Raw genomic sequence first — 144,179 nt, forward strand, 5'->3', positions numbered from 1 at the left:
GTGTGGATGCCACAAAAAGTTTCAAGACTAAGCAGCGTGATTTCCTCTTTAAAGGTAGTACTAAAGATGAGTTGCATAAATTATTATTCCACTCCTTTGTAAGAATTGGAAAGAATATATTCCTTTCCTTTTGCAGTAATAGTGCACACATCAGCTCCCTCCACTGACAAACTAGAAGAGGTGGCACTACTGACCTCAGACTTCATTCACAGAATGACTTGAGTGCACTACAGCAGCTAAAGAATGCACACACAGCTAAAATAGCCTCTGGAAAATCATCTTTGCATATGGAGTTTGTCTGGCACAGGCTTGGCTGAACATCAGCTGCAAAAGTTCCCTGTGGTGTTCTGGATAACCTTCTGAGTAGCAGCTCCAAACCTGTTCTGAACAGGACAGTGAGAATGCCACCAACTGTCCCAAAGATACGGGAAGAATTGGCCTTTTCTTCCCTACTTCATTTCCTGAATCGAGAGAAGAAAAGGGGTAAAACAAAAGCCCAGGTCTCTGTGCTTCACAAATAAATACATTTAACCAGCAGATCTGAGCTTTCACGGGCTTCTTGACCTGCTTTCCTGCTTCTCCTCTGCTGACTCGGGGTGGTTTCACTGATGATCTCCGAGATGTTTGGACACGAGGAAGGTGAGGAAGGCAGGCTGGCACTGGGAGAGCCATCCAGCAAAAACGCTGCCAGAGGAAAGGAGTAACAAAGAGCTAAGAGATTGTTTGATTTAGGCATGTATTTGAAGAGGACCCAAGAGGGTGCTGAAAACAGTTGCAGAATCAGAGAGTGTTTAGAAGCAGGAAACTGGCTTCAATTTCATCTCAATGAGTGAGCTCAGGGGAAACACGGAAAACATCACTTCCCTCACATAGCATGGCAAGTCTGGTCTCTGTGTGAGGCATCCACAGCTGTGGACCAATTTATTGCTGCTTTTTCAAATGTCACACTGTCTTCCCCATCACTCCAGGCCACAGTCCCACAAATCAGAGGTACAGGAGTACTCACAGGGGGTTCAGGCTGCATTGCCCACCCCGCCTCGTGCACAGCGAGTCAAGGCACCCAAGCTCACTGTGCATGCAGGGAAATCCATGAGGGAACAGAGAAGGTGGTCTTTGTGCTTCTTTGTAAAAAAGACATCTGTAGGCTTCAACCTGTGGCACAGGGCAGGAAGCAGCTCACTGTGTCTGGCACGGTGTGGGAGCACTGCTCTGAACCACACACCAACTCAGTGTCTCAGCAGCAGTAGGATTAACACATATAGGAAAAAGGATACACTATGGTTTTTTTTTGGCTTAAGACCAACTGATGTCACTGGGGAGAAAAGTACAGAAGCCCCTCATTGTACTAACCTCAGGCTGGGCCATGCAGCAGACAGGAACAAGGGGACATCCCCACTCAAACAGGGCAACCAAAAAAGAGTGACCCCAAAATCTGGGGTTTTAATGTACAACGTGTTTCCAGAGACAGGCTGGGGGTGACGTGAGGCTCTGTCATGCTTATGGAGGCACTCAGGCGAGGGAGTCAGAGATTGCTGCTGGCACAGAGACCCGAGCAAAGGTGACAGGTAACCAGAACTAAACCAGGAGAGCCCAGGAGAGTGAAACACTGGCATGACACTGGGTCCACACACCTTCCTGACAGGAAAAATGAAGAGACCACCTCCGATCCACCTGCACGTTCCAGAGGATCAGCCCAGACATGAGGCACTTGCTGGGACCAGCTCCTCCCCTCTCCCTCCCACTCCCTGGGGCATGCAGCCTCTTGTGAGCCTGGCCCAGGGAAAACCAAAGCCCCCATGCACCTCCAGCCTCATCCCCACCTTTGGCTGGAGCATTTACCCTGGGCCAAAGCCCTTGGGACATCCCAGATTTGAAGGAGCACGAGTGTCACCTCACAGACCAGCGGTGACACCGAAAGCCCACACGTTACTGCTGTGGTTACAGTCCACAGTTTTGAAGGTTTAGGTTTTTGTAGCAGTCCCATCAGACCCTTGGAAAAAAAAATAAGTGAGAAAAATAAGTGAGCAGTGGAAAAGTAAAAGCACAAATGGATGAAAGTCTTCTGGGATTCAAACCCGTTCCCTGCAGGAATTCTCGGTCAGGTGATCTGCATTGCCCAGGGTGTGGGACTGAGGTAACATGTCCAGTGATGGAGGAGCTTGGGAACAAAATTAACAAAGCCCCAAAGCATTAAAACACTGAGACAGTTTTCAGCATAAGCTTGAGATATACAATCTCACATCAACAAAATGCATTTCTTACATAAAATCATTTTTCCTTCTCTTTAAACAGAGTGGGGGAAGGGAGGCTTAAAATATAACTCAAATGACTTAAAGCATAGCTCATACTTCCAGTGCTCATTACCAGAATTATACATTTCATGTCTGGCTCTACAGTACGATAGATGGAATTTTTTCCTACTTCCTGCAAAACAACATTTGTGTATTCAACTGCCTTTTAGCAATGGGTATAATCATAATCCCAAGTGACATATGCAGTGAGGGCAACTGACTGCTTAGTCTCTCTCTCCAGCACTTTATTTCTAGGGATGCTGTGTTTAATTAGCTCCACAGTAGTCAGAGGAGCAAGCAGGTCACCTCTGTGTCAAGTCTCCCAATAGTCATTTTCCCCATCACCACCCCCATTGCCTTCATTTATTTTGCTGTTTTGCATGCTACAAGTAAGGTCATTAGTGTCAGATAGCTTTTTGTGTGTGTGTGTGTGTGTGTGTGTGTGTGTGTGTGTGTGTGTGTGTTATGTTCCTGAATATCTTCACTTTGGAAAAGGGAATGAACTCTAGCATACAGCATCTTTTAGAGGGAGTTAACATATTTAAATTCTATATTCAAACCAAATGTCACCAGAATTCTTTGAACAGATGATGTCATAAGTGTTCCAAAACACTGAAAATTAGGAGCCAATATGAGGTTTACTTCTGTCTGGATTCCCAAAGCCTTTCTCTTTCTGAAGATAGACATTGTCTTTGCCACATCCTGTGAGATTCTGTCACTGGAGTCACATTCCAGCAGTGCCATGAGACCACACTGAAATCTCTAGTCTTTAAAGTAGACCTGCCACAAAGGCTGAGTCACAGGGAAGTTTATTCAAGGGGCAATTACGTGTAGAATACTGTTCTTTGACACTTTGCCTGAAACAGAGGCAGCAGGCAGGCAAAGCACAGGAACAGGATGCATTTCCAAATTTAAGCTGCACAAAAGCCACAGAACTGATCACTTCTGTGGGGAGCAATCTGTAATCAGATTCTGGGGCAGGGCCCAAGTGACTCAAGTCCAATCTGGAACATGACCAGGGTCATGCATCTTTGCCTGTGTTTCTGCTGCCTAATTTTCCAATTTAGATGGCAATCCTCTTGGCAATCCTCGTGTACAGTGGGGATCCACCTGCAAAGCTATTGCTGTTCTGAAATCAGCTGTTACTCTTGAAAGAAAAGCAATGTTTTGTAACACTTCCAAGTCACCAATGTCTTTTTCACTTTCAGTATTCTTTGATCAGTGTTACAGCCCATGATAGACAGATCCCACATGTTACAGATTCACATGCTGCGTCTGTAATTTCACTACTAATATTGTACATAGAAGACAAGCTTGGTAAGTATTTATAAAAACAGATGAGAAATGGATGTAAATATTTACTCTTTGTACAGAGTTTTTTCAATGGGTTTTGAGGTTTGACAATCCTGAAAATACCAACCAACCTCAGCTGCTGGTAGAGACAGATCCCTCCTGATCTCAAGGCAGCCAAACCAGTTTCTGGAAGCTGACTCAGGGTTTCCCCTACATATTTATCCATGGAACACTGGCAAACGGGAACTGCTCCTTCAATGCCTAATATGCCTCATTTAGTAGGTTATATTGAAACCTTTTCACAAAATGTAGGGGAATAATCCCTCCCAGATGATGCTATGACCTTTTTATGTGCTGTTCAGTGAACCATCTCCTGGAGAATTTCCTGGTCTTGGTTTTAGGATTTTTTTTCTTTTGTTTTGTTTTTCTAACAAGAAAGGTCAGTCTTTCTGCACTGTGTTAACTTATCATTTGATTTCTTGTTTCCCATCTCTTTGAAACTGTGTCATAAAACTCACATCTGTAAGTAGCTACTGTAAGTAGCCAAAATATTTGATTTAAAATTTATGTAGACAGTGTAAGAAGACAGTCAATGCAATAAGGATGTATTCCTCTAAAAAAGATCATCAAAACAGGAGACTCAGAAAGTGCAAGTGACATGAACAAAGAATTATTTCATAAATTAGGAGCTGTTCTGCTTCATTCTTAGTCGGAAGTGATTGTAGCAGTGACTCCCAAGGAAGGACAGGCCAAGTTCAATTCATTCCCATTTACAGGTACCTTCCCAGGTGTTCCTAATGCCAGTGGTTGAAGGGGTGACATTCTTAAACATAAAATGCGTATTGTTTACAGGCTTAGTGAGGTTGAACAGTTTCAGCAGTTGTTTAACTCTTCTCAGCTTCAGCTACAACCAGAAACATTCCTCAGTATTTAAATCTTGCAATTCCTAACATTTTAGAGATGCTGTTTTACATTATATGTATTTAACCTTCCGCTCTGGAAATGCTTCACCACCTGGCAGGCTCATTTATAACAAGTATTTTATATACATATATATATATTTAATTCTGTTTCTTCCTGTTCTTCCTGTTCTATCTAGAAGCAATCCTTTAGGAAACCCATTTTTTTTCCTTTGACGAGTGAAATTAAAAATAAGGCATGAATTTTATTTACCTGACTTATCCAAGGTTTTCTTTCCTATTGTGGTATGCTTGCATATCAACTGCCATTAAAATCTGTGCAGTCATACTTCCCAGAGAGATGGCCAAAAGCAGCAGGTTTAAAATTAAACAAGATAATTTTAAGTATTTGCGTTCAAGTCACTTGAGAGCTGAAGATTTATTTCAGAGGAGGAACAGGAACTGCAGAATTAGTCCTACACTGCAAGCTGTCCTTCCAGCCTGACTGAAACAACTATTTGCTCGAAAATTTTTTTTTTTTTTTTTTTTTGCTGATTTTCAGGTACAGGGAAGTTTTGTGTGTGGGAGCAAAAGCTAAGCAATTTGCAGTCATTTCTCACTGTTGGCTGTTTTCAGAGGACTAACATGATGCAGCAGCCAAATCATTAAAGCAGGGCCAGGATGCCAGTGCTGTCTTCCTCGATGTTTCAGTAATTTGCAAGCACAGACACCTCTCAAGTCTACCAGAATTCCCCAGGGTAGTGTGGTGAAGAGTGACAACTAATTGGGCAGAGACTGCAAAAACACTAAGAGATAGAGGGCTCCCTCCCTCTGCCCCAATCAAGATACTTAAACAAAATATCAAATGGAAAGGGGATGTGTAGTGGGAAGAAAATAGTTATAGAAAGTTCACATAACATCTAGTCAAAGTCTGGACATTTCCTCTCACATTCCTGTGAAATTACAACTTAACCTAGAAAGGCACTTCTCTCACTGCCTAAAGCTCTGGCAATTGCCCCTGATTGTTCAAAACTGGCCTTAAATTACAGTTTAATGAACTGTCCCTGAAGTAGGAAAGGCCATAAAAGAAGTATCAACATGTTGAACTGTTGTGTGACATGTAACTCCCTTCAGGGCACAGAAGCAGAAATGAAGAGAGATGAAGAGGGCAGTGATCTGCCAAGGACTCCTTCAGTGTAGGAAATGGGGTCAAAGCTTCTTCTGCTGCATGGCTACACAGTGCCTCACAGAAAAAGGAATGGACCTGAGGACGGGACTCTCAGCAGTGCTGAAATTTCAAAAGGACAGGGTTTCGGGGATTTTTAATTATGTCACTGAACCATCCATTACAATCACAGATGAAAGATAGTAACAACTTCATAGAATCATCTCTCACAATCAGAGATGTTCCAAATATAGCTCTAGCTGAGATCCAGATCAGGGACACGAGCAGTTTATCTTCTTTGCAGATTCTTGTAATGGGAAACCACTGTGATCGTGTAGGGTTTCAAAACAAAAATTAGCTACTACTCGTTCCCATATCAATGGCATCTGCCCATAACTTCATACTTTAAGTTTAGCAATAATATTTTTCCAGTGAATGATTGAACTCAAGATGTCAGGATGGGACGGAAAACTGGTCAAGAATATTAAGATACTATATTCCAAGACGTGGATAATACAAGTATATGAGAAATTAAGCATGTGTTGTAATGTTGTACTTAACCAAATGGAAAAGAGAGGGTGCTTTCAAAAAATATATTTCATTGTTCCTCTTTTAGACTGACTCGTTTCAACCCATTTGAACTGGAAAAAAAAAAAAAAAAGATGAACAAAGCTCGATGAGGCAAGGATTCCTGCACAGACAAGGTGATTATGAAAAAAGGCAAGTGAAAAAAAGAGAATCAAAAGAGATTAAAGTAATTACTTCAACTAAATTGTCCAAATCATATTAAGGCCTGATTCTACAACTCCTCACTTGCAGTAGGTTTCTGTGCTTTACATCACTTTGCAGGCAAGCAAAAATAGTGGATTGAGGCATTCAGAAGATTTCTTCTCTTGTCCCCATGGGAGATATCTGGAAATGGTGGTGAGACAAGCAAGAGCATGAATATCATAGCTAAACACCTTTATGTATAGGACAAAACTTATACATTTTTACATTTTAATTGTACTTATTCATTAATACTCTTCCTATATACATGTACTTATAAAATAGCAAATATCTTCTTTGCAAGATACCTATGAGCAAGTTACTTTTGCCACACACACGTGTTATAGCAGATGGTGAGTATTAACATCCCTACACTTCTAACAGTTATAAAAAGCAAAGTCACACATACATCAAACTGTGTTTTATTTTAAATGTAATGAAAAAATCAGCAAAACTAATCTTCTACCCCTTTTGAGCAATGGCAAATATTATCTTCCATTCAGTCATGTAAAGAATGCAGAGCTATTGGGTTCTGCATTGTTAAAATGAAAGGAAAAGAAGAGCAATGAATTCCTTCACATAGAACAAAATTACCATTGAACAGAATAACACTATCTGAACTCAGGGCAACATCCCCAAAAGTTCAAGTAGCTGCCTTGCAAGAAGGCAGCTACTGTTAAAGAAAACCAGAATGCTAAGATTGCCCATAAGTTCTGGAAACTCATTTTTTTTTTAAATATCCTGCTAATACAGCTTTTTAATATCAAGGCCTACTTGAGGCATTTGAATGATCTTTATACTTGGCATTTTATTAATGCAAAAGCTCTTGGAGGGATAGTAATGTTTTGATGTAGTGTGCTATTTTCATAAAATATAGATCTGGCTAACAGGTCTGGACAAATCTTTTCTCCTATTTGACATAAAACATTGTCACAAAAGTACATGCAGATGATAAACTCAAACAAACTTTAATTCACAACAAAACCGGGGCCAGAAATGACCAACGAGGGGGCAACCACGACGATGCTCCAGTGACATCTCAGAGTCAGAACTTCTTCCTTAAGAAGGAGATGAAATTTAAGGAATTAAGGCTTTTCTTCTCTTTTTTTTTTAGAGGAATGACAGCTTTCTCTTCTTCAAGGTTCCAGGACACCACAGACATTATGGATATTAATCTTAGAGACTTAATTCTTATCTTGTTTAACACAAGACTACCCATAGGTAACTTCACTTAAATACCTGGATTTGTACCAAGGATATCAAATTCATTTCCAGTTATCAGTATTGTAGGTCCCCAATGTCTTGCAACATGTGAGACTGGATCCAAAATAATAGCCATATTCACCCAGTGCTGGGATCAGAGCTGGCATATTGATACAAATCTGTGCTATTCTACATAAATTTACCACTTTGGGCTGCCACAAGCTTCTTCACGTGTGCTTTTTGTGGGAAATATGGCCTGTACAAACCTTTCCCAAGGACAAGAGTCAGTGCATAGACCAGACATTTGCCAGTGACTGACTGTATTCAGTGCAGTGGGATTTGGTTCAGTGTGTTTCTTTTCCCAAACAAAAGGGAAGTTTGGTGGAAACAGCCTATGACACAGTTCAGAAGAATGGTAATATTAGAGGACTCTGTACTTTTATTGGCTCAACCAAAGGTTCCCTTTAAGTTTCATGGAAGCTTGGGGTTATCAGTCCAAAGCTGAGTTAAATTAGAAGTGACTGGGAGCTGTTACCATCTGTTGAGTGTGTGGTGCCTCATGCAACATGAGTTAATATACTTTAGCAGACAGATGGGCAGAAATGTGCAGGCTTTAGTCATTCAACACCCTTGTTAGCAATCTGAATAGAGAGATCAGGAACATGGAAGGCATAGGAGTGAATTTTTTTTTATTTCCATGATAGAGTCCTCTGCACTGTGTTTTTGGCTTTTTCAAGGATATTCCTACAACCACTTCCTCTGCTATATGTACTGTGTGGTTAAGAAAAGCATTGTTCTTCCCAGGTGCTGTCAATCTTGGTCCTTTCTCTTGCTCCAAAATAAAATTTGAAAAAGAATAAGCTACATTTCTGTTCATGCCTTCAGATGTTAAAACCCACACAATTTTTTTTTCATGGACTGAATATCACAGCAGTTAAATAATGATGATGTGAAAAATCATAGCCATAAATCATATCAACTATGATTTAACACTCTCTCTCTTTTCCCTCTTTCCTCCTACCCAACACAGCTTTCCAGGTCTAAAGTCACTGATTGTCCCACAATATAAAAAAAACCCCAGTCTGTATGGATAGGGAAACTATTGTTAAATGGAAAACTGCACTGAAAATTAATATATTTCTTGTAAAGACTGCTTCATTGTAAGGAATATTATCCATCTTACTTCACACTCAAAAGGATCCCTTTCCTATGCTAGATAATTTAATGAAAAGGAACTGTTTTAAGCAAGAAAAGAGGAAAAGGGAATAGAGCCCTGCACAGGGATTACAGAGGCACCAGTGCAGTTCTGTAGATAATCCCAACTATTGTGTGCTCCTTTCCTCTCTGTGCATCAGTTTCCCCATCTACAACTGGCAATTTTCCAGGGCCAATGCCATATTTTTTGGGTTTCCAGATGTCTCTTGTCAGTTACTTGTATTTAGTTATGCCTCAAATTAGACAGTAAGATTTTGGAGAAAGGAGATTACCTTTTAATCCTCAAAACATTTACTACATTGTCAGAAACAAATATATATATATATAGTTTCATAAAAAATTCAGCATCAGAGAAATGTCAGTGTTGTGAAATCAGTCACTCAGGATTACAAGATGCCAACATAAAGGCTTCACATGCCCTTTGCATGCTCATATTTTTTCATCAAGTCCAGCTTTCATGGTCTCTTCCTGAAATCCTTTTTTGTTGCTCATACTAAAAGTGTATATAGTAGGTGTATCAAAACCCAAACATAATAAGAGTAATCGAAGGCTTCAGCACTATGCATAAATCAGGGGCACAGGTTCAATTTTCACATGGAAATTGGTTCTGTATTTGTGACCAACACAAATCCCAGTGCAGTGCAATCAGAAGAAAATATGCCACACTATCAATGTACTAACCTTAGAACTGGAACTACAGAACCTTTCAATGTATCTGAAATAATTCTGTATTGTAATTTTGAATTAATGTATCTTACTAAATGATCAACTGTTGTCCACCAGTTGATCAAGGTAATACAAAATAATATGTAAGTTGTAAAAACTGACAGAAGACCCTGGCCTAATGGTATTTAAGTACCTCTGAAGACTCTTCTGCTTTCTGGGAGGTAGGTAACAGAAAGCAGATCAGGATAAACTTTAATAAAACAAGGTGCAGGAGCTGGTTTAACAGCTTTCAAAGGTGCATAACTTTATAGTGAATACTGAGACTCCATCTCTCCACATGTTCAAGAAAGTGCAGTAAGAAATCTCACTTGTGCAGGTGACAGATGAATGAACTAATGTCCCATCACGGTGCCTGGAGCTCATGAACTAACCATCTTCCATCTGAAATCTAAAACAAAAGCACAGACTCGCTATGCTCTTTAATCTCAACACTACTTGTCTCTGAAGAAAAGCTTTAGCCCATAAAGCTCAAGCCAGATTCCACTCTGAGTAATTATGCTCTGCCTACAGTAATTATGTTCCCTTCTCAGATTCACATGGAACTAATGTCCACCCACTTGCTACACTGAGTTGTTTTATTGCTGTGCAGTTGCTGTGAGTAGCTGGAGATTTGCTGGAGCGGGAGAGGTAACCTGGGGCCAGAGGGAGCTGGTGCACTGTGTCTGTGTGGTGGCAAACCATGGCCCTGCTGCCTGGCCCTGCTCCAGGAGGGGCTGCAGTACCTGAGCCCACAGCAGGTCTCCCTTGATATAATTCAGATTATCAATACCTCACTAAGTGCCCCGGGATCTCACAAGAAGAAAGGCACTTTGTGCAAAGTGTAACGAGTTGCTCATTAAATGTAGCAGCAGACTCCTCTTGTACAGAGCACTGACACACACCTGTGTGTCTGATACACAGAAAGCTTGAAAATACACCCAAATAGCAGTGCCTTCTCTATTCCTAATGTGGGCTTCCATTGTCATTAAAGCCTTAGACCAGCAGCAATTGAAGTTAATGGATGTTTTTCCATGGGCTGTCATTCTACCTCATGAACTTATATAGTCTGGAAAAGGCTCAGCTGAAGCATTGCATCAACATGAAGTTCAGAAAGTGCATTAGACACAAGCTCTTAAAGGATGTTCTACTTCAGCAGAAATGGAATTCAGTGGAAGCTGAATGCCTGGACAGTGTAAGTATGGGTTAACAGAACTGCTTGTGCAAGCAGCAGCAATACTGTTTTCCACAAAGGAAAAACAACACCTGTTCTCCTGCAGACATTTCCTGAGTAAGGAGGTTTTTAAATGTCATAAAGAAAGAGAAGAAATTTTTCGCTCAGAAAATGATCAGGTACCTGTAATAAGGACTCCCTAAATATCACTTTGTAAAATGCAGCAATGACTGGCCTGTTGCAAAGTAGTCTTTGAGCTCCTTCCAGTGCTTTTCTGAACAGCACTTGGATACAAATCAGGTGGAGGATCTGTGTTTTAAGGACACACTGAATGCATTGGTTCACTCACTATTACATCTAATTCAGTAACTCTGTCCTCCTACTTTTCATTTTCCTCAACAGCTTATGTCAATCCACTCACAGATTTCCACCCTGCTTTTACAACTCTGATTGTTACTTTCAGTCCTGTCTGCCAGACCATTAGTTACTCAGAAAATGCCTGGCACTTTCATTAAGAACTGGAATTTTTAAGTTTATCCTTGAAAAGCACTACAGAACTTCTCCCAAAATTATGTAAATAAGTATATATAACAATGTTGAATTTGATATTTAACTGTCTGTAATTGATTTTCCAATATTCTCCTTTCTCTGTTCATTATGTCCAGTAAGCTGTATCTGACCAATTGTAAAATCTTGGTTTGTTCCATTTTTTTCAGTGTTTGCTGCAAGCTGAGGCATTTTTTAAAGTATTCAGGGTGTAATAAGCCTGACTGAATTCAGTGGGGCCCAAGTATTCAGACTTAACCCCATGGTTTAGCACCACCTTGGTCTGAGTATTCTTCCTGTGTGTACTCAGGATATCAACAAAGGTTTTGTCCCAAGATAATTTTGCTGCTAATGAACAAAGGTCTACATCTATCTATTGTGTTGATGGGATCCAACAATAAAGTCTAATTTTAGTGGCTCAAGATAACAGGACAGAAATCAGCCAAAGCTGAATAAGAAGCTGAGTAGTAGATATAAGCAAAAAAGAGGTTAAAAAAAGCGGATCATATGAATCAGACCTATTTGTTGTTTCAGCAGCTGTCTCCAATTTACCATCATGAATAACAATCACAAAATCTAAACAGTCAAGAATTTGTACTAAATAGTACCTATCACAAGTTGCTGGATATTGTTCTATTACAATTAATAGCCTTTATAAGACATTATAAAGTCCCTCTATAGGCATTGCCCATTTTGGCTGCACAGGGGCAGAGGTACTGAAAGATAATACTTATATTAATGACAATATTAATGATAATGCATTATATCAATATGTAGATGAATACATGTAAAGAAACCATGCCCAATCTTCTAAAGAAAAGAAGGAAGCCTTTCTTAAACTTCCTAGATCCCTCTGCCCACTGTGCTCTGCACTGCCCATCCTGCTCTTGTCAGAGGGCTAAATCCTGATGGAACTCCAGCATCAGATCAAACTGGGAAATGAGAGACAAACCGTGGTAAAGGAGAGTGGGTATGATTTGACAAGTTGTTTTCTTTCTGCAGGGAAAAGCACAACAAATTAACAAACCCCCTGGTCTGGTCTGCTTTTCAAAGGGCTTCATCCCACAAACGAGTCATTGCAGAGGAAAAGCACAGCACATTTTTTGTGAGGCAGTGGACACCAGTTGATTTCTCTTTGCTGATTTTTCTCCTTTCAAACTTCTTCATCTAAATCATCCACTGGCTTCTTCCCCTTTTCTTGTTTCTGAACTCACTACCTTTTCAAGACTTTTAGTGTTCAGAGTAGTTGATCTGCTTTTGTCTGGCAGTGGGACCTCAATACTGGCTGCTGGGCCACGTTACTGCTGGCATTTTAATCAAAATTCCCACCTCCCATGGTTACCTTCCATGGTAGGTACGAGCCCGTATCAAACTGGTCCATTTAATACTCTAAGTTTTGCATCTAATACTCTTAAGTTCAGCCAGCACTTCTTAGAGGTTCTTGTGATGTGGCAGTGGCAGGTGGGGAGCTGATCTGTTCTCCACTTCTTTAAGTGTTTTTAAATGAAGTCTTTTGTCCACAGACACCAATGGCACAGGAGGTACAGGAGCCTCCTCATTACCTGGCTCTGTTTCCCTCCAAGGTCTGTGTCCTGAGCCTCAAAGATGAGCCTTAGTGCCCATAAGCTGATGGACACTCATCAGCTAATAGAATTTGAAGACAGAATATACATGTATTCCTGAAATACATTGCGAATATAATCTCCATATAAGCCTCTTACAGCTTTCAACATCTGTTCTGTTGACTGACACTCTCCCCAGTGCTATATGTTTCACCCATAAATCCCTGAGCAGGTTATTAATGGAGAAGTGTAAGTGATGTCTTTTAGTGCTGATTTTGTGCTTTAAAAGGGTGCTTGTATTGTACAAAGGAGTGTTATTCTGTATTTTAAGATCATTTGTTTGCCAAGAGGATTTTGTGGTTTTCCCTTACCTGAAAACACAAATCCATCCCTTTTATTGTTCATTTCCTGACCACAGTCATTCTTACTAGTTTAAAGTTCTTCCAAGAAAAATCCTGATCTCACTGAGCACACAGAAATATTCCATTGACTCCAACATGGTCAGGGTTTCAGGTTTGCTCTCCACATTATTTGTGACATCATAACTGTTTTGCACGCAGTAATTGGATAAGCATCCACATTGGATAAGCATAAGCCACGTTATTTATGTTTGAAATCCATATCATCTCTTACAAAAGAGACATGATGTCAATAAAAAATAACCTGCCTGTGAAAAAGGAGTGAAGTACATAATTAAAAAAAAAACCCTTCCCAGAAGATTTTTTTTTTGCTGATTAACTACATTTAGAGACTCTGTCAATCCATACAGGCCTTCTTATAGGACATTTTTCTGGCACTTTTTTTTTTTTGATCAGTCCTTTAAATTTCATAATGTCCAGAAAAGGGGTTCTTTTAAAGTAGCTATTTTGCAACTGGTTTCTGCCAGAGGAAGGACATTTCTCTGGGTGCCCTTTCTTTGTTTTTCTGCTTCTGAAAGCAATGGCATGTTATCAAATGTGTCTTTCCACATAGCTGCATAATAAAGTACTTAACAGAAATATTATGGTTAAAGTTACGACAGAAAAAATATCGTTTATTTTATATATTGAAGTCATAAAACTTTTCACTGAAGTTTTCATTGCAACAAAGGCTTCCCATCTTAATCCCATCATCTCTGGTAACAGAACAAGCAAGATGAAGTAAACCCCTTCAGTGACAGATTTTGGGTTCTGCCCTTTCCTAAAACCCTCTGGTTCAATCATTGGACTTCTGTGTTTCAGCTGTTTCCCAGCTCTGTGAATTCCATGGCACACATATCTACAGGATTTAGCACAAGCCTGTGTCTGCTCTGCTTTAGCTGCAGCTGTTTGAAGAGATGTAAGATAATTGTAACAAAACAAATGGATCTGGGGTTTATTCACCCACAGCTTTACAGCAAGCAGCAACTGCAGCCCAAATCACACAGGACCAGATAAATTTGGGTTTAGGTAACTTTGGCCTTTCCTGGGGCAGTTGAGGAGGGTCAGAGAGTGCCTGGTTTGAGCAGGGAGTTCCTGCCATACAGGTGGGGACCAGATGCTGTCCCTGCTGTGCACTCTCCTTCCCACTGGGATAAACATGGAAACTCAGTCATGAAAAGGAGAGACTTGCCTCTCTTCCATAAACAGTTCAAGCATTTTGATACTGTCTCATGCTTTTACAACAAACAGAAGCCTTTTCCTAGACACTTTAGGCCAAATTCCCAACATTTTTATTTCCATCTCTCTAGCATTTTCCATTTACAACAGCAGGTGTTTGGGGCTGTGCCCATTTTCTCCTGAGCAACTTCATAAAGGACTGGAGTATTTCAATTTTTTTTTCTGCCAGCCCTGGTGCATGACTCAGCAGAGCAGAAACCAACTCATGGCTAAGCTGCCATTGCTGCCCAAAGAGATACAGCAAGCACTACCAGAGGAGGGGTTTTATCCCTCACAGCATCCAAAATGTATTTATGCAGGAATTATACATAGGCTGTGTGAAGTATTTGCAAAACTGGAGATGATAACAGTACCTTTAGGGTCACAAATGAGAGTTTTTCTTCACAGCTAGTGAGCTACAAAATAACCTTTAAAAACAAGGGCATAAATGTGAACAGTTTGACCATAATCCCAAATATTCAGATGCCGTAGCTTGCAGTACAACATCAAATATTATGAGATTCATGACAAAAACACAAGACTTGGCAACGCTGGGACTGTGGCAGCCCATTAAACTGTAGCATTTTATAATCAGGCCTCTGGCATTCTTAAATATCCCACCCCCAGGGCCTGAACTCTTATACCCCCAGTGGCATCCTGCAGGCACAGAGGGACTGCCCGGGTTTGGGATCCTGCCGGAGCACATCCCGTTACACAGGCATGGGAATGCTGGGGATGGAGGTTAAATTAATGAGCTTGGACAGAGCCTGTGCCAGCACTACCACTGCATGGACTAGCCAGCATATGTCAGCTCCAGACAGGGCTGGTCACCGAGCCACAGGGCCAGCTGCTCCACAGCCAGATCCTCTATTTCACGGGGATTAACAGCCCAGGATTACTCGATAGCTTGGTTGGAGGTGTATGCTCACGAAAATGCAGCTCAAATGAAATTGCTTTAAACATTTGGTTTCCTAGCTCCTGTATTTGTCAAAAAGCATCTTCATTAGGTGATCTGAAAGCAAAACCAGATTCTACAGAAATGGGGAATTTGACACAAAACCCGGAGAAATTTTAAGAGCTAAGGAGACTGAAATTAGCCAAGTTGTACTAAGAGAAACTGTTCTTTATGTGTCTTTAAAACGTGCTTATCTCAACAAGCCTTTTTATTTGCCTTTTTTTCTCTGATAATTTTCACAACAGAGAAATGCAAGATTTGAAACTGCATGCGTGTGCATGGAGCAGATTAGATGCTCAGTTGGTACAAATCCCTGACATCAGTGGAGCTCTGCTGATACACCCCAGCTAAATGTCTGCCCTAATACATCTCCAGACCATTTATGTGAGAAGGCTGCTTTTCCCTGTTTGACCACAAATGCCTGCAGTCACTCAGTGATGTCCTCCCAGTGCAGGAGTCAGTGCCACTGAGGCACCTGTGCATCTGCTCAAGCCCTTTCTTGCACCACTTTTGTTGGAGCAGTGACAGTCAGACCACTTGTGGTCTTCAAGGCAAGAATTCAGTGGGATTTTAATAGGTTTACACACTTACAGACACAGAAGAAGGATGCTCTCTCAGTTCAGGTCATCAGTAACTGCTTAAGGTTTAAGAAGAATCTTTTCCCCCAAAACAGCTTGTTTTGTAAGATATTTTATCATGAGGTTTCCCTGACATACATGGTGGTGGCCACCTTCAAAGGAAGGATTACAAACTCACTAGACCTTCAAGTATGATCTGATATGACAATTCTGACATTTCTATCAAATACTGAGTGGTGCAGAGCATGAAAAGTGTACAATTACCTCTCTTAGAGTCATTTATTCTTACTAATAGATCCTGGGGATAATGAATACCTTGCCACCTGTTTATAACAGATAAATGTTCTACAATAATGCCTCTCACTAAAAAAACGTAATTTTAACTATGTAAGAGATTAAAAATAACTAGAGAAATATTGTGACAGATGGTGCTGTTCATGCTGCCTTAACATTTGGGCATGTTCTGTTTAATGTTTCTTTCATTCTTCTGATTCAGAACAGAGAATCCAATTAAATTAAGCATGTTGCAACATTTCTGACATTTTTTTTCTTGTTTTGTTCCTTCTTTTGCTGATGAAATCAGTCTGAATTTAGTGCCCAGTTTAGATGAGGAATAGGAGGCCAGGGGAGTAATGTACTCTGAGCAGACATAATGTAGGTTTTTCTGCCACACAGTGAAGTACTGCAGAGGGGCCAGCACGTACTTCAGGCTCTGTGTTTTTTCAATCCTCTACCTCTTGGGGAAATGCAGTGAGTTGAGCTAAATGTGTGCTGATTTTTCTTAGGAAATTTGTCTAATATTTCCCAGGGGAAAGAGAGCTACATGACACTGGATTTACATAATATTTTCCTGTGATTTTCCCCATTTTGGAGGTGTCACGCCTGCCTTTTTGGAAAGTACAGGGGAGATGATAACCCATTCCCAAATTTCTCTTCAAGCTGAGTTAAGCATAGTCAGATAAAAAGGGAGACCCAGGTGTACCATCAGTAGACACATGTGTTGACCATGTCCATCACAAGATTCCAGTAAACGTGAAGTTTAATTGCTTCCATCAAACTTTAAACATTGTCTTTCCTTTTTCTCTTTTCAAACCAGTTTAATGTTTCTATTGGAAGAAGGAGAACTTACCACAAAGCTCCGTTTCAGTGTGCTATAGCTGTTGTTTATGGATCTAGACACAGTCTCACCCTCTCAGAAACATCTCTGTTTCACAGGAGTGAGGCTACACCAGAAAAGCACCAAAGGTTGGAAGGACACAGCAGCCACCACAGAATTGCCTTTGGTCAACGCTCAGGCAGGAACTAGGGGTCAGCAACCCAAAGCTGCTTTTCTGCCTCTGTGGAGAAACTCAACTTCTCAGTCTTTTGACCAAACTAATTCTACTTCAGGCTATTTTAATTTTCTCTAATATTGACTGCATCAATATAAATTTTTATAAGCTTTATATGGATAATTCCGTTAGAAATAAACCATTGTCCAAGTCTGAGACTAAAACTGGATCCAGCCACACCCAGGCTCCATTAAGAGTTTTAGGGGATCCTCTCTGAACCTCATGACTCGATGGGAAGCTCCTCCTTTTCCTTTGCATCTCCGGTCTCTGTGTGAATCATTCTAACTCAATTTTCCTTTTTTCCGTGCAGTAATTAATAAGGTGAGCCTTACCATAAAACTTACTGAGCCTTGTTATACCACTGTTAAACTGTGTTAAATTCCATCAGATTTACTGAACTCTGACAAATTATTATTTTACCTCAATAAAACATATTGTTGCTTCTCTCTTTGGAGTGGGGTGCATTCCACTGATCCCTGACTAATTGGCAGAGATGGCAGGATCCTAAACCAGGATTCACAACTCAACCTGGCAGGGACTTTTGAAGAAAACTCTGGTCCTACTCTTTCTGATTATGAAAAATGTTCTTTCCTATACCTCTTGTATAGTTTCTTTCCTATATGTTTTGTGAAGGGGAAGGTAGGAGGAATCTGAATTCTTCCCATTCAGACTCACGGGCTACCACTGGACAAGTCTGTAGGTGAGACCCCTATGTAAGGGATCTTACATCACACTTTAATTCCATATTTCAGCTCTATCAAAGTGGTTTTTTCATGGGCAAGGGCATGGGGATGTAATTCTTTGTCATGCTATTGAACTCTCACTCCTTTGAACCAATCCCACAAGTGTCTAGAGGGCTCCTAAAGTGACTTGAATTAATGTTTGCTCCAGCTGGTGCCTTTATGCTGGTAAGTGGAAACCACATCTCTTCTGAAAAGGAAGTTTCTCGCTGTGATTCAGTCTGGCTGTGTAAAGCACTTGCTGCCTGCACCTTTTCATATGAAGAAATTCAGAAGAATCTCCACACACAAGACAGCACAGGTCCCTGCTCAGGGCCATTCCCAACAGGCCTGTGAACTGGTAACTCAAAACTTCCCTCCTATCCGAGACCTCCAGATCCTCCTGAGGAAACAGGCAATCAAGGGCTCCATGACCCAGGTACAGTGTTCTTTCTGTGATGATCAGAAACTCACCCTGAGGCAACAGCTGCAATCTCCAGTGAAGTTTGCTGCTGAAAAAGTAACATCTGAAGACACTTTTGCCACTTCAATCATTTTTAAATGTTTTGTCCCTTCCGCTCCCGGAGGAGAGTGAAATTTCATTCTGTTGCTTGAAGAAGTGAAAAAAATATGCAAGAAATCATTTATATGGAAAAGAAATAAATCCTGCATCTTTAACTTCAGCTTTGGTCCCTAAATGTGCCCAGCTTCCTTTATAAGAAAGTAATACTCAGCAGGAGTAAGTGTCCTCTGATTGCTATTAAAATGAACACAGCTGAAGGTTTGGTAACCACATGAAAACTAAATTTAAATTCTATTGTAACTGGGCCATCTTCATCTTCTGTGTTTTTTCTAGGTGTATTTATGTATGTGTTCCTCTTATAGACTGAGAGCAGCACACCTCAGAAAATTCCTTTTTTACGTCTTGCCAAATCTAAAGAAAAGGAGGGGAGCTAGGCTTAAAAAAGATTCAGTTAAGTGTTTTTCTTTGCTATTGCTATTACAGAAATTCTTTATTCACCAGAGTTCCAAGGCATTTCTGTGATATTTCCATGCAGCAGATTCTGTTTTATTCCGTCAAATCAAATGAAAAGGCAACCTGCAGAAATCTAAAAATATATGGTCCCACTCATATAAATATGAAATTATTTCAAGTGAGTATGAGCTGCTTTCATCCCTCTATCCCTCTCTGCATTTTGAATGTTTTCATTTTTCTTCCCTAGACAGCTTTTGGAGGAAGAGGTAACTTATTTTTAAGATTATATAGCTGATTTACTTAGAGGTTTGTCTGTCTGTTGCATGGGTGCCTTTCCCAGTGGTTTTGGAAGGACTGGGTTTCTATAGCAGGAGAGGCTAATGAATTTTATGGTGTCCACAAAGGAAGAGTGATGTATGAGCAGAGAGTCAGAAAAGAAGACACAGGTACAAAACATCATGGGGCTGTGGGGTGTCTCATAAAGTCTAGGGAAGCAAGCAACCCTATCTTCCTTCAGGGGAGCTGCATAGAATCCTAGAATTATGAATTCTTCTGGCTGCCAGAGTACACTGTTAACTCATATTCAGCTTGCCATGACCCCAAACCTCCAAGGTTTGCAAGGGGAAGACAGGAATCAATCTCTGCCCTGAACTGGAGAGGACTCCTCAAAGGACTCCCAAATTCCTTTCTCACACCCAGGCAGAGCTGCAACCAGAAGAGCTTCTGCCATTCAGCTCTGTATATGATTTTTCAATTAATACCAGATCAGAGAGGATCCTCAGCTGGGCTGCAAAGCTGAAGCCCCTGCTTATCAGTGCTGCTTCTCCGAGCCCTGGCAGTCCCTGGGTAGCTGCTGTCTCCCTCGTGCCCCAGGAGAAATCTCTGGGGCAAGGGCAGGAGTGTCACCCTGCGCTTCAGACAGCACTTGAGACATGGAGGTTGGTAGCTGACAAAATAGCCCCTGTTCTGCCAAAGGCTTTTCAGTTTGCTGTACTATTGTTAATAGTTGAAAATATTTTCTCACTACACATGTGTGTTCTTTCCTTATCCTCTTCTGTAGCTCTGGCTTCAGGAGCAAAACCAGCGTGTGACTGGCACCCTAACACCTCTTCTTTGAATAATTACCCTCCTAGGCAGTGTGGGTTTCGGGGCACAGCTGTGTCTCACTCAGACACTCACATATTTTCCTGAATGAAAGCTTCAGACTAAGAGAGAGTATTTTGCATAAGCAGAATTAATCGGCTTGGTGCTGGTCTTGTGGTCATGGGGAGTTAAGCTCTTGCATGGATTTCATGCGATGTGCAGAAGCTTCACTATGAAAAAACAATAAGAGAGAGAGCACATAGATAAAACTTCTTTAAATAAGCAAGTGTTAGACAGCAAATCAACAGTAGCACCTTCCACTAGCTGCTGTGCATTGTGTCAAACATTTTCTCGAAGCAGAAAAACAGATCGTTCCTTCTCTGAGTCTGTTTTTGCTTTTAGGAGTCTATTATATTTTTCAACCATATTTTCCAATTATTATATGTGCCAAGCAGATCAGCATCAATGATGTCAACCTCCCCACCAAGGAGTTCTAGGATTATGCACAACGCCAAAGATTTTCTGGCAAACAAAATTGCTCAGGTATGAGGGACTGGGAGGAAGGGATATTTTCACTGTAGATCCAGCAGGAGTATAGCTCTCCTTCCTTTTAATGGGATTTCCTTTGTAGTTGCTGGGATGTTTTGAAACATGAAGCTTAATTATTACAGATACTGATGCATTGCACATCTCTGTGACAAACAATTGTCAAAGCCGTCAGCTTCTGCTGCCAATTTATTCAAAATAAAAACATCGGGGGAAATAGACCCTTGCATGTCTGAGTAATTGTCTCTTTGAAAAGGGTTCTTAAAAATATAGATGTCAGATTCTCAGTGAGTTTCATTGTTTACTCTGGGCTACAACATCTGAGGGTAGATTTTGTATCTGACTGCTGTCACAGTGATTGAAGTCAAAACATCCTGCCCTATCTTTTGTTTACGTGCTGCAATCAGCTCCACAAGCCTGTGCAACATGAAACACAGCTAAAACCTGCTCAGATATGTGCTCCCTGACATACTTTTCTTTCTCTAAGATGGACTATACCAGTAATCTTAACTGACACAAAGAATGCTGGCGTTAGGTTTGCAAACAACGCTCAAAAAGCAAGAGGAAGAATTTATTGTTCATTCTTTTTATCTTTCTCTCCCACCTTTCTCTCTCACCTGCGGGTGATGAATATTCTCGTTTCCACTTAGAATAAGAGTGTTAGTAACCTGATCTCGTCCTATGGATTGGTTTTCCAGTGGAAGGGATGTAAATGAAGGATTTATTTTAGAAGGAGACAAAACCACACATTCTTTTCTGTAAAATGCTCTTCCCATGGAAATTAGAGGCTGTATTATTTCAGCAAGGATTACTCACTGTTTTCCTCAAAAAATTGTAATATTGGAACCAGGATTCTGCTATAAAACTTTATTCTTAGTGAGCACAAGTCCCAGTGGGAAGTGCCATCTTTCATAATATATGTAATTCAGGGATAAATGTAGGTCTTTACTTTGCCACAATAAGTAAGACTTCAGGGAGCAGAGTGAAATTTGTATGTAATGTTGGTATATAGATGCTTCTCATCTCAGTCTTTGTTCCTGATTTAACATTAGTATGAAAGCCCACTGTTAACTCATTTAGCATTTTGGCCTCATAAAGAAACTCCATTTCTTATTAAAATGCTACTACATTTTCTTTCAAGCCTGATCGTTCTCTGGTTTATTGTGCTCAGCCTCTGTGATGAGTGTCCTCTTTAGCACAATGTGCAACCAGCAATTTTAATGTATAAAGATCACTTCAGCTGACTTATCCTTTGAATGAATAAAAGCTTTGTTCTTGTGCCTGGGAACTTTTTTAAAAGCTTATGTGCATGTCTAAATGTTTCCAGTATCATAGCATTCTGGGTTTATGTTCCATGCAACAATTTTAATTGGAGTAGACTTTCTGTTCAGTTCTGAAGATATGATGTCGGAGGATAATGACATCGACAATATCATTTCATTATCCGGCTTAATTTTTTAAAAATAATGAGTTCACATTTTTGTAACAAATGAGCTCTCTGAGGCCTCACTTGGAGTATTCATTCACTGAGCAGACATGTTAGTCAGATTTAACAAAAGGAAAACCAGTAATGCAACTGAAGAAGGGACTCTGTGCTAAGCTGAAGCTACACCCACATGGTATTCCTAATATTTCAAATCCATTTCCAGGACATTACTTAGCACCTACTTCATAGAGTCGATGCCACCTGATGACATTGACTGTAAAACCTGAAAAGATGGCCCCTGGCTTGCTCAGATATTTATCCAGCAGATACTAGCCGTGGATGTAGAAGGAGTGAAGAAACAAGGCTAAATTTTTAGCCACTTCAAAGGGGTCCTTTGCTGGAAGTTGCCAAGAGTTCACAAGATGTCTCTGCAGCAGGGCCAGTGCCATAACATTGGGAACACAGAACTGTGTGTTAGTTGACCCAGTACCACTTACACAGACAAGCTATTATTATACTCTAGGCTTAAAAAAAAATAAAATGTTTTCTCATCTCTGCACGGCCCCTTGATTCCTATTAATAAGTAAAAATGCTAATTATCTAGAGTGTCTAGACATCACGTTGCAAATCTAGCACTATGAGATCAGCATGTGTTGAATAAAATTACTTTAGACTTCACAAAAGCCTGCAGAAAGCTTGAACACCCTCAGAAAGAGAAGATGAGAAAGACCTCCATTGTATTCTTGCCCACTTGAGCACAGGACAATGGACTTTAAAGTCTATGGAGAAGATTTAAGTTGAACATAAGAAAAATTCTGTAGTGCTAAGAATATCAAGAATGAGATCAGTCTGTAAGGTTATAACCATTTCAGGTTTTTAAGAACAGCTTAGAATGATAAATTGTTCTTGACAATTCTTTAGGTATAGTTCATTCAGCCTAAGGGAGAAGAGATGGACTCAATGACTTCTCAAGGTCTCTCCTAGAGTTATTTTGTATGATATTATGATATCACAGCTGCAGAGCTTTAGAATTTCTTTCAAATTCAGAAAATATCTATATTTGAAAGTCTTCATCAGAAGAGAGACCAGTACATAAGATTTTGGGGAGAAAGACTTTATCAGCTCTACACAGAAACTAGAACCAGTAAAATCCCTTGCAGAAATTTTGCTTCTATTCTATTTGTTTCTCTTTTATTCTGTTCTATTGAAAGCATTAATAACAATGTGAAGTAGTAGGAAAGGAATGGAGAGGACTCCTTCACACAAACTCCAGTGCACTACAGACCACACAAGATTTTGGTCAGGGTAGCAAATGCCCTGAAGATTACCTGGTCCTGAAGGGATATATGGCATAAGACCAAGACATCCAATGATGAGACATTCCTGCAAATACCTGATTAGTCTCCAGCACCACGTCTTTGAGATTTGATTCCTGCTGAATGAGTTTATTCGAGTTTAAGGGCAATGAATTTAACCTTGCAACTATTAAATCACTGTGGGAAAATAAAGAAGTCCTATGTATACATTTTCTTTTTCTCTTAACTGCCTGTCAAATTGAGTTTAGTTCTTGGATTATGAGTTAGGGTATAATCAGGTATAAAAGTGCCTAAGTAAAAGCAATTTCAAGAAATACTGTGGTTAAATCAAAAGCTTTTAAACAAGGATCTTAAGAGTTTTCAGGGCATATAATGTAATCCTTAATATTTCAATGATTGTACTGTCAACAGACTTAGTCAATTTTCAGAACCCACAATATTTCTAATTTCATAATTTCTGGTCCATTTCTAGTTCTTTTTTTAATTTCCACTTACTAAAATTTTTCCAAATAAAACATCTTTTTGCAGAATAGCATTTAGAATGCTATTCTTTTCTTTTTCCAGTTAATATTTCAAATATTTATCTTCTCTTTGCATTTAGGAGGTCAAAAATTATCTCCTCACACATTTCTCTTCTCTTTTTCTTCTTTTGATGGTTAGGAAAGTAGCAGCACCAGATGGCTTTAAAAAAAAGTCATTAAAATTCTCAGGTAAATCACTTTCAAACTTTTTTGTTAAAGTACTGTTTCCCTCTTTCACTAATTTTATTTATTCTGATAACATTTTAAGTAGTCATTTCCAGTAGTATATGCTTCCTCTTTTCTTAAAAGAAGTACACATACTCAATACTCATTCTAGTGTTTGGGTGAGGTAATGAATATCTCTGTTATAGGTTGTGGAATCAAACCCCAAAACCTCATCTTGTTACCTAAAAGTCCATGGGCCACAGTAGATCTGTGCATTTGACAGCTCTGGAGTCTTCCCCACCAGTTTTGGACAAAGGAAAAAAAAGCTCTCAAAACACTTCTAAAGTTCTCAAAAATAAGTTATTTCATAATGGTATTAAACAGAATTTTTGGCTCTCAAGCTGGTGATGTGAGCTCCACTACAGTTAAAGAGATTATAGATATAGTTAGATTCTTTCCTTGACTGGAATAAGGTAAACAAAACCCCAAAACAGCAAGCAAAGTGCCATATGCAGTCCCTCTAACAGGTAAGTTGGGGCAGAGCACTCCTAAAACAAAAGCAGACCCTTAGATTGTGCAGTTCATACTTGGATCTGTATCAGGGAGCTGGTAGTGAACCATTATTTCTGGTGTTAAATGGATTTTTATGACAACATTCCTTTACACACTACTACAAGGAAATAGAGTCTTGTATAATGCCCAGCTGCTCAAATTTGGGTCACTGGAGAATACCCAAATATCACTCAGAACACCAGTTTTTCTGCCAAGGTTTGTGTCAAAACTCATGAACTCCAACATACCTCGTTAGAAAACACCGAGTTGTTCCAATTCACAGCATATAAATGCCTGCTGGGCACTTCAGAAAGTAAAAGAATGGGCACTCTCTCAGCTTCTGTCTGGGAACATTTTGGTGAGGGAACACGTTCTGATTGTCACTCAGCACAAACCATCCCCCCCATTAGCTGTGGCTGCAGATGGGGCACCAGGAACTGGCAGAGCTCAGAGCAGGGACAGAGAGGGTGCTTCTGTGCAAGGGTTATTGCTGACAACTCAAGAACAGTAAATTAGAGACAGGAATGAAACAAGACATTAAGCCCCCCATGGCACCATCTTAAAAGAATTTAATATTCTGAATTATTTCACTTTCTACTCTATCCACACGCCGTTTATAATCCAGACAGAGCAATATCCAGAAAACAAATGAGGTGTAATTTTTGTGCTAATTATGCTACATTCATTTATCCTTTTGTCATATTTAGTTTTATATTGTGCCTTTAAAATATAAAAAGACAATAATATTAAAACATAAATTAAATTTTAACATTGTTTTGCCTTCTGCATTCCTTCTATTTTGCATAATAATTCCCAGATGACATTTCATCCTGTCTTCTCACTTATGTTCACAGATGACAGACTTATTTATCCCCTTGGCCAAAGCCTGCAGGTTTCTTTTGAATTCTTGCTCAACAAAACCTGAATGAAAGGTGCAGGTGTTCAGAGCAAGGGCAGAAAGAGAAATTAGAAGGTCTAATATTCTTTCAGTTATGATGGTGCAAACCAGGGGCAATACAAATGAAGTTAAGGAATTCACCAGATTTACAGTGATGTATGTGCCTGTAAAGAATTGCATTGATCAGAAGAATTGATACAATATCATGTGACATTGACCAATCCTTTCTCATTGCTGTCACTATTTTCTGAGGCAAATTAAATTGGAGATTAAATTCACCCACCAGTTTTTGAGTCAGAATATACTTACAGCCATTTTAATAACATGTTTCATAGAGGGACCCAAATTGAAAATGTTATAATTCATTTATCGATGTTCTTTAATATTTCAGGCAGTTCAGATGATCATTTTTATTTATTTATGTATTTGAGGATTTATTGAATATGCCCATCATCCTCTCTGGGTGATTCTACAAAACTGATATCACATGGAACTTAAGCTGAATTGATAGATCTTACTACCAAATCTTCTTTCCCAATCTGTCCCAGTAATACACCCACCCTGTAGTGCCCCTGTGCAATCACAACGTTCAGAACCTGTCCAGGAGGAGGGAAAGCAAATTCTGTATGTAAGAGCTCTCATGGATCTCTCACCCAGGACTCAAAAAACTTCAGACCCTTGAATTACATTTCCCAAAGGATCTATCTAACAGTGAAGAACAGCAGGATGGGGGAAATCCTGCTCTGGCTGGAACTTTATATCATCTTGGGCCTAACAGGCTGAGAAAAACACAGGGAATTGATCCACATTCACAGTGATGCTGAAAAAGTGCTGAGTCTCAGACAGAGACCTGGTTTATATTCTGCTTACCTCTAAGAATAATCCTTGGCTTCATCTCATAAAGGACAAAAATAATGCAAGAGTTTATGCTAGTATATTTGCTGTTTATCCCATAATCTATTTTCTTCACAAGTGGTATCAAATTCAGAATCTATCAATTTCCCTGTTTAGATGGACTGGCACTGCATCTGCTCTGACAACTGCAAGTTTTGCTACTATTTTGCTAAATATGGCTCTTTAGACACTTATGCTGAAAACTCAGTAGGCATAGAAATTAGGCCAATTAGACTGGATTAAAATTACACTCCCCAAATTATTGCCAAGCCAAAGTTTGATGCAAATTTCTATTTGTTATTTGTATGCCCCCTCTTAGCATCATGCCAATTTTCACATCTGTTCATGTGAAGACAGCAGGACTAGTAGCACATCCTTCCCTTATTCTGAAAGTAACCTACTTGAGACACAGCATAATCCACAGCAGAGCCAGGGCCAGCCACGAGAAGGAATTCCAGACAATGTCAAAGGTTTAGCTGAGCAAAGCCAAATGAGCATAGCTCATGACATGTCCCATATTAAAGTTAACCTCATGTTTCATAGCAGTTTGAAATAGTACATAAGACAGCTGGCAGGGATGACATGGGAACTTGCTCATCTAACCAGCGAGCTCCAAACAGATGTTGTGCATGAAGTAGGAACACTGCCATTGACACATCTCACATGCCAGACAGGGGGGCAAAGTGACTCAACCTGACATGGAGAGGAAATTGTGTGTGACATGTCCTTCATTTCAATGAGTAACATGTCACTTCTGGCCTAACTTTTCATCTGAAGCATCAAATGCTATTTGACAGGACTTACATGTGATTTCTGGGGTGGTAAAAGTTTGCTTATATACACAAACACACACTAGGTATAATAAAAGGCATAGTGACTAATGAAGAAGGGAAACAGAGTTTCTGCACTTAAATATACTACTGGAATCCATTATCGGGATCTTCAATTACCTTCTGGATTATTACACTATGTTAGACTAATACTTCTTGTAAATTCTGCCCACGAGCATCAACAATCATATTCTAGAGGGGCAATTGCCAATTTTTAATTCTTTCTTACAAATCATTGGTTTGCTTCCAACATCACTGTTTCTGACTGATTGGACTGAAAACATGGTCCTACATTAATGGGAAAATTACAGATAATGAGAAACTGCGTGAGAAGTGAGGAGAGACTGTGAATTGTGCAGGTACGTGGCTGTGACAACACAAGATTGGGTAGTGTCTTCTGGTCAGGTGCTTCTGAACAACCATACTTGCTCATGTCTCTGGTTGCACACTGAGCTTTCTTTTCCAAAATCAAGACTCCAAACCTGAGAGGAAATTGGCATTTCATAGTAACGACAAAATCATAGAACTCAGAGACAGATGGAAGTGTGCCAGAAGCTCCTTTCACTACACAATTTCTCCGGGGGAAGACTCACTATGGGCAAAGGATGTGAATGAAAACAGAGCCCCTGTGTAATCATACCCAGGTCAAGGTGTAGGTAGGTATATGTAGAGATCCTTTCACTGCTGACCTGTGCACTGGGCACAGCTCCTTGCAGACAGCATCTAGCTTGGTGTTAAGCTGTTTTGGAAGATATTCACTCATGAACACTTCCAAGCAAAAACAAATAGTATTTTCTGTAAATTGTAGGCAGTGCTCTAACCTCACATAAAGGATTTAAACCCAGTGATCTTGCTTGTCTGATAAATGTCTTCATTCCATCCAGATCACCAAAGTCAGTCAAGAAAGGGGAATTGTCCCAGAACCTCTACCCAGAACAGCCCTGGGTCTGAACTGCAGAAACTCATCCAGCAAAGTACTTGATCCTGTGCTGAAATTTAAATAATTAAGAGCCCACTGGTAGGTTCAGTGATCTTCTGTAGTTTACACAAAGCTTTGTGGGCTTTGCTAGACTGCATGTAAATTAAAAAAAAAAAAAAACAAAAAACAAACCAAACCTCTGAAAAAGGTGCACTTCCTCCTAGGTTGTCAAATTAGAGGTTAGGAGAGAAACGAATTATTTCAGTACGTAAGAATGAACATCTTGGCCAAGACTAAGTTGCAAAATACCCACCCACCTCCTTGTTGCTCACTTATGTATATAAAAGGCCCATAATAAACAGAGAAATCTGGGAAAGGAGGTCTCATGGCAGTGTAGCACCTCAAATAGTTTGTACTCAATAATTAACATTTTTCCTTGATGCTCTGCATTATCAGATATTCCCAAAGCATATGCAGTAAAGAGCAAAACAGATTTACAATGCTAACAGGAATTTTATTAGTGGCAACATTGGCAGTATGCATGTAGGCAGAAAGCCAGTGGGTAACAAAATGTGGGTGAGGTTTTTGGTTGAATTAGTCACGCTCCAGTGTTCATCAAGGTTTCGTTTCTGACACTTGAGTCTGCAAGACCTTGTCCAGCTGCCAGTATTGAGGGCTTTAGTTCAATTATCAGAAAATTATGGATATTGACTGAATAAACCCAAGAGCTGAGTCTGAAGAGACTTCATAGCTCTGCCAACATGTTCAGTGACTGCAGTAACTTCTCAGTTTCAATGTTCTGAAAATTCCATTCAAGCCCCACAGCTCTTCTGACTATGTTCTTGTTGAAAACTCCATCTGAGAGGTGAAACACAGCTGCAGGACAGACAACCCAGTGGCGTGGGCCAGCCCTAGTGCTGACTGCTGGGATCTCTGCTGATGATTCCCAAATCAGATGGCTTTTGTGACAACTGGCAAAAAATAGAAGGGAAACTCGAAACAACGTAATTTTCAGTCAGAAAGTGCAAGACTCAGGAACTGTGTATCATTTTCAAAACACCAGGTGTCAGCGTTCCAGAAAAAGCTCTGATTCTGATCTGAAGATTTTCTGATTCATGGGGAACTGAAAACACAACATTGTGATCTGATCCATATCTAGCCCCAAAAAAACGCAAATACCCAGTGAGTCAGAAAGCAAACCCATCAGACAGCTCTCCAGTTTTAGCTTGCTCAGTGTTAGTTACAGAATTTGGATTTGGGAATAGCCATGTTATTCACAGCCTCCATATCATTCAGAAATAAAGATATCTTGACCATGCAGAGACAGGTCATTAAGCCAGACAGCTCTTCTTTGCTTTCTGTCTGTTATTTACAAAATAAATATTTTAAATAATGAGATGTGGTGTCATATTGATCGCAGCTTCTTAGACACCAACATCAATCTGTGTTTTGAAACACTTTGATGCAATGGAGGCATGAGCAGCTGTTTATGTTGATTCTCCGGTGTCTAATAATAATCATCCTGCAGACTTCATCTTTGTTTGGTCACTTCTGTGACCCATTTTCTCTATTTAGCCCTCTACTCTGACAAAACTCATGGCAATATGATTATATATACCTGTTTCACTTTGCCAAATTTAGCTGGGTTAAAAATATTATTGGAAGGGAGAGGAAACACAAACAGATACACAGATGGCCTAATTGCTCAAGTCTTCTTTCCTCCTAAAGACAAGCTTTAGAACTGGTGATATACCAGCCTAATGTCAACCAATACGCCATGGGAATGGGTCTAAGTGCTTGAAGCATGATAATGAACTCCTCTAAAATCTTACAAGTGGAGTCAATGTTCCAGAGCATTTTCCCAAATAGGAGAGTAGTCTGTGAAATATGTTAAGAACATGTGTCCCTTGAAATTCAGCTGTAGGTTTTAAAAAGAGATAGGCTAGAATAATGAAGGGAAAATACAGTAAGAAGTACAGAACAGGAACCATTTGCCAATTGGAAATAGCACAAAGGGAGCATCAGCCTATGCCAGTCTGCCTGGGTCACTGCTTCCTGCAGTGAAATACAGCAGCTATTTACATCTGTCAGCATTTTTAAAACATATTAAACTACAAAATAGTCTTGAGGTAATGTATGATGATCTCCCTTTCCCGTTAAAATTAGCTTTGAACAGCTGTCATATAGTTATTAAACCATCCTATAAGCAACAGCTTAGAAATTACCCATGTACAGAAATAATTCTGCAACTTAAGAAGTTATTTTCTCTTTCTGAATTAGCAATGAAATGTTATCAAAAACTTCTCAGCAGTGTAATAATTTTGGCTGGGATGGAGTTAATTTTCTTCGTAGCAGCTTGTGGAATGCTACTGTTTGTAATCATGACCAAAACAGTGTTGATAACACACCAATGTTTTGGCTATTACTGAACAGCATCAAGGCCTTTTCTGTTATTTTCACCCACAAGTTTTCTCACTTTTGCCTTCCCAAGTCTCTCCCCCGTCCCAGTGGAGGGCAATGAGTGAGTGGCAGTGTGGGGCTGAGCTACCTACTGGGTGGGTTAACCCACAACATGCAGTTTTTATTCCACTCCTCTTGCTGAATTGACTCAACACTGACTCATGTTTTCAGCTGTCTCAGAAAAAATTATTTGATTATATTGAAAAAATAAATGAAAGAGCTGGAATATGTAATCGAGGTGTGCCATGAAGTAGTCCTTGAAGGAAGGTGGACTCTTTCACCTAATTCCTTCTGCATGTTAAGTGAGATCCATGAAAGATTCATAAACTTTGCCTCATAGTGCCTTCAGTAAATGGTGGCTGGGGCTTCTCTTTTGCTTATATTAATGAAATATCTCACAATGTTAATAAATGCATCCAGTTAATAAAATACACAAAGAAATGTCTTCAAAGCAGATGGGTGAAAAGGTTACTCTGCCTGTATCTGATTGCCCAGCAGTAAGTGCTGCTCGTTAGGGGAAGTGCAGTATAGTACATTAAGGAAGCAATATACATGCTCTGATGAAAAAGATCAGAGACAGACTTGATGAAAATCACTTTAAACAACAGGGGTTGATGTCATGCTGGGTTCCCAAATCCTACTGAATCTTACAGACATCAAATGAAAGCAAGGACACGAGTTGTTCTTTGAATTTCTTTTTTTTTTTTTTTTAATGTGTCCCCCTTTAGCAAGCCTTCATTGGACATGACTCTGACCTCTAAGTCATAGAGGTAGAGGAGTGGCTGGTGAGTCCCACAGCTGGTCTGTGCAGTCTGATGCTACTTGCAGGCTGAGTAGCAGAATTGGAGGCAGCTCAGGGAACAAGCGTCATGGATTTGGGAAGAGAAATCACCTCAGAAATGTGAGCAGAAAGATTTGGGCTTTGCAACCTCATCACTAGGATACCTGCATGTCAGGGCTCCTAAGAAACAGTCCCAGAAACACCTCCTGAGCAGCAGGGAAGCTGGCTCCGTCTGGGTTTTTTTTTGAGCTGTAATTCTTTCTTCCTTGTTCTCATTTAAATAAAAATGGAGGCTTTCACCCAAAATATCACCTTGCAGCAAGGACACTCCTGGATGTAGGAACTGCCACTGCAGACACCCTTAACCCAAGGAATACCTGATATAGAGGCCTCACACCAAATGAACACATATCCAAACAAAAGGAGGACAAAATCAATGTCTACACATAAAGTTCAGCCTTTGAGCTCTGCTGCAGCTCTAAATAGACCTGGAAGCTAAATACAGGCTTTTCCATACATCTCTCCCTCTGACACTTCCTATTGCCTGAGATCTATTCCATCTGCTATGGAACCCTGTGGAGAACAACCTCCACCCCCAGGCTGGAGATGAGATTCAGCCAAATTAGCTCTGTGACCTCCCCAGTGGAACAGGGCACCCAGTGTGGAGAGGGCAGTGCCAAAGGGCACAAATGCCTTTTGATTTGGGGATCCAGTACACAGGGAAATACCACAGGCTCTAAAGGGACATGTGGCAAAAGCCAGGCTGGAATCTGGTCAGCTCTACTAGACCTCTTTCTAGATCCTTTTCAGTGGTCCAGGCACCCACCCTTCCTCCACTTCCAGGATCTGTTTCTTTCAAAGCCATTTGTCATTTGGATTTTCCGTGTTCCATCCAATCACAAATACTTCCTAAATATGATAGCAAAATTGTCAGACTGCACTGAGTTGGAAAAAAAGAAGATGGAAGTGCAACTTTGCTGGATTGTCCCCAGACTCTCAGCAAAGCAATAGCATAAAGTCCTCAGGGATTCCATATCCTTCCTGTCAGCAGGCTGGGAAAGCACTCAAGAGTAGCTCCTGCTACAGCAGTTACAGTAGTTTCAAGCTTATCTTTGAGCAGAAGCCTTCTTTATAATTTTTGCCTTCTCACTTTATTTGTACTTGCCAAAATGCCTCTGATATTGTTACCAAGACTTTACAGCACTCCCCAAGGGCAGAGGCTAACACAGTCATAGCCATTCTATGCTGAGTGAACGGCCAGTTGTTCACACTAGAGATTTTTTAACCCTCACTCATAACAGCCAAAAGCATTTTAAAAAGGAAAAAGCACTTGAAAGCTTGTCATTTCCTGCCAAATACTTTACGCAGAAAAATAGATTTTGCTAATACCAGTTTTCCCATGTGCCTCAATTACCTGAAAACACTGCTTAGTTTAAATGCTACAAGTGAATATAAGAGAGAAATAAACAGTGAAAGCTGCCAAATCTAAAATTGAGAAATCTTATTATAACTTATGTACAGCTCACCCGGTCCCTAATGCTTCAGTCTAGGGAAGGAACATCTGGACACCATGAACACTTCTGCTAATACCTGTTCCCAGCTTGTTCACAGCTCTGAAAGCACTCGTGGCAGAGGGACTGTACTGAGTGTGCCTAAACAGAGGCTGGTGTTTTACACAACACTGGGAAAAGGGAGTTTTGAGCATCGTGACTCCCCCCACATCCGATCACCTACTAATTTGTACCCAGTTCCTCTGGTGGTATTTTTTCCAAAGATTCAGATCAAGGCTTGGGCTCTATTCTCTTCCCTGTCAAGCCATAACAAAGCCATCACTGACCTCTCTGATGACTGCACAGTGAATTGCTCTCTCCTTGAAGAATTCTGTAACAGGTACTCACGACAGCACGGACAAAAGATGTCAAAGGTGAGAGTTAAGTTCTGGCATCAGTTTACTTTGGTTTTACTTCACATAGAAGATCCAAGACATCATGTCAGTAATTAGAGATGAGACCTGCCTCCAACATGGGAAAGCATTCCAGCCATATATATCCAGCCAGATAGAGCACACAATTCTGTAACAGAATTCAGTCTGATACTGTAGGTGCAATGAAAGCAGAACACGGCTCCCATAGGGGCTTCTTGTGTAGGCAGCAAGAATAACTTTCTCACAACAGCAAATATTGTTTACTTTTTGACATGTATAATTGCATTTAATTAATAAAGAGAGTGGGATTAGCACCTTGGTATTACAAAACAGACCTTGTATTTCATTGACATATGCCTGCAACACCAGCCACAAGTCATCTGCAAGTAATTAGGCATTCTCGTGGATCTCCTGTCACAAAGCTGGCACACCTCAGAGAAGGATGAAGCTAATGATCAGCACAGTATGCATTTCTGAGAAACAAAACCTACTACTTTTCTTTCTTAACCAAGAAGCTATTTTCATTATTCATTTTAAATGTTACAGATTGAATCAGTTCATTTCTGGATAAAAATTCAATCTAACCCACAGTCAAAGCAGGGTGATTTTCTCAGAATGATAAAAGTAGTGGAGCTCTGGAGCCTCCTATGGGGAGGATTCCACAGCCTTTGAAGATCCAAAATCTGTCGCTTAGACACAGGTTGTTAATCTAAGCCTTCAGGCTATAGAATGAAACAGCCTGGTAAACTAATTTTCTGAGGTTCTGTGATGGTCCTGTTTTAATCACAATCTTGCCCAGCCACTGCAGTTCTAAGGGGTGGCACAAGGCCAGCCTGCTTCCCAGATCTGAAGATCAGCTACCCACTCACAGTCCAAGGGGTAGTGGGTCAACTGCTAATACCCACACCTGAATTGTCTTCTTTGGGATTCATAGCAATTCCACATTTTCATTTGTTCAGCCAAGTTAATTTAATCATAAAGTGCCTCATTATTAGCTTTTATTACAGTGGGTTATTAAGGAGGTATGATAGCATGGGATAGAAAAGCTCACGTTTTAGGCAAGTACAGTTTGTCCAACATGCTGAAATTTGCTTTCCCTTTCCTGGTTTTGATAAATGTACGTCACATCTAGTCTGCGGATGGCATTTGGCTCTTGTACAGAGCTTGCTGCACTAGTTACATACTCACACAGAACATGTAGTACATGCAGTATTCTGTTTATGCTGTTATAAAATATAAAGCAAAAAACACCTACATATGTCATATGCAAAAGTAAAACTATCAATCATAAGCAAATCTCCTGTTGAATATTTATAAAGACCAATTTGGGTTTCTGAAGTGTTTTACGTTAGTAATAACAGGGTCAATAACTCTCCTATATATATTCAGTATAAGCAAAATGCTCCCTAAGAAGAGGACCAGCAAAACCTTGTGTGGGCTGCCCAAATCCTGTGTAAAACCTAGTCTCAGGAATCAGGAGTTAGGAGTGGGTGTTATATTGAGCCCCTGCTAAGGGTGTCTGTAGCTGTAGGAACCTGTGTGCACCACAGAGCATTTGCTGCAGCCTGCTCAGGCACATTTGGGCATCATCTCGTCTCCTCTCCCTTGGTGTGACAATGAAGTCATGGAAACAGTGGCTTCAGTGCCAGCTAGATGAGGTAGATCAGCACAGGGTAGTTATTTTGGCAGCTCTGTCAGATGGTAGAGGCTGTGCTGCTGGGTCTTGGCTGCTTGGTTCTCACCAGAGTCACTGCACTGGCACACACAGGGGAGCTGCAATCAACTCTTTGGTAGCACCTCTTCTGGCAACGTGCTGTGTCCTTGTCCTGGACATAGGATATTTGATGGCTCTACCTGGCCACAGGCATGGGAATCAGCTCATTTTCAGTGCCATGGCAAGAAAGCAGGAACCAAGGCACTGGCCCATATCCCCCTCGCTTTGAATCAGATCCCCTACGCATGGCGGGAGCTTCTGTTACATGATCCAACATAGTCTGAGTAATAGTACACAATTTCTGTAATCTATATAACATCTTGCAGCTGTGTTAGAGAGAACAAACAGTGTACAAATAGCAGAGTCACTGAGTTCTCACTAGCTCTTCTACTGCAAAGGGCCAAGAGTTCTGCTTGTTCAGCTTGGAAGTAAGGAAACATAGAGAACACTGGCATTCCAGTTTCATGGAACCAAAGAAGATATCTGTTTTTCTACCCAGCATAGGGGAAAAATGAAGAACTGGGGTAAGTAATACATTATTTCATAGTGACCATCATTATTCTTCAGGTTCTTAGGAGTCTACCCTGGTGAGCAATTACCTCCTACTTCATGCAAGTTTATCGTGAAGGAAGGAACGGTGGTGCTTATCATCCTCTTTTTCATCCTTCATGCCGAATGCTAAGGTCATACAGAAAATTAGAACAGGTTAATTCTCCCCCATCCTCTTTTTCGCTACAAAATTGTGACCCACACATCCTTTTATGAATTGAATTATAGAACAGGATTGCCCAAAATAACAAAGACTGTATTTGATAACCAAATAAAACCAAATATAACCTTTTCCATCTCTGCTTACTTTCTTGTTCAACCATTTAGCCCACACACTGCCTGGTCTGAATTCCATGGGATTTCTCCACATACTCAGTTTACATGAGAAGCTGTATATACTGAATGAAAGGTTCATTAAACATGGGAACTTCCTGGCCTTTTCTTTGCCTTCACCCTTTCCCTTTGATAGCTGAATGTGCTGCTTTACTTACGGAAACCAAAGTGCCCTGGCAGGAGGGAGGCATAACACGGGCACGTGCCCTGAATGCGGAGAGCTGGGAGTGCAGCTCTGGCAGTGCCTCTCATTCCCAACCCTCAGCACCTCTGCCACGGGCACGTCTGCAGGGCTCACCAGGGCAGCCTTGGCATGCATAGCAAACACCCTGTGCAACAGTGCAACTGTGCCAAAATTATCTGCTGGGGGGGGAATCTTAGAGCAGTAAGTTCCTGCTCTGCTTAATTGGAATGTTAGAACATCGGTGTTACAAAAGAAAATGCTAATAGTCTGTGTCACTCTGGTCTTTCCCTCTTCAGCCTCTTTCCCCATCTCTTCACCCCGATGACAGCAGTGTATACCTGCTCAGTGAACCCAGCAGTCTCGGGTGTTCTGTCATTTCTTGGCTGATATGAGCATTGTGAATAAAGCTGTGTATGCAGATCCAGGGGAATCTGAAGGTTGATTTCAAACTCGGAGCTTACAGGGATAAAACGACAATGTAAAATGTTGTGTTCTGTCTGGTTTAAAGTGTAGCTCTCTCATACCCATTGAAGCATTTTGCTTTGGCCATTTCACATGAAGGAATTCTGCATCATAACACTGGGAATTTATGACCATGCACCAACGTGCACACACACACAGAGTATTTTGACCAATAATAAAAGCTTCTTATTACCAAATTGCTATCAAAAGTCACAAAGCTAAATGTGATATTCAGACAGACCAGCATCAACTAAAGTTTCCTGTTTCACCAGTTCCCCAGGATCTCTTTCATGCTGTGCTTAAAATTGTAGTATTTTCATGCAAGTTTTACTGTAGTTGTAACAGGGCCAAAAATATTAAAACATAACTAAAAAACCCCTCCTTGAATCCTCATCATTTACTATGATATTATAATATTGCTTTTTTTTTTTTACATGCAATTCTTATTTTCTTGTATTTTAGGAATGGTTCCTTAATGCTATTGAAGCACCTTTGTAAATGTAATGGATTCACTGTGAATTATGAAGCTCAAACATTATAAATACTTTTTATAAAGATTGCTTCTTGTTGGCCCTTTAATAATTTTAAAACACGAGGACAAATATAAAGCTGAACGTAATATCCCATGTAATCTCTTCATAAAATCATGCTTTCTCCTAACAGCACAGACACCACCCAAGATGAGTCTGTTGGGCCAGCCTACCTGCAGGAGCTGAGCTGGTCCAATGGTTATGGCATGTCAGAACATTTTACATTAATGTTGAAAAATTTTGCTACCCATGTGTATTTTTTATGTTCTGTTGCAACTTTTTGGCACATATTCTGATTTGAGTGGGATAAGAAGCCTTTATCACTAACACTGAAGGAATATAAGCTGGGTTTTTCCAAGCTTGTGTTCTGGGCCATATCTATAAACCGGGGTGCAGCACGATACCATTTGCACTTCTTGGTGAGTCAGGGGCTGCTACACAAGAGAAAGGATTCAGTCCCAGACAGGAGGAGACTTGGAGATGCTGCTTGGACCCTGCAAGCATCATCACCAGTACAAACAGCACAACTCCCTGCTGGTTTCAGCCTGCTGAACAGTCTTGCACTGGCTGGTCCTGACATTTCCAAGAGACAGGAGCTTGCCATCCTCCTCCTTCTCTGCCTGCATGAATCTACCACCACTAGGAATCCAGGTGCAGGAGTCCTTCTGTGCAAATTAAATAGTAGTGCTGCTGGAACCACCATAAAAAGGGAATTGCAGATACTTCTATTGCTAGTTTCCTTTAAAAGGTTCATGAAATATGGCTTTTAAATGAAATTACAGAAAGACATAGCACCTCTTTTTGCCCATTTTCAATCACTGTCAAAACCTCTACAGCACAGAGGATGCTTCTTGATTTGGTGAATGTGTGTGAACTCTCTCAGTGTGGGTTACAGGTTATCATGTCAAGGTGTAACATGCCCATGTGCACTGAAAGTGCCATAATCACCACATCTGGTTAGAAAGTAGAACCTGCTTCTTTTTTTAAACCTCTGGCTCTGTTTTCTTTTACTATGAGTACTGAACACCAAGATTTTTTTTTTTTCATGTAAATCAAAAAAAAATTGTTTTGGTTATACAAAAGGAATGCTATCATTTTGGGTCAGTTCACTGCTCTGAAAACTATTTCTAATTTATCAGTTAAGTCACCAAACCAAAATGAAGTATTCACACAGTTCTTGTTAGTACCTCACTGCCGTGCTAGAAGGCTTCATTAAATAGGATTTGTGAAGCAACCTGAGAACTGCAGAAACGCTGACGAAGATGCATTTATGGCCACCTCTCCTTTTTCTACATCCCACTTCATTGATAGGACTATGTCTGCGTTGTCACTTCCCTGGCACTAAATTATGCACCAAAGAACAGTAAGACAACTGTCTCCTTGGGCTTCCTTGTATCCAGCTCTGGTTATTAAGAGTGATGTAATGCAGCACAAAAGTGCCACACTAACCCAATAAAAATTCCTATTAAAACCCAGATTAAATATCACAAATTCAGCATCCATTTGTACCTTTGTCTATTCATCTCAAAAGCTGGAACCCCAAATCCTTGGATACGAAACAGGAGCCCCGTTTGAGCTCGGCTCTGGCCCTGCAGTCACAGCTGGAGCTCTGCTGGAAGAGGGATGGTCTCCAGTACAGCTGGGTCTGGTTCCTCCAGCTTCAGACCTGCTGCAGACCTGCAGGCTGACTCTGGAGTGAGACCCCAGACTGGCCTGACCATCAGGGACTTGTCTGATGGATCTGGGCTCACTCTGGCCACGCTCTCTCAGGTGCTCTGGGGTGCTGCTGGTGAAGCCCCTGCCCTGCCAGTCCCGTTATCCTCCAGCTCCCCATCCTGCACAGAGCAGCCAGCCCTTGTTATCCCCTGAAACCTTCTTAGAAGGTATTTTTACCCGTGCATGGTTTGGTTTTGCTTCACGTTAGTAAAAGTTGTTAACTCATGAATAATCACATTTATTATGTCCACTTTGGATGGATGGAAATCGTATCTTCTGCACCAGTTTTGGTACAAAATCCCAGCTTTTCCCAGCTCAAAGTGCAAGCTGAGGGTGCAGCTAAAGCACTAGTTTGGGGATAAAAAGGACATCCAAAGTCATCTGCTTCTTATCTCCCTTTTTAAGGAGGTGAACTAATTGTAAGAGAAGAAAACACATTAGTTAATCTGTGACTGGTAAAGCTGCCCTTTGCTGTCCTGCAGTGAGTTGGCTACAGCCATCCAGGCTTGTGACAGCTCTTGCCTGGATTATTTTTCTTTATTTGTGCCAGAGTAAGAAGCTCAGTCATACCAGCTTTGATGGGGATGAGAGATGGCAGACAGTTACGAGGTAGGACAAGCCAAGGGGAGCCTGTTCTGCCCGTGCTCTGCAGTTCACTCTGATTGCTCACAGTCAGCTCTACAGCAGGGTTTTGGTGCTGTTTGTAACGTGGTACATGTGTGGGGCATTGAGAAATCCTTATAGGAAAGCCCAGGAAAAGATGTGATCACGCTGCACCCCAAGAGCTGTCCTGAGTCCCACAAACATGCAGCCTTCCCAGGTTCTGAGAGAGCTTCTCTCCTAACCAGGGAGAGCCTAATAGATCAGGCTGCACTGATTTGGGAAAGCCTGGGTGTTCTTTTTGCTCTGAAAACAACTTTTGCCTCTTCTTTTTTTCCTTTTTTCTTTTTTTCTTTTTTTTCTTTTTTCCAGTTATTTGAACTCTTCCCAGTGTGTTTGGAGGTTTTTATCAAGTTACTAGAAAAACAAATTTTCCTGTGCCTTCAGGAAAAAAAAAATTTATCACCAAAGACAGGGGAAAGATTGCTTTGTCTTGTTTGTCAGCCACTAACCCCAGACACTGGGGTTTTTTTCATAAAACTTTCCACCCTATTAAAAGCTATTTTCTCTTCAAAGGTTTGATGATAAAATGTTCATGTACTTTGTTCAGTGGTAAACTTCACAGTATCTCCTACCATCTGCTTCACTGCAAAAGATTTTCCCCCTATGAAGACTAAATATATAAACAGAGAAATGCAGATTTCATGTCAGCAAGTTCTTCTCCAGAGATTAGGAACTATTTGCATGAGCAGGGACTGTTAGCTTGATTATATCTTAATATTGAACTGTTCCTAAATTGCTGGTTAAATAAAGCCAGACAAGACAGACTGATTTTTTTATTATTTATATAATGTATATAATTAAGATAACACAGAAGCTGAAGGAGCTGTAAGAATACAAATCTGTGTAAATAAAGAAATCAGATCAATGCAAATAACTGACCTGGGGCATGAAGAAGGAGTTTCTGGTTTAATTAAATTAACTGTTTGACCTGACAGATCCTTTTTGGAGGGTTTTAGCACTCCCTTAAACTTTCATGTACGAATCAACTTTTTTAAACAAAATAAAAATCCCAAAACTTTATTGATCTGACAATGTTTTCATCAAAAACTCTTGCAAGTTGATCTGAATTTTAATTTCTCTTTCCTTCCTCCTTAAATATCATTAATGTTCTTTGGCATCTTACTTATTTACTGGAAAACAACTTGCTGCAGGAAGGAGAGGTGGAGGATCATGAGCTCAGCTCCCCTCACTCTAATGAAAACACTGAGGACTCGCACTGTAATATGCACATGAACTGAGTGGTGCAGATGAGAAAATGTGATTTAATCCCAAAGAGAAGCCTGGCTGACACAGACACACAGCATTTGTAGGAAGGCAAGTGTTGCCTCACCCTCAGTGACAGTGGCAGAACCAAGTGCAGTTGATGTATGACGAGCAAAAGAGAATGGTTTCAAAAAACAATCTTTTGGGATTGCTCGGGGTTGTAAAGTCAAGGATGTGTTTGCAGAACTAAAGCTCAAAGATGCACAAGCTGCGTTGGCAGGAGAGAAAGAAATGAAGTCTGATCTTTTTACCTATGAAACTACTCAGAAATCATGCATGCTTGATAGAATATGTGGTACTTAAAATGTAAGTGCTGTATTGAGCTCTGTTTCCCTGGGCAAAAATAGCTTCTCAGCCTGAGACTTGTCATATGAATAGCTGCTCCTTACAGAATCTCTCCTCCTTTTCTACTTTGTTCTTTTGCTCAAGTGGTGACTTTCAACAGAGGTAGACAAGTCAAGTCTCTTGATCTGAGAGTATTCCAACTTTGATACACCCACACATACCAGGAATATGAGACAGTGGTCATGGGGAAAGTTAATAAAATTTATTAGGCCATCTTTTAGGGAGCCCTAAGGAACTTGTGTGAAAGCTGTTGTGTGAAAGCCTGTCTGCTATTTCTGATTTAACAGTTGATTACCTGTGTTTGGAAACTTTCAAAGGTTCACTAATAGTAACAGGTTACATCAAGTTGTTGGTTTTCAACTGCTTAAAAGAAAAACTCATGGTTTAAGAACTCATTCAAGCAATTATTTGGTGTGAGTTGGTCTGGTAATAAGTAGTAATTACCCAAACCAAACTTTGCCACAGGGGAAGGAGGAGCTGCTTAGGAGCACATAGAGCAGCTGAAAGAAGTTGTGTGTTTTCTGTTAACAAAACCTGTCTCTGAAGAGAAGCAAAGGTTGGAACACTAAATACTAAAGTGCAAAATATTTCTCATTCTATGGAGGTACTCCATAAGAAATATGATAGTATTTTTCAGAGAATGAAGAGATAGTGGATTAAGAAAAAGGAGATAAGGAATGAAAGAAGTAAAGCAGTAAATAACAAAATTCCCATGTTGAGCTTTTGCAGACAAAGACAAGAATCTAAGGGTTTTGAATGATACATATTTTCTATGGGCTGTGTTAAAAACACTAAATGCAGAGTCTTTTGTGGTCATACCAATGTTTGGAAGAAGCATAAGATAATGTTTTATGAATAACTGGATTTGAGAGGCTTGTGAACACTGCTGAGACACAAAGAAACACTGATGCATTTTCCCCAGACTTTATCAGCTTTATTGCAGAAGTGATGAACTTACAGTGGAGTAAAGGGAAATTTTTTCATTTCTAGGAAAAAAGGCATCTATAATTTATAGCAGTGTTTCTCAAAAAGGTTGTCAATCTGCCCAGGTTAAAATCCACGTCCTTCAATGGGAATTCTTCAGTGTTTCTATGGTCTGGTATGTGACTATACTTATGCTCACTCTTCTGCTTTTTTGAGAGACTAGTAACCACTGATCTAGGCTTATTAATATTCATCTGTTTTCAGGGTATCTTTTTCCTACTTCTACAACCCCCCTATTTGAATTCTGCTATGCAACAATGGTTTTTACACTGGTGGGAAGACCACTGAGGCCCAAAATGAAAAATCAGAGCATCAGGTGATATGGATTCCCCTATTCTTCACCCCTGTTCTAACAATCTTGTATCCTTTGCACTTTAATTGCTTCTCTGTGGTGTCCTGCACCAATCAAACTTCCTGTAGAACCAATTTCAAAGCATATGAGGGCTGATCCCTGTACTGAACTCCTGTTGCACCACTGAATCATGCACTGTGTTAATGTACATAAACTGAATTAGCTCTGTTAGAGACTGGGGGGAGGACATAGCAAACAAACAATGTGTTTCATCATTCCAAGGAGCCTGAATCTGTCTTGCTCCATTAATGAAGGCTAATTCCATATAGTGATTTTTCCAAATGTGCCCTTGTGCTCTTTCACATAACAAAAAAGAAGAGGAAGGATCCCATGGGGATGCTCATTAGCTCTCCTCAAAGAGAAATGCCTGTGTGGCAGGTGTTTGTGGAGGTGTTGCCATCTGCAGCTAAACAAGCACAGGTAGCTGGGGTTCCAGGTAATGTCAAGTTCTGGCAGGACAAAGTGCTGTAGTAGACTGAGAAACTGAATTTCAAGGTAGAAACCAACAGTTGCTGTTGTGTTACAATTCCTGATGCACAAAGCTGTAGTCCAAAAAACCCACACATTTGAAACCATAAAGGAAATGTCACATTAGGAGCAGCACCCAAGAGAATTATTTGGAGAAAATGAGGACTAGGATTTGGGGTAATATGAGATATATAGTGTGATGCCTTTAAGGGGACTCAGGCTCAACTGAAAGTAGACGATGGAAAAAGAAGATTCATTCCTGAAAGCCCTAAGTTTGTCTTACAGGTAAGATGCATTCTGTTGCTTTTGCAAGCTGTTTACCATTCCAGTGGTAATAATACCTTTTTAATAAATCTGCTGTTATACAGCAAAAGTAGCACCAATTGTCTGGGGAAAAAAAAAAGGCCAGGTCTTGTCTTTAGTTCCTGGAGCATTTCAGAAAGCAAAGAACTTATTTTCTCCAATTAATGTACATTTCATCAAATTACAAGTTACAGGCACTCAAAATCCAGTAAGTTTAAAGGCTGAGAAGGAGAAAGTTTGAGAGGGTACAGGTAATACTTCCCTAAACAGAGTCTGATTTTCAGGCTAAATGTTGAAACTTTGTTCGACTGCTCAATTTGCTTCTGAGTTTCTGGGAGAACAGAAACTCTAATTTTTATTGTGCTGACTACCTGGACTTCTGTTCATAGACCAGACCTGCACACAGCAGAAATGTTTGGAAGGCTCTAAGTGGGGTTGTATCTGCTTTTTTGCCACTTATCAATTCTCAGGTAAAACACTGCAGACACTGTGACTTGCCCTTTGACACCCGAAGCAATGACCTGCACCCACAAGGGCCAACCCAGAGATCATCTGAAGCCCTGGTGTTTTCAGACAGAAGACACTGGATAACACAAGCCCCTAGACAGATCACAAAACCAAATATTTTTTTTTCCAGGATGGAGGTGTTGGGTGTTTTTTCCACAGGCACATCAACCACTTCAAGTCCTCGTCCTAATCAGGTCTTGTTTAGCCTTGTTCTTATTTTCCAGGTGCTTGACCAAGGCCTGTCATGATAATCTACCTTTGAAAAATGATCATCCAAATTCCACCTAAATGCCAGCCTCCTTTAAGCCTCAGCTGGGCCAAGGTGGACAGACACAGCTGTGGGTGGGGTGATCCTTTCTCTGACAGGAAGATCTCTCCAAACTCCAGGGGGTCACTGCACGATCACTTTATTTCCACCTTGTGATCACTGTTGTTTTTCACTGTACTCTTCCTCACTGGGCACACAGTCATGGGACCTGTCTCTGCTGAGACAGATGACTCCTTATTTTAGTCTGAATGTCTGTTTTCACTAAAAATTCGGTGCAAGTGAATTTACACGTATAACATTTCTCAGCATATTTTGGTGGTTATGACAGTAACAAAGCTTTTCAGAATGTGCTGATAGCTACACATCACACACTAGGAATAATAAAAGCCCAGAGCCAACACAGTTCATGGCGCAGCCTGGTCTGTAGTGAGGAGCCTATAACCCAGCACAGAGAAAAGACACCAGAGAGGTGAGAACTGGTTGCACAACACAGGTTAAATTCAGCATTTTGCCTCAGAATTGCTCTTTGACACAGCTCCCCATCCAGAGGCTCTTTAACTTATATATGTTGAGAATTTAGACCCAAAGTTCAATGGTGTCAGGTAGATTGAGATTAGTTTAGGGTTTTTTTCTTGACAAACAGCAAATCTGTTGAAATTGGGGAATCTGAGCTCAGGTTTTCCTGGTTTTAGTTTGCCCTGAGCAGCACGGTCTGACCTTACAACTGACCCTGCTTTCAGCTAGGGGCTGGACTAGATGAGTTCCAGAGATCCCTTCCAACCTGAAACACCTTGTGATCCCGTGGTATTGGGTTTTGAGGGATCAAAAGTATTTATGAATTCCAATTGAACTCAGTAAATAATTCTGCCTGGAAAATGGACAAAAGCATTTTCCAGTTTCTGTTAATACCACATTTTCAAAATTATGTATTTGAAAAGCTTAAATTGCTTCACTCCTATATTTTCTAAATTACAGTTCTTATCAAAAACCATGTTATTTCTATTTGCATGTTTTTCTCTGTGAAGTTGAGGAATTTCTTCATGACTTTGCTTTGTTGCTTTGAGTAAGGTCTTTACCTGTCACAGTAGCAGCCTGAAAACAGCAGCTTTTCTCTCTCAGGTTGCTGAGGGGGAATGTAAAGGAAGCCCTTGTGACATGACAGAAGCAGTAAGATATTATTTTCTGTTTAAAATCTTAGGAAGTGCTTTGAATGAAACATAGATTTCTCTTCCTAATTTCAAAGAGCAATTCTTAACTACACATCAACTCTGGAATGTTTTTTCCTCACTCAGTCAGAGGTGAGCAGCAAACAACAAAAAATGAGTGACAGTTGTACAAAGCCTTATACAATCTCATTTTCCTCTAAATACAAACCCTGTTTTCTGGTTTGTTTTTTTTATTCTGAAGCATCTAAATTATTTTTTGAGACTTCTGATGAATTCACCCTGGGAATTGAAAGTTCAGCCTCAAATGGTAAGATTTTAAGAAAACTAGAAGGATTCAAGTGAAAGAATAGACCAAGCCTTTACTGCAGATTTCTTGAAGCAAAAAAATATAGTTCCCAAATCTATAGAGCTCTCCAGCTCTGAGCATGAGTACACTGCTGATTGGTACATATATTAAAACCAGATAAATACTGTCATTGATGTATCTGCTTGTAGGTTTAAGGTCCAGAGCATACTTGCATCTTTTCCTTATAGTGAGAGGCAAACCTGTAAGTTACACAGGTATTTTTAGTCTCTTTCTGGTGCTTTGAAGATTTACAATGTCTTAAGAATTGTTACTGCGACTTACTGCTTATGGATTATCACAAGAACAGAAGAAAACTGTAGGTTATTTGGGAAAAGATGGGAAAATACTTCAAATAATGTGCTAAAGAGGTACCATCAAAGCCAGTTTTGGCTTTCTATTTTGTGAAGCTGGATGCTAATCACACAAGAGACATAAATCTTTATTAACTTCTCTGAAATCTGCTAAAACTATTTACCTTGGTATAATTTAGAAAAGATCATTTATTGAAGTATGCATTTGTCTTTGACCTGAGGAAGTTTTTCACCTACATGTAGAAAGGTGCTGCTTTACTCTGAAAGAAAAAAAAAATCTATTTTTTATTTGAAGATTTCTTTGGCAGGAGAGAAACTCGGTTGTAGAGTTGCTCTTAGAATCCTGTGGGAAATAAAGGAATAGGGTATGCTGAAGAGGGCTGGGGGGAAGGAAAGGAAATGTCTTCAGATATGTGCCACTATATTATTCTGATCTATAGAGCCCTTTCACAGCGTAATGCAATGCAATTTATTTTAGGTAGGACAGCACCCCCACAAGGCACAATTTTGAACTGAGAGATGTCAGAATTGGGAGAGGAAGCAGAAGAGCCTAGCAGGGAACTGCTGCTTGCTTCTGGCACGTGTTTATATAAAAATCCATTTGCTGTGAATAATAGTGGCTTTGGAAGCAAGGTAGAGAGAAGTGTGCAATAAAGGGTGAAACAGTGCAGTGATTTTTGCTGCTCTCCTCACACATCTGTGTGCGTAGTCATGTCAGGAGAAGATTGTAATTCAGGTAAATAAGTGTTTTAATGAAGATAAGGATTAATGCTAGTAAACTGAGAGTCTTTCCGAATTGTAGGGGTGTCTGAATACCAAAGCCTGCTCATATTAGGAAGGGAATTAAGAAGAGTTTTTTTCAATGACCACCTAACCCTTTAGTTAATAATCAGTAAGGAGCAATGCACACTGATCAAAATTAACAGCTTTAGCTCTCTTTCCTAGGATGAAACTAAAGCCCAGCAGCAGGAAACTCAGAATGATATGCAATTTCTATGCATAAAGCCATGTACATAAAGGCTAGGGATAAACATCCCTAGCTTGGATTACCCTGAAGTCCACAATGCCCCTACTGCCTCGGAAAAGAGCTGCACATTTGTTCCACATGGCATGGCAGTCAGTCAGTGAGACCTATTTAACTTTATACTTCTGAACACGTTGCTACTTTCTGCCTTCCAGGACGTGCCCAACATTTCATGCAGTAGAAGATATTTTGGATTTGCAGATAAGCAAGGCATTTAGTGCCTGAAACATCTCTGCATTATAGGTCAATAGGAACTCTTTAGTCAGCTTTTTCCATTTTCTGTGTACAGAGGAAATTTCAAAACATGTCACTCAGCCCAAGAAACAAGCTGATGCTCAGACTAGTTATTTTTAAATTTGGATCTTCACAAACAGAATATCTAACAGACTTCTTAATTTGTTATGCCACTCACTGGCTTTAAATCTACAGCACCACTTAGCAACAAGCCCAGTTTCGCTGTCAGTCTTGCTACCTGCTCTGTTGTACCACTCTAATACCTGCAACCTGCAGTACTTGGTGACAGCCTGTATGTTTTAACTAGAAGCAGCTTCAATTATAGTTTAAGCAAATTCAGGGGGTTTTGATCTAGTGGATTAGAATGCTTACACTGCATGTGTTTTCCTACCTACCACATACGAGCTGAGGAGTTCTTAGTTTTGGTACTGCTCTAATTTGATTCCACACAAACATGAAGTCCTCTCTCTCTATTACAGGGGAGATGTAGGACTTACAGCAACGTGGCAAAACAGCAATAGTAGGTGAGTTCTAGCCCTCACTTTCCAGTATATATCTTGGGTTACCCACTGGAAATTCTCTATTATGCTCAAAAGGGGCTCCTTAAGTCTTGGACTGCTCAGATTAACATGCCAGTACTGTAATCTTTGTGACGCTGCCAATAACTATCTGAAGTGGAGCCTAAGGTATTGAGACCACCTTAAAACTTTGACTCCATGTGCCTCAAACTTGGCCTCAGTATTTATTATAAACTTCAAGGTAGACATTAGCCTACCAATGTTTCTGTCTGCCTATGTCCTCCTGTTGAGAAAACACCAAATATTGCCTTAGTGAATGCTGACAACGATGTGGAAAGCATTAAGGTGGATTCTAGTTTTTGTTCTTTTCCATCTGCCTTTTCTGATGAAATATCCTGCTTCTACTCAATGATTTCCACAAGTACCATACTCAGCCTCAAGGTCTCTTCATGCATGCCTTGCTCTCTGTAAAACACTTTAACTGTGAAAAGTGATAAAAAGGTTTTCTATTATCTGCCTCCTTTAGCAGCTCCTTTTTTTCCCCACTTTCTATTTAATTTAACTTAACAGACTCAGACTCAGAACTCCTTTTTTTCAAGTGATGGTTTAAATTTAATAGATGTTGAAATCATGTAGCTTATATTGCATGTGTCCTACACCCCATCTCTGAAACCATTTTACCTACTCACACTGTCAATGGTTTGGAGCAAGGACAAACCTACTACTCCAACTTTACTACATCAACCAAGTGAGCTCTTGCTCTAGGCTCTGTTCTATGCAATAAGGCAGCAAATGTAGTGAAGAGGAAAATGCAGGGAATGTCACTGAGAAGCTGGTTCAGAAAGAATGTAATGGAAAATAAAGGCAGTATATTTTGCAGATAAATTTTAAAGTCTGAAATGGAGAATAGAAATATGAAATAAAAATACAAATAGAAAATCTAATAGAAAAGTAAATTTGGAATGGTAGACCAAAGAAAACACCAGAAATCAAGAACCTGACAAAGAGATCTGAGAAGTCAGTATGTTAAACCAGATGTATTTGCTAAATGCTTGATATTCTTGCAGATATTCTAGACTCAGTCCAGTACTGATTATTTCATTTCTTTGATTCTTTTGATAATTTTATTTCTCTGGCTTTTACATTCTTTCTAGCAAGAAGTGTTGGTTGCTTTATCCTGAGGTCATCTTTCTCTTTTCTAAGCCACAACCTCAACCATGCACTCTGAAAACTAAGTTGGTACCTGGTAAAATGAATTATTTTGGTGTTACCAGCACAGCAAAGGACCACCACCCATACCTATCCAGTCTCCCATGTATTCCACAGGAATGACAGCAGATTCAAGCCTTCAGGTGAGATCAAAGAGGTCAACCAACATTGCCCTTAAACCAAAAGAATTTAAGAATTTTAGCTATGGATGGAGTCTGCAAAGAGAAATCTCAAACTTTGCATCTCTCAAAAAGTACCTGCAATGCAAACTTAGGATAGAAAGGGAAGAAATCTTGATTATTTCTTCCAATGGCAAAATCTAAATATAAGTAGTCTAAAAGAGCTGGGCTTTTTCAGCGTATGCCAAATCCCAACAATACAGGCTGCCTGCAACAATGCTATTAATATAACCGTTCTTATTAGCACATTTTTACCACAGGAAACAAGATGTTATTGTTTCTAATCTCTAACATATTGAATAATATTTTCAACAAGATAATTCCAAACATGTTTCCTCTTGTAGCTATTTTATTACATTTCCTACAGATAATGCTTACAAAATTATCTCACTCTTTGTTATTACTGGAGCCTCTGGCTCAGGAGCCAAATTCTAATAAAAAGAAAAATTCTATTTTACATTTCTTAGTCCTAACAAGGATAAAATCTTCCTGTGTTTAGCCTCTATTATCAAAGCTCACAGTGGAAAATGACCAAAAATCCATAAATTAATCCAACTTCTAAAAAATCCCCAAACCTCCAAGCGTCAATCACCTCTAGCCTACCAACAGGGACAAAATACCTTCAGCAATCCTTCTAAAGAAGTTATAATTATTCTGTTTCATGTGAGTGAAAGATTAGAAGGCTCATGCCATATTTTAGGGAAAAAAAAGGAAAAGTAAATTGAATAATCATTTGTCAGTGACAGGCTTTCACACTGAGATAGGAAAACCAATGTTTTTATGCTGTGGTGCACCTGAAACTATGGTGTGATAAGGGGAAAAGGAAACTAATGTAAGCTGTTCTGTTTTATGGTACTGACCAAAAAGAAAATCTAATCCTATTTTCTAGCTGAAAAGCTTTTCTTCTCTTTGCACAAAAATAGCTGGTCAAGCAAGCAGTTCTAGGAGATAGCAAACAACTGTAATGCAAATGGTTTCCTGGGAAATTTGAATTTTTAACCTTTTGTATAGTAGCTAGAGAGTTTTAAATGAGCACCTATTATTCTTTCATTAAGACTGTCATGTGATAAGCACCCATTTTCCAAGAGACCAAGAATACAGGTTAGGAACCAAGGCTTCATGTTTTGACAGACACACTGCTGCAATTACTCAGTTTGGATAAATTCTAAATGGTCATTAATTTGACATAGGCCAAGGAGAGTAAAGTTTTCAGGGAGCCCAGATTTTTATTAACATATCTCACTAATAATAGCTATTGAAGAACATCATACTGATTTTCTTCTATCTACATAGATTCGGATCCTGAAAAAAAAAATCCCCCCAGAAACCTTACAGGCAAAATTCTGGCTTTTTATGTGGTAAAGTTTGAGTATTTTTCTACCTTTTCTCTCAGAGTCTTTCTAGTTTCCATCAAAATCACTGGGAAACTTGTCTTCATGTCTGTAGAAACCAAAGATCTTTAGTTGTTGAAAGTGTTGAATGGCTTGCACAGCATGTGCTTCAGGCTCTGAGAGACCTGGGGAATGTCTCTCCCTGATAGACGGACCAAGAAGGATGCTACTCTGATCACTGTTTGCTTAGTTTAGGCTGAAAACAGACTTAAAAAGAGATATCTCAGTTGTGGTTCCTTATTTTTCTTCCTAATGCCCTATATAATTTTTATTTACACTTTTCTCCTCAGAAAATTCTTGATCTGTTCTGATGTACAGTTTTGTTACCCACAGAGGAACATACAGCTTCTCACCTTTAACTCATTAAATAGAATCTCTGAATGACTTATTTTAGTAATTCCTTTTCATGCTGGGAAGCTGCCAAAGTTAAGATCAAATCATGTGAACATATCAGCAATAACTAATTGCTACATACCTAAGCAGTGCTGGGGTTTGACAGACCTGTTTCACACACAGAGCATTGTTGGGTCTGCTCTGCTCCTATTCAGATAAAAAACAAAACTTGTTCTTGACTTTACTAGGAATCATTCTTACTTTATATTTGTCCCACTGGAGTGATAGACCTGAGAGATAAATGAGGAAGATGCTGTGCCACACAGCCTGCCCACGTCCTTCCTGTCCTCCAGCAGGACCACACTTGGTGGCTTCTCCTCCTGTCTTCTCCCACACTCTTGCAGGACATGGGGCAGGAAGAAGGGGGAAACAGGCTTTATGCCAACGTTTTTTTCAGTGAGTATCTTGGCTTTTTCATACAACTTCACCATCCACAAACTGTTGGCTCACAGAGCTGCTTGCTCACCAGTGTGTAATTCATTTTATACCCAGGATCAGATTTTCATCTGTTTCAGTGACATCTCCTCTTTGGCCTTTTGTTCTCCTCTCAGCTGCACCATCCAGAGATTTCTTCCTGTCTTCTCTATAAAACTCTTACTATCATTTTGGTAATAGAGTCATATTTCCTAATGCTTTAGCCCTGGGGTTGAGACTTATTTATTCTTTGTCCAATCAGTAACAAATAGTTGAGAAACTGCCTGATGAGCAATATTGTTTCGTATCCTCTCAAGGAACCACAGTCCTGCTGCTCTTTCTCGGGCTATTGTAAAGTACATAATGGGTTTCCAATGGACCAATGTTTGACTACCCTAATTTTCTTCTCTTTTATAAGTGACATAACTGCAGCCTTTGGAAGAATTTACAGTTTACTATAGAAGGATTTCCGTTCACAGGGATTGGTAAAATAATTTGTGTTTATACCGTTTAGAACCTGCTTTACACGAAACTGCCACACTACTTCATTATGATGAATTCCTTCAGGGATTAAGATGCCTATTATCATAATGTCATATAAGAACAATTGGTCCCTTGTGATTCTGACTGATAATGCTTGTCTCTTCCCGGGAAATGTTAGACAGCCATCTCAGAGACATTTTTCTTCTGTTCAGAGATATTTTTCTCAGCTGTTGGTTAACTGTGTCTTCTGTTATTTCATCCTTCCAAGTTCATCAGCTACCTTTTGGCAATACCTGACACCCCTATACATCCTGTGTAGCAGAACCTGCACCCATATTACAACCTTTCTGTGGTATAATTTCCAACTCAGACATCTGCTACAATGTCCTTAGCAGGTGAGTTTTAACAAGGCACTGAAAGAGTTAATAAAGGAGAAAAATACTGCCTCTTAAGGTTTATTTTTAACCACAGATGTGGCATTTTAATATTTAATGAAAACCGGACATGGACATCACTTCTTGTTCCATCAAATAGCATGAATATCTGAACATGCCTGAAATGCAGAATTACTGCACCATTACAGAATCAGAGAATAATTTATGTTGGAAAGCATGTCTGAAGGTCATGCAGTGCAACTCTGTTCATAGCTGGGCAGCTTAGATCCTGAAGACTGAAGCAGTAGATGACAGGAGGAATCTTGACCTCCCTGGAACAGTAGCACAGCTCTGGGGTACTTCTGCTCAGCAGAGCACTGCACCAAAGTGAATCTTATCATAGGACCTCAATATTTATGGTGTGGTTTAGTTGGTGACATAGAGGCAGAAAAATAACCTGTGATTCCTACTGATGACTTTTTGCATGTCACCAACCCAGGCTGTTGCTTTGCAGCCCAGGTGATGCCAAGCAGTCTGTGCTCTCAGGCAGCCAACAGAAAAACAGCCACTGCAGCTGTTTTTCTCTGCAACAGGAACCGTGTCTTTCACTCACTGAAATCTCCACTTCTCCTTCCACAGTTGTAACATTTCTTCCACCATCTCCCAAGTTCAGCGATGTCTGTTATTCCAAGAGATTCACAGAGCACTCATAAAATAAACATGCTTTGCCTTTTTCCCACCTCTTCTGAAAAATGTTACATGTACAAAAGGAAAACTGATGCCTTGAGTGAATGACACCTCTTCAAAATACAAATCAATAATCACAACTGACATCAAAACATTGGAGTTCTGCCAAATCTTTTGTAAAGGTGTGAATTGCTAATCTAACTACTACTAACATCTAGTACAGGACTAGATGTTTTGACAATAATGTGAACAAAAGCAGAAGATGTATACAGTGGGGAGACAAATGAGTTCTGCCACAACTCTACTAAAACTTGTGATGGTAATCACAAGCTAAAAGACTACAAAATCATCTATTTAGTCTCATGATTTTTCAATCATTTATTTTTTTTAGGATAGGAGGTGGGTGGGGGAACAGACCCCATGTTGTGTCCGTGGCATTGAATCTCTGTCACACAATTTGTGATGCGAGAGCCTTTCAAACTGTATGTTCAAAACCAGAACAAAACATTTGCAGGCTTTCACCTCTGTAGAATATGTAAATAGAGAGATGAGTTAGAAGTTAACTTATATTTTCTTATTAGTGAATATATCATATAAAATTGGGGCTGAATTCCCTTCAGGTACAATACCATCATTTACAAAGGAAATAATTTCAATTACATTACATTAGGTCCAGCAGTGTTTCTGCTGGCTGTCTGCTATTTTCATAGTGGCAAAGAAAAGACCAGTCAATGGAGTCAAATACTTTATTGACATTTACACATACAAGAACCTGGCTTCCTAATAACACAATGATACATCTGCACAAGATTTATGCTAAACTTCCAGGTACTTTGCTATTGACAAAGTACTGATTAGTACTGGATAATCTATCCAGATGTATCTTTGTGAATAAAAGCAGACTGATTACAGTAGTAATAATTAAACTAAACTCAAGTTTATTCAAGTCTAAAGCCAAAGATATGTGATCAATATTTTCATATACAGATTAAGAGATCTGAAGAAAATGTTCCCTACAGCACTTCAGTAAAACTAGTTCTTACTGGTTTTAAGAAAATCTATGTGTTGCTTTTCTTGGACATGGGTCTGGAGCCTTTGTTACATGATCTGAAGTGATTGTACAACTTGATGTAGAATGGTAGGAATATTTATGGCAATTAATTGCACTTGTAAGTAGAATATCACCTTCTTCTACAGTAGCAACATGTGTCTTCCTCTCTGTGGAACTATATTTGGTTGAACCATCATAAACTATTTGCACTTCTTGTTTTTTTCTAAAAAGTCATGGGAAAACTTCCTGGTTGTCTGTCTATAAAGGCAGGGCCTTGACTTTTACCATATAACTTGACTTTCATAACAGAGATTCACCTCTTCTGTAGTCAAAATTGGACCATTCTAAGGGGTTACTGACTTTACTTTCCACACATGTATCTATTTATCTAAGTATTCTGATTTAAAATTTTCTGAACACTACGTTTCTAAAGTATGACCTTAATTTTTCTGTTGTTTTGTAAAGATAGGCTATTCTAACTTGCCATTAAAAGCTTAAAAATTAATAACTTTCCATTCCTTCTTTGATACTCCCTGTTTTGGGGTTTTTTTTGAGATTTGATTAGAGGGTATGTTCCTTTAGCAACCTTCCTTTTAATATTGTGACGGTTTTGCTGAAAATCTCATTTTGATTTGGTTCAGCAATACATTATTGGAGTTTTTTAAAGAGTAGAGAGTACAGCACCAAAATCCTTCCTGTAGAATGAGAACATTTAGCTGACTTTTCATTACAACCCAAGAGAGCGCAACCTCACTCTCCACTTTCAGTAAATATGATTTTCTTTGAAAGGCTGTGAAAATGAAAAAGAACTCTAAGCTGTAAGGAACAGGACCATTAGAGTAGAAGCAGTATAGTCCAGTTAAATGGTTCATAAGGGAACTTCAGGATTCAACACATGTGCTGCACAAATGTTTGATAGTCTTCTGAGTGCAGGAAAGTAATGGAAGAACATTCTAGACCATGGTATACAAGACAGTTCTCAAAATTAAAATACATTCAGCAATAATAAAAATAATCCTTTATAAGAGTCTAACTTTACTATTAATGAAAATAAAAATAAAAGGCATTGTAAGTTCTTAGTGTTTAATTCGGTTCAAGTGTGTTTCCTGGGTTATATGAAATATTTTGAGTCCTAATGCAGTCCGGAGTCAGCATTTAAGAAGCTAATATTATGTCTTCTTTCCAAATTACAGTCAAATGCGTGAGCTGTCTTAAGGCATCACTGAATACACGGCACACTCAGCATTCTCGACCCAAACTTGGACCACCGCCTGTTCCGCACCGCAGGACACGTTGTCTTTGGGGGCCCTCTTGTGCTGAGACTTTATTACTGCGCCTGAAATCTGTGGGTGGTCAGGCAACCTCTACGCCGGGCTGTCTTCAAACTGTATTTTCTGAAGGTTTTGAAGCCACAGAAAATGCAAGTTCATATGAAATGATTTTTTTTAAAGACACGGGGGGGGGGGAAGTAAAAGCAGAACTAAAAGACTATTATTACAGACTATTATTACAGACTAATTGCCTCTTTTGCTTTTTTTTCCACACTATTCACCTGTTGCTACAGCATAAGACTACAGCTTTGTTTTCTATAACAATTTAGTGGAGAAAATACAAATCATTTAAGTTATATATGCTTCTAATAGGAAGTTAAATATCACAGTCTGGCAGGAGAATGACATTTTATATAGTACTTCCATAGCAGTCCCCATCAGGGTCAATACAAATAATGTTAAGGCCATATAAAAGTACTGGCACATACAGCCTTTGAAATACAGACCTATTGCTGCCTGACATCATTGGGAATTCTGCTATGGATTGGGAAGAGTCATGTGATCTTTTCAGATTAATCTCAGCTAAAAGTGCAGTAAGTTCAAGAGAGGCAGTAATCAACCTCCATAAATCTCTGTGCCAGCCTCAGGACTGAAGTGTCCTGCTCGTGCTCACAACAAAACAAAGGCACTGCCAACATCACTGCCTGATGGTCACTCGATTGATTTACCATGGGTGGTAGAAAAACATGCCTGTGTTCTGTGTTACAGACTTAGATGAGGATTCTAGAAGTGTCTACCCATTGTACAAATAACTTTCTGGTTTAGATGGACTAGAAATGTAGACACGATAAGCTCACGAGTTCCATCTTTGTCATTGATGTTGATTGTGGTGGTTTGACCCTGACAGGACTCCAGGCCCACTAGAATCGCTCTATCTTTCCCCTCCTCAGCTGGACAGGGGAGAGAAACTATAGCAAAAGGCACGTGGGATGAGATAAGGACAAGGAGAGATCACTCAGCAGTTACCATCACAGGCTTGACTTAGGGAAATTAGTTACATGTGTTACCAATCAAAATCAGAGCAGGATAACAAGAAGCAAACAAATCCTAAAAACACCTTTGCCCCACCCTTCCTCCTTCCCAGGCTTAACTTTATTCTTAAATCTCTACCTCCTCCCTCCCAGTGGCACAGGGAATGGGGATTATGGTCAGTTCATGCTTTGTTGTTTCTGCTGCTGCTCTTTCCTCAGCGGCAGAACTTCTTCCCCTGCTCCAATGTGGAGTCCCTCCCATGAGAGACAGCCCTCCATGAACTTCTCCAAGGTGAGTCCTTCCCACAGGCTACAGTTCTTCAGGAACTACTCCCTCTCACGGGATGCAGTCCTTCAGGAACAAACTGCTCCAGCGTGGGCTCCTCAGTTCCCTGCCAGGAGTCTGCTCCAGAGTGGGCTTCCCACAGGGTCACAACCTTCTTTTGGTCATCCACCTGCTCCAGCATGGCATCTTCCATGGAGTGCAGGGGGATGGATTTTCTGCTCTCCTGTGAACCCCCATGAGCTGCAGAGGCAGAGCTGCCTCACCCTGGAGTGCACCAGTGCCTGGAGCACCTCCTGCCCCTTCTTCTGCACTGACCTGGGTGTCACAGGGTTGTTTCTCTCACATGTTCTCACTCCTCTCCTCTGTCTGCAGTTACTTCTGCCCAATAATTTTTTTCCCTTCCAAATCTGTTATCCCATGAGCGTTACTGTCACTCCTGACGGGCTCAGCCTTGGCCAGTGGCAGCTCCATCCTGGAGGCAGCTGGCATTGGCTCTGTGGGACATGGGGGAAGCTTCTGGAAACTTCTCACAGAAGCCACCCCTGTAGTCCCCTCCCCACGCACTCTACCAAAACCTGGCCACGCAAACCCAATACCCTGATGAATATACTGCACTTGAACATATGTACTGGGGCTGGTTGAAAGCTCAGCAAAGACTTATGTGGAATTATCTAAGCACAGCTGCCTACAGTGTAGCTCTCTTCATCTGAATTGCTATCTAAGGTTCTACTTATGGCCACTGAAATGCAGGGCTGCACTTGCCTCCAATTCTTAATTCTGTGAACCAAAGCCATCCCTGGTAGGTTCCTTTTCTAAATTAATGCCTCCATTCATGATGATAATAGAATATTAAGGTTTATAGTTTCCAGAGATACACATATTTCAGGGAATCTTTTCACTATCATCTCATGTGTTAGTTGGTTAGTGATTAAAAATGAAAAGAATTAGCTGAATAAACTCACATGCAGTTTTACACATGAATGTGAGTGTTGTCTATTCACACAGATGGTTGACAGTACCAATATGCTTCTGCAGAGGAAACAACATGTAGGCTTAACATACTAATAAATGCATTTGTGGGGTTACAAGAGAAGTGGATGGAAACTCCTGAGTGGGAGATGAAACTGAGAATTAAGCAGCAAAATGCTACACCGTATGTTTTCAAATACACTACTGATTTTCAAAAGGATAAAAGGAAATCAGTTACTGAGAGTTGTAGACCAACAACATTGTTCTAGAAGAATGCAGAAATTACTATTAATTTTAAATGAGACCTGTTATTACAACAAATAACACAACATGGAGCAAATAAGAAAGAGATTACCCACCAAGATAATTATTTCAAAGGTGCACTGAATGACAGTGTTGTATTCTCAATGACCAAACTGAGCTAGAGCTTGATAGTTAATAGGAAGTATTTTAAAAACACATATTTTTAGAAAATTATATTTTTGACAGTTAAAAATTTTAATAACCTTCTAAAGTTTAGATCCCAGTATTTACTTCTTTGACTCTTCTCTCTGAAACTGGGAAGCTTCCGTACTGCAGGCACAAAGGAGTCTTAAATCTCTCAGGCTTCCTTCCATATTCAGGTCAAGAAGACACAGTATACTGTAGAAACTGAAAACCACTAGTGGAAACATATATCTACAGTGAAGTAGAATCTGTGACAAAATGAACCTTGGATGCCCATCTATTCTCAGCTTACTATACAGAAAACTACATATTTGGAGGCAGAGAAGGTGAACTAATGACTTATAAAAAGAAACAGTCAAGTTTCATTGAAGGTCATCTTAAGTAAATTAGATAGCAAATCAATAGAGATCAGTTGGCTCTTCTCACTAATATGTTTTTACAAGACTAAAGACGATTACCCACCAGTCTAATACATGTAATGAGAGGTTTTTTCACTTTTAATCATTTTGCAATATCGGGTTTGTCTTTTTGCAATTGTTATACTTTCCTTGCCTCTCCACATGAGTATTTTATTGGCACTCCCAGATAAGGTTCACATTAACCATTCAAAGAACTGAACGAACAGGCATAGCATGATCTGATTTCTTGTACACACACAGTAACATTTGCAAATCTGCCCTGGTTTAGTTCAGCTTCTTTTCACAAGTTCTGGGAATACTCGCTGCCCTACACCCTGATTTGGTTATGTCATTTCTGGGTATCACTTTAGTCAAGGGCAGGCTAATAAAACTGCAATACTTTGGTTATATTCAACCTTCAGCTATTATTGATTAATCATAAAGCAATGTCTAAGAAGTTTTTCATCTTTATATCTCTATTGATTGTAACTGCTGTTTCCAATTGCTGACCTGGTTACTATAGCATCACCATTTCAGTAAGATTACTGAAAAGCCTTTACTGAGACTACTATGCAAACAGAGAAGAAAAGAGCATGTTTAAATGAGTGCGATAGTCTCCTGCCCTCTGAAACTTTTGGCTACAGCTTTAAACTGACAGGACAACAGTCTGAACTGTTTAGTCTAATTGAAAAAACTCAAAATCCTGTGTATCTCACATGAATGCAAAATCCTTTCTTTTCATTATCAAACACAGTGTCAGAAACAAAATATATTTATTGGGGCTACCAGGCTTACATGCAAATGCTGAGGTCTAAATATCACCTGTATGGCCGGCTGAAAACCATAATGCAAGGGACAAGCAGTCAGCCAGGAGGGGCTTTCACATGAAGTGATGCACATGGAAAACCAGCAGATAGAAATTTGAAAGGCTGAGTTAAAATCTCTACGAGCCTCAGCAAGACTAAGCTGAAGCCCAAAATGGGTGTGTAAATAAGAATTGTATAAAACTCCTTTAAGAGACTTTGATAGTTAATCGGATTATCATCTTTTAGAAAGAATGTTTCATGTGTAACTCTTATCTGTAGTCCCTCACCAAGCCTTAAGGGTAATGTCCCAAGGTGAGGAAAACACTCAGTAGTTCCTGTCACTCTTACCCCAGTGTCAATAGAAAGGCTCCTTCACAGATCAGGATGCTGGGGAAGATTGTTGCTGTTGTTCTGAAAGGTTGGCACTGGTGGTTACATTTTAAATTCCTGACCCTTTCAACGTATGGAATCAAAGCCAGCATTTCCTGGAAGATCAATGGACACGTAGAATACCTAAGATACAAATCCTAGGGATACAGTATAAACTGGTACCAATAATCAAGGATGCAGGACTCTGCTATGCCCAAGGAGTGGCATTTTCCTGAGCTTTCTGTCCTCCAGCTTTCCTAAGGAGGATAAGACAGGAAGAGAACTTTTTCTTATATTCTCTATAAATATTTAAGAAAGCATTTGAGTGAATCCATAAATGAATAAAAGTCAAAGTTGTTTTGTTTTGTATTTCAATTATTTTGATGAGTAAAAGAGGTATTTTTAATTTTTAATACCTTCCAGTCAGCAGATCAGCCCCCAAAGCAGAGTAGATCTGAGTAAGAAATAGAAGCACTGGACACCTGCAGGACCAGACCCAGGACTTGGAACAGGTGAGTTGGGATTGTTGGGAAATATAGAAGAATTCTGGAAAGTAGGGGGGTAGGGAATTTTAGCTGAATTATAATCCCATAGCCACTGCACACATGGGGGTTGGAACCAGATGATCTTTCAGGTCCCTTCCAACCCTAAACATTCTGTGATTCTATGATTATGTAGAAGAAAAGTCAAACACTTGAATTAAACAAAGTTTTACCTTTGATATTAAAATACTTTAATGGAATTACTGAGATGTATTTTTACAGTGTCACTGCATTTGAAATAAAGACACATTTAAATGGATCTAATTTACTGTAAGTCTACCTAAGAACTACTTAATTTGTGAACACATTTCAGAACGGATGAACAATTCAGTCTGATGACAGTTCAAAGTAAATTAGGAAAAACAATAAGTAATTTGAAAAGTAAGAGGAAAGGTTAAAAGTCAATCAGCAGAAAAACTACAGAGTGTGGCTCTGAAGATATGTACATGCTCTCATTAAGTAGACAAGGATTAGAACATCCACTACTCAGGACAAAATAAAAAATGTTGAATTTGAGCAATGGCAAGGAAAAATTAAGTTAAGCATTAGGGAAGATTATACAATACAGCAGCTTTTAGCTTGCAGAGAGTGGTGAAATCATCACTGGAAGTCAGAGATAAATGAGACACCTTTATTTTCTCTCTGCTCAGAGATAATCTGCCTGCATGACAGCAACCTTTTTGGTTAAAAAGAAAATAATTATGACAAACAATGAATGCAAAAATGAATGCAGGATATCATCTCTCCTGGCAGACTGTTGAAATGTTGAGTTGAACCATTTATACGGTTTCTAGTTTAAAAAAAAAAAAAAGTATTTCTAACATGAAGAAGTCACAAGAGTGGTCTATTGTATCTAAATTTCTTTATGGAGAGTCTGTAAGATCTAATTTTTGTCTGGTATGATTTTATCCATACACAAATCTTGTCTCATTGCTCCTCATCTTTAAATTTTTCCTCCTTCAGTCCCTCTTGGACCCTCTGCCACCCCCAAGCAGGTCAATCCTGTGACTGCCCCTTTAACGAGCACAGCAGGATGTCAAACTGAACCATCAGACTGAACTGATCCCTCCTGGTACTCAAGAACTTGCTGAGAAGAGTAAACCTGAGGAAAAGAGACCCAAACACTGTCCCCTCAGGGTACATTGCATAGTAATCATACCTTTACATTTACTTCAGTACCACAAAGGCACACAGTAAAAATCACAGCAAGCAGGTGAACAGAGCACACAGGAATTGCTACAGCCGACTCTCAGTCTCTCATACGTTAACAAAAATAACAGAAGGGAAAAGCTTTTGTGGCTACAGTCCTTCACAGCTTTAATGCAAAATGCAGCATACTGAGAAACACCAATATGCAAGGTTTGAAACACAATAACATAAAAAAAAAGAGGAGAGATGAAATCATTGCTGACTTCAAGGGTTTTGAAAATTCATCAGTAGGCCCAGAATTTCACCACATGACTCATTTAAGGAAAACATCACACACATATTGAGAGAAATCACAGCCATAGCAATACATTGTGGTTTTTGAACATAAAGGTATTAGAGTTGGGTTTTTTCCTTCTGATTCTTTGTAGATAGTAGGGGAAAAAACCATAAGACGATCATGTTAATATTTGTGCAGGTCTAACGTAAGGCTGAACAAGCAGCTTTTGTGCCAGTGTACTTTCAGTTGTAAATGTTCCATCATAGAGGAACTCTTTATTCACCCCCAGGATCTGCAGTGAGCTGTATGCACAGTGTCACACACTGAAGTATCTGTGAAGGTTTCAATGTAGCTAAAGGTTGGACTCTATGATCTTGGAGGTCATTTCCAATCTTAATGATTCTCTGATTCTAAAATAACAGTATGTGCTATGTGGAGAGCTTGTTAGTGTGTTGAACAATGCGAGACTGCAGAGGGCCCAGCACTGCTCTCCTGGCGTTACCCCCCGGGAGGTGATCAGGCCTTCAGCACAACCACCACAGCCAGACCATTCCTGTGCAGATCCACAGTTCACAGAATCACAGAATATCCTGAGTGGGAAAGGATCCACGAGGATCATCGAGTCTAACTCCTGGCTCTGCACAGGACCATCCCCAAGTCACACCATGTGGCTCAGAGTGTTGTCCAAACACTCCTTGAGCTCTGTCAGCCTTGGTGCCATGACCACTGTCCCTGGGAACCTGTTCCAGTGCCCAACCACCCTCTGTGGGAAGAACCTTTTTCTAATATCTAACCTAAACCTGCCCTGACACAACTTCAGGCCAGTCCCTCGGGTCCTGTCACAGAGATCAGTGTCTTCCCCTCCTGTGCCCCTCACAAGGAAGTTGTAGACCTAGCCAAGGTCTCCCTTCAGCCTCCTCTTCTCACTCCAGACCAAGTGACCTCAGGCACTCCTGGTTTCTTCTCCAGGCCCTTCCCCATCTTCACTGTCCTTCTCTGGACGCTAATAAGCTTTGGTGCCCCAAAATGCACATAGTACACAAGGTGTATATCCCATTTACATTTTATTCTTCACTCCTGACCGTGGCCAGGGAGGCAGAGCCTTCCCCCGCCACGGCAGACTCTGCGGGAGCAGCCCCAAGCCCGCCAGGCCCGGCCGCCATCTCGCCCTCCATCCCAGCAGCCCCCGCGCTCCTCGGCCCGTCATTCCCTTCGCTTTCCCCGGAGCCCGGCAGGACCGTCGCTCCCCAGGGCCGTTACTCGGCGCCGTTTGTCCCCCCAGCTCCGCCCGCGCCGCCCCCGCCTCATCGGTGCCCCGGGCCGAGCTGGTGCGGGCACAGCACACCGACCCCCCCCCCAAAGGGCCTGCCGGAGGGGCCGCGCGCCCCGGCCAGCGCCGCTCAGGCCGCGCTGTCTCATTGGCCAGCCGGGCCGCCACTCAGGCGCGCGGCGCCGCACCGCGCCACCCGATTGGCCAGGAGGGCCGTCACTCAGGCGCGCGACGGGCGCGGGTGTGCGTGCGGGGGGGCGGGGGGAGAGGGGGCAGAGGCGGGACCTTCAGCCCCGCAACCGCCGGGTCCGCGCGCGCCCCCCGCGCCCACTGCGGCTGCGCGCGCGGGGCCGTTACGGCGGTGGCGGCGGCGGCGGCGGGTGGGCGAGCGAGCGGCGCGCGCCGGCCCCGGGCCCGCTCCCGCCCCGCCCCTCCCGCCCCGCGCGTCACGTGACGCGGGGCCCCCCGAGCGCTCGCGTGCGAACCGGGCCGGCCCCGCGCGCGCGCCCCCCTCCGCCCCCGCCCCCCCCTCCCCGCGCGCCGCCGCCGCCGCCGTTTCGGTTTCATTTCCGGCGGCCCCGCGGCCCGGAGCGGCCGCGCCGAGCGCCCACACCCCCCCCGCGCTGCCCCCTCCTCAGCCCCGCGGGCGGCCACACCCCCCCGGGCTCGGCGTGAACCGAGCGCCCCCGCCCCGCACACACACACCGCTCCTCCCCCGCCTCCTGCGCCGGCACAGAGAAAGGGAAGGGAGGCGGCGCCGCCGGGCCCGGGTCTCCCGCACCGCACACAACATGGAGGAGCTGGTGGTGGAGGTGCGGGGCTCCAACGGGGCCTTCTACAAGGTACCGGGGGCTCGCGGCCGGGCCGGGCCCCAGGGGAGGGAGCGCGGCCGGGCACGGGAGGAGGAGGAGGCGGCGGCGGCTCCTCCTCCCCGCGCTGAGGGAGCGCGGAGGCCCCGGGGCAGGAGGAGAAGGAGGAGGAGGGAGAGCGGGGCAGGGGCGAGGCCGCGACGGGTCCCTCGCGGTGTCCGCGGGGAGCGAACGGGGCCGAGGGGACGCGAGGCCCGTGAGGAGCCGGAGCGGGGAGGCCTCGGGCCTTCCCCCCTTTGTGGGAAGGGGAGCCCCGGGCCGCCCTGCCCCGGCGCTGGGCGAGGATCAGCGCCGGGATGGGGCATTAATTGCTAAATCCTCAGCTTTTGTCGCTACTTAAGGAAAGTCGCTCCGGCCGTCCGGGTTTGCAGGAGAAGCTGCACTGCTGGAGCACGGCCTGCACGGCGGGGAGGAGGGGGGACCTGGGCAATACACATTCCTGGTAAAACGCTGTGGAGGATTCCTGCTCCTGATGCCATGGCAGGGGTCGGTGACTGCTGATGTTAAAGAGACCGTTGCTTGGCCAAATATATCTGTGCTGAGTCGCTAAATACATTTAATTATCAAATGTGCTTCTTACTGAAGCTACTTAGAGGCATTCCATGTTTATTTCCAAGCCCTTGTGCTTAATAAAGCCATCAGTGAGCCTTGAACATATGTAACGAGCACTTAATATGTTTATTAATACCGTGTAGTGTTGTGTGGCTTTGCACGATTTGGGTTGTGTTAATCAGCTTGTTAATAGGGGTGTAATTTGTGGTTTTACTCTAATCACAGGAAAATAAAATTCAAGCATGGTGGGTTTGGGCCTACAATCATTGCCTGTTATCAACACACCAGAAGCAGCCATGGATGGGTTTCTGCAAGTCTCTCGTGGTTTAAATGTTCCTGGGACTTTAAAAATTGGGCCTAGTTATTGTGCGACATCCAATATTTATGTTAGCAATGAAGGAACAGGTAGAATTTCACACTCGGGTGTTCCTGTGGTGAGCCAGGTAGATATCCAAACGATACAGTTCCAACACCTCCCAGTGCTTCTAAGAGAAAAGACCTCTTAAAAGCTTATTTTTAAAATATGTGTGATACTATCTCTTTCTGAAAATAATACCTTTTTTTAAAAAAGCGTGTATGGTACAAGTCCAGTGAGGATGGTAAATAAGCATCCTGTTAGTTCACAGTGCTGTAGTTGAAGTTCTAGATCTGTGTATGGCTTCCTGGAATTAAATAATTTAGCACTTTCAAAAAATCAGTTTTACATTTTTAAAGGTACAGTATTGGCTTAGAAAGAAAGATAAGGAATAAATTTGTTGCACAGGACAGCTTTTAATGAGGCTTTTATCCAATTCCATGAGAGTATTTACACAACGATGTGAAAGAGATGATGGTAAAAATGACATGGTGCAATCTTTAGTGACAAATGTGATTGAAGAAACTTGGGAGAATTGGAAGCTTCTATAACTTCTATTGTTTGTGCAGAATTTTAACATCATGGGGCTCTGTACTCCTTGTATAGGTAAAAGTTTTTTTTGAGCATATGTTCATGGAAGCTTATTTGTGATAGTGTATCCAGGTTATAGCACAGACTTTGCCTCCAAGTTGCATATCACGTTTGCCTTTGAACTTTTAGAAATTTTGACATGGGAGGTTTTTTTTTTTCTCCTCTTAATCTCTGAGAGGACTTGGTTAAATTATCTGAGGAGACAAATGGGTGCAGGGATTTATTGGTCTTCACCTGTATTACCTCTCTAGATAGAGCATCACACTTAAGATAAATGCAATAATTCTAAAAAAAAAAATACAAGCTGTTGAGTTTCTTTAAACTCATGCAGAAATGTTCAATGTAAACCAGCAATTTTCCTCTAGTCATTCTAGTTAACAGTGTTTTCTTTTGTCGTAATATCTGAGTATGACTCTGTTATAAAGTAATTTATCTAAATGTTTTCTTTTGAGTTTTATGCCCATTTTTCAGGTGGGGAATTTGTTTGTAAAAAACCAATGTTGACCCAGCATAACAAGAAGTATACGATAATGTCAAGTGTGAATTTAATTGCAAGATGATTTTATTTATTTTCATTTAAAAAGTTTCTTTAAGGAGCCTCCTGAGAAGCATTTTAGAGCAGTAACATTTCAAACAAATCAAAAGCAAAACAATTATTTTAGTCAATCTCATGGTTTACTGATAAGTTGTGAAGATTTCTTTGGCTTTGAATAATTCTGAAGGTCTCAATGAGAACATGTAAATGTTTTGGAAAAACACCCCTCTGTCTTGATGCTGAGATGTGGAGGGGAGGAGTGTGAGGCTGTTGGAGTCAGGAAGGGGCTGAGTGGCACAAGGAGGCACCTGATTGCTTCTTTGGGTTCTCATGTCCTCCTTGCGGTCTCTTGGAGGACCTGAGCATTTTTGAGTGTACTCAGCAGCATCTTCATCTTGACAGTACCAAACTGGTGCTTAATGGTCACCTAAGCCCTGCTGAGGGTAGTAAGCCATTCTTGTCTAACGTCCACGTAGAGGGATCGTGTTCCACACAAAATGCAGGAGGCGGTTTGAGGATGCGTTCAGACCCAGATTTGAATTAAAATTTCATACCGGTCAGGTGCTCTGTGTTTCACACAGTACTGGAGTGTCTTGGTGTCACTGCTGTAGTGGAGACTAGTTCTTTCTGAATGGAATTAAAGTATTGCTTGGTGAATACTTCATAGTTTGATGATTTTTTTTTTTCTTCTCCTTGCCTAAGATGAATTATTCCATGGAAAGTGCAGTGCAGTCAGTGGGCATGATTCAGGAATAATTGACAGTCTGGTACCTAGAGATGCTTAGTCATGATTTGCTATGTGGTTGGGCCCAGAATCCTTGGGGAAAAAAATGTTAGATTCCCTCACTTGTTTTGTGAAGTCTGATCCCACAAACCACCAGGACTGTGAATCCAGGGGGAGCGAACTGCCTTTTTGCAGCTCACAGCCAAGTAACTAAATCTCAAAGATGTGCACTATTAGGGCATTTCTTTACAAGTCTTTTCTTATATAGGAGTAGTAAATGGGGTTTTGAAGTTCTTATCTCATTCACAGAGGACTATTAGACAGCCTTTGTCTAATCTTTTTGGAACTGGCTTTAGATATTTCCCTCTAAAAGGGGACATGCTGGATGCCTTTCCAACATGGAATTGATTTTTCTTTTCCAGTTTGGGAGTGATTCTCTTGTGTCCTCTGCTAAAGATGGAAAGTGTGCTGTTTATGAGGCAGACAGTTTTGGAATGGTGTTTGTTGTTAACATCTATCTGTTGTCTGTAACCCAATTTTTGCCACTTCTTGCTCTATAACCTTGTGAAAATTTTCCACTTTTTATCCCAGTAGTTTCAACGCTTTGCTGTTGTTTGCTGGGGTTTATAGATAACTCCATTGAAGCTACAACTGATAAAATCATTCATCTTTATTACTCCTTTATTACTCCAGGTCTCACTATTAGCAACTGTTCCTTTGGCCTCCCATGGCCCTCTGTGTCCATTTTTTCTTTTCTTTCCTTTCACTGTTCCATACAGACGTGTCCTCAGCCAGTGTCTCCAGTCTCTGTACCTTTGTGAGCCTGTCTGCTCAGTCCTTCTGAGGACAACAGCCTCTACCCTTTTCCCTCTCCTGGTGACCATTTCTGTGACTATTATTCTTTCCCTATTCTGTTCCTTTGTATGTCCAGCCTTTCTCAGATTTGATTATCCACCGAGTTCCCTTTTGACATTCTCCTTCCAACAGGTATGACATGTTCAGAACTGTTATGCTAACAGTAGATGCACGTTTGTATCAACGTAGCTTTTCTTTATGTTAAAAAGGATATTTTCCCTACTTTCCCTCCTTACAGTTAATTATCTTCCTTTATTAAAATGGTTGACAATGCTCACATCTGATGATGTGAGCAGACTTTAAAAAAGCAGCAAAATTTCATGGCAGCTGGAGCCTTTATTTGTTCCTTTGAAGTGTCTGTTATTCCATTTAGTACAAAAATAACAAATATGTTAGTGTTTCCGATAATTATTACTTTTTTAACAAATAATTGTTAAAATTTAGACTGTATCTTCAGCAGATAACCCTTCTTAGAATGTGAATGCCCATGTGTTTGAGAAATGCCACATTGTAAACTTTTTTACTTAATTATGTCTGAAACATGGAGAGAAATGAAATGGTTTATGTGACTAAAAGTCAAATTTGGTGTAAAAAACTTATCACATTTGATTTTTTTTTTTCACATTAGAGAAGAAAGATCAACCTTTGCCGTTGTAAACTGTGCTTCTGTTGACAGGTTGTTTTGTGTACTCTTATTTGATATTTCTGATATTAGCAATAGTGGTATCTCAGCTGTTGCATCCTTTCACTGTTCTAAAACCATCATAGTCACTGTTCTGTCCCTTCATGGAGGTGCATTTCAAACTCATGTATATGCACCTTTATGTTTGAATTTCTGTGCTTAACTTATGTTCTTTATTTAGAAAAGGCTGATGAATGATTATTGTACTTTTTGTGATACTTTGTGTGAGATCAGAGCCTCTTCTCTGCCTCTGCTGACATCTGGGGCTGGCCTGGCCTGTGTCTGTGAATTTGGCTTGTGGTGTCAAACATTGCATTTCTTTTTAGCATTTTGTATAACTTCACATGTATCACAGAACTGAGATAACCAAACAGTTCTGATAAGCGTTAATTTTGGTTTTTCAAAGGCATTAATGTTTAAATATTAATTTTTTTTAAGAAAAACTTAGAAATGTTTCAGAACTTTCCTGTTTGTGCTTAGAAGCGTGAAAATATAGAGTGCTGGAGAGTCCAAATGCATTTTATGTGCTACAGATCTGTTTAAATATTTATATTGGAGGAAAACTGACATAATGCTGTGATACTTATCACATCAGTTTTTCATTGTCTGTATCTCTGATATTTTTCTATGTCAGAAGAAACTTAAAAACAGGGAAAACCACCTTTCTATGGGTAAGTGGGATTAGACAACCAAATATTGATGACTATTAACAGTCATTAATATGTTTTGTCTGGTTGTTTTTAAGCATAAATATCACGTGGAGGTGCCCAGAAGTGTTGCATATATTGCATGTTTGAAATTAGATATTTGGCAAGGCATTGTTCACTTTGTAATTAATTAAAAATTTATTACAGTGAACTTTTTTAATTTTGCAAGACTATAAATTAAAAGACAAGCCGCGAGGTTATGACATCAACTTTTTTGGCCAGGATGGAGTGAAAAACCAGGTATTTGTGTGGCTGACTCTTCTGAACTTGATATAAGAAATTGTTAATTTGTGTTTTTCCCTGGCAGTGTCTGTAGTGATGCTGTCTGTGTACAGTCAACAGTTATCCTGATGTTCCTGGCTCAGGATACTCCAGGTCCCTGGGTTGTGACCAAAGGAATGTGGAAGAACTGTTTAAGAAGAACTTAAACAGGAGAGTGTAGTTCACTCTGCTTTCAGCCAGCTTTGTGTCTCAAATGTTTGTTTTATCCAGATAACACCATTGCTGAACTGTTTAAAGGTCCAACCTACTCTTCAGCTTAATTTATTTGTGGCACAGGGTTTACTTATTAATGGTACATTTTAGCATTATCTCCTCCAGTCAGGTATATCGCTGCAGTCCCTGGAATTCTGCTCAAGATGGATCAGATGCTCTCAGTTCTGGATATGTGATGTAGTCTTGCTTTTAACTGCTGTGCTTGTTTATTTTTCTGTCATTTCCTGGAATTTTTTCAGAGTGCTGTTTAGAACACCTTTTGGTGTTTTCATGACTTCTCCCAAAATGTCTTTCATACAAGGAAAGGGGATTTATTTGTTTTTTGACATTTTATGGATGTGAGAAAATTGTTACCGAATTCTTTCTCAGGGCATGGTTTAGTGTTACTCTTAACTGTTTTTCTCAAGGCTACTAAGTGTTCCTGGTATAATTTCTGTTGAATTTGCTTTATGAAGTAATTTGTGCTTTTGCATACTCAAGTATTACTAATAATGCTCAACCCTATCCTTTTCCAGTCTGTGGCATGAAGGAGCCATACCTAATACTTGGTAGTGATCATAGTATTTGTCAGGAATTAAAGACATCTCTTTCAGCTGCATCTGTAAGAATGGGTGCTTCTAAGGTGCACATGACAGAGATTGGAAGAAATGTGGGTGAAACCTTTTGAAGGTGATGTGTGTAATGTTGTGAAATGAGTCAGGACTACCACTGTATGGTTCAAAGGCATATCCAATTGTGGAGTTTTCTTACAGAATACACAGTAATATGAAACATTAGGTAAATGTTCAGTATTGGGGAGTTCTGTTGCCTCTTTATGTAAAAAGCATTTCTGTACTACTATCAACATGATCTTGAGATGTGGTCCTAAATCTTCTTTACATCATGTCGTTGAAAAGCGTCAGCTGTGCTTGTAATCTCCTTTGAAGGAATATCTTAGAATTTTGAAATACATAATTATGAATACTTAAAGACTGTTCTAAGTATCCTTTGGTTGCTAGCAATAATACAGTCTTGTTCTTGAGAGTATTGAGAGGGGAGCAAGGTGTAAAGTAACTTTTTGCTGTTGTCATTGTGGCTTTGCTTTGACTTCTCTTCACTGTGGCATTAGTGCTGAATGTGTCTGAGTGATGACACTCATGCTCATGTACCGCTTAATTTTAGTATAACCCATTCTTGGAATTCTCTGTCAGCCATCAGGTGTTGCTCTTCTTTCATACTGAGATACTGCTGCAAGTTGGGAAATACTTTGGGATACTTTATAAAGCAAAAATACCAGAAGATTTTTTTTTTTAACTTTTAGATTCCAAATGAGAAAGAAACTTTTACCTTCTTGTAAGAGATAATATCAATTCTTGTCTTGGAAACGTGGAAGTGTGAGGGTAATAAAATGTTCCACACTTGATTTACTACTTCTTCTACAGAAACTGTATTTGCTGCTAACTTATTTTCAATTTACCGAGAATTGTTTGATCTCCTAGGATGGATTTCATTTGGTAGAACAAACTTTTATACTTACTTTTGCTCATGGGCTTTAATCTACCTACCATGCAAGGATATACTGTCTGTGTACTAACAGAGGAATACTCAGCACTTCACCAGTTTGTTTCAGAAGTTCCTGGAGATGCTTTAAAAAATAAAGAAAAAAAGGCACAATCTTTTCATCCCTGGTTGACCTGTGGCCTCCACCATTTGAGGCTAATAAAAATATTTTCATTGATAAATCCCAGAGTTCTTTGAGTATTGATCTTGCTGTTCTGTAGTTGGGAGTGGGGGGGATGTTCAGAGTTTAAAGCTGAAAACTAATCAAACAAACATCAGTCAGTTGGGTGTCCAAGGCAGGAGGAGCCCTGTCAGTGCTGAATGGTAGTTTTATCCTCTGTTTGTGGTGGCCTGGGGGACAACACCACTGTTATCCGTGCTCAGGAGAAAAAGGAAGGAAGGCTGAGGAGCATTTATCTGAAGTTCATGCACTACAGAAATTAGTGTGATGATGTAAATGTGGGCAAAACTCTGCTGAAATGGATATAGATGAGTTTTCCTAATGCAATATTCAAATGTATTTTGAGGTAAAAGGGAGAAGAGACAGAACTTAAAAGTTCTGTGGGGGTTTTTAAGGAGTACAGGTGTTTAATTTTTATGCTTGTCTATACATAAAAATGTGATTATAAAATCAAACATTTTAAACTTTCCTTATGAAACTATTCAGAATGCTCCTGTTGTTTCTTAGTAACCTCTCCTGTTACTTCTCAAAAGTAGGAAGAATGTATTCATAGCTTGGCCATTCTGTTTGTGTATCGATATGCTGGCAGTCACAAACCCAAGGAGGTTATCAGCTTTCAGGATGTGTTTTGTGTAAGTCTACTGCAAAATTAAAAAGGCTGATTTGAAAGCACACTTGCATTGTGAGTTTCAAAAAGTTTGTGAAAGAAAAGTGTTATGGAGGTTTAAAATTATTTTTTAAAATGTCCACAAGCATACCATAATTATACCTTGTTTCCTCCACAGGCATTTGTAAAGGATGTGCATGAAGATTCAATAACAGTTTCGTTTGAAAACAAGTAAGTGTATTGCTGGTGTTATACCTACAAATGATAGAGTATCAACCTTGCATTTGATTAACCTAACTATGACTTTGAGTAGCATTTTTTAGATACACTACACTTGCTGTTTGGCTGTTTTAGAATTAGGTTCAGTATCTACTATTCTGTGACATTTCTGTATAAATGGTTTTAATGGTTTAAATACTTCTAAGTACAAAACTGGGAAAATAAGCATGTTCTTGAATTTACATGATGACAACCCATGTTTGAATAAGTCAGCAGTTGTCCCATGATTGTCTCTGTCTCACGTGACTGTCTTATTTTAGTTTTAGCAGATTGCATTATTACGAAAGTTGTTCTATAGATAAGTGAGGAATAGCAGTTTTCTAATCTATAAATCAAATTTATCCAATCTCTATTAAAGAAACTGAAAATTAAAACTGTATTCAGACTGAATCCTGATCAAGTTTTCATAATCTGTGGTAGAAACAAAGAAAAAGAACATACAGGCTTGTTTTGAAGGAAATGTCCAAATGTGTTATGGAATGTTTAACCTATGTTTCTAATGGTGGTATTAAGACCTATTTAATTGTAAATAGAGTAGAAACTGCTGCTGCATGATTTCAAAAGACTGCAGGTGACATCAGGGATTCATTTAAGATGCTTAATGGTCACTTAGATGTATTTTTCTTATTATGTATACATTGGATCACATTAGTATGCACAGAAGGTCCACAAAGTTTAAAAAGTAAAATTAATGGATTGCAGATGTTTCTGATTTCTGTTTATGAAGAAAATGAAAATGTTTAGACCATTCACTGTGTTTTTATTTGTAGCTGGCAACCAGAGAGACAAATACCATTCCATGATGTGAGGTTCCCACCACCTGCAGGCTATAACAAAGACATAAATGAAAGCGATGAAGTAGAGGTGGGTATGTGTGTGTGCTCCAGTCACAACACTTGCTCTGAGAAGTGAGAGAACTTGGTGTGAAAAATGTCAGCCAGGCCACTGGAAGGTTTGCTTCCGTGTTATGTGCTGTCACCTCCTTTGATTCCAAGTACTACATGAAACACTATGTCAAGCACATCATCAAAACCAGATTTTGACAGTTGTGAACCCCACAAATTCCATGTACCAAAAGAAACGCATGTAAAATTCCATGTGCCTTGACCTCCATGCTGAGTTACAAAAGTGATCGCCGTTTCATTGATTACAGATCAGTCCTTTATCAGAACTGAATTAATTTAGAAATAGATGCTGGACTGTAGTTCTTCAGGTGTAAGTTAATAATGTCTCTGTTAGTAAAATTTCATGCTGAATGAGATAATTTGCATTATATGTGTGTGTACATAAAATATAGAAATATATGTGTATATGTAAATAATTACACGTATACATAGATTGGCTTTAAAGCAGCACATACCTAAAACCTCCTTATTTTATAAAATTATAAAATGTGTAATTAACTCAAAGAGAACTTTCAAGATTTGCATGTTTTGTAAGTTTATTTTCATTTGAAAGATAAGAAAATAGCAAAACTTATTTGATATGAATGTGGCTGTTATCATATATGTGCTAAAGAAGTGTAGCTGTGTGTCCTCTCACCCACTGGTCAACAGACCTACACACAATTAAAAATACTGTTGATTAAATATTAACAGTTGTAGAAGCCTGAATTATCTCTCTTTGACTGTATGCAAGACTGAAGCAACTAATGCCAATAGATAGGATACAATATTATTTATCTGTACAATCTTGCATACATAACTTTATCTCCTGCTTGTATTATCAATAGGTAGGTCAGCTGTTACCTGTTTGCTGTGTGGTGCTTAGAGACTTTCTGTACTAATGTACTGTGTACTTTATGTACTAATACATTTTACTGGATTTTGTTCCTGTAGAGTTCCTGATCATATTAGTGTCAGCTTTTGTGATGTCTTTTAAGAATGTAATGTATGTATTTTGTTTAGGTTTATTCCAGGGCAAATGAAAAAGAACCCTGCTGTTGGTGGTTGGCTAAAGTGAGAATGATAAAGGGTGAGGTAGGAATATGCATATATACATATATATTTTATATTTATTTATACTTTATTTTCCCATTGTTTTCTATTTATATATTGATGTGCATGGTGTTTTTAACTAATCTCTCTTCATCTCCCATCAGAGATTGGGACAGTTGCAATTACCATTAACCTCAACCTGAAAAGTCAACTTTGACTTGTGCAGTTAACAAAAGTACCTTTTCCTTAATAGCATAGTGCTCACTCTTGTTATAAAATGTGTGGCTTGGATGATTTTATTATTTTTATATCAGTTCTACGTAATAGAATATGCAGCCTGTGATGCTACATACAACGAAATCGTCACAATTGAGCGCTTGAGATCTGTGAACCCCAATAAACCCGCAACAAAAGATACTTTTCATAAAATCAAACTGGCAGTTCCCGAAGATTTAAGGCAAATGTGAGTACAAATGTTTCTTTATAACTTTTTTCAAAATGTGGGTAACATTTGGAACCTGAGACAAGAAGGAATAAAGATGCTTTTCACCGCTCCAAAGTAGTTTTTTTAAATTTTCATGTAAGAATATAGAAAATACAAATGTTGACATGGTTATACTTGAGAAATAGATAATTTTTTAAATTACAATTTAGTCTTGGAGGAGGAAATGCTTTCTTCAAGGTTTTAGGGTTTGTGTGTGGTATAAGTTAAGATTTTTATTCTTACAGCTGTTCAGTGATATACACAGATTAATGTGAACTTTTGTTGTCCATGTCAAATTAATGTCAACTTTTGTTATTTGTTGATGGCTCTGGGAATAGCTGTACAGTAATTAAACCTCCCAGAGTATGATACAGAACAGCTAGTTTTCTCCTAGAAGGTGGACATGCTGTTCTCATGTAGATATAGCTCTGAAAGTCAGATTAATATTGACTCCCCTTGTTTACCTTCAGATCACTTTCTGCTTTTTTTGAGATGCATGTTATTGCTTCAGTGTGGAATGAACTATAAATTCAGGTTAGACTAAACATTTCTGCAGTTGGTGTTGTAGTACACAAGTCCACAAAGTAGCAAGTGGACAGAGGAGGCCAGGAGAAGCCAAATGCAGCATGAGATGAGCACAAGAATGCTGCAGTGGTTACAATGAAATCACATGTTCTATTGGTTCATGATGTGTTTGAAATCTTGGTCTTGCTGATTGTAATGACTGTAGCTTTTTAATGTAGTTTTGTTTAACTTGTCATTTCATAGATGTACGTACAGGGGACTTCTGAAATATTTCGAATCCTACTCACATGAAAACAAATGAAAGAACAATGAGTAAAATAAATAATAAAGAATGAAATAGCACCTGCACTAAAAGGGAGAGCTTGGAGAATCTTTATTTACATTCTTTGTGTTAAGGAATTAATCTTTTTGGCTGTTAACCAAAAATGCAGTGGTTATTATTTTTAACTCTGTAGCATTTTTATTCCTAGGTGTGCCAAAGAATCTGCACATAAGGATTTCAAAAAGGCAGTTGGAGCTTTTTCTGTAACATATGATTCTGAAAACCACCAGCTTATTATTTTGGTAAGTACAAATATCTTACTGTACCATTGGCAGTGGTTTCTTTCAAGAGTTCGTAAGTAACCCACTTTGCTTTATTACTAATTACTGTTTTCTTTATTACTAATTTAGTCAATCAACGACGTAACAACAAAGCGGGCAAACATGCTGATTGATATGCACTTTCGAAGTCTTCGTACCAAGTTATCCCTGATACTGAGAAATGAAGAAGCCAGCAAACAGCTGGAGGTATGTTGGTTGTTTTCCCTGAAGTAATTGGAGTAAAACAGATGATAAACAAAACCTTCATGCGTTTCTTAGCTGGCAGGACTTGCACTGGGGTGAAATAATGGTAAGACTGGAGGTGTGAAACAAAAGGCAGGTGGAGATGTCATCCAACAGACATTGACAGTTATGGGGTCTGTTCTTGCAAAGGCTCGTTTTTATCAGCAGGATTTTGGGGGGGGTAAATACAAGTGCATAGGCACATGTACACATACATTTTTTTCATAGTTTGAAGCAGAAAATAATTAGCCATGATTGCATGAGTAGTGCCACCTATTTGATAGCTTTAAAAATAGATAGTGAATATGTCATAGTAGTGACGTGGACTAGAACTGGATCTAGCAAAATAACATAGTGAGACTGGTGTTGGTAGAGTGTACGAAGGGGTAGGTTCATCTATAGATAAAATGTTAGGAAGTAATCTACAGCAGATACAGCTTCTGATATTCCTGTGACTGGAGAGTGGGTGTTGACTGGCAAGAAGCTTGAGTCATACTTGTCCATGGGTTAAAAAAAAAAAGAGTAGGCTAGGAAATAAGGGGTTCTTTATACATCAGAATTAACATTTCTTTATGATTTTTCTCCTATCTACAAATCAGATAAAATAACATTTCTAAAAACTTTTTAGATTCACTTTCAAGAACCAGAGGTACCACTCAAACTACTGTAATTCAGTTTTATATGGGTGTACAGCAGCAGTGTTACTGCAGACCCAGGTTTCATCCCCCCCTCCATCCTCAGGGTTACATCTGTTTGGTTTTAGTGTGAAGTGGGATGTCATGTAGTAGTTCAGGCCTCTTGTATCCAGTGAGTGTACTCACTGTTACAAGAAGTTCTCAGTTCTGTGGTCCTCTTCTTAGTCTCCTGATTTCTGTGTTTCAGAGCTATAATCCAAGTTTGTTTGGGTCTTGATTTTTCTTAATACCGGGAAAGGTCCACTTTTTCCTCATTGGAAAAATTGCTTATTGAGCACCCCACTGTAGCTCTTCAGTAATCATTCTTCTTTATCTTCCTGCAGAACTGACAATTGTGTGGGCAGTTTACCTCTTGAAGTGCAAAGTATTATTTTGGAGGTGGGAAGAACAACAGCCTCTTTAGAGCTAATTCTCTTTACATGCCCCCACAAGTGCATGCACCAACAACTGTTGTCATTGATTCCTTTCCCAAACTAATCTTGAATTCTTTTTGTCATTGTAACACTGAACCTTTCTGCTGCTGTGAAGGTCTCGAACTCTATTTGGTTCTCACTAGAAAACCATTATTGAACTTCAGCTTCTACCTAAGCAGTGCTTGAATGAAGGTTGTGAGACAAATATATACAGTTAAAATGCGCGTGACAAAAGTTGGCTGATATTTTTTCATTTTGGCATTTGTGTTTCTTGTAGATAGAATAAATATAAAACTAATTCCATCCAAAGCTGAAAAGAAAAGCTTCAGATAGTAGAAATCATAGTCGTGATTTCTACTGAGACACAGACATAACAACAGACTGCACATGTCCATCTGCAGAAAAAATATTTAGTGAACACTTTGGGCTTTACTGCATTATTAATAACAGTTCACTGTTTCCATCTAGTAGACCTTTTTCTGTGTCTCGTACTCACTGAACATTAAAAGTCTGCCACTTTTTTTCTTCTGGCTGTTTTACCTTTCCTGCTTTCTGAGTCATTATCACTAGACCAGCTCCTTTTGTTCCATTGGTGATCTTTTTCTGTTGTACCTTTTTTCTGCATATTGGCTTCTTGACTTGCACAGCTCTAATTCTCAAATGTGGCTTTTAGAGCATCAAGTAAAATAACTGATTACTTTTTGTTTACATTCTTTCCCAGTGAGTCTGACTTAGTTCTTTTTGTTGTTTGGTTTGGGGTTTTTTTCACATGCTAAAAAGCCTGAATTTAAAAGTGTTCTGCATTCTGGTTTGTATTTCATTATATCTAAATAGAATTCAGTCATGGCTGCTGTATAAGTATTAATATGCTATATGCACAGGTTTTTTTCTTATTAATGTGTTGGAAGAAACTAGAATACAGAATTTCCGATGTTTAAATAAAACACCTTGTAATACATCACTTACAGAAAAGCTAATGATATTTTTAGTGCAAGCACTATAACTATGCTCTGACTGTCATAACCAAGGTCCCCAGTGATGATGCAGTTTCATCTTTTTTATGTATCATAGACAGTTGTGTTAACAACTGATCCTTGTCTCGATCATCCTGTTCTCTACTCTCATTTGACTGTCTGTAACAGATGTCAGCTAGTAAATCAGCATTTGGATTATCTGTTAGAATGTAGAACTCTGAGCATTTAAAATAAGTTTAGCTTTACAATTTGTCTGTAATGTAATTACTAAAGTGCTTGATAGAGCTCTGAGTATATGAAGTATTTCATGACACTCAGATACTTACACCACTACTTCCTATAGCCAGTTCTTTGTGACAGTGGTTTAGCACTGGATATTTATCATCAGCTTTAACAGGAGCAGGTCAGAAAGCAGAACCAGTTGAGTTGGGAGAGAATAGGACTTGCTGTGGGCACCTCTTGGTGTTTTCTCAACCTCTGTAGGGTCTCATATTGCTGAGGTTACAGTGCTAATTTAAAGTGTGCTTGTGTATGTCTTCACAGTAGTTATAGCTTTGATTGTGATGCAGGGACGTGTATAGGATTATATATTTTGGGTTTTATCTTTTTTCTTCCTTGCAAACCACTCTTTCCTTAATAGATTATCACAGTTGGAAATTCTCTATCTTCCCTCAATGCATTAAACTATTGTTCTTGTGTTCTGTTATGCTCACGCTTGTGAGTTCTCAGGCTGACCCTTCTGTCTTTGTGGAAATGTGATTCCTGGATGAAATTCTAAAGTTTTTGTTCTCTGAATTCAGGCAACTTACAATATTCAATATAAAGATATAATTGCAGTTATACCTTAATTTTTGTCTTATCATATATAGGCATGGATTCTTTATTTTACTTTTTTTAAGTGCAGTAGATATGTACAGTTGTTCTGTTTTCTGTAGAACTTTTGTGTTAGTGATTGAGTTCTTGCTGTCTCCTGCCACCTGTTGAAATGGGTGCTTTTTTTAATCAAAAATCATAAAGTTTGCTTTGCTAAACAACACAGCACTTATTTTACTACCTTACATGAATGCTGTCTTACCTAGTAACACCTGATAGCTGTAGCTATTAAAGGGTAATTCAAAATACAGAGGTGTCAACACAGCTAGAGGCCAACCTTACGTTAATATTTAAAAGACTTCTGAAGGAGACTCTTCAGTGGTTTTGAAGAATGCATTAAAAGGATTGATGGAATAAAAAGCAGGCTAAATACCTGACTGAAAAATGGGCTCAAAATTTGTTGGTGTGTCTCTCCAGTGTACTAACAATCAAAGTGAGCTGGCATTCTGTTGTTCTTCAGAGTTCTAGGCAACTTGCATCACGGTTCCACGAACAGTTTGTTGTACGTGAAGACCTGATGGGTTTGGCCATTGGCACTCATGGTGCTAATATTCAGCAAGCCAGAAAAGTCCCTGGAGTGACTGCCATTGACCTTGATGAAGATACTTGTACATTCCATATTTATGGAGAGGTAAGTTCCCTTCTTTAGCCTTTCAGAAAATACCCAAAATAAACAAAGAAAGAAACAAACAAGGAAAACAAAAAACCTGGGGAAAATGAATCTTATTCCTCTCATACATGTGTCTATTTTAGGATCAAGATGCGGTGAAAAAGGCAAGAAGTTACCTTGAATTTGCTGAAGATGTTATACAAGTTCCAAGAAATTTAGTAGGTATGTCAATTCTGGAAGCTAACTACATGATAGGAAGGGAAAATGCCTTCTGAGAACTGCCTTAAACTAGAAGCAGCGTGCTGATGTTTAAATACAAGGTAGAATAGTTTCTGGATATTAATTTTTGTCATACACGGAAAACATCTTTGGCATCACTCTAAGCTTTTCTTGAAAGCTGTGATTGAAGGGTGTGGCCTTTCCTCATTACTTCCCAAGCTGCTTAGCTTTCCTGCCATTTTTCAGACAGCAAGTTGTTTTGCTGAGGTTGGAAAGAACTAAAGTTTTCATTTTCTTTGTCTCAGACTGGAACGTCTGCTTCGTAAGATAAATGTGTGCATTACTGCCATTGGAGTACAATTTATTTCCATTTTTATCTTTGATTTTTTAGTGAATTATAAACTACTGTCAAATATCTCTGCAAAGCTCAGTTTCAGAGAAGAGAATTTTACATCTGGCTCATATGGTATCTTTGGCTGTGTCAGAAAACTTCCATCAACTAAAATTTTGTAAATGAACTAAGTTTTACTTTGTGCTCTACACAAAAAATAGTTACAACAAGTGCTAGGGCATTGTAAAAGGATTCTTTGGCTTTGGTTGGGTATGCAAACAGCAATGTTTGTAAATCACTGAGGTTATTTTAAACCAACCAAAGCAAAGCCAAATAAGCTGCAAGATAGTGAATATTTCTGTAATCAATACATGTGACAAGTTAACACCCCAAGCTTACATAAACATTTTGGTTTATGGCTCATTAACTAAACCTGTGTTGTAGAGGATTTAAGTCATTTTGGACAAGGTCTTGCACTGATACTTAAATACTCTTGTCTAATTAGAGTACAGCAATACTCTGAGGATTGGGAGGAAACCCTAAAAGTGGAATGCTCTGTATGTTCTTTCTGTAGGAAAAGTAATAGGAAAAAATGGAAAACTGATTCAAGAGATAGTGGACAAATCTGGCGTTGTAAGAGTGAGAATCGAGGCTGAAAATGATAAAAATATTCCACAAGAAGAGGTATGTTTTCAGTTATTAGGATTTCTCTATGTATTAATTGGTTGTATTCTACCCAGTGATAAATTAAATTCTTCCTTGTATCTTCATAGTGGTAAGATAAAGTTTTGATTAAAGTGTGTTTTCTGATAGAGTCCATCTTATACTATTAATGCTGAGAGGCGTTTTTATGTAAATTTGGCTTATCTGTGTTAGAAAAAAATGGGTCTTGAAGATTTTTGGTGATGTACCTTCTTAGAGATTTTATCTTACTCCTGTTGGAAGCAATGACACATTTTCCAGCATGTGCTAGGCTGTAAATCAACATATCTGAAACTTGTTTTCATTCACTAATCTACTTTGTGTTTGATCTCTTATGTTTTTACCTGGTTTAATTTTTTTTTTAGTAATTTATGTTGTAATGAAAAGCTTGTGCTTTTTCTTAAAATTTTTTTTTTTAAAAATATTACCTAGGTTCACAATAACCTGTAAATTGTAACCTAAAGAAAAACAAGCATGAACAATGTGAAAATCCAGGTTTACCCAGGAAGGCTCTCAGCCTGTAAAGGGAGTTAATGACGTCCTGAACTTTTTAATTTGAGGCACTTTTATGTGGGGCTGCATCGAGGGGCAAAGTTGCAGGTTTGCAAAAAAAACCTCAAAGCACGAAGGTTTTAACATCTCAATGCAAGGAAAGATTCCCTGCAATTTCAAATGTGAAATGTGCTTAAAGAAAACTGAACTGCCTTTAGTTTACCTCAAAATCTAAACAGGTAGCAGTTAAGAACCTGTGCTACATTGGATAAGATATGGAATGTGTTTCTGGAGCCCTTATGTTCTTGCTTGAGTAGTTCATCCTTTGTTTATCACTGTGAATCTGTTACTGAGGACTCACAATCCAATTTCCATCTTTCTGTAAAGGGTGACTAAGCAATTAAATGAGGGGTTTTTACTATTTCACTAGTTTTACATCTACCTGAAAAGATGTATGAATTCCTACATCATAAAATAGAACTAGTTTAATAAGCAAGAGGCTGCTGCTCTTGCTGCAGGCAGTAGATTCACAGAAGGGTAAAAGAGCAAATACTCATGGCTGCAATTAGTATGTCAGGCTTTCTTTTTTGTCTTCTGACTTGAAAAGGCTTATTTGCTTACCTTTTTCTATACAAAATGTAGCTTTTAAAGATTATCTTGAAAGCTTTTTTTTTTACCTGCCAAGCTCTGCATTCATACTTCTGTTTTACCTGGTAATGACATTTCTAACACTGGCATTGCTTGCACTGCCTCGTGTGTTAGTTGTGTCATACCAGGAGCAAGGCAGAAACCTGGCATCACATCTTGGCAGGTAAGAGTTAGTTGCTGTAAGTTGAATGTAGGTTTATTTCAACTAAGAAATACACATAATCTCCCCATGTGTGAACTTGGATATTGGAGCCCTTCTTGTAGTAGAACAGTAGTTCAGTTAAATTTTAATACAGCATTGGGGTTTTTTTAATGTGACTGAGATGTTAGAATACTGCCCATTAATTTCAGGTACAGTTTTATGTATCTCATAATTTTATAACAGGATCTTTAAGTTTTTCATATTTTTAAAATGAGATAGGTATTGTTTGAGATAGTAATATATATTACTTTTATCTCTAAATTTATTATGCATATAAGGTCTGTTCAGTATTCACCACTGCAGCCAAGCTGAAGATTGGTACTTTTGCTTTGAAGACAAAAATAAGGTTCAATAAATAAGTACTTTGATGCTTTTATATGGCTCAAATTGTTTGACATGGTTACCAACTCATATTCTTAATAGCTGGCATTGCTATACCTTTAATCCACTGCTAAAAGCAACAGCAAACATTTTCCTTAAATGCCTCTTTAAATCATTTGACTTGTGATCTTTTAATAATTGATACTGTGAGCTAGTTAAAGCCAGTTTAGTAGAAATTTCACTGTTCTTTATCAGATTGTATTAAATATTTATGAAACTAAAATACCCCAGACAATAAAAGATTTCAGTCAACGATGCCTGTGGCTAAAGGACTTCTAATGAGTATGAAAGTTAGTATTGAGGTTTCTTAGGACTAGAGGACTGTGTATATATTATTTTTTTCTTGTTACTTACATTAGACCTCACACATCTGCATATTAAGTCTTTTGTATGTAAAAGAAAGGAGGGGAGGGAGAAAAACAAACAAGACCTAAAAAGCTGAGACAAAATTACAGACTTGCCACTCTTGGGGAACCTTGGCATATCATGCTGTTGTTATTTCTTAAAACAGTTGTGTCTCAAATCATTTCACTTCTGCAGAAAACTTTCCTTTGGAATGCAGTCCTGCTTGGGTTGCCTAAGTTAATCTTTAAGTGTTTTATCTCCAAATATCATCATTTCAGACACTAAATTTCCAGCTTTACATTTTCTGTCTGTTTGTTGAATTGTTTAACATGTTTGGAAGGTGAAAGAAATGTAAGTTAGAAATTGTTACCTGAAGTACTTACTCTTTCTTGAATATGTTTTGGTTTGCCTTTCACAAATGTAGAGATCCTCAAGAAGGATCGAGTTCTGTTTCATGACATGATGTTAATTTGATTCACTTTTTTAAAAGATTGAAGGTAGACTGAAAGGACCTGGTGTGAGAGTATAGATGTGATCAGCAAAGGTGGTATTAATTTTGAAGGGAGGAAACATGGAGTGTTTTAAATTGACTTTTTTTCACTTCTTCAGAAAAATAAAAGTTGGCATTGTGATGCAAATGGTCTAAATTTCCTTGTGTAAAAAAGCTCTTTGCCTAAAGGGAGTCAGACTACATGATCTAATCAGTATCAGAATTTAAATAAACTGTTCTCTGATTTACCTTTTAATTTATGCTTATCTGTGTTGTAAGACTTGTTTTCAAATTTTACAGTAATATGTTGGGTTCTCTTCACAATTCGATGCCTAATCAATAACCATAGGACTCCTGTTACTGTGTTTTAGGGCATGGTGCCATTTGTGTTTGTGGGAACCAAGGATAGCATCACTAATGCAACTGTTCTTCTGGATTATCATCTTAATTATTTAAAGGTGAGGAAAACTATGCTGCTTTACCACTGATTTTTTTTTTTTTTCTGTCAATGCTTAAGATGGTAGCAATGTGATAACTAAAGTCTGTTTGGGCTCTGAGGCTGTTGAAAAATTGGGTTTATAACAAGTTTTCCATCTAAAAACAAAACGTTTTATTAAAAGAATAATTTATCTGAAAGGTAGGATGAAAAAAGCTTTTTTTCAGAATGCAAATTACAGATAAATAAGAAAATAATCTTTCTCAAAAGTACTGCCAAGTTTATATATGAGGAATAGCCAGTCCCTCATGGAGCTGCAAAGCAGTGTTCTAGGCAGGATCTTATAGACTGTGGGCATTTCATGCAAAATCCCTAAACTGCTTTTTCTGTAGTGGATTGACATTTCATACTTGAGTATGTTTTGTAGGCAACTCAGCTTCATATGTTATGTTTGCCTCTTGGCTCCATGACTTCCCCAGCAGTTTGCAGTGCTTGATGCCTGTTGTATAGGGAGCAAAAAATATCCCACCTTATTGCCTATAGTTCCTTTCGCCTATGGTGGTTATGGCCAGGTGCCCAAGCCTTGGTGTCAGGGCCACATGCTGACAGGAGGGACAGCTTTGAGTTCATTTAATTAAACATAATCTTGTGTCTCTTTTGAAACCTTCAGACCGTTCAAGATTTGATACATGTCCAGTCTGTGCAGGAGCTGTCAGTGAGTCTTGTAGAATGCTAAAATTTCTATACCTAGTTAAACTTCTCAGTACAGGTATCAGAGAAGCTGGAATTAAAAGTTACTTTTGTTCCCTTACCTACTCAGTCACTTTTCCTTCTAATCCTGCTTTTATTAGTGTTCTGGAGCAGAGATAGAGAGCTCTGCAGCTGTCACATGGTAAAGGCAGATAAGGACCAGATGAAAACTAGTACCAAATACCAAGCTCCTTTCTTGTATGCTCATTATTATTTCAGAAGATATTTCTGGTTTAAACTTCTATGGACACCTAAAATGGGTACTTGCATTTGAGTAAGTACATAAATGGGTACTGACATGGGAGTGGAAAGTGTTTAACAGCCCAGCAGTTCTGTTTTAGATTCATCAGTTCATTGTCAATTAGGGTCACTTTGTCTTAGTGCTACCCAACCTTCCTGAACAGAAGGTCACACGAGAGTGTTCATCAGTCTGTGTGATGACTACTAGATAGATTCTTCTCTTGGAGGTTTTATCTTGATCTTTGCATCCCATTTAACATATACACAAAAAATGTTATCATCTTAGTGGCCTGTTGCCTTACAGTTCAGAATAATGCCCTCCAGTTCACTGACAAGAAGTGGAAGAGACTCCAGGCAAAGGTTATTAAGGAAACTTTTTGTAAAAGATTCATAATAAGGCATCAACATCAAATGTGCTGTATCAGCTCAGAGTAGTTAATTTCTCTATTAAAAGAAGAAAGCAGACCTGTTTGGAGTGGCTGTTTGTAGTGAAGTTTTGGGATCTTGAGAGGAAGGAAAATATCTAATAGCAGGATCCACAGCCTCAGACTTCAGGAAAGTGGATTTCGGCCTTTTCAGGAATCTGCTTGGAAGAATCCCATAAAATGCATTCCTGGAAGGAAAACAGGTTCAGAAGAGCTGGCTGATACTTTTAAGCATCACCTTCTCTGAGCTCAAGAATATGCCACCTTGATATGCAGGTGATCACACAAAAGTATCAGGAGGCCTGCAGGGACCAAAAAGGAACTTGTGGCAAAATTCAGAGATAAAAAACAAACATACAAGGGCAGGTAACTAATGAGGACTATAAAGGCACAGTCTGAGTCTGCAGGGATGAGTTTGGAAAAGCAAGTCCATCTGGAGTTGAATATGGCAAGGGATGTGAAGGGAGACAGGCCCTTTACGAGTTTATTGGCAGCAAAAGGAACACTACAGACAAAGCGGGCCTGCTGCTGGATGGAGTAGAGAACTTGCTCACAAAGGAAAAGGATGAGGTACTGAATGTCATCCTAAGTTAGGGGTTTTTTATTTGTAAGATTTGTCCAGGCCCCTGTACCAGTGAAAAAGTCTGGAGCAATGAACACTTAAGTCTTCTGAAAGAAAGATCAGGTTAGGGAACACCTTGGGGAGGAGGAGTAAGGGGTGATATGCACAAGTCAGTGGGAGCTGCAGAGGTCCTGGTATCACAATGAAACTCCTATCAATAGCTTTCTCCCCAATTTAAAAAAAAAAGGTGGTTTTGATGTTAGCTAGACAACATGTCAAACTGGCAAGGGTGCTCCATGATTGTGTTACTGTTATCTCTTTTACCCAGTTATATATGGTGAGAATGCTGTGCGCTGGCTGCCTCTATGCCAGAGTTACAGCACTTTGCTCTCTGTGCTTTTATGCTTCCTCACATCCCTGGCAGCGTTCAGCATCATTACATAGGATTTAACAGCAGGGTAACCACTATCCCTTTCTATGAAACAATGCTCTTACATCATAATTGTTTAATAACTTTGATATTTGTTGTGTGCTACGCCGTAAGAAGCTTGTGTTGGGATCTGAGTGCTTTTTCTCGATATGTGTTTTAAACAAACCTAAATTTGTAAAGTGTGCCACTGGGAGAATTGTATTGGTAGCAAACAGATTAGAAAGTCCTTTTGGTAAACAATTTATTCTCAAAGCTGAGTTACTGTTTGAGTATAAGTAGATGATTAGTTGCAATACTGAAGTGCTCTTTCTTCCTGAGAACACTCAGATGATTAAACAGTGGTTCCACATGACTTGCTGTGCTTGTGTTTGTGTAGGAAGTGGACCAGCTGCGTTTGGAAAGATTGCAAATTGATGAGCAGCTTCGGCAGATTGGAGCTACTTCCAGGCCACCCCCCAACCGCACGGACAAGGAGAAGGGGTACATGACCGACGACGGGCCCGGGCTCGGCCGAGGGAGTCGGCCTTACAGAAACCGGGGGCACAGCAGGCGTGGGCCAGGCTATGCTTCAGGTAGGTGACTAGAAGGGCACTTAAAGTTTTCAGAGTAGCCTACTGCTCTCTTGATTTCATGAAAAAGACTGGACTAGGGAACAGAGCTGTTACAACAGAAATGCAGTTAATATTGAGTATTAGTATTTGAAGATTAAATAAGGCTTTATGCTGTAGAAAACTCAGAAGTGTAGTGCTCTCCTGTAATCTACACTTATGCACTTATGCAGTTCCTGTCTCTTACAGCATGCTTATGTCTTCTGTAGTATGGAGCATATGTAGTTATGCCCTAACTCTTTATTTATCTATATTTATCTTTATTTTATCTATATTTTGAACAATTTCCAACAGTAAAGCCTCCGTTTTCACTTAAGCCTGCGTGAGGTTGTCTTAATATAAATATTTATAGGTGAAAATACTGTGTAGCTCAATTTAAAAAAAAACAAACTATTCTCATATTAAATTGAACTTTGATGTTTTTACTACAAGACCATAGTCACCAAAATAGTGTGTTCCTCTTTGAAACCTTGTATAATTCATTAATGAATAGTTTTCCGGGTTGTGCTTCTTCAGAGCAGTCTGTTACTTCATTATCCATGATGTAGGTCAGCTGGTGTTTGTCCTGACTGAAAGGCCTGCAGTGTGAGCTCTGTAAGACAGTCTTAGCTCACATTCTACTTAATACAAAATTAATGGTTTTGTACTGTTGACTGTTTTTAGAAGATGTGAACTCACCTTGCTGATAATATTGTAGGGGGAAAAAATGGGGAAAAGAACCAACTTTTGTTAGTGAAGGTGATCTGCTAACTGGAAAGATTATAATGGTCGTTTATTTTGGGTTTGATACATTTCTAGCATTCTAACTTTGTTCTCTGCTTTTGTAGTCTGTTACAGGCTGTTTCATGATGGAATTTTTTTTCTTTTCATAGATGAGTTGCAGTGGTGAGAGGAGACAGGACAGGTTATATTCATAACTTTCAGTTTCAGAAATATGAAGGAGTCTAGTCTATTAGACTTATGTTTTACTAGATTTATTACATTTTATAGTAGATTTAATAATCTATGGTAAGCTGATAACACCAAGTGACTAAGTGTGTGGCACACTTAACTATTTAGCCCTGAACACACAACTAACTTTTATTAGTGTATGTCTTGACTTTTTGAAGAAGTAACTTATATTATGCACCTTTCTGTGCTCTGTATGTTATAGAGGTTGGGAGGCAAAAAAAATCCCAAACCTGTTTATTAACAAAAAAAAAAAAAAGAAGGAAAAATTTTAATATATACATTTTTGATTCTGCTATAGTAATTTCATGCTAAGCTACACTGGCGTGTTTGGATTTTTTTTACCCTCTTAATAGGAACTAATTCTGAAGCATCAAATGCTTCTGAAACAGAATCTGATCACAGAGATGAACTGAGCGACTGGTCGGCGGCCCCGGCAGAGGAGGAGCGGGACAACTACCTGCGCAGGGGGGACGGGCGGAGACGCGGAGGGGGTGCACGAGGCCAAGGAGGGAGGGGGCGTGGAGGATTCAAAGGTAAATGTAGACTTCATTTTGGAAAAGGTGTCCCTGTTGGAATCCTTAAACAAACTCACTTCTGTCAGCCTCTTCTGTTGTCACCTGCTCCAACCTCCTGGGCATCCTGGTGACCCTCTCCTGAATTCTCTCCATGTTGTCAGTCTTTTAAATTGAGTATTTTGTTTCAGATGTGTTGAATGTTGAGCATAGGGGAATAATCCTTTTTGACCTCCTTTATTCTGGTATAGTTTTCTCCATCATTTGTTTTCCTAATCTGCCTCTTGCCTCAAGTTTGTAGGCTGTGCCTTCACGCATGGACATCAAGGAATCGAGTTCTAGTTTATCACCAGATACAGAAAAGTATTTTATAATCTGTGTTAGTCATTCAGCTGTCCATATTCATATCTTCTTGTATTTTATTTGCATGCAATAGGATAAGATTGTAATGTATGTGTTCAGTGGAAAGGACCAGGCAAAACTAAGATGGAAGAACTTAAAAAATTTTTCTTGAATATAAATATATACATTAAGGTTATAAAACTTGATCATGTGATGGTTCATTATATTTATTTAGCTAAATACTTTAGCCTACAACTCTGCTTTTTTTCTTGAAATTTTTTTCAAAGTATGGGTGTTGCTTAATTTAATAAGAACTTTTGAAAGAAGGTAGTGTGTAATTTAGGAAGCTCATAAGCCATTAGAAAAAATGTGAAGATGTTAAATCTTACTGAGGTTGATTGTGTACTTCTCTTCAATGGTTAATCATTTTGAGAAGTGGTTTTTCTTCAGTAGACAATCTCTTTTAAACTGTGGTGGTTTTAAACACTGCAGTTTTGTCTACTTTATCACCTGAGAACATTTTCTTTAGCGATTTTTTTGGCCCATCATTTAAGAACTGTTATATGAAAGTAATAATGTTCAGTATCGTAATATGTTAGTTTAATGTTCAGGAGACAGAACATTTTGAAGTAATTCCCTACTGTGCTTGTGCAAAATTTAAGTGAAAAAGATCCTGTATCCCTGTTGAACAACTTAGTTGATTAATTCTTCTTACAGGAAACGATGAACAGTCACGAACAGATAACCGTCAGCGTAACTCAAGAGAGGCAAAAGGGAGAACAGCGGACGGATCTCTTGAGGTAATTTTGCTCATATGGCAAGTCTGTACTGTTTAAAATTGCACAAGTGTCATATAGTAACATTAGAGTCTTCAAGGCTGCGGGTGACACAGTAGCCTTGTGATTCCTTGTTCCTTAATTCCCTAGTCAGATATGTAAGAGCTATGTTACAAAATGACACAGATGCACAGGGATCTCAATATATCAGGTTGGGTAAAGATGCAACTTTGTAATGTTCACTTGGCTCTCTGTGTGGAGAAAAATTGATCACAAGTCCCAAGGATTTACTAACCAGCTTGATTTCAGTCTTTGTTCTTGGTAGCTTTTTGTTTTTAGCTTTTATTTCTTGCTGCATTGTGTATTGCTGCCTGTCTTCTATGTACCCGAAGGAAGAGAATCTTTAGCACTTCTTATAAAGTGTTGTAGCCAGAATCTTCAGAGTAAGAAAGATTAAACTTCAGAAACTACCTTACTACTAAACAAAACATTTGTTATTGAAGCTAGAAAGCAAGCTAAAAACACACATCAAGAAACCTTTCAAGTAATAGATTGAAATACCTTATAACTTTAAATATTTTACAGCCTTTTACAAAGAGATTTCTACATTTTTTTCAAATGTTTTCTTTCATAAAGTTATCAGGCTCATACTTTAGGTGTATATGTTACGTTTCCCCACATGGAAACAGTTCTTGTGTCAAATGATAACATGCAAACTTTCTACTGTCTCTTGCTGCTCAGGATGAGTTATGTTGGGAGGAAGAAATAATGAGCAGCTGCAAACTGCTGCCTGCTCTGTGGTGTTCCCAGGAGTCATGGTTCAGTGGGAGATGGAGATGACTCTTGGTTTGGTTTTAGAAAGCCTCTTTAAGAAAGGGACAAAATGGAACAAGTGACCATATGCTTAGTTTTCTGAGTGGGAGTGCTGAATCTTAAAGGTGTAGTAATTGAATATGCATCTGAAATGCAAACAATTAACATGGCAAAAAAATCATGGCCATACAAGTTTTGTAGTTAATCAATAATTGACCTACAAAGTTTGAAGTAGAGAGCGAGGAACGGTGGTGCTGAAAAAAAAAAACCCTAAGGCACTTAAATTAAGGGATTTTTTTCTCCTGTTACTCTGAGATTTGGAGGAGATTATATTTTATAAGAAAATAAGCACTTGCATATTGTTGAAACCTGTCTAATCAAGTTGTAAAAGTCTTATTTCAAGGAATAAGTATTTACCTCCTTTACAAGCATAAAAATTTGCTTTCAACATGCTTTCTTGAAATTTTTTATGACCATTTAAAAAGGCTGCAGAAGTTTTTTGAATGTATTAAATGGAACTTTTTTCAGATTCAAAAAGGGATGGAGTAGATTTTTTTTTTTTTTGAGTGTTAGAAAAGCTGCCATGAAATGATACTATGTTTTTTGAGAGGCTTTTTGCATACCAAGAGTAGAAAGTTGAATTGTTTGAGGTCGAATGATGTTTCAAAGATGTATCTGATGTCAGTCCTTCAACTTTTTCTTGCACAAGCACACTGGAATTTTTTTTTTAACTTTCAAGGCTGTGTAGATGTGAGGTTTTTTGTTTTAGGTGATTTTTTTTTTTTAAGTCACAAGTATGTGGCATTTTTTAAGAGACAAGAAGTTACACACTCCACTTCAGCTGGAGACATGTAACAAAGCCATGAGGGTATGGCACTATTTGCTCCTCCCGGATGGCCAAGGGGTGGAAGAGAGGAGAATGCTTTATATAATTCTGAATTGTTCCAGATCAGAATTGACTGCAATAATGAAAGGAGTGTCCACACTAAAACATTACAGAATACCTCCAGTGAAGGCAGCCGGCTGCGCACGGGTAAAGAACGGAGCCAGAAGAAGGAGAAGACGGACAGCGCGGACGCTCAACAGCCGCTGGTGAACGGAGTCCCCTAAACTGCATAACTCTCAAGTCATATTTCCTATACTGTTTCAGTAATTCCTATTCCATGTTAGAGAAACTTGTTAGGCCAAAGACAAATAGTAGGCAAGATGGCGCAGGGCATGAAATGAACATATGTTCTCTGTTAGCCTTTTTTAACATCGACAGTATGCAGTTGTTTTCAGAAATAAGAAGTTATTCAAATATTTGCATAAAAATACCTGAACTTCCGAAAATCGCTTCCAAGTACATATTGCAGTTCAAACGATGAAAGATTCCTTTTTTTTGTTTGTTTGTTTTAAAAATACTGAGCTGTGCATTGGTAAACTTTCTGTTCAGTTGTACCATTTTAACACATCGGGTCAAATTCACTGCTCAATTTCAATTTTCAGAATAAATAGTGTTTGCAGTAATCAAATTGGCTTCTGTTTTCAATCTAACTTACCAGTTCTTCATGAAATGCTATGTCGTTTTATGTCCTGTGTCAGTTCACATTCTGGTCCACCTTTTTCAATATTTTGGTGGACCCTGAAATATGTGTGATGTAACAATTGTCATTTTCATTAGCAAAAAAGTTGTATGATCTGTGCCTTTTTTATATCTTGGCAGGTAGGAATATTATATTTGGATGCAGAAATCAGGGAAGATGAGTTGGTAACACTAAATGTAAAATATATGTAGCAATCCTTGTCAGACGTTAGTACTTTATAGACAAGTGCATGCTTTCCATAATTTTTTCCTTACATAAACATTCAGTTAGGCAGTTATAAGAATAGGAAATTTATTTTGCACTGAAGATTTGGCAAATAGTGTTATTGAAAAAGGGGTGTAATTTTTTTCTTTGTAGGCAGTACAGAAGCTTTTTTTTAAAAAAAAAAATTTAAAAAAAAAAACCTTTCCATTGTGGAAAACTAAAAAATTCATTGTTACTGAGGGAACAAGTGTAACATGTTCACAAGCTAGTAATGTGTGCCTGCTATTTGGCCATATGACCAGCCTAAAGCATTGATGGTTTTCATCCTCCTAAAATTTTTGAATTGCTTATTTTGATTTGGGGGCTATTTCAGGAGAGGTAGGAAAAAAGTCACCACATGTAACGCCCTGGAAGGTGCAGATACAGGAGTCGGAGATGTCGGAGTTAGAAGGAAAGTTCATCGTATTTTGAGGTACAAGGTCCTAATTACCAGCCAATTTGAAAGTGTCACAGAATTTGATCCAAAGTACAGCTGTACACCAGGGAAGGGTGGGAAGTGGTGGGAGGAGCTGTGCTTTCCTTCATTTCTGATCACACATGAAACTCACTGGGCACAACTGCATAAGGACCTTCATTTTAATCCATTTTTATTCAGATTACTCCAGAAGGAGAGCCACTGTTTATGTACAGAATTGTACAAACTTGACCTTGCCTCTGATGTATTTTGTGAGTTTTTTGTTTCTTTGCTTTCTTCATTCTTTTTTTTTCCTTGCATACAGGTGAGCATACTAAAACTGGCAACGAACTGCACATGATTTAACAAATATAAAAATGTCTTAAAAAGTATTGCCAAACATTAATGTTGATTTCTAGTTATTTATTTTGGGAATGTATAGTATTTGAAAACAGAAATTGGTACCTTGCACACATCATCTGTAAGCTGTTTGGTTTAAAATACTGTAGATAATTAACCAAGGTAGACTGACCTTGTAATGTAACTGCTCTTGGGCAATATTCTCTGTACATATTAGCTACAACAGATTGGATTTTATGTTGACATTTGTTTGGTTATAGTGCAATATATTTTGTATGCAAGCAGTTTCAATAAAGTTTGATCTTCCTCTGCTAACTGATGTTGATGCAATCCTTATGAATGATTGCTTTTAAAAATCTCAACTTACAAAAAGTAGAAAAAAAGTATTTCTTTGTTTAGACTTTAACTGTAGCCGTTGTTTATTTACACATTTTAGAAAAGTCTCAAGTATTACCAGTTTGCAAAAATACAGCACATAATGCTCAAGAAGACACAGTTTCTGGAATGGTACAGTACCTGTTAAGTGGTTACACTACACACACTCTATTGCTCACGTTCAGTGGTTGAGTTCACTAAGGTGCTAACTAGGTTAAATGTGAAATTACTACACTACAGTCTGACTAATTGGCTGCATTCCATTTTCAAGTGGATTTTGGGGTTATGACCTTTTTCAGTATTTGTGTGCTTGACATATATCCCTTTCAATTCATATTCCAGTGGTTTTAAATGTTATTAAATTTCATCAAATTAAACTGTGAATCTAAATGTACACTTTAATTTTGAGAAGTCATGTTGTTACAAAACTTGAAAGTGCAACAAATGTCTGATGCTGGAGTTCAGGTCCGTCCTATTGGTAACTATTATAAAGTATGGTCTAATAAATTAAAATATTTTTAAAATAAAGTTCTTTAAAAAGAGTGAGAGGTATTTGTGAATCATGCCAAAGTCTAAATTCAGTAGGGTTAAGCTCAAAGCCTATGAATTAACAATGCTTATAAAAGTCGGAAGTTGATGTTTCCTTTCTTTACTGAATTCATTTTAATGATGGTGGGGAGTTAATATTTTCAGTTATTAAAACTCTATCAAGGAAAAAGATCTCTGTGCAGCTTTTTTTGAAACAGATAATCTTTCTGAGCACTCATGACTTCAAGAAGCAGCTAAGATTAGTTTCTTGAATACAGAAATCATTTCAATTCGTTACTGATGAGTTTTTCAGTGCTTCGTGCGTCGAATACCAAATATTGTGTATTGTGCTTTATTTCCACAATCCAGAAAGACCATCAAGTAGTGTGGGTATGGTACTGAGTGTAGATTCTGCTTCTTTATAGGGGCACTTACTGTGAAAAGAGAGATTATTTTCCTGAACCGCAGCACATCTCTCTGCAAAACCCTTCGGTATTGAGCAGTAAAAGGGAAAATATCAGCTTCCAGTGGGTATTCCTCAGTCACTTCAGGAACCCTGCTGTATGGTTCTGCTAAGTGGAATTCTGTACTAATCTGCAAGAGAAAAGATGGATCTCAAATATTTTTATCCTCTGTATTGTTGAAGTTTTTGTCTCTTTCCAGGAAGAGCAAGACTTGCAGTTAAAACCCATGTTAAGGGGTGGAGGGAAATGTGTTACTGGTTCTGGTGGCTACTGTTTGTTAAAAAGTGACAATGCTGAATGTGTTTCCATAGTAGTGTGTCATAAGCTTGTTTTTGTCCAGTTGAACTTAACTGTACTTAGATTTTCATCCTGAAAGATGTTTCTCAAAGAATCTTTACCACACATATTTGCATCCATGAAAATGGGGGCCACTAGGACTTCTAATACCTTAACAGTGTAAGGCAGCTTTATGCTGAGAACAGTGAGGTCAGATCTGCTGAGTTTAGTGTTCTGAAAAGATTCCAGCTTGATCAAGTTTTCTTCCTGTCAGAGTTTCATAATTAGACTTAAGCACAGTGTGGGTTTCACATCACATTTTTATGCTGTGATTTACAGCAACAGCTCTTTGCTCTTTGACACCACAAGTCTTGGACAGAGGACTGTGGATCTTCTGCCTGCATCAGGGGATGAATCTGTTTCTCTACTTCTGACAATTGTTTTAAATGTATCACACATCTGTGCTTTCACAGTTGTGAAGGTCATTCATCTCAAGGAATTCAAGGTAGAGATAAATAATTGCTGCTCAACCACAAATGAGTCAGTTGCCATAATTACTTTTTTTATATTGTTTAAAAATTTCTTTAGAATAGACTTCAAAGCAGTAATTTTTGTGTGCTTTGAGTACTGTATGGAAGTGGATAATAAAGAGCAACAATCATAGGTAATTTTGGAATCGTAGGAATCTGGTGAGGATTCAATAGGACAAGATGTTTTCTTGTATTTTTGCACTGAGTATAAGAAAGTGGTTTGCAATAAAAGCAGGTCATTTAAAGCAAAGATGAAGTCTGTATAAATGCTAAGAACTGACTTGCAGAAATGGGATAGCAAAGAATCATTTGGGGTGGTTTTTGGTTTGGTTGTGCTTTTTCAGCCAGTGGACTCAGGTTGAGCCTCAGGTGTAACAGCAAGGAGGGTCAGTAGTCCTAAATTTAATAAAACCGATCGAGTGTTCAGCTTAAAATGGTGGGACAATTTTCTCTAATTCTTAGCAGTCTGAGAAGTCCCACATTACTGTATCAGCAGTGCACCTCACTGTCTGCAGTGTTCAATGAGATAAATCAGCGTGGTAAATCTCAATTGCATGTAAATCGTATGCTTCAGAAAATGAAGACTGACTGTTGTGTGTTAGATATTTTGAAGTATCTCCTCATTGTTACTGCTGAGAGTGGCTTATTGTTGCTTATTTTAATAAGCTAATGCTGCACACACATTAGGAGTCACCATTAGAGTCAGCCTTTAACAACCACAGGTCCCTCAGCCTGTCTTTGCAGCAGAGCTGTTTATCTCTGATCATCTTCATGACCCTCCTCTGGGCAAGCTCCCAAAGGTCCACGTCCTTTGATTTGGGGGCTTGTGGTTTAACCCCATCTGGCAACTCAGTCCCCTCTCCTCCCTCTGCCCTCCCAGTGGGGACAAGAATTGGAGGGGGGGGAAAGGTAAAAATAGTGTGTTGAGATAAGAATAGTTTATTAATTGAAAGAAGATAAAATACAATAATACTAATTGTAATGAAAAGGAGTGGGAGAAATGAAATCCAAGAGAAGCAAGTGGTGCACAGTGCAGTTGCTCACCCCACACTGAGCAATGCCCAGCCCGTCCCTGGGCAGCAATTGGCATCTCCCGGCCACCTCCCAGTTTATACACGGAGCATGATGCTCTATGGTGTGGAATATCCCTTTGGCCAGAGTGAGCCAGCATTCCTGGCCATGCTTCCTCCTGCTTCCTGGTGCACCTGCTCGCTGCCAGAGCATGGGAACTGAAAAGTCCTTGGCTGAGAGCAAGCACTGCTTAACAACTAAGCATCAGTGTGTTTTCAACGTTATTCCCATCCTAAATCCAAAACACAGCACTGTGCCAGCTACTACGAAGAAATTGAACTATTCCCAGATGAAATGAGGACAGCTCTCCAGAGCTGGCTGCAGTATGCCCAGTGGGGTCTGATGAGAATGGAGTAGAGGGACAGAATCACCTCCCTCAGCCATGTTTCCTTTGATGCAGCCCAGGATATGTTTGGTTTTCTGGGTCTAAGAAATGCATGTTTCAACTTTGTGCTTCAAGTGTGCAAATATTTGGTGAACCAATGGGATGATCCTGTTACCTAATTAATTCACCTTTCATGGGTCAGTGAGAAGCTCTAAATAAGCACTCTGACCAAACATTTTCTGGTTTGAGAGGAATGTGTTTTAATCTCCTGGTGCATCTGTTACCTGGTCTGCAAAATTAGGTGGTGTTTCTGTGTTGCACACTGGAGTGTGATTGTTAAAAGTATAAACTTGTTTTTAACTTGGTGAATTAGAAGACTGAGAGCCTTTCTAACAGTCTCTGGAGGGGCTGATTTTTCCCAAAACACATTCAGCTGTTTTGTGGCCCCTCTGTTGATCCATCCTGTTCCATCCATCTGAGCTGCTGGTGGTAACTGTGGGGAGCCCATTGTGATGTGCTTTGACTCCATGGTTGTCATGGTCCTGTGTAGCCAGTTTGCAGGTGCTGTGCTCAGGAGAGCTGCAAGTGTCCTGCTCCAGCAGGAGTGGAGAAAACAGCAAAAGAAGTAAGTAATGGCAAGAACAAGAATTTTCTCTTTTTAATCTCCCTTGTTTTCCTTCTCCCTAAAAGCATTTTCCCACTTTGTCCTGAATGGTATTAGATTTTAATAGGTATCTTGGAAAAATGATCCCTATCCTATTAAGAAATAATTTCATGTTTAACTACCAAAGTAAAGTTTCTCCATGGGACAGAATTCCTCTCTATATGGGTGTATTCCTCTATAGAAAGATATATCTGAGGGCAGGGAACCTCCTCATTGAGCAGCAGGAGTGCTGAGAGAACTGACCCTTCAAAGGGCACTGTCTGTGTGAAACACAGCCAGTCTTTTCCCTTTATAGCACTTCAAAAAATGGGATTCTCCCCTTATCAATACTAGCAAGATAGTGTCTAGATTTAAGGTGTCTTAACAACTAAGTGGTAATAATTGAAAAAAAGACCTTTTGAGGTTAAAAGAGGAGCAGCAGGCAAAGAGAAATACAGCATCTGGCAAAGCAGTCATCAGGGGTTGGTTGGGGGTACAAAACACAGCTTAAACCTGCTGTTAAATTACTGTGAATGACTTGGGGATTTCTTAAAATGTTTTTGTCCATAATATAGTTTTGAACCACCTTTTAAAATTGTTCCAATTTTTAAAATGTTCCAATTTTAAAAAGACTGAAGAACTCAACGAGCTACACCAGAATTCAGTTTTAAGCTTCCAGCAATTTTTCATTCTTCAGTCCTGATTCTGCTCATTGAACCTGGATTAAAATTTTTAGCTAAAAATGATCTTTTTAAGTGCCAGGTGTCCAGCTCTGGGACACTTCAGAGAGATAATTTTTTGGCTAGCCTCTGTTAACAAGATGCCTTCCTTTAAACTCTCTTTAGGTGAGTAATTTCTTCAAAATCATTTCTTGCCAAAATATATATGGATTCACTGGCTTTGGCCTCCTTTCTTGTAAAAAAAAAAAAAAGGCGGTTGTTCTCTGTGCAGCAATCAGCTGTCAGGTTTGTTCTAAGCCATAAATGTGAAGCTAAGACCAATAATTTTTTTATGCATGACCCTGTTCCTGTTGTTGCTGTTGGTTTTATTGCAGTAATGCTGCCCATTGGCACCCATCGAGCGTGGGTCATCATGGTCCTGATCCTGCTTTGTAGCATCCATTCACGTGAGTATTGCAAGGGGAAAAGCATTTTCAAAGAAACAGCGATTACTTTTACTAGCAGGAGGTTTACAGTTTTGTTGTCTTGGGAATGATTGGAAAATGCTGAGAAATATTACAAGCAGTTGCTCCAGAGGGGATTGATCAGTCCTGAGACTTAAATAGAGCAAAAAAAATTTTCCTGCAACTTTCCCCTTTCCCTCTGTGCATCTGTACCAGAAATGCTGCTTGTTTCGTCCCTGGCAGTGCATCTTGCTTTTATTGTAACTTGATTATAGATTCTTCTATTTTTTATCTTGCTTTGACTTTTTTTTTTCTAGCATACTATTAAAGGTGTTCTTATAGTCTGTTGAGAATTGATGTATTTGCTTACTACAGCAAATGACTGAAAAGATTTTTGTCTGATAACTTGCACCCACAACAGAAGTTAAATTTGTGCATCTGACATGTATAAAGGAGCAGTCCACAGGTTAAGGTTGAGTCTGATCCTTAATGCGTTGAGAAACCACACTTAGGGACTCCCTGTTGAGCTCCTGATGAAAGGCTCTCAGTTGCTGTGTCGTTGTAAAAGGCTTCCAGGGTGGGAGTGTGAGCTCTAAGACAGATAAAATGTGATAAATACAGCAATGCCCATTAAACCTCTGTACGTGTATGGCTCCTGTCTCTTTAAACTCTGGCAGGAGTGTGTAATGCAGCCATGGCCGTGTTTTCAGATAATTCTTACCAAATTGATTGCTGTAAACCTCATCTCATGAAATTCCTGTGAAATTATTACAGAATCTTTAAAATTTTCTGCTCTTCTGTACTGTTCACTGGCAGGGAGTGGGGCCCCATGACATGGTGTGAGCCTTGGTGGTCACGTTTCTGTTATACATTAGTTTCAGATTCTCTATTTGGACAATAACTTCAATTCTCCCTTCACTGATGCTGCTTCTTCCCAGGGGAGTTTTGTATGGCACAGAAGGGGCAAGCTGTGCCTGAGGACAAGTAGGGAATTTATGCTCTTGTTGCTGTTAGCTCAATAATTATCCAAAAGATTGTTGTTTGATACCTTAGTTTTTGGTTAGGCTGCAATCTCACTTTTGTTCACAAGGAACTCTAAAACCATGAAATGGCTTTCAGCAGACTCCATCACAGAAAGCTATTAAAGTTGTGATGGTATAAGTTTCTCTCACGTAGGGAAAAAAAGGCAGGCGGGGGGGAATCCTGGGTTTCTTTTTTCCCCCTCATTGGGGAGTGGTTGATTGCCAGTGGAGTCCCACTGTGATTTGCACTTTTGGTTTAATGAAAAAGAGATGTGGGGAGGCAGCAAGGTTTACTGACATCACATTTTTTAGAGTAGTGTAAATGAAAGGTGATTGAGAAGTCCCAGAGCAAGAAATCGCTATGGTTTGGGAAAATACTGCAGTACCTCTATTTTTGGGATGTTTTACTCTTTCCTACACAACTGCAGTAGGTCACTGAAGCAAAATATTGGGATAGATGCATGTTTGTTTGTGTCTGATAAAGATGCCTTTCACCACTTTTCTGTGTTTTAGCTGGGGTCTGATCTTTGTCCAGAAGACTGAATGTTCTGCTTGTGTACATAAGAGAAATATAACTGTAGATACAATAAAGCGTTTTCATGTAACCTGAACCTTATAGGTGAACAGCAGGGCTTTTTATCCTTGACAGTTTCCACCTGAATGGATACTTTAATTTAAATTTTACAGCTTTAGTTCTTTACTCACTGTGTTTCATGAAGCAATTTGAAGTAATAAAAGTGAATACAAGAGAAAGACATCTATGCTTAACCTTGCTGGCCCTCAGTAGACACAGTTCATAATGACTGTAAATGCCTTCATAATGAGTGATAATCAGCATGAAAATATAATTGCATTTAATTAATTATGGATATTTTGATAGTAATGAGCTAATCATTGTAAACTTTCAGCTCTTGCAGCCCCAGTGCAGCAAGGTTTAGGACAAAGTGAAGCAGCACCCCACAATCCCAACATGACACTGAAAGGTGTATTCGAATCTCTCTTAAGCTTCTTCAGGCCAATGAGTAAGTGGCACTTCACCATGGCAGCATTGTTTCTCTCTTCCCTTTCCACTTCTGCCTCACTTCCAGTCCATCCTCCCACCCCTACCTGTCAGCATTTAATGTATTTTAAACCCTCAGACTAAAATTCACTAGATCTCTTGAAAATGGTATTGCTAAATGTGCCTTTGGAACAATCACAAATTTCCTTCCCTCCTGCAAAACCCTCCCACCCTCAGGGATGTGATCATGCTGGAAATGCTGGAATTGTGCTGGAAAGTTAAGCACAGGATCCACCGTGCCTGGCTTTGCTGTATCTCATCTGAACTAGTTTTCTAATCTTCCCATGTAGAAATAAATTTGGCACAGCGTAAATGAGAGAAGGATTTTGCCCCACACTGGTGTTTCTGCCACTTCTACTGGCTGGGGAAGACTCCAGGGCTGTGAGAGTAGGCTGATCCACTCACCTTGGGACTGCTAAAGTTAAATGACAAGAACTACATTTTTTTCATAAAATTATTGAGACAGAAATCACAATGCTAATTTGCTAATATCAATAAGAAAGGTTTTTTATATATAAAAACTGCAAGCCTGGTTCAATATCTAGATTACAGACCAATAGGACAAGCAGAAATACTACTTTTCAGCTCAATACATTTCTACATCACCTTAATAGCAGTGTACCTCCCCCAGTATTACTCACACCTAGCCCTAAGTAAACACAGAGGACTGGTGAAGAGCCTGATCCCCTATTTAATAAACTGAATTTGGCTACAAGTAATGTCTGTGATAAATGTGAGACTGACAATGCAACCAGTCCTGGGAGTGTTGTTGGAACCAAATGATGCTTTGCAGCTGCTCTGTCACAGAAGGGATGTGATATGATGTTTTCCAGGCATTAAATATACAGAGACACCTCCTATTTATGACTATCATACATTTAAGCCATTCCCAAAAAGGATCTCATGATTATCAATAAATCTGTTATTAAATAGAAATTTTTTTTAAATTGTTTAAATATTTTGTTCAATAACAAAATAATGTGGGGGTTTTTTTCAGCTGATTTTCAGCTGTTTGTGGAAACATATAATTATTGTGCCAAACAGAAGTGGTTGGTTGCAACATAGTCTTTAAAAAAAAAAATTGCCTTAAATGTCTGTTTTCTTTTTTTAATTCAAAACAATCCAGTCAGAAAATTTAATTTGTCATTTTTCACTTACTTTACAAACCTAAGTACAAAAGAAGTGGCAGGATGGTGTTTAACTTCAGCTTTGTAATTGTTTCTTACAGAAACAATGCAAATTACTAAAGATCTTCTGTGCTCTTCTGGTCATTTTAATGTAAAGATTGATTAGGTTTTGGGAAAGAACATACATGGAAGTCAATGATACTGTTTTTTGGCAGAGTTAACATACTAGAGACACTGAAGTGATGGCTTCCCTCTACTTGGGCATTTCTTCTAGGGTAGAAATCTTATTTATTTTTTTTTCCCTTTATCAAGCATGCCGTCTCAGCAACGAGCAACCCTTAATTCCTTGTCAAGTAGAAAGCCTTAATAAGTCTGAATGCTTGAAAAATCACTGTTGTCCTATGAAAATTGGCCAGGACCTGCAGTGTCACATGCCGGTTAAAGACGGTAAGTTTGGTGCTGTGGCTTTCAGCCTCATGGCCAAGTGCTGCTTCTGCTCAGACAACACAATTTTCTTTGCTCTTTATAACCTCAGTTTTTCAGGACACTGCTCTCTTTAAAGGAAGTGCATTTATTTCTTCATATATATTAATAAAGAAAACAATGCATTGATAGAGAGTTGTCTGGATGTCTTGTCCAGCCCAGCACAAGCAGAGAGCAAGTGACATACAAAGAAAGTAAAGGCTTTGTTTGTGGAAAGGAGGTCTAATCTAAAGTAGTAGTGACTCCATGAAAGTGCTGTAAAGAAAAGGTGAAGGAACTGGATGTGTTTTACATGGTTTGGTAGGGGCATACAACAGAAATTGAATGTTTTAATAATATTCATTCCCAGCCTGGGCCTTTATATTATGTATAAAAGACACTTCACTATGGCAAGAAGAAGAGCTGTACAGAGAAAATTATATCTCTTCTGCTCATTTTTAAGACACATACTCAAGCAAATGTCAAAATTAAATATGCTTATTCAGCTGTGACTGCTTGATTCCTCATTCCAGTTAAGCTTTTATTGTTTGGACATCAATATCAAAGGCTGATTATTTTACTGAATTATTTGTTCATAGATTAATTAGCTTCTTGAACACTCCTGGATATATTCAGCATATGTCCAAAGAAAACAGTTACTGTTTGCCTTGTAGCAATCTGTTGACAAAATAGAAGCACTTAGCAGATATTGGACTCACGGCAGTTGTGTTTGTAAGATGCTCCCAGGCTGCATACTGAATCATTCCTCTCTGGCAGTTTTGTCTTCAATTTCGCCAGGAATAAAATGAGGGGTTTTGAAAATGCTGCAAAAGTTATGAACTGAAGTAGACAAATAGCATTCATTTGAAAGATTTTGTCTCTATTCTTAAAGAAGCTTCCGAAGGACTTTATTTTTTTTTTTATTATTATTATTTATTCCCCCCACTCAACCCTGCCCCATGCCCTGGGCTCACTCAAACCCCAGTTGCCTGTGAAACTAAACAAACACTTGTGCTATTTGAACTCAGGTGAAATTTGAGACCAATTCTTTCTCACCTGAGCTCATTTCTTAGTCTTTTGCCGTTATGTTGCTGCCTAAGATACATACGTAGAATCCTAGAATCATTTAGGTTGGAAAAGACCTTTGTAATCATTGAGCCCAACTCTAAATTCAGCTAAAAGATGGCAATTTTCCTTGGTATTTACTGAAGTCTTAAGGTATAAATGTTGTCAAGAGTTTTGCTGACAAAACCTCTGTCTAAGCGAAGTGGCAGCGTGGCTGTGACTTCATGGCAGTAAAAATGTCTGTGTTAGAGGCTGATCTCTGTCACCTGTACCTCAGTGGATGTATTAGAATATTTCAGAACTAATGCAAACTTCTGCTGACTCTACAGATGTGCAACTGGCAATTCGACTGATTTTGCTCACCGGAGGAGGATTTTTGATTTTGGGGCTTCTACCAATCTGCTGCTGTGCCATTTTGCAGAGAAGGTAAATGTTAGAGTGTCACCAGAGCAAATTTAAGTACTGCTTCTAAACGGTGAAAATATGGAAAACTGACAATCTTCTAAGTAGGTGAGGGGAGGAAAGTTTGGAAAAAAAGGGCAAGAACTAATGTGCAAACACAAAAGATGAGACCTTCTATTTTGAAGCTATATAAAACACAGAGTCAATTTGGCTTAAGGAAAAAAAGTGATTTAATGCCCTAGTACTATTTCTAAAGACCTGGTTATAAAGAACTTGGGCTTAATCTTAGCTTCACTTGCTTGGGAAGTTGCACATAAAACAGGAAGGCCTCCAGGACAGACCTGGAGTTACACAGTAGGACACGGAAGGGAATAACAAAGTAGTAGGCCTGAAGAGAATAAGAAAGATGTGCTGTGAGTGTGCTTGGGAATTAATTATCCCTAAATATACTTCTAATGTGCAGCATGGGGTTTTTTAATGTATAGGGCACATTACAGCCTGTGAGTTCTATGCAAGCAGTTTAGTGTTTGACACTGTGAAGAGTTTCAGCACGTGTAGGTGTTCTTAATATAGTGGGAAAATGTAAGTTCCACGACATCAAAATCATTAAAATGGGATTGAAGGAATTAACATAGTTGTGCTTTATTTTCTAAGATAGTAATTCATATTGAATGGCTAGTGCTACAGCTTGGTAATTATGACAGAATTGTCTTTTTAGTGAAGATTTTTCCCCCCAACTGTTAAACTTTTGCTCTACTAAGGTATAGTAGCCTGTGTGGGATCATATACATCCATGTATACACACACATAGACTTTACTAATGTGGCTGCTTAGCAGATGGCTATTGCTGTGGAGTTCCACATTTTGACAAAACCTGCTGTGAAAATCTCCACATTACATCTTACACTGTGCTCAACAGCTGATGCTCAGCATACAGAGAGCTGCACTGAGTCATCCATGACTCTGAAAACAGGAGGCAAAGAATCAACATGAAATTACCATAAATTTTCTGGAAAATGAATTAATATGTGTTCATTTTGAGGGAATTCACATTAATGTTTAAATGATTGTTTCTGTGTTTTTTCATAGCCAGTGAAATTAGGAATATTGCTCTTCTGCTATGACTTGGTTTTTTTTGCTTTGTTTTTTAATGCGGTGATTAACCAGATGCTAAATGGTTTAAATTTCCAACATCATATATTTGAATTCTAGGAAAGAAGCAATCCTATCAAACTTTGAGCTTTACTGATTTTAGAGGCAGTTGATAGAGAATACTGCTTTGAAAAGCATTCCTTTAATGAGCCAAAAACCTTCTCTCTGGGTGGAAATTCTTTTGTTTTCAGCATTGTACAGTCATTGTTGAGAGGACCCCATGTACAATGCCAAGTCTGTACTGCAAAGGATGTGCAGAAAAGTAAAAATGGTTCTCCAGAGTTATCAAAAAAATAAGAGGGCTTTTGCTGTTGAAATTTGGGATAATTGTTGAACTCCACTGTGCCTCTTCTAGAGCAAATTCCAAGGTTTTCCATAGGAGTCTATATTAACAAGAAAAAAAGAGAGAGAGAAAGAGCAAACCTGGGCAACTAGGGAAAGCCCTGGAAAGGTTTGGCAGGTCCTTGTGCTACGTGGCAAGGGGTGGCTGTTTGACAAGAGGTGCCCAGGTGAGGGTCAGTCTCTTCTCTAAAGTAACAAGCAACAGGACAAGAGCAAATGGCCTCAGGCTGTGCCAGGGGAGGTCTAGATTGGATTTTAGGAAAAATGCCTTCACTGAAAGGGTTGTCATGCGTTGGAATAGGAAGGGAAGTAGTTGAGTCCAGCCCTGGAGGCATTTAAAAGCCATGTAGATGTAACGCTTGGGGACATGGTTTCGTGGTGGACTGGACAGTGCTGAGTTAACGGTTGGACTTGATCATCCTTAAGGTATTTTCCAACTTATATGAATCCGAAGGTGAGGTGAAATTCATGAAGAAAGTGTAAGAGATGGGAAAAGCATATTGAAATGCTTTTCCTCACTTTAATCTACGTTCTAGAGATGAACCTTGTGATGGCTCCTGAAATCAGCTGCAGCTTTGGGAGGTTTCTCACTGCAGCTAGGATTTCATGGCTGAAGTCTATGTGACCTTCTCTAAATTCCTGCTTTGGCAGTCAACCAATGTCAGCTGTTGTTTTAATGTGTTGCAGTCCATGTATCAATCCTGTACAAGGGATAAGCAAAAAAGTTCGGCAGATTGCACGAGAGAGAAGAGAACGTCGTGAGGAGACTAATGATGAAGAGGTTCATTTACTGGATTGACTTAAGAAAGAACCATGAGGACAAAAAAAAGGAGGTAAGCTAACCTTGAGATATTGATTTGTTCGTTCATTTTAGGACAGTTTTATTAACTCTGTGTAGAATACTAAAGATATGCATTACTAAATACCTGCTGCCTCTCAGTCCAGCAGACATTGTCAAAAGGCACTGTTTGTCAGGGATCACCTTCAGTTTCTGCTGTGGGAGAAGTAATGAGTTTGCGAGAATTTGGTTGCTGTTGCTAACTGACAGCAGAGCCATGGGCAGTGTTACAGCCCTGGGTTAAAGCCCTGCACCGTTTCAGTGTTCCTTATCCCATGTGCAAACTGTGTTGCATGGGAAAGTGGAAAAGCAATGGGTTTGCAGCTTTCAGGAGATGCAGATCCATTTACAGACACTGAAAAACCTGTCCTTCTGTATGGAGAGGGGTGTTTTTCAGCTGATATAACCACACAGCTCCATATCCTGGCATTCTTCCTCAATGCTGAAGAGCAATTGAGTACTGGAACAAATGTGATCTGAGAGAGAAATGGTATTTACTTCACATGAACATGCCAAACTATAGCCTACTGAAGGTGTCACAATGAAATAAAACAATGTCAATGAGGTCATTAGACAACAAGGAAATATTTCAGGGAGAGTACTGATTTGGCAGAAACATAAAGATGTCCCTAAATCTGGTCACACTCATGGTCGGGGGTTTTTTCTCTTTAGTGTATAGGAACATCCACCTCCTCTTGAAGACCAAGCTGAAGACACCAGGATTATTTGACTACCTCCTAGAAAATGACACATTTGGTTTTAGTATTGAAGTAATACGATGTTGTTAACCCTTGATAATACTATTGATTTTGCAATAAAAGTTCTTCATTCACAGTTCCTTGTGCTCATTCCATACCTCCTGTACAAAAAAACTGGTAAAGCTGAAAGGCAAACTGCTCATGGCAACCTCTGAATAATAAAGTCAGTGTTCTTTTAGCACTGTAGCATCCTTGTGGAGGGATATAAAGATACCAGTTATGTGCCCATTTCCATTTAGGGGTCAGTCTTATAATAAGATTAAGAGAGTGTTGTCCCTCATTAAGTTGGTAGTGAGGGAAGCTCACTCTCAGTATTGGATGGCCCCATAGCACAGCAGTGCTACTCTGAGTGAGGAGAAGGACTAATTCCTTACCAGGGTACAGAAGATTTGGGAAATCTCTTGTTGGGCAATTGCTTTAAAGATCTGCTTGGCAAAAATACAGAGTACTCAAGGAAACTGTGGGAGTGTTATCTCTGGCACTGTTTCTCTCCGTGGTATATGGCTGCACCACAGAACTTTTTTTGGTCTTCAGATGGCCTGTCTCCCAAGGTAGGTGATTCCAAAATGCAATTTCTTTCTGTTTCTCTCTAGTGTAACAACAAAAAAAGATACAAACTTGTGGCAGTTTTCAACAGCTGAGTGCAAAGTAGGATTAAGCACCTAAAAGAATGTCAGTAGAAATCAGTGTCACCAATAGTAATGCAAAAACTTGTTATTTTTCTTTGGGGCTGTGAGGTCCATGTAGCAGAATTTCCAAGAGCTACAACAGGCAGGAAGGGAGCTTTGCTCCTAAGCTGGAGAGTAAATATTATGAGGATTCTTAGAAACAGTGTACTTTCAGAATTCCCCACTTAATAATTTTTTTAGTTTCATCAGTCCTAAAAAAAAAAAGCATCACTTAAAATCCAAGTGTAATGGGGGTGGAATATGCATATGGGCAGTCTCATGAAGTTGTTGAAGTGCTTACTGATGGTCAGACATAATTATATGCAGGAGCTTTAAAGCCTGACATTGTAACCATTGCCAGAAGCATTTTATTACAGATGGTTTGGTTATAATTTTGTAAGCAAAACTATTACAGTATTTTTGATGTGGAACAGCAGAATGATGGAGACTGAACAGGGCTCTGTTTGCCTTCCAAATCTGTTGTGTGTTTGCTCTTTCTTCATATCATTTTTATGAGTGGTGGAATATGTCTATAGACATTTTGACAAAGATAAAAACAGTTTCCTGCTCCATGAATTTAGAGGCACTGTCACAGCTGAGCTGTGCATGTGACAAACCACAGAGATCCTCGTGGCTGGTGATTGTGGAGAGAGCAAGAATAGGTAGGCTTTCCTATGGTGCTTCATGGTTTTGATTTGAAGGGCAATAAATCCCTTCTGTTTCCATGTCATTGACAGCCCAACTGCTCTCAGTGTCACGTAACGTCCTGACAAGGGGACACACACTGATAAAACAACTGTGTTTAACAGTGAGCAATCAGTGGGCCTGCAGGAACTGTGTCTGGCAGCACCAGAACAAGATGAGCATAAGCAAAATGCATGTGCAGTAAGAGGAGGAGGTGAGATGAAGAAGTCACAGCCAGGGTTATGCTCCTCTTAGTGGGACAGCAGTCAGGAGCACAGTGCATGGACTTGGGCTGTGTCCTTTGCCGTGTAGCAACTTTGTTGTAAAAATGTTCTGAAAAGCTGGAAGTTTTGCTTTTCAGCTGAAGAAGGCAAAAGCTCCGATTTTACATTTTAATTTCTTTATTAGCTTGAGAATTCATCGAATCAATAGCTGTCAAGCCGTGGGTATTACATAAATAACTGCCATCTGTACCTAAAATGCCATAATAGCTGTTTTATTATTATTGAAGGTCAATATTGCCACCTTAGGGTCAAATCACAGATATTCATTCACAGGCCTGCATGTGATGTGAACTCTACTGACATTGTCACACGAAGGTGGATGTTTTGATCAGCTGATCTGCTGCTTACTTCCACTAATGAATATTCAGATGTCCTGAATAATAATTGGTTGTTTGGTTTTGTGCTCCTGGACTTTAAGATTCTACAGAACAATTTCAGGATGGGGTTACCCCATGTCTAACAGGAACCTGTCTTTTCCCCAGTGCCTCAGCTGCTGGTTGTATCATATACACAAAGCTGCATGTTGCTGAGCCACACTCAATTTTCCTTTGTCATTTCTGTCCCTTCCAAGATCTCTGTTAGGGTCCAGGTCAGCTACGAGAAGGCACAGGCATTTTTACCAGGCTCTTCACAGTGCCTCTGTGGCTTGCAAAGAAGCTGATGATGGCTGGGTGTGGTCCCCAAATCTGCAGAAAAAGACCTTCCACCTTCCCGGCCCAGGGAGAGGGAGGGACAAGTTCAGTACTAAAATCAGGGACCACAAGATGGTGCTGCAGGAAAACATTTTTCCCTCAGCGTTTTTGGCTTCTAGAGAACTTTATTGATTTCAGCCTTTTACAATGTGGTTCATCAAGTCCCAAAAAGGCAGATGGTGTACAATAGAGCAATGGTCACTCGGTAAAAAAGACAACATAATACAGCATATGATGACAAGGCTTTAGAAGACTTACCAGATATACAAACCATTGCTTGTGGCTTTAGCTCTGCTCTCTTTCCTATTGAACTGATACAGAGTGAAACAAAAGAGCTCTCAGTGGAACATCCCTCTTTATCTTCACACAGATTAAATAAATACAAGGCTAAACACCTTGTGCCAATTCACAATAGCTGTGTCCAGGAGTGGATGCTGCTGCCCTAGAGATGGGAGCTATGAGAGGGCTTCAACAGCCAGGCAGCCCTTCATCACATCACCAGAGCCTGCATCACGGCTAATGGCAAAGGGTTTGGCTCACTTTCTGTTCCCTCTGACACCAAACCCACACCTTTAACCACATTCTGTGAGATGAAGAGAAAGGGCTGCAATAATTTTTTTAGAAAGCTTTAAAGCAATATGAAATGACTGCATGACACTGTGGGTGAGTGTGGCAATATCTGGTAGTTCTGTGCGTTTGACCTTTAGAAAGCTTTCAAAGTCACGAGAACTTTAAAAAATAAATACAATGGAATGAAACCCAAGTTTCACACTACAGAGTTAGAGTGAGAGAATAGATAAAATCCTAAGCCAAATACAAATTTGTATTAAAGGAAAATCTCAGTGACTGGGGAACTTGTCTTATATTTTTGAAGGCTTGGGGTTCAGTTCTGAGGCCTATTTTACCCAGCTGAAATTCATGCAATGCCAGAGAGTGCAGATATAGGAGGAGAATGTGCTTTGTTGCTCAACAAACATTTCCTGAGCTTGTCTCCCTGTAAGGGATGTAATTTTAAAATGTTATGGTTCCTCTGATCCTTGCTGACCTAGGGTTGGATGCACAGCTAAAATGAAGTGTAAAGGTCTCACTGGAAAAGTGTTCTATGTTCTCCTGCAAGGTCCCAGTGGAGCGACTGGTTCTGTCCAACTCAACTTTGCTTCTGATGTTTGTGCCTCAAACCTTTTTTGTTCTTACAAAACGCTGGAAAAAAAAAAAATTTTAAAAATGGTTTCTGCCAGATGAAAGGGAAAAACTGTCCACAACTGTACTGTTTGGCCTTCTGAGTTTCACTGAGGTGTTTCCAAGTGCCTTCACAAAAGGCACGTTTCTGCCTGCACTGCTTCCTCCCAGAGCCCACTATCCTACGTGTATCTCCCATCCAAGCAGATAAATCTTTGAGCACGTGTGTGTGTTCTGGTCTGTGTACAGGTAAGTGGAGCAGAGCCTCACCCTGCAGCAGCTGTTCCTCTGTAGTATCCACCACCATCCCTGGCTCTGCAGGGGTGGTTGTGTCAGCTGCCATTCAGGCAACGTGGGAGGGGTGATGGCAATTCTACACAGAGCTGCCCTGTGTAGAGAGCATGGCTGTGGATGCTCTAGTCCTGCTGCATCAGTCTCCCTGGTTTCCAGGTATGGGATTTTTCAGTCTGTAAGACTAGAGCTGTTCAGTATTCCACCTATGGTCACGAAGTGAAATGATCAGAACAACTTGCCTTTAGAAAAGGAATTTTCTAATACAAGTGCTTGGCCTGCCATTTAGCACTACGCTCTTGCCCAGGCTCCTGTTCAGGTTTTTACTGACTCTCCAAGCTTTAAATATTTCCCTATTGAAGACACTTGATCCAGCACTTGATCTAAATGTGGGATGGAGAAACTGTGCCAACAAAAAGGACAGAAAACATCCTTTGCTTAGGACTTATGGCACAAGTAGGAGATCCAGGGAGATAATACACAGCTATAAAATACTCTTGCATACATTTCCTAATGGGGAAATCCTGTTTCAGTTAAATGCACCAGGTAGGTAGCAGCATTGCCAAAATGCAATTTCTTCAATTAAACATGGCCTTATGAATTGCAGTAGTTCATTGTGGTTGGCTGTGTGATGAGTCTTTTCCCATCATCTTCAAGGAAGGACAGGGAAAAGTTCACTCTCCATTTCTAACACTGGGTGCACTGATAGCTGATATTTCAAGTTATATTTCTCAGATACCAAACTGATAACTTTAAAGAATGACAGAGCTCAGTTTGAAGGAAAGAGCTCTTATGGTCTCTATGAACAACTGTGGGAAGCAAGGAAACCTGAGAGCCTGGGGGAAAACAGTTATTGGGGTGATGTTTTGATGTCACAGTAGGGGATCCATATCAAGCTTTTGAGTGGCTAAACAGGGCAAATTACTGTTATGGTGGTTGCCATTCATAACAGTCCTAGAATGCCATAAAATGACTATGGTTAAACTGTGAAACATCTGGGGTTAGGGCACATCAGCTAAAGACCAGGCTGTGCAAACTGGATGGGAAGAGAAGGAAGTGAAAAATGACATGGAAAATTTTACCAGAATGCAACAGAATGTTATTTCTATTTTGCTTTTGCAATTTGTTTTTCTTATATGTGGACACACTAAAAATCTGTCACAGCAACTGCTAAAAGCACTCATATTTTTATCTATAATATTGGTTAGTTGTTGGTTTTGGGTCTTGTTTATTGGTTTTTTTTAAACAGAACTACAATTAATCATAACTCATCAGTGCAGCTAGCTAGAAAACAAAAGGTTAATTCTGTTTTACTGGTTAAAGATGCTACTGTAGCAGCATTTGCTCAAATGGTTGTTTTACACATGCAGTGGCATCATCCAGTTTAAATCCTGCTGTGTTTCTTTGCCAACAACTGCTAGTGAACATTTGCCCACCTTCCCTGCTGCTGAGTAGTATCAGGATTAGATGCAGGGAGGCGAACAGGCTTACAACTTCATCTGTTGGCACCACAGGAATGCAGGAGCAGAACAGCATGGCAATAGGGAAAACTTTCAAAATCATCAATTTTAAGGTCTTGTCTCAAAATGACTATTTCCTAGCTGGGGGGAGGTGGGGGCGGGGGAGGGGGATAGCTTTCTCCTGTTGTGCAAGGAGAAGGAAAAAAGCAGCAAGAAGAAAATCTTTCTCAAATAAAAACATGTTGGGCATTTATTTATTATCCAACCTAGCAGGCAGGTGTATGTCTGCAAAACTGTATTGGGAAGTAGGTTTTGACATGGGAGGAGTGCCCGTCAAGGAAACACTGATCTTATCCAGCTCTGTTGGGAATAAAAATTTAGGGAGCTTTAGTACATCTTGAACTTTTTTTAAATGATGGATGGCTTGCAGCAACAGGCATTTTCCTCCCCTCACCAAAGGAAGCCACTTTTCCCTCAGTACTTAGCAAAAGTCTCTTTGAATGACATGATTATAGAGAATCACATTCTGAGCAAAGAGCCTGGTAGAGACAGACAGCTGGGCTTTCTGAGCATTTATATTAGCCTTTGCCTGGGCTTAAAATCAGCTGAACCCCACGCATTTCTTACCTTTAAAGCTGTGTGCCTCTCTGACCCCCACAACCACTTGTCTGTGCTTGTGGGCAGAGGAGGAATGTAATGTGCCAAATGGCCAGAAGACAGGAAAAGGTGGCATCGTTCTTTCCACTGAGTTCCTCTGCTGGAAGCTCTGGATGTGCTGGTTACATCCAAACATGTTTCTACAATGGATGGGCTGGGCTGCACCCCCTTTCCCAGCAGAGCTTTCCCAGCTGGCTGGCAGCAGGCAGTTGAGCTGGGAAGTGGGGGAGCAAGCAGATATTGCTTTTTAACTATAAACATAGCTTTAATGGTTCCTCGTAGGTTTTTAAAGTAGCGGAGCACAGAGTTAAACAAAACACATCCTCCCTTTTCTCATTGTTTGTTCTCTGTAAACACGTGGCAGGCGTCTCTGTTATTAACTCTGAATTTGAGTCCCCTGTGATTTGTCTGATGGTAGCAATACCTGTTCTTTATAGTTGCTGTAGTATTTCAACTCCCCTGCTCAGACAATGTTCAGCTATGGCACCAAACAATCAGCTTAAATTGTGCGTCAGCAACTACAAAGTAATTAGGATTTTTTTCTTGTTGTTTTTCAGATTAAAATAGATTGTCACAAGCTAGGCTGACAGCTCCAAAGCAGCTCTTATGGTCTGCAGTAACAGCAGTGTACATTAAAGACCTCTTGACCACATATTTATGCAATAGACCTAATAGCTCTAAATGAGCTGTTATGATCTATCAGTTAATATATACTGTTAAGAATTCCAGGATAAACCCAAAGGAATTATTGTTACCTACTGGAGCAATGTTCATATTCTTATACTTCAATAAACTTTTTTTTCTCAGAACAATTGCTTTTCTATTTGCTTAATGCCATTAATAAGAAGCATACAGCCAATACTGAACAACATGCTTTGAGTTAGGGAAGTCTGCAGAAAATACTGTGGTAGGTTTAAAACATCATCTGTAGACAGATTAGAGTTGTTACAGCATGAATCTCACATTTATGCAATTATTTGGAAGAGCAGCAAGAGATGTAACAAGTAATTGAGTTTTCCTTGTTTTGTGATTATAACTTTACCATCCAGAGAACTGTTCACTTTACTGTGATTTCCTTCTGGTCTGATGCTCAGGGCAGGATATTCTGATCCTAGCACTAGTATCAGTGAGTACTATAGCTGCTCTTGACATTTACCTGCTCTAGCTGTTCTGCTGTTTCAGCACTGCTTCTAGTTTTAGAGCTGATCTGGTGCTACCTGCAAAACCAGTCCTTTGGGTTTCCAAACTTTTTGATCATGTGCCCCTATCAGTAAAATATTTTTGAGCATGTACCCTCACAACTGTACTAATATACTATGTGCCTTATAAAACATACACACAAAATTAAAAAGGGTGAGATAAAGATGGAATAAACACTAGGGTTTTTTTTTTCCTTTTAATTTTTAATCCATTCCAGTGGATTGTCTTGTGTACTCCTTTGAGTGCACACACACCCCTAATGAGACCATTGCTTTGGCATAGTACAAGGACAGACCTCACTCTCCCTTATTTAAATATAATCTTCTGTGCTTTAATTCTCTCTCCACTACTCAGTTCTTCTCACACAGACATCCCAGTCATATAGGAAATAATGACCAGTGAAACAGGTAAATGATTTTTTTCTTCCCCATTCCCTCTTCACCTTGTTATTAAGCCTGTTACAGATACAACAACTTAATGACTACTATGAACAAGATGGGTAGAACATAATTATTCTTAGTACATCATGTAGTCAGACTGCTTTAGTAAGTCACTGTAATCTGCAGTGAAATTTGGGTTTACTCATCATTACAGGGTAGGGAAGGTGTTCTCTAGTCCTGGCCGGAAGGTGTTCTCTAGTCCTGGCCTGAAGCTGCATATGCAGTCAGCTGCAGAATCTCACCATTTGCTTCTCCACTTCTTTATTTTAAGGAGAATTTGCTCATGGTTCCCAGTTACTGGGAAGAGCACGTGCCTGAGCCAGGTGATCCCTGAGCAGGGATCACGCATCCCTCCAACCAGTGCCTTTCACACCCACACCTGGCTTATAATTTGTCTTCCAGGGTGTGAACTAGATCATCACCAACCATTAGCCTCCTCCCAGCTGTCACCTTCCTGAGCTCAATGACCCCAGTGAAATAAAAGTACCCAGGCACTTCACAGGCCAGTGGTTTATGTCACAGGCTAAAGAGAGGCAGAGATTCCTCTATAGCCAAGGCTCCTGAAGTGGCAAAGCAGCTCAGACCTGTTTTACTCATATTTACTTCTGTTGAGCAAGGGGAGAATTCTGCCAATCTGCCTGAATTTAGCTTCGGAGGAAAGAGTAATTATTTCTTTATTCATTCAGACAACCAGCTGAAAAGGGTTTTGTGTCCTTTCAGATCTGATTGTCCCCTTACAAATGCTATGGACCTGTTGGCAGCAGTGTAGGCAAACCTACTATTAGTAGATTGCTCTGGGTTTGTGATGGGCTCGTCCTTGTCTTTGAAGGTGTGTTGGTTATGTAAAAGTATTCTTGGAAGAAGAGGTTTTAAGAAATAGCTTGGAGGAAGAGATTGAGATTGCTGCTGCCTGGAAAATGTTTGCCAGCAGCCTCATCTGATCCAGGTGAAGATGATAAACCTGATGATTAGGCCACTGCACCTCAGTGAAAACAAGGTGAAGAACAAGATAGGAGAGCAGAACCAGCATGGATTGTGCAGGGGTGGTAAGGTAAGACCAGTAACATAAGGTGATGGTGTTGAGGGATGCATTTCATGCAGGTAGCTCAGCATGAGCTGTTTCTGTGTTACTGCACCATGAATATGTTGCTTTATGGAATGAGACATTTGAGACTGCTCTGGGAAACCTGGGGTTGAATTGGTGAGGAACCCTGGTGTGACTGTGAGTGTGGGGTGTGCAGGAGCCAAGTGGGGACCCTTCGGGTCACTGGAGCTGCTGCTGTGAAGGGGCTTCGGTCCCAGCTCAGGTGGTATGAGTGTGACCAGTGTGAATGGTCACACTGGGAAGTCTCCTTACCAATGGCCAAGATAAGGAATTGCTCTAGGGAGTTGATAAGAATATATTCTCCTCCACCCCCTATAGTTTGAAACCTGTGTTTAGTACCTGTAGGAGTGGATGTAGCATGGCTGATGAAGAGGGGAGGGAACAGGGCTGGTTCTTCTGCTGGTGATCAGACTGGGAGGAGGAGAGTAAACTGAAGGAGGTTGTATCACCTGGCTTAGCCATGTACTTCCCTGTGATGCCTTTATTGTTTGTGGTGTAGCTTGTTACTTGCTTTATCCCCTTGACCCTTTCACAGAGAGGAAAGGGCAGCTTGGTTGGTGTCAGCTGGTTTGTGTGGCCTCCTTGGCAGAGCAAGTCAGTGGGAAGGAGATTAACCCTTGGTGGGAAGAGTGAGAGAACTCCCCCCTGGCAGAAAGATGTGTCCAGGGAAGAGATGAAGCAGGAAAACAAAGAATGGATTGCTGTGGGGTTGGCTCTTGTGCAGGGTAGAGCTCTGGGAGAAGAGATCTCTTGGTTTGCTTGTGTGGAAAGGGGGTGTATTTGATCTGTGTTACAGAGAGCTCTCTCATGGCTGGAAAGGAGAGTGTTGGTTGTGTATCTAGAGAACAACGATCAGATCTGAGGGTGCTTGTAGTCCTGCTCCTGGTTCCTTTGTGTCCATCAATGAACTCTATAATGTACCACAAACTAGTTTGTGACTACAGCAAACTGGGATTGGGAAGATTGTTCTCATCTGATTCATTTCCCCAAGTGGCTTTCCAAGATACCTGGTCCCTTCTCGATTGTGACTTGGCACTAAAATCTGTTAAGAGGACATGTGAGGAGGTATGATATGAAGAGAAAAAGAAGTATTTGTATTTTTATCATAGTTCAAGCAAAAATAATAGATTGTAGGTAGAGGATTGTGAATATCTACTTCTACCTTTAGTCATTAACATTAGCCCCTTTGTTTAAAGAATTGAGGCCTGAGCTCTGAGACTGCAAGAGTCTGCATTCAAACCATGCAAACAACTTGACCAGTATCATCCTGAAGTATTAAATTCAGCAACATATGTCTTTCATCTAACTGGGAGATGGGTTTGTAAAGATTATATTTGCATGTGATTCCACAGGGAAAAAAAATGTAAACCATCAAAGCTGTTGCAATTAGGGTTTGGCTCTCGATCCAAAATATTTATGAATTGACACTGATGTTGTAAGTCTCTAATGAAACATTCATTCACAAGTTTGATTACTAAAAAAATGCCATTTGCAGAAGAAATAAGTTATGAAGGAATCAAATTTCATATAAGAAACTCTGGAAAACAAGACCATGAATGACAAAACATACTATTTAGAGCCCAGATGGCTGCATAAAATAAATAGCCGTTGCCTCAGTGGAAGCATAGGCAATTTGGCTGTGTGAAGCTACAATTCCTGCAGAGATCCTTGGAACAGATGTTAATATTGCTTGTGCATAGAAACTTTACTAAAATGCAAGATGTTCAGGTAACATGAATGTAATAAATGACGACCTCAGATTTCTTTGTCTGTAGGAGATGTGCACTTGAAACCATAAAGTGACTGTTGTAGAGCCTGGAAGGTAAATATCTGTATGAATGTCATGATGAGCTTACACATGGGGCTGCCTAGGAGGTTCGAGTCATTTTGGTAATTTTCCTTTTGCTGTAACTAGTAGTCTACTGAAATATTTTTAAATCAATGAGACAAAAAAAATAATAACAAAAATCAATTCTAGGTGAGCTGTCCGGAGACCGGTGGGTAGTGGTGAAGTCTGACAACAGGTTGTTTCCCCACTTCCTGTGTCTGAAAATACATCCAGAAGGAGACATTCTGAGGAAAAGGCCTTGCACAACAACCAGTGGTCAGAGCACATACCTAGACTATGAGAGATTAGCATTCGGTGTCTTGCTCAGCCTGAGGTGATTCACCCCACACCGGGGTATTCCAAAATTTCTAGGGGTTCAGAGGTTTCTAAGGAAATCTGTCATCTGCACAGCTGTGGTTAGAATTTGATGGGGAAACACTGGAGTTGTTTGCAGTGGGGCCAGCACTGGTAGTGTTGTTAAAATGTAGCCTACTCTAAGGCTGAGTCAGTAAGAATTCAGTGTTCTTGGATGTGAAGAAGACGCTGTTTATGCAGGAAGGCTTGGTGGCCACGTCAGTAGCTCAGTATGCTCATTGTCATGGATGTCTGAGGCTTTCTGTTAACCTCCCAAGATTTGGGCTGATCTCAAGGTCCTTGAGGCATAGCAAATGCAAGGCATGTAGCAGTTCTCTGGATAAGACAAAAGATTTCCCACTCAAAAAGAATAATATGAAATTATAGATCTAAATTTTGACTCTCTTATACTGGAACAATTTCAGTAGAAGACAATTTTGTCTTTACTATATGGTTCAGAGCAACAGATTTGTTACTCAAGGGTGTTTACCAACTTCAAGATAGCTTAGTTTGATGTGGGAGATTACTAGGATAATTTATAGAGTATTTTCTCTCTTTCCTATTTATAAAGATGAAGAGTGAAAGGACCTTGATACTTGAAGAGAGCTGAAGAATATGTAAACCACTGCAAGGGACTTGATAGCATGTGGCAGAGAGCTACTGTTGTGTCTGCTGAATGGAGCTGGAACTGCTCAACTTGAAACCTTGTCCTCAATTGTGTTGAGCAGCCTCTCCCCTGAACAGGCAGTAGACATATGGGCTCTTAATAAAGGGGGTTCTGGCACCTCTCCCCAGCATCACAGCCTGATTCTGACTCATCTTGTTGTTCAGCTCAGTGACTCAAGTGAGTTCTGAGAGGACACCAGTTATTGCAACGGCAAAAAAGCCCTTTGTCTTCCAAGGCTTAGTGTCTCTTGGTTAGAGCAGGGGAGTGAAAGTAAAGCTTCATCATTCAGAATCCTAAATCATTCCCTTGGCCTCTCTCCTTCTGAGCAGCTCCATCTCTGCTACTTTTTCCCCATCTGTAATAACAGACCTGTGCCTGTGCAGGAAACTGATATCTTCAGCTAAAAGTGTAGTATAAAATATACATTTTCTAAGAAAGCATCAGAAATCTTTCCAACAAGAAATAGCTTTGCTTTATGCTAAATTGCAGTGCCTCTACTGTCATATGATACTGCTTCTCAAACACACCTAAGTCAGCTGAGTCAACAAGCTAAACACTGCACATCCCGGTATTAATTTCAGCAATCTTGACACCTCTGTATCGTAGTGTTACACTTCTTAACTCAGCTGTCAGAATGCAGGGAATGTGGTGGTACTGTCAGCCCACACAGAATGGGCTCAGGATCACAAGGAGAGTGTTTTGTAGGCTCGCTCAGAGAAATTCCATTTTCATATGCTCTCTACATTTACAATAACAGTGGGCTGGGTTTGCCACTCTTATAAATTAATGTCTAGTGCTAATACTGTAATAAACAAGTGTGAGTTTGCTGAGTCTTCTTCTCTAAAGAATCCCTTTGTTTGATAGAGAACCAAAAAAGTCCAAAGGAGTTTCTTCAGAGGAAACGTGCATCTATTGGTAACTCTTACAACTGGGACACCTGTTAGTCTGACCGATGAGGCAATAAAATCAGACTCAAATTGCTTTATTCTGTAAGGATAAGTAGATAAAATCACAGAGAATAAAGTCACAGTAAAGTAAATTCTTGCTCTGTTCACAGCTGTTTAATGGAATTGCCTCTCACGTGAAAGCCACAGCTGTTCCAGCCCTGCCTGCAGCACCCACTGTGGCTCTGGAGCTGCAGCAAGGATTGTCCTAAGCAGCCAGGGCTGCCTTCAAAAGTGACCTTAACTAGAACACGTGCCTAGAACCAGAGCAAGCTATGGAGCATTGTGACCTGGTGTCCGTTCGGTTGGCAGCTCAGCTGAGGGCTTGGTGTGCAGTTTGCTGTTCACTGGCAGCTGCTGTCTCTCAGGCTGCAGTAGATCTGTGTTCTGCCCCTTGAAAACATCAGTACATTTCCTTGCTACCAGTGAGATGTGCCCTTACAGTTTGGTAGAGCTTTGCAAACCAGCCTGTTCACCTTGGTGCACGAGTGTTATTGGCATCTTGGGTTTGCAGTAATGGGCCCACACCTTTGCAAGTTCAATTAGTTGTGTGTAGAAATGCAGTGTTAGACATGGATCTAATTCTCCAAATTGTGAGTGTGGTCAGTAGTTAAACACATCAAGCCTTTTTTCCTCCCTGTGCTCACTTGGCTTTTATTTTGGAACTCCTCCTTCAACTTATTCCACACACAAAAGGACTCAATTTGCCGTTTCTAAATGAGAATAATAAACCCCCTTACCTCACAGGGAAATTGTGAAAATAAGTCAATTAGTGTGCTGGAAATAGTCTGATACTGCACTGGCAAACACAGAAATAGTGCTGGGTTTAGAACTTGGTCTAAATAGTATGCAAAAAGAAAGGCTCTAGACCAGTAATGAACAGTGACAGAAGGAGAAATTATTGAATCGTTGCTCATTTAGTGAACGTGATTCCTGCTGTGCACTGGATGAAATTGGCCCTGTGGGGAAAATAGAAAGACTAGGATAATTCTTAGAAAAAGAGGAATGACTTATGGTTGCAGAAACAAGCTTAAATTTAGCATTTCCTCACTCTTGAGTGATAAGTGTGGCCATCCAAAGACATTTCAGAAAATGGTGTGTGGGTATTTGATTTGGGTGTTTCTCTAGCTTTTGAAAGAGAATTGAATATAAAGCAATTCTGTCCTGAGGCGTTGTTCAAATACCTACAGGTGATTGAAAGTGCTGAAATGCCTAAACCCAGAGATCTCCCTAACTTCAGCTAAGAGAAGCTGCCCAGGTGGTGTTTTATCACCCTCTGAACGGGGAGATGTTGGGAGGAAATATGAGCTTTGTCATGAGCAAATGGAGCTTCTGACCAGGTGAATGAGGGAGCCCACAGTGGAAGTCACTGGACCTGGGTGGACAGTCAGCAGAGTCCCCACTCTCGTTCTTTCTCACTTTTAGCTTGGTGTAATCAAGGAATGAAGATTAAAGACTTAGCCATCCTTTGATGAATAAATTGGTTTGTGGAAAACACTATGAATTATAACTTCTTAAATGCCAGTGGATTTTCAAAGGGACAGCATAAAGCAGCCTTGTCTCAGATTTCAAACCTTTTCCAAAATGTGTGTTCTGGAATGGACTCATTTTGGGGTTTTTAGTGTCCAAGAAGCAATAGCTAGAATTTTTTTACGCAGATTAAATACTTTATTTCTCCTTTTTTTATCATTGGAAAATGCAAAAATGCTTTGGTTGAAATTCTCTAAAATGCCCACTGTGAAAACTTCAGGCCAGATAGTTATAATTGAAATAAATTGTAAACAATTGAATGCAGGATCTTCTAATGAAAGGTATCAAGGAATATTAATAATAATATTATTTCCAGCCAAGCCTGTAATAATACATGATAGGATATTTAAGGTAAAGAGATGCAAGTGCAAAATGAGGCAAATGTATTTACTCATCTCTTAACGTTTTAATGGAACTAATTAATGAGGCTGGCATGCTTTTGAAAATGCTTTAATTTATTCTTTGATTAAAAAGTAGAAGTCTCTCATTAGTACAAAAATATCTTTTCTGAGTTACACTTCTGGAGTGTATAAAACAGAGCAGTGCTGATATAAACTGGGAATTTCAAAATTATTGTTTACATTGCATACTATTTCTGCATCATTCATTGTGGATTTACATCATAATTAGTTTGCTCTGTTTTCCCTGCAGTGAGCTTGACTTGAAACAGGGAAACTCTTCTGGATTTAACTGTTGCACCTGATTGCTTTTTTTGCTTTCAGACATTGGCCGTAGGGCATGTATGTTATTTTATTTTTTATTTCTATGAGAAGGAGGAAAAAAACCCACTTCTGAATTTGATTTATTAAATGACTTCTTTTCAATTTTGCTCAGTTTTAGGTAAGGTGACCTTTGCATTTGTGGAATGGTATTTTGATTATAAAGCACTGCTTTGGCTAGCTCACAAATTTTTTTTGCACATACCTTAATTATATTATTCCCCTGCAACCCTCGTTTGGGGAAAAAGGATCTAGTGCAGTAGTTCCTCTTTAATACCAGGTTCTGTAATTAGTATCCTCCTTCTACTTACTCATGATTTTGATAAAACATTAATGGATATTAAATACCGTGAGTGTGTGTGTAGGGTGAGGGGTGTTCTGTAGATGAAGCTGCATCCATGGCAGTAACAGAGGATGGCTCTGGAGGGGGAGTGTGGTTGCACCTTTGGATAAATGCATGATTTTCATACTTCCCTGCCTTGCTTTAATGGCTGAAATTCTCCCCTAGGCTAGAGGGTTTATGAGGACTTTACATTACTAAAACATCCTTGAGCTAAAGGTAAAACCCTGCCAGCTTTCAGGAATTTCATCTAGATAATAAAAAATTTGAGTGTGTTACAGTGGCACAGGGCAGCCCTTGTAGCTCCTGCACCAGCCCCCTGCCCTTCTGCAGGTTGTCCTTTCCCCATAGCTAGAGCAGGGCTGTCCCAGCCCTTCTCCCACCAGCTCTCACCTTTCCTTCACACCAGGCACTCACAAAGCCACAGGGGAGGGAGGTCAGGGTGCAGACTGAAGGGTTCCTGCTTTCTGCCACCTGCCCAGGTCCTGATTGTTGTTGTCTCTTATATCCCTTGGAAGTGGCAGAGAAGTGAGGAGGAGGATGTGGTTACTTTACCCCTTGTAGAGCACTGAGCTCAACCTCAGAGCAGCTGGAACTGCTGCAAACCAAGCAGTGGCTTTGTTGCTTTCAGCCCGTCCTTTTTCAGCTTTCTGCTACACAAAGTCCAGACTGAAGTGAAGTTTCAGCCTTCCCCACCCTCACTTACCCCTGTTTTGTGGCTGGGAAGAGGGTTGCTACAAGGAGGGGGGGGGAAGTTTTTCCTTCTAGAAAGGCAGGATAAAATCCAGAGGATCCTGTAGGCTAAGTAGAACAGATGGGAAGCATACTGCATTGCCCTCCTCAGCAGGTTAGAATCTGGCAGTTTGTGTGTGAGATTTAATGTGGATATGAATAAATAATAGAGGGAAGGGGAAGAAATATTTGCTCAAATCGGAGTTTACAGAATGATATGCTCTACTGATAAATCAGTCCAAAAATACCTCCTTGTCGAGACTCATTTTTCAGCTCCTTTGACAGCAGTCAGTGTCCCAGTTTGAAGGGTTCTCTGTGGATTTCACTCCCACTATTCCTCCCTGTCCCAGCAATGTTACCTCTCCCAGTTTTACTAATACAAAGCTCTTCATCATGTAAGGAAAATACAATGGCAATTTAGAAAGGCTGACCAGGGACAAGTCATCAAAGAAGAGTCCAGAGCTGTGTGAGTGGCAGCACTCTCCTACAAATTCTATAAATACTTGGTGTCACCCCATGCACATCTTCCTTGGATTTTGCATTTATTTCTCCCTACATTATACACCAACATGGGTAGCAAAATATGAAAAAGAGGAGACAGCAGAGATTAGGGGCTGGAAACATTTTCACAGCAGTATCTTGTCAGCTTTCCAGCACACTCTGACTTATCGAGATCCAAACACTCACAGCTGGTGCATATTTTAATGCCAAATGACTGGCATGGCTGAAATTGGAATTCACAGTCTCTCAATGCACCGTACCAGCGCATTTAGTCACCACATTGCTTTTGTGTGACTCTTTTAAAGTTAAGTTACATTTCAATGAGGGTATTTTTATGAGGCGCCGTGAACTTGCACGGAAGAGTGTGTGGCTTGGTGTGCCAAGTGGCTCTATGTCTGATTAAAATTAGAAGTAAAACAACATGAAAAACCCTTCTAATTTACTGCCCTAAAATTGTCAATTAGAGCAGTGCCAAGCAGTCTGGCAAGAGCTCCAGTTCTTCCAAAAGGCAGAACAGCAGTGCCAACTCTGAAGCAAAGGAAAGCGGAGGAAATATTTGTCAACTCTATCCAATATCTGGTCACATAATAATTGGGCAGTAAATTCTCCAACCTGAGTTGTTTGGCTGATGATTGGAACGATGCCTGTTTTGGGGGTGGAGGAAGTTGGGGTTTGCTTTAAGGAGTTTTTTTGTTTTGTTTTTTGGGGTTTTTTTTGTTTGGGTTTTTTTCAGTTATTTAATCTTTTCATCTTAGCATCCTTTTTCATTGGAATTATGATGGGTTGCTGTGTAACTCGGTGCTGAGCTGCATGTTCTACACTGCCATGTTTCCTGAACAGCTCAGTGTGTAATGTTGCATTTTCTATGATATTTGAAATAATCACCAATTTCTCACAGTGACATTAGAGGGAAGGTTTTGGGACAAGCTGCTTCAGCAGGGTGATAGCTGCTGTATATCCATCCTCTGAAGTTCAGTGGCCAGAAGCTTGAATTGTGGCCTTTCAGTACCTGAAGGGAGACTGTAACAAAGATGGAGAGAGACTTTTTACAAGAGCATGTAGTGACAGGACAAGAGGGAATTGCTTCAAGCTGACAGAGAGTAGGTTGAAATTGGATATTAGGAAAAAATTCTTTACTGTGAGGGTGGTGAGATCCTGGCACAGATTGCCCAGGGAAACTGTGGATGCCCCATCCCTGGAAGTGTTCAAGGCCAGGCTGGGCTTGTGGGGTTCTGAGCAAACTGGTCCAGTGGAAGGTGTCCATGGCAGGGGGATTGGAACTAGATGGTCTTTAAGGTCCCTTCCAACCCAAACCTTTCTATGATTTTATGATTTCCCTCTTAGGAAGTGCAGTTCAGGTCTGTAGTAAGATCTTGCCTTGATTTTGAGCCCCTGAACACAAAGAAGAGGCCACTGTGGGGTAGTGGTCCTTGGCCAAGGTGTCCTCTAGCACAGCTGTGGGGACTGTTGGCTGTAGGGGGCTCCTTTGGGATCACCCTTCTAACAAGACTGCTGGAAGGGGTTGTGTCATGCAATGCTGTGGTGTTTGGGAGTAGGCTTTCACAGCTTAAAATGGTCCCAAACACTGTCTAAATTATTCTAGAGTCATGGAGCAACTCAGATTTTGTTCATTAAAATTTTTGCTAGACTATGAAATGTATTGAATCCAATTCAATTCAGTGGAAGCAAGATCCCATTATGAGAGACGTTTTTGAACTCTCCAAACCTACAAGAGTTTTCAATTTTTTTCATGTGATCCATATGTTTGCAAACAATTATCACACTTGATTAATTTGACACAGAGGGAGGCAACAGATCAACCAGTACTTCTATTATAACCCAGATTGTGAGGGACTTTATTTTGTGACCTGCTTCCTCTGCATTTTCTTTCCTTCTTTTTTTTTTTCCCTATCCTAGATTTTGGGTTATCTTAATCAGACTTTAGGGATGAACAAAGCAAAATATACTACATGTGCCAGTGTTAAAAACTGGTTAACTAACCATCTTAGCAAAAATTTTTGGACCAAGGGGGTAGGTGGAACCACAGTACAGAAGGTAAATTGTGACACTATCGTGAGTAGAGTTAAGTCTGGGCAGTTACTGAAGAACATGTGGGGAAAAAAAAGAGCAACAGGTGGCACAGGACACAAAGAGAATCAACAGAGGTATCCAGGCCAGCACTTACATGCTGCAAAGGGTGAATAATCCCTGAGTTTAACTTCTTTCCCTTCTCATGTAAATCTGTGCCAGCTAAGAAAAAGATATATGAAAGAATAACATGAAGATATGGTCAAACTCTGAAGTGGGAAGGAGAGAAAAAGGCAAAGGTCTTCAATTTGTCTCAGAATAGTAATTGGGTTTTGGGTTGTTTTGTGCTTTTTTTTTTTCCTCAGACACTGGTCTGAGAAAATGAGAACTGGATCAGCTGGTATTTGTGCCTGGTCTGTGTCAAGAGCTCGTGCCTCAGGAACTGGTGGGGTTCAAAGCTGGGACCTCAGCACAGCCTGAACTCTAACTGCTTGTAAAGAAAAAAAAAACCCAAAACTCAGTGTCCAGTTTTCTCTCCCGGAGGCTCAGGGAATGTACACACCTCCTGCTGTTCTTAAGAGGAGTTTCACTGCTACCTTCAAGGAGCAAGATCAGACTTTGAACAGTGTATTTTACTGTGACTATCAAATATACTACATATATGCCACAGGGAAAAGAGAAATGCCAGGGCTATAGTGTGGAGTACTTAGCCTGCACTACAGGTTTAGATTGGTGCTTTCCAATGGAAAGCTTACCTTTGTTAAGGTAGGAAACTGTAAGAAGAAATGGATTAATTATTTTGCACCTAGCAGTTGTAACAAAGTTGTCACAAAGACATCTCTGGTACTCAAGGGAAGCTGAAGTAGCAAAGGACCAAATTGTCCCTGTTCTCCAATTGCAGCCTGAATGCTTTGTTCTTGCCAGTCCCATCCTGCATGAGTGCAGAAAGAATTGTTTATGTTCAAAAGACCAACCCCCTACCAAATAATCTGACATGTTTTAGTCCTAAATTCAGTGGGAGCAGGAATAGGACCGTGATGGGTCAATACAAAGCTTTTGGCTTAAGCATTTACATTTTACTCTTTATTTCAAATTCATGTTGCCTTCTCAAGGCCCTCATTCCTGTGCCAGTTTGAAGATAGAATATATGCCAACTGCAGTTCTTTTGATGTCTCTGGGATTGCAGATATTTAATGAGTTTTAACATAATTTATTACCAGTAGAGAGCAGTCTGAGATTAGAATTAATATCAGACATTGCACGAGAAAAATACCATCATTGAGCCATACATACAATACACAGTGCAGAATTAAACTGATTAATTTTTAAGCCTACCTCATACTTGTAAAAGTAGCTTATTTTTGCTGGTTGGCATCTTTAAAGAGCAAACATTTGAAACTTTTGTATATAGCACAAAGTGAAAGAAAACACAGTAGTGTTCTTTACAGTTTTAATTTTAAAGGTGTGACTGCTGGAAGTCACATTTCTGTCTTTGCCTTACCTTTTTTAAAAACAGATCTTTTGTAAACAGTATTTGTGGTTCATGGTTTTCCTTAGTTTCTAAGCTTGAAACTTGCCTTGATGCACAGCAGGTAGAGCATTACACTGTTGCCTTCATTTCAATTTGCTTAAATTATTTTTAATAGTTTTCAAGTTACAAACATAAAGCCTGTTTTTCATCAGTAGCTTCCTACGGAGTGTTTCATTCATACTGCTGAAAGATGTAAGAACTACAGATCATTGCCAAAATCAATAAACTGAAGTATTGACTTTCAATCCTGTCCTGTTTAGAAGGCATTAATCTACATATTAAATCATGTCATCATTACAATTCTGTCCATCTTGCAATTTTCTTTTATTTTTTTTCTCTCTTTTTTTTCCTGTACTTGAAGGGCTTCTTCCCAAATTCTAGTTTGTTTTTTTTTTTTCACCCTATAACATAGTCAATGCTCTACTTTTACTGCATGATCCAGCAGACAGATGGGACTGTTAGAGGTAAATCTCCAAAATCTATAACTCCTGAGTTGAGTTCTTCTGGAGGCAAGAGCAGCAGCTTACCTAGCCCTATCCAAAGAAAAACCTGCTTAGGCATACAGTAAGCCTCAGTGCCTAGAACAGGATCTAAACAGATTTTTTTTGTTGTTGTTTTGTTTTATTTGATTTTTCTTAGGCTCCCACTCTCTTGTGACTGGGCCTCACTTCTTGTGCACTTTTCTTGTGGTTGCATGGGTAGGCATCCTGTACCAACTGGGCAAGAGCTCTCCTGCTCTCTGCCATGGAACGTGGGCAAGGATCTGCAGGGCTCTACTTAACCTGCCCATTTCCTACAAGGGGTAGAGCTGCAACATGAAGCTAAAGCGCAGATCAGACTTATCACAGACATGTTCAAAACAGGAGTAAGTGTGTGACTGAGAGGTTCATATATGGGTGGTCAGGTGGTTCAGGCAAAAAAAAAGAGTGTAGGAACAGAGCTGCACCAAGAGTGTCAACACCTGTCTCTGGAGAGATGAAAGTGTGGGTGTGTGCTGTGTACAGTCATTAGTGTGTGACCCATCCCTTCGAATGTCTAATCCAAGTCAGCTCCTTTCATCACTGAAGAGCCTGTCAAGACCTCTCCAACAAAGTTCAGCTTGCTTTCAACTTCACTAGACATCAACAGACCAGCGTGGGTCTACAGGAATCTTTCTAGGCATAAAAACTCACTCATAAGAAGAACTTCATTTAAATGGAATCATTTAGCCCTTAGAACCATGGAAGGTGTGCATGGCCTGAGGAGCAGCCCTGCACAGTTGTGTTTACAGGACTCAGAGGGGTAAAGGGAGGTGGGTGTGTTTAATTCACATACTTGGTGATGTTGAAATGGTAAAGGAAATCAGTCTGAAATGAGAATTTTATTTGTTCTCTGGTTGCCTGTAGAATCCCAGTGCATCTGTTAGAGGAACAGCATAGATTAGAGATGTGTTGGATTGTATTATTTCACTTATTTTTGTAGGCTTCTAGGAAAAAGTGGCTTAATTTCAAGGGGGAAATGAAGAAAAGTCCTGAAGGAGCACAGTTATAATGAAAAGAAAACACAGAAGTTAAGAGAACTAACCTGGCTTTAGTTCCAGGTAGAATCAGAATTTGTCATTTATCCCAAACTTTTTGTCTTATTGCCAAAAGTACTGATGGGGCAGAGAACTAAAACTGAGAATTTTACACATTTAAATTGTGTCCACAGTCTTGCACTACTATGCCTATGAGCCTTTAGTTTTAACACAGTTAAAACTTTTTTTACAGAATGTGCTCAGTATGCCATGTTTTTAAATCTATACAGAGGATTAAGCAGATAATCACCAACCGTTCGACTCCAGAATTCTCGTTTATACATTAGTAGCTTTTCCTATTTGAATGGTATAAATAGCCAAGGCAGAGACCCAGCTTGCAAGAGCCTATCTGGGTCTTTATCACCGAGCAGAAGCTGTCACTTCATGGGTGCGGTTCACTTGTTTCTTTCATGTATTTCTTGCTCCAGCGTCAGCCAAGCCTCATCCCATGAGAACTTGTGGTTGCTGTTTTTCTCAGTGCTTCCTTATCTCAGGTTCCAGGGTTGGCTTTTTTTAGCTCTCTTGTTGTGTTGCAATCTCTCCATAGGCTCCCTGAAATGCGGTGCAATAGGGCAGTTGGCGGGCATTGTTTGGCTCGCAGACGTTTTACCTCTCTGGTTTTGTGAGGGAATTGATAATTAAAGATGAGGCTTGTTGCTGGAGCATAATGTAGGAATACTTTAGAATGGGAAAGCAAACCTCACCATACTCAAGAGGAAATGAAAGTTCAATAATGTCCACGTTATTAATCACTTGCATTGTTTCTCTCTGTGACAAAAACAATCTGTGTTTTCTATGGCTCTGCACGAATATTTACATTAAAAAAAAATCAGTATATTCTTTTAACAGTTTCCTCTTAATGGCACTGTTAGGAATTCCTGTATAGGAATCTCACTTGAGGAAAAAAGATTTATATTTAAATTTTCCAGCAATAAAATAAGAATATCTGTTTGACAAGATTTACCTAAATGTTATGTGTAATCTGTAGAATATAAATTCTTGGAGACAGAGATTGCCTTTTATTCTGTGCTAGTAGGGTACCTAGAACAATAGTGTCATTGTAAGTGACTGTAGTTGAATAGGTATTGAAAACTAATATTTCAACAGCCACAGTACTCAAAATGTGTTTTGAAAGATGATATATAAAGGCTCTATTGCAAGTCTGTAGTTTGTAAACAATATAAAAATAAAAAATATGGCACTTCCCTTGCCTCTCCTGTGCCCACATAGTCAAAGAAAACATAAAACCCTAAACCCAGGGAAAAGAGTGTTACAAAATATGCTGCTAACAAGAAATAGGATGTAGTAACTTAGCTTTACCCTTGTGTATGCGCATCTTAATCCAGCCTTCAGTGAAGGCTGAATGTGATACTTCCTCGCTTGTAAAACAGCACTGAAGTGTGTTTAGCATAGCTTTATTTTAAATATGGAATATAAATAGTGCCTGTAAACCCAAGGCTGATGGCAGGAATTGCTGTGCAGAGGGCTGGGTAGCAGAAACAGTTTTAGGGGTGGGGCAGTGGACTTGGTTCTCCAGCCTCTGGCGGGAGATGCACCTCGTGGCTGAAGGCAGCCCCAGCTCCTCTGCTGCCTTTGCCCCTTTGGTGTCAGTGTCTCATTTGCACATCACTATATCACACAAGCTTGGAGGAAAGCGGAGGAGGAAGGGGGAGCTGGTTATGAAGTTTCCCCCGTGGTGAAAGCTCCTTTTCCCCCCATACCCACCTGAACGGCGCAAGCAGGAGCACTCAGGAGATCATGTCAAGGCTGAGCAGAAGCACAGCTGCTACATGCAGCCTGCTCCTCTGGCAGCATGGAGGAAATCCAGGAAGGAACACATGCTGGATTTATTGTAGCAGTTCCCTCACTTCCCTTCTGTGGTATCTGTCCTTGTCAACCATGGCCAGCCCCTTTCACGGGCAATTGGCCTCAAGGGAACTGCTTGTCTCTGGAGAATTACATCTGTCTCCTTCATCTCTTTCCAACTCACACTCATCTATTTGCATGCCAATAAGTTTTTTCCCTGTGTGGGATATTATCTTTAAGGACTGTCCTTTTTTGTATGGCTCTTCCCCCTTCCTCTGGCCATACAGCCTTCCCTGCATGCATACTTTCTCCTTCCTTCCTCAGGAGTTTCCCTAAACAGTGAATAGAAACAGGAAGCCACTTATGGCCTCTTTTCCCTTCCCTTTCACTGAAAAAGATTAGGGCTTTTTACACAGTGACCTTGAAGTAGCCTTCCTTTCCCAGCTTGGACTGGTAGTGGTGATTGATGTACCTTTTGGGGGGGGTGGCAAAGGCAAAGAGGAGGTGAAGAAATAAAAATGAAATAAAATAAAGAAAAAGAGAAAAGAAAATCTAGCCCAGACTGAGGAATTCAGAGATGAAAAGAAAGAAAAGAAAAAAAAAAAAAGAGAAAAAACCCAACCCCAAAAAGCAAGGAATCCAGTTCACCTGTATAGGCTTGAATGTCTCTGAATAGCTACCCCATGGAGGTGTGATTGCTCTGTATTATGCTCTGTAGGTCAGAGTCACTGGGTGTCTGAGAGCTTGCAGTCAGATGCCTGGGGCTTCCTCTTCCCACAAAAGCAGTAGGGAAAGAAACAAGGATTTTTTATGAAACCAGAAAATTACAGTTTTTTTCTACTGGCTTATCTTAAAATGTTACTCCTATCAGCATCAATGGAAGAGGCTTGAGTAAATTATGGCCATTTTCAGGAGTGCACACTTATCCAAAGGTGTTCAGCTTCACTTTTTCCTTGAGTTCCTGCTGACAAAACTGCACTGTGTAATGGCTGAGTGTCAATCACAGCAGACGCTGTCGTGTTCAGCAGAAAGTACTGAGCAGCTCTGAGAGGGGGTGTTTAAAACATGAGCAGCCTCGAGGAACAAACCAGTGTGTGTTGCTCATTGTGATCTTGACTTTGCTTTTCTACTTTATTTACTTGCTAATTCCAACCTCTAAACTGCGCTCTTTCAAAGCACCTTTAATAAAATACCTGATTAAAGGTTATGGTAATAAGCACGTTATAGAGTTTCAGAGCATGTCAAGTATCAACATATAAGTCAAGTAGTTCACTGTGTCTTTGAAACACTAGAAAATTATATCCCTTAGACAGATGAGGACAATGCTGACTAAATGACTTCCCAAAGTCCTCTGGTGTGTCCAGCAGAACCATCTCATGATCTTGCCTCCTAATCAGTTCATCACCCTGGCACGAATATCAGTTAAATATAGTATTTTTCATTTCCTACAGTGTCATTTGAACTTTCCTGATTTCATGGAATTGGGCTAGTTTATCCTTTTTATTTTCAATCCTACAATAATGTGCTTTGCTGGGTCTGGGATGGCTCCCATCTCCTTTTGTGTAAACAGGTGCATTCTGGAAGCAAGCAGGGAAGGAATCATAGGATCAGCTGGTTTGGAAAAGACCTCCAAGTTCATCAAGTCCAACCCTGGATCCAACCCCACCGTGGTTACCAGACTGTGGTAACCAGTCTCATCTTAAAAACCCACAGTCAGTCTCATCTTAAAAACCTCCCGGGACGGTGGCTCCACCACCTCCCTGGGCAGCCCATTCCAATGGCTGATCACTCTCTCTGTAAAAAATTTCTTCCTAAAATGGTCCTTTTTGTCCCCAAAATCAGAGAGATACAAAATCAACTGCCCTAAAAAAGTTTGTAAGTAAAGTGAAATCCTTTTAACTCCTTCTCCTTGCCTTTGCTGTTCTTGACCTGACTCCATACTGGGTTTATTAATTTACTATGGATTCTTGACTCACCTGTTGTTAAGTCCCAGCTCTTTTATAGAGGAGCTATGGCTGACCCCACTGAGCTCCTGCTGGGGATGGCTGGCTGAAAGTCTTGGAGCAGCACCCTGGCTTTAAAAGCATGCAGGAAAAGAGCTCTGATTATCTTCCTGATCTTAAATACAATCTGGGCTGTTCACATGCCTGTTACCAGTGTGAAGAATTTATTTCATTTACTGAAACTGGCTCCTTTTGAAATACAAGGAACATTCATGTTTGTCATGAGGCACTCTCTCCTCACTAAAGCTTGCATTTTTGAAACCTGCTTCATTATGCATGCTCCATGGAGAACCCTTTGGAGAACAATTATGTGTTATCTAAGGTATCATGACAAATGCTGGATACAATAACTCCTAACTCACAAAAAGCATGAATGCCTCCTTTCTTGAGGCCTTGTATTTCTTGCAGCTTTACATCCAGATGGATTTCCTCATTGTCACTGCACATTAAGTTCAAACCCATAGGGATTTTTCCATTAGACACTTAACTCTTTCTGGGTCAGTTCAGCAGGTATTTCCCTTCTGCAGCTTTCTCAGTCCCACCAGAAGTGTTCATCCTTCATCACTCCTGTTAATTCAGATTCTTTATGTGGGATCAAACTAATTTCTGCTCATTCCATCCTAGCCAATGTACTGCCATGGAGATCCTTTTCTGAAACCAGTGGTGAGCAGACCTCTCAGCATTTTACAGAGATTAATGAATTTGTCTTCTCAATGTCCCCCAGAGGCAAGAAAGCTTTGCTCAAAAAAAAAAAAAAAAGAAAAAAAAGAAAGGGAACTGGGAATCCAGGGAGATTAATGGATCTGGTGAAGATTATGAGGGAGGCAGTGGCACAGAGGTGACAAGCTCTGACTTAGCTCCCAATCCTGTCCTCACATAAGGAGTCATCTCGGCAGGAAAAACTGCTGCTTCTATTTTTAGTAGTATGTTTGCTAGTTAGTAGGGAATATAGCCTATGTGGCTTCTTTTAAAGGAAAATAAGAAACTATACATTCCTAAAGAAATAGATAATTTAAAGCAATAACAAATACAGAACACAGGAGGAGATGTCTTTATATTTACAGGTGTCCAGGAGAGAAGACAGAGATAAAAAAAGTCCCAATCCACGTGTTCCTCTTGCAAGCTGACTCATAATAAGAATGGACAAAAGTTCAGGTCCCCAGGCAGTATGGAGAGCAGCCTGTATGGAAGTTACTGATTTATTAGTTTCTTGTTCAGAATTGTACATATTGGACCAAACATTGGGTGCAAGTGTAATACCTCCACTGTGATATTTTTTCTTGATGTGGAGGATAAGGCCAAGTTCTGCTGTGCACTTGCATGCCTTTGCATTACTGCAAAGAGTGTGCTAGAAAAATTTCTCTTCCTCCCAGTGTGTTGAGTTTTCCCCAGGTAGATGTGCAAGTAAATCAGAAAAGATTCTTGTAGTAATTCAGAGAAGCAGAGTGTTTATTATTCGTATATCACTGAGCATCTTTTACTCTCGCAGATTTGAAAGGGTTTTTTCATAGAAGGGGACTCTGTGTTTTATCAATTCTCAGCTATCACTGTGTTGAATACAATTTTGTACCCCCTATAGAAAAGGAATCTGGGGTTGAAACTTACTTCTGGCTATAATGTGTCCTGACCTGTCACTACGTATTGTGACCCTCCTTAATGACACAACATTCTTCTTTTGGAGGGCTGAGGCAGCTTGGGAACACCTTTGCTTTCCAGGAAGTCAGGATAAGGCCCCAGTGATGCCATCTACTTTGTGGTGATTTTTGAATGACCTTTTCAAATACATCCAATTAATGAAATTTATTTCAACTTATCCTATATCACTGATTGAAGTGAAGAACTTTATTTTTGCCTTGAAGGTGGAATATGTACTGAATAGTCTTTGCTGAAAGCTTTAATCAAATTTGGGAGGGATCGCCTTTCTTCTGTACTGGCAATTTTCTTTTTTTTTTTTGTTTTAACCTTCCAAATGCCCTCTTCTGCTTTTAACTTTTTGTCACTGTCCTTTATTGGAGCTGCCTGGAAATTCTTGATGCAGGTTTCTATAACATACACTGGGCAAGGCAATCTTTTCAAAGACAGAAGTCTGTCAAACAAATTAAAGACCTCATTGAATATAAATAACTGAGTTTATAAATTAGTTATGTAATGTTCAATTCTTCCTTGGCAGTTGAACAATTGTTAAAAAGTAAAATTTCACTATGCTTGGACTATAAAATAAAGTGACATTGGCTCTCTGGACTCTCCAAGTGACTGCTTTAGCAATAGTAATGTTTTCTTGCCAGGTGCAGCATACTTTAATCAAGTATGTTTTTCATAGGAGTAAAGTCTCTTAACTTTCCTGAAATGTGGGTATCCTTATTTGAAAATACCATTAAGTTCCCCTGTTTTGTTCATCTCGTTAAGGTTTATCAAGAACAAATGAGGCCTGTGTTCAGAGGCAATTGCTTTATTTCCTGTGCCAGAGGCAGCTTCTTTGATGCTGAATGAGGTCACTTACAGTGTTGTTTCTGTCATCATCCCACACAGCTTTGCATGAGCAACTTCTGCAATATTAATCTCCTTTGGAGTTCTGTCAACATTTAGGTTTCAGGTAATTTTTATGCAAAATGAATTCTTCCTCCATTTATGCAATTCCTGTACTGCTTTCTTATGCCAGGGATGAAAATCACCACCACACCCCACAGTTTCCACATTCTCCAAGTTTTCTAATTCTTCTGCTATTTTTTTCTCAGTTTGTTGTGTTGGGTTTTTTCTAATATATATTTCCTGCGAGTTTTGTTTACCTTCATCAACTTGCCAGACTTTATTTCAGCTTAGTTTAGTGTCAGCCTGATCCATATGGAGCTTTCATTTACCATTTCTGCTGTCCAACACAGTTAATTTCTCAACCACAATCCACCCTGTTTTCCAGTGAGATTACAAATTTTATTTTTTTCAGCAAATCCATCCTGCCATGAAGTACTACTGTACTTTGCCTCCAGCTCTTGTGGTTTCTTCCCATACCCTACTGTTGCCCCCTCTAAAAAAGACACAAACTGTGTTGTGGTGCTTATGCCAGACTGAGAAGCACACACACAAAAAAAAAAAAAAAACTCACAAAAAAAACAAAAGCAAGTATTAACTTTCATTTTATATTTTCCTTCAGGTTTTTTTTTTCCCCTCCCTGACATTTCTTTCTCTTCGTGGTTCATTTTTCACCTGTGTTGTTCAGTATTTTAGTTTCTCAAACGTGTCTCATGACAGGAATGAAAAATGTGTTTTCCGAGCCAGGCCACAGCTGAAACCAGCTGTGCAGGCAGCGCCTGAACCACTGAACGAGCAGGAGCACAATTATTACCCATCCTTCTCTTCTCCCTCTCCTCCAGCTCGCTCCGTGCCCCTTGCGAGGAGGCTTGGACGGGGATGGCACGTAAAAGGGAGTCGTGGCGGGGCTTTTGGCAGGTTTTTGGCAGGAGCTGGGCCGGTCCCTGGCACACGGGTGTGTTCGCACACCCCCGGTGTCCCCGCCACCCCCGCGCCGGGCCCGGCGCTGTCCGAGGTGCTGAACCCGGAGCTCCCGCTCGGCAGCAGCATCCCGGGAAAACGGCCCGTTCCCTGCCCTGGGACACCGCGGGCACATGGAAGGGACCAGGCCCAAGTGAGGTGTTCAGTGAGTTCATGGCATATAAAATGTATATCGGAGATGCTGGAGGTGTTGAGGTATTGGCACTTTTTTTTTTTAATCACGTGTTCTTAACCTATTTATAGAAACTCTTTATGCAGAAAAAGAACAGGTATGTATTAGACACTTATTTCTCATAACTAGTTTTCAGAGTTAGGGGAGAGTGGCTGTGTCGTGCCTGGTTTCCAGTTGAGCTTAAAACCACGACGGGATTTTTGTCTCCTTATTTGTTTGTTTGTTTCAAAAAGATAAATCTTGAAACATTTTTAAGCCTATAAGGTTATTGAGAACATGCAGCACCTCAGCTGACTGAGAAATTGAATCAGTTTCTTTCAGAAAACATTTATTATGTATTTGGTGCCCTGTTTTTTCATGTATTAGGAGACTATGTGCTCTAGTACAAATATATCTGTAGAAAGCAGGAACCTAACATTAGAAAATACTAAGCTGAATCTTCTCTTGCCCTGTGAAACACTCCTGCCATCACACCTAAGTAGAACTCCATGACCTTGTAAGTGCTGAAGGTCACAAAATAATTCCATAATACTTTGGAACGAGAATTTAGCATCCTGAAGCATGTTGAATACTTAGAAGGGTGTTGATCCATCGTTCTTGTATGTGCTTTGTAACTGGGCTTTTCAATCCAAGAAGTTAAAAAACAGTTTGCCAACAATCCATTTATACATCTCTCAGCCAACCTGAGCGATTGCTGTTTATTACACTGCTCTTGCATGGAGCTGGGATGGTGACAGAAGGGTGATGCAGTGACATCCTTGTCAAGCAGTGGTGCTACTGGAGTTAGAACACCTCTACTCACCCCCCATCTCAGGTGATGTTGCCCAGTTACTTTAAAATACGCCACCTGTGACCGCAGTGCATCAGTAGCAAAATGGAAAATAAAAGCCTGATTCTGAGATTCTTCTGCCTTACTAATTGTATTTTCACTTCATAATAAAGAATATACGTGAGGGAGCTGTTATTTCCCCAGTCTAGACAACAACTTTTTATTCTTGATGAGTGTATTTATTCAGCTACGATTCTGTCCTGAGCTTTTGTAATTTTATTTATTGCTATGCTTATTTGTAAAAATGAGAAAATCAATAGAGTATTGGGGGAAGGGAGGGAAAGGAAAAGGAAAAAAATCACTCAGAGGCACTACAATAAATTTACTGCAGGATAAAAAACTCCAGAGACAAAAAGTAGATAAATGCCTGATGATAAAGACTGAAGGCAAAATCTGAATCACTCATTGATTCATCATGTCTTTTCTTCAGCATTTATAGAGCCAAACAAATAAGATAAAGGGAAGAGATAATCCCAGTAGCCTAATGAGAATTTTACAGTCACCATAAAGGCCTCTCTTCTGAGGGCTGAATACAGTGATGTGCTCTATAGATTTGTATTTAATAATGAGCTAGAGGGTGATGTGGACTCATCTGGGCATTAGGTTAGCTTAGCTGCCTTTTCAAACCTCATCAGTGGTAGCCTGAGCTAACTCCACCCTCTTGGTTTGACTGGCTTTTTAGGATTTTTTAAGCCTTATTTGTTTTAGAATTCAGGTGATGTGACCATGCCATAAGAACTCCCTTTTCCCCCCCTTCTATTAGCTGGTTATATTTATTATTTTAATATAACAGAATAGAAAAGCAATGATCTCCATGAGATATGCTTACAAGTTTAATAAAAGTACACGATGAGGATGACCATGATGATTATCCCACTTTAAACAGGACCTGGATTTTAGGTTTCAATGACACATTTTCCAGAAAGAAGAGGCATGAATGCCCCATTCCTTGATGAGACTGCTTTAGTTAAAGATTACACCTGTCTAAGATGACAAATCCACAGGAAGTCAGTTGTCTTTAGCTCTGTTAAACTAACAGGTACATCACTGTTCAGGAAGGTTGCACGTGTGTGTTATTTTTGTTTGTTGTGCTAAGAAATGGAACTTGTGGTTTTTTCATTTTTTAAGACTACTTTGTCATTTGGGGAATCAAGAAGACCAAAAAATCAATACTTATTTGCACACACAGATTTTCATTCCTTTTCATTGAGCCTGGCATATGTGGTCATCAATGCAGTAGAAAATCTTCAGCCTGAATAGCTTGCAGACAGCCAAATTAAAGAGGGAAGGATGTATAACCACTATGGAAACTGGGAAAGTTCTGTTGGTGTTTATTGTTTGGAATCAACCACTGCCAAGTTAATTTTTGCTTGCGAACAAAACAAGAAATGAATTTTTTTTTTTTTTGGCCGATGCAGAAGTGGAACTTTCCAAGATGAAAAAGGCTGAGAACACTTGACTGAAGTTCTCCATCCTGCAAACTTTTTCTTAGCTCTTCTATTGCTGTTCTGCTGTTTCACTCCCCTTGCAGTGCAGACTTTATCCCAAGTCCTCACAGAGTATTTTTAGGTGCTTGAAATGTTTTGATGGGCACTGCTGAGGAAGCAGAAATATCATGAGATGCTGCCATGCCTCACTGTGATCTGCTGTCTCCTCCAAGGCCCTGGCCTGAAGGAGTGTAAGAGGAAGGCATATCAGTTTCTCTAGAAAGGCTACTGTTTTGCATGGAATAGTTAGGAACATTGAACAAACCTCTTGGTCTCCCAAGGATTTCTTTTTTTCTTTATTCTTAACATATTCTTTTTCTCATTATCTGTGCTTGGCTTTTGTATAATAAACTGTTACTAGTTGAGGGACTGGATCTAAAAAGACTGCTTATTTTCCTTGCCTGTGCACCCTGATTCTACAGCTGAAGCAAAGCTCTTACTTTCCACAAGATTTAAATTGGATTTTTATTCAACAGCCAAATAATTTAGAGGTTTTCTCTAATCTCTGCTACTCTGGCTCATTAAGTGAAAAAGAATTGTCACTTCCACTCACCCTCATTGAAAAAACAGCCTTTAGTAACTTTGCATATAGCTTGAAGGCTGCTTTTGTTCCCCAAAATTAGTTTACGTTTAGCCTATATTAGTTATTCCCCTAGATACTGTGTCCCAGGCAGCTCAGTATTCAACAGTCCTTGCAAATACAGAAGAATAACACCAAAGACTTTCTACAAAGACCTCATTGTAAGACTAAAAGGATTTCCTGTGAATGAGAGCTACACATGGACTTAACACTGCTGGGAGCAAGAACATACAAGGAGAAACTAACTACATAGTGAAGCCAAGACATTACTGCTTTTTAATGATTTCTTTGTAGATAGAGAGAAGAGGTCTTTTCCCAAGGAGCTCATGATAATACAGCGTAGCCAAGAACACAAAGGAGAATGTTGTATAGAAGGAAAAAAGGAAGCCTTGAAGGAAGAGAGGAGGCTCTGAGCTTTCTCCATCTTTCTGTTCTTTTCTACTCATTTAGATGAGGTGTGAATGTAACTGATAGGCAATGCACACTGCCTCTTCTGCAGAAAGGGACTCCAATGGGATATAATGATTTCTTAGTCCTACGTTATGGTGCCAGTTCAAAGGGGTAGCAGAGCACGACTTAAAGGAACATCATTCTTAAGGCATGTGCCACAGGACTGCTCACTACAGCAGGCAGTGAATCCCTATGAGGAAACTCCAGGAAGTATTGCTAGAACTGCATGGAAGGTGGCATGTAATCTACATAAAATTTGTCTTAAGGTATAAAAAAATAAGCATGATAGAGTGAAATAGTAGAAACTCAGGAGTAGATGGTGATTTTGTTGAGTTAAAAATGTATTAAAAACAAAAAAACAAACAAACAAACTATTTACCCAAAGCATTTTTTCCTCACAAGTGTTCTCCTACCATGGAGAGCTTTAAATAAACTCACATTTCTATCAAGAAGGAACTTTATTGTTATCATACATCAGTGCAAGATAGGAGTAACTTCAACCTGATAATGCATAAGAGATAAGAGCTTTTGGGGTCAACCTTTCTCATACTGAATATTACTAAGCTTATGCAATTTCAGAAGGAATTAATATTCATTTCAATGTATCTCAGATGATGGAGGGAGAGTGATGCTCTTTCTGTAGTGTTTTAAAAATGAAATAAGAATTCACATCTTTATGCTGATTTGCTCAGTTGCATGACTAAGGTTGGCCAAGGGATGGTTTCTTAACCAGAGAGACCTTTTGGTCCCAGCATATGCCAGGATCTGATACTCATTTTCCTGAATACAGACACAGAGCAGTGGACTTGTTTGTGCAGCCCTCACCTCTTCCCTTTGCCACAAAATATAACATGGTTTTGCTTCAGACCAAAGACCTGCTTACCTTGTACCCCATCTCTGACCACAGGTAATGGGGATGCTTAGGAGGAGGATGAGAACAACTGCTCTACTCTCTCATTTTTAGCCGAGCGCAGCTTAGAAGCTGCACAAAAGAGAGGAAGGACAGTGCCTGCTAACCTGGATTTTGATCACCTGCCCATTGCTGATCCATAAGATCCTCACCTCAGTTTTGTCTCTAGCACGTGTTTGGTTGGAGATAACTCTGGAGCTGGTATTTGAGCATTTCTGCAGTGTAGAAGAGCAAACTTTGTTACTTGTGTCTGTACGAGATGTTTATTCTGGGCTGTCCTTCATCAGTTGGTGCAGAAATTTTCATGGCATTTATTAAGTAAGAGAAGCTCTGAGGATGACTTCTCTGTCGGATGAAGGGTAGGACTGTCAGGCCTCTTCATGCATTTTTGTTATTTTCTGTTTTATCTAATGGCACTGTGGTCGTGTTTTCTCTTCCCTAAAGCCATAGTGATGAATTTTGTAGCTGGTGGACCAATGCAATTACATGCTGAACCACACTGATGTAATCTTGCTCTCTCTCTTTCCTTGACCTTTCCACCTCTTTCCTCCGTGCATTCAGCCTCTCATTTTTATAAGAAAAACCAAAAGCTGCTCAAACTCTAATCATGGTGACCTTGGAGTCTCAGTTGGTGAGAAGCTACCTCATTTTGCATTCTAAGCCATAATTAGTGTCAGTCAATGTCAATGGCATGAGAAACAGCTACATGCAAGAAAGGTCAGAGAGTGGCTGTTCCCGAGGCTGAGTGCACAGTGGGATAGGTGGGTGTCCACTCACTGAAATTTGTGTATGTGAGTCATCTAACAGGATACTCGACCTCACCATGTAGTTGCCAGGTACAATTTCAGATCATAGTTTTTTCACGTTACAGTATTAGTTTTGATAACCATGCAGAGACAGATGGCATTTTGTCGGCTTTCCAAAGCAGAGGAATAATTTGCCGAGCTGTAGCTAGTGTAATGAGGAGCCAAGTAAGTTGAAGATGAGGTAAAACCAAAGCATCTGTCGGTCCTTGTGTGCCAGCTTTTAGATGCCGCATACAAACTAATATTTCCACACAAAAAAGTAGTGACTGTTACAGATTTGTGTGAAAAAGATGGCATTTGATAACAATGCCACAACAGATGTCGTTGAGTCCATGCTTGATTTTTACTACTGCTCTGTGCATTTTTGGAAGAGATACTTGCTCTGCACAGCTTGTATGGAGTATGTTCATTATAAAATTTTATTTTTCAGGAAACAATGAGATGGAAAATTTGTAGCTAATCTGATATTGTCCTTCTTTATCACGCCTTCTCAGTGGTTAGGGGGGAAGAGTTTATTCTTGTTTGATTCCTTTTCAATCTCTTTTATGTGAGAGAAATGTCTATACATATAACTATATACTGTATATAATATAAAAATCTTAAAAGAGAGCTCTCTATTAAAATACAATGAAAAATTTGAGGTTACTTGCATTATCCAATATTACATTTTTCAGCATGTGTCATGGAAAACGTGTAATTATATCTTCCCTATTCAAAGAAATCCTTCTCTTCACCTTAATCCTATTCTTTCTCATCTTCTTTGATGAGAGAGAACAATGTTTCAAAAGTTCCCCTTTAAGAGCAAAGCTTGTAAAAAGAAACCCATGGAATACTATAGCCTACTTGACTCATTCTCCTTGGTAATAGATGTGGCAACTTAATAAAAGCAGTTTCTATCTAGGTCAAAATTATCTGAGGCATGCATACTTCTCCTAAAATATATATATTTTTACTAAATACCTGCTATGATGTGGTATCCTCTGCACAGCCTGCATTGTGTTTTGGGAGTCTGAGGGGCCCGGTGGGAGTGGGTGAAGGGGAGCACGTACTTCTCAAGGGCGTGAACCTCACAAGAGCTAAACATTTATGTCCAAGCCCTTCTCAGAAGTAGAAACAGCAGGACCACAGCTCAGCATGAGGAAGGCTGAGGAAAGAGAAACAACCCTTGGGAGAGAGTAGAGAAGGGAAGCGGCTCTGCCAGGATCCAGAGCAGACCTGTGTGTGGCTGGGTGTAAACTTCAAAGGGATCCCACACTAAAGAGCTGCTTGTTTGTCTTGTGCTTCTGCTGGTTTTTGTTTGTTGGTTGTGAACAGTGGTGCTGTCGTTGCTTTGCTGGGTGCAGTGGTGTGGGAGGAGGGAAGGCAGGTGGAGCTTTGTGTTCTCCGGGATGTCTCGCTCCAGGGAGCAGCACCAGGTGTGCTCTTGCCAAAGTCTTGGTAGGACTGAACCACAGCCAAGAGTTAAACAAGTCCTGTTTGAGGCTAAAATGGCAACAGGTAAACTGGACAGAGGTTGTATCTGAGGGCTTGAATCCGAGAGGTAAAACTGCTATATGTTGATTACAGAAACATACAGCAGTGGTTGATTGATTCTTTTTGCTACCTGAAGCCCTGAAGCAAGGAAGAGTGGAACTCTGAGATTATAAAGTGCTTTCACCGTGGGTTAGCAGATGCTCTCAGCCAAGGGAGTACTCTTAGACCTTGCCAATTCTTCAAAACACTTTTGTCTGCCAACCAGCATTACCTCTGCCTTATCCACGCTGAACTGAAGTCTAACGTGTTTTCATCCAGTACCACATTTTTGCCAAGTAATGTAAGAGCAGACATTTTTCTCGCAGTAGATTAAATTCACTGATTTTCTCTCCATTTCATAGCATTCAAAAGGGTGATTATGACACAGAGTTAGAGGCCATATTTTGTTCAATTATCATAGAGTTTAAATTGATTATCCTAATGGAGATCTGCTCTTTTCAAAATGTTGCTGTCTCTCTGGTTTTATAGTGCCTATTGAAGGCTGCTGATGCCTTATAACCCTTACACATTTAGTTTTCATTCTATTTGCTTCCTTATGAGTGTGAAACATTATCCAATGTTTTGGGGTATTTAAGCCAAATCTTATTAAGCACTGTGTTCAGTAACAAATGTTGGTACAAAGAAAGTGTGCAAGAATGGAATAAATACACTTGAGCTACATAGAGAGAAAATCAGTATCTAATATTTTACTTCTGCACCTGTACAGGAAAATCAGGCTCATTCAATGTTCTTTATTATTGCTTGAATGTTCATTTATTCAGCCTACCATCTGCAAGAGCTTTACTTCCTCCCAGATACTCCACACAAAAATCTTCATTTGATAAAATTAATGCTGATAATATCTTTGGATCCTATCCTTGGAGACAGTTTGGGTTTCTTCATCTGAAATAATTGTGAATGTCTGTATAAGGCTAGAAATCATAACAGCTTAGAATATTTGTGTCTTTGCAATGTGAAAACTGAAGTTAAATGGGAAGCTGAGTAGGTGTGTTCATAGAGGTCTAGAGGAGGAAATGATGCTGTGTTGAGACGCAGCAAACTTGGGTTCCACTCCCAGTCTGTCCCAGGACTTCTTGTAGAAATATTCAACTTTATTTTCTCTTTGATCTCCTTATGTTTTATGATTTTGTATGTGTATGTTTAATTGGGAAATGGTTTATCTTTCTCTTTATGGCACAACAAGAGGCTTAAAAAACAGTGAAGGTCCTGAAAGAGTTGGATCCAACAGGAAAGACCATGACTGTACCATAGCAAAACACACTGTAACCCCTGTCTTTCTGGAATTATCAACATTGCAGGTTAGTTTTAAACTTAAATAAATAAAGACATAAAGGCAAGGGCAGCAAAATTAACTTCTCTTGCTGCAAATGAGTGGTGATAATGGGACTCTTGAATACAAAAATTGTAACAAATCAAAATACAGATTTAAAATTTACAAGTTTAATTGGTATAAGAATATTTTTAGAAGATAAGAAGATGAGCACATAAATATCATACTTTAAATTTGGTATCATTAAAGATGATCCAAGAAGCTAATATAATTTTGTTCTGCATCACTTTCTTTAAGTGCTGTTTTGCTTTAATACTGAGCATAATAGATGGCTATGATTTTGGTATATCATTTGTTAGAATAATATTCTGATGAGCCACTTGTACAGTGCCAGCTTGAAGTACATTTAATCCTTTTTCTTGAACTATCTGTTATTCCTCTGCCTGTTCTCTGTGATGTGTTTTTCACTGACCCCTGTTTGCTAATGGTACATTTTATTAGTGCCAGTTAGAATAAATTGGTCTGTTAGGTTTAGAGCAAAGATGTTAATAATGTTTTCAACCTTAACACAATGAATATCACGCAAATCACTGTGCATACTTCAAAATACAGGATCTCTTCAATCCATGTGGTTTTTGTAATTTGTGAGTCTGGTGCAGTGTTTTATTAGAACTCCATTCATAAGCCACTTTGCCACCAAGGATGCATTATTTCCTCTTTCAGGTGGTGAATTTGAGGAGCATCTTTTGCACTGAGTACTAGTTAAAAAAAGGAACAACAAATAACCCAAAGATCATAGATATGAACTCCAGTGATCTCTTTGCTTCAGCAGGAGCTCGTCCTGTGACCAAGGTAAACGCCCATACAAGGAAAAAGAGTAAAATTTAGTGCTCTCTTCTCACATATTCATGAAGTAGAGCAGTAATATATGAGAATGAGGACTGGGTCCACATCTTGCCTCTCTCTGCTTATCACAGTGAAGTTATTGTCAGTTGATACAAATGCATATATAGCATAAAAATTCTCCTCATAACTGGTATTTCTTTTCCCAACAGACTAAACTGCTTTTATGGGCATTACAGGGAGGTGCCATTGCACCTGGCAGCTAATCAGTTAATGGTCTAAAGGACCAGAGGAAAACAGTAGGCTATTTCAAAGCACTGAACCTGATTGTCAGCTGTTGGAAATCAGCATCAGCTGAGTTATTATTGTTCAGTGATGCTGATCCATAGGTTGCAGTTCTACTGTTTAGAAATGTTCCCATTATCACTTTTTCCAGTTTAAGGTGTAGTTCATGGCTCTCATATGAGATATATTTATTTGGCAAGCAGGCTAAGTTCTGCCATCTCCCCTCTCCTCTTTGAATATCCTTCTGGGGATTGTGCTTGGTGTACTGTCTCTGTGGCTCACCTTTCTTTCCCTGGTAGGACCATGGTCTCCCAAACGTGGAAGATACTTTTAGATGTTCAGAGTTATTTTAGGCCTAATAATTTTATAGGTGTGCACTTTGTATTCTTTCCTCTGGGATGACCCAGTAGTAGGTCCTTGTGGCAAGGAAGGCCAAGAGCCTCCTGGACTGCACAAGGCAGACCAATGCCAGCAGCTCAAGGGAGGTGATCTTCCCATCTACTCAGCCCTGGTGAGGCCACATCTGATGTGCTGTGTCCAAGTCTGACCTCCCCAGTACAAGAGGAAGCTCAGGAGGAACTTACCAGTCTGTATGAATACCTGATGGGAGAGTAAAGAAGCCAGAGCCAGATTCTT

General features: G+C 39.8%; 2 protein-coding genes across 4 annotated transcripts; both read left to right on the top strand.

Annotated features, from left to right (window-relative positions):
• The first annotated feature begins 63,095 nt into the window (after positions 1-63,095).
• FMR1 (FMRP translational regulator 1) lies at positions 63,096-93,013 on the top strand. 3 transcript variants are annotated; one of them, XM_027716429.2, is made up of 15 exons: positions 63,096-63,386; positions 71,415-71,467; positions 72,286-72,379; positions 73,423-73,494; positions 73,767-73,915; positions 74,932-75,025; positions 75,134-75,250; positions 78,702-78,872; positions 78,995-79,073; positions 79,976-80,085; positions 83,033-83,119; positions 85,881-86,076; positions 87,453-87,596; positions 88,635-88,717; positions 90,455-92,887. In XM_027716429.2, the coding sequence occupies exons 1-15, from the start codon at positions 63,336-63,338 to the stop codon at positions 90,614-90,616; spliced, it is 1,662 nt and encodes a 553-aa protein (XP_027572230.1). In that variant the 5' UTR covers positions 63,096-63,335; the 3' UTR covers positions 90,617-92,887. The 3 variants fall into 3 exon arrangements, with proteins under 3 accessions (XP_027572230.1, XP_027572229.1, XP_027572231.1); XM_027716428.2 differs by having other exon boundaries at positions 63,100-63,386; positions 87,417-87,596; XM_027716430.2 differs by having other exon boundaries at positions 63,103-63,386; positions 87,417-87,596; positions 90,506-93,013.
• A 3,196-nt stretch (positions 93,014-96,209) lies between these two features.
• Positions 96,210-105,749, top strand: FMR1NB (FMR1 neighbor). Its single transcript, XM_027716431.2, has 7 exons — positions 96,210-96,304; positions 97,377-97,448; positions 99,376-99,489; positions 100,967-101,101; positions 102,511-102,607; positions 104,765-104,910; positions 105,588-105,749. The coding sequence occupies exons 2-6, from the start codon at positions 97,379-97,381 to the stop codon at positions 104,874-104,876; spliced, it is 528 nt and encodes a 175-aa protein (XP_027572232.1). The 5' UTR covers positions 96,210-96,304; positions 97,377-97,378; the 3' UTR covers positions 104,877-104,910; positions 105,588-105,749.
• Positions 105,750-144,179: the final 38,430 nt, after the last annotated feature.

This window comes from Pipra filicauda, unplaced genomic scaffold (genome assembly GCF_003945595.2).
Source record: "Pipra filicauda isolate LSUMZ 115617 unplaced genomic scaffold, ASM394559v2 scaffold239_size1682155_pilon, whole genome shotgun sequence".
Taxonomy (NCBI): Eukaryota; Metazoa; Chordata; class Aves; order Passeriformes; family Pipridae; genus Pipra; species Pipra filicauda.

What these genes read in the sequence shown, in the direction of transcription:
- FMR1 (XM_027716428.2), top strand. Translation starts at nt 63,336, where the DNA reads ATGGAGGAGCTGGTGGTGGAGGTGCGGGGCTCCAACGGGGCCTTCTAC. An exon ending in AAGCCAGCAAACAGCTGGAG is followed by an intron (nt 75,251 to 78,701) that starts GTATGTTGGTTG and finishes GTTGTTCTTCAG; the next exon opens with AGTTCTAGGCAACTTGCATC. An exon ending in CAGCGGACGGATCTCTTGAG is followed by an intron (nt 88,718 to 90,454) that starts GTAATTTTGCTC and finishes GAATTGTTCCAG; the next exon opens with ATCAGAATTGACTGCAATAA.
- FMR1NB (XM_027716431.2), top strand. Translation starts at nt 97,379, where the DNA reads ATGCTGCCCATTGGCACCCATCGAGCGTGGGTCATCATGGTCCTGATC. An exon ending in AAGCTTCTTCAGGCCAATGA is followed by an intron (nt 99,490 to 100,966) that starts GTAAGTGGCACT and finishes CCCTTTATCAAG; the next exon opens with CATGCCGTCTCAGCAACGAG. An exon ending in TGTGCCATTTTGCAGAGAAG is followed by an intron (nt 102,608 to 104,764) that starts GTAAATGTTAGA and finishes AATGTGTTGCAG; the next exon opens with TCCATGTATCAATCCTGTAC.